At 40.8% G+C, this 121896-nt stretch overlaps 2 protein-coding genes across 6 annotated transcripts; one reads left to right on the top strand and one right to left on the bottom strand.

The window, feature by feature from the left end:
* The first annotated feature begins 5281 nt into the window (after positions 1-5281).
* SUGT1 (SGT1 assembly cochaperone of MIS12 kinetochore complex) lies at positions 5282-50284 on the top strand. Of its 2 annotated transcripts, XM_087814308.1 has the most exons (14): positions 5282-5451; positions 5547-5604; positions 11621-11708; positions 12356-12425; positions 13073-13143; positions 16817-16870; positions 20889-20905; positions 21757-21816; positions 23298-23332; positions 25415-25511; positions 26277-26384; positions 35333-35423; positions 39165-39346; positions 47425-50284. In XM_087814308.1, exons 1-14 carry the CDS (start codon positions 5414-5416, stop codon positions 47524-47526), a joined length of 1071 nt encoding a protein of 356 aa, XP_087670434.1. In that variant the 5' UTR covers positions 5282-5413; the 3' UTR covers positions 47527-50284. The 2 variants fall into 2 exon arrangements, with proteins under 2 accessions (XP_087670434.1, XP_016060883.1); XM_016205397.2 differs by lacking the exon at positions 21757-21816 and having other exon boundaries at positions 5287-5451.
* Positions 50285-62029: 11745 nt separating this feature from the next.
* Positions 62030-86597, bottom strand: CNMD (chondromodulin). Of its 4 annotated transcripts, XM_016205395.2 has the most exons (8): positions 86427-86597; positions 85813-85953; positions 80628-80768; positions 74346-74459; positions 70193-70346; positions 65959-66125; positions 62949-63097; positions 62477-62561 (listed from the first exon to the last, which is right to left on the bottom strand). In XM_016205395.2, the coding sequence occupies exons 1-7, from the start codon at positions 86496-86498 to the stop codon at positions 62996-62998; spliced, it is 891 nt and encodes a 296-aa protein (XP_016060881.2). In that variant the 5' UTR covers positions 86499-86597; the 3' UTR covers positions 62477-62561; positions 62949-62995. The 4 variants fall into 4 exon arrangements, with proteins under 4 accessions (XP_016060879.2, XP_016060880.2, XP_016060882.2 ...); XM_016205393.2 differs by lacking the exon at positions 62949-63097 and having other exon boundaries at positions 62030-62561; positions 86427-86596; XM_016205394.2 differs by lacking the exon at positions 62949-63097 and having other exon boundaries at positions 62030-62558; positions 86427-86596.
* Positions 86598-121896: the final 35299 nt, after the last annotated feature.

Genomic DNA, 121896 nt, shown 5'->3' with positions numbered 1-121896 from the left:
CCAGTAGAAGGGGCAGAGACTGGGGGAAATCGAGGAAGAATAACGGAAACTGGCTGATCCCACACCCAGGTGCAACAGTTTAAAACTGGAAGGGATATGTTGGCTGTGGAGGTTTCCCAGAGGAGTGAGGGGTCCCAGCCCCCCATTAGGCCCCCAACCCAGGGTTCCAGTATTGTGAAGAGAAGTCCCCACAACTTGGGGCTGTAAAAACCAGCAGAGATTGAGGCTGAAAGATGTAGAGGCAGCTCCTCTTAAGGGGCCAGTGCATGGAATTAACTCAGTCACACTCCCTTTGAGTTCCAGCACTGGGGCAGCAGCTTGAAAAGAATCTGGGATATTAGGGGAGGAACTAACTTGCCTGGAATTAGCTTCCTCCCAGACAGAAGAGCTGGCAGAGGCCATTGCTCCTTTGACAAACCCTCCCCGACATAGTTGGCAGGCAGGCACCATATCCAAATCTCCAGCAACCTGTCTCACACCTTTCGCTTTGCTCTGGTGATTCCTGGAGACCCCGCCCCTCTCTATTTGCAGGCTCATCCAAGCCATTTTCAGTGGCTTTTCTTTGCAAGTGACCTCTCTTGCCTCAGGTTTAGGACTTTTCTAAAATCAAACAAGCAGCAGCTGGCCTCAGCGTGCCCCATACCTCTTGATAAGTGGCCCAAGGCCTGGTGCTAGAGGCAGCCTGCTTTGGTTCATAGCTTAGCCTTTCCTGAGTACCTCCAAGACCAACACAAGTAGCAGCCATCTACAGGTTACTGTGTAGCTCATATTGGGTGGCCCTGGGCAGGGCACAGGCAGAGGCTGACTTTGCACCTCTCAGGAAGCCCCAGAGACAGTGTACATAGTGGTCAGTTTTGCCCACACTGGATTACAACCCTATCATATCCATGAGTGATTCAAGCGGAGGACTTGGTGATCACCAAAGCCCCACTGAAGTAAATCCTGCTCCATAGGGGTGTCTCCAACACAGCAGCTCTTTGGCTGTAGTTGCAGCTGGTCCTCACAGCCGATTGGCCTGGGGGTCAATTCCTCCCAGAGATGCCAACAGCAACCAAGGTTCAACTAAAACAGGACAGTCCACACAGCCCACACAGGGGAGCACCTAGAAGGCCCAGCTCAGGTGACTGGAGAGGCTGAGCCACTGGGCCCTAAAGGAAACCTACTACACAAAGCCACTCTACAGATTCCAGGAGACATAGCAGCTCTACCTAATACATAAAAACAAACACCTGGAAGCAGCCAAAATGTGGAGGCAAAGAAACATGTCACAAAGGAAAGAACAGAAGAAATCTCTAGAAAAGGAACTAAGTGAAATAGAACCAAGCAAGCTAACAGATACAGTGTTCAGAATTCTGGTTATAAGGATTCTCAAGGATATTAGTAAGACTATTAAGAAAACAAGTGAGACCATCGATGACCTAATAAAATACCTATCAGAAATGAAGGCTACACGAACTGAAATGAAGAATAATTTACAGGGAATCAATAGTAGAGTAGAGGATGCTGAGAATCAAATCAGCAATGTGGAACATGAGGAAACAAAAAACAACCAACCAGGAAAGCAAAAAGCAAAAAGAATCCAGAAATATGAAGACAGTGTAAAAAGTCTCTGGGACAACTTCAAGTGTACCAACATTTGCACTATGGGTGTACCAGAAGGAGAAGAGAGAAAGAAATTGAAAATCTATTTAAAGAAAGAATTACAGAAAACTTCCCCTACCTGGGGAAAGAAATAGACTTCCAAGTCCAGGAAGCACAGAGAGACCCAAACAAGAGGAACGTAAAGAGACCCACACCAAGACACATCATAATTAAAATGCCAAAGGTTAAAGACAGAGAATCTTAAAAGCAGCAAGAGAAAAGCAGTTACCTACACGGGAGCACTCATAAAACTGTCAACTGAATTCTCAACAGAAACTTGCAGGCCAGAAGGGAGTGGCAAGAAAATTCAAAGTGATGAAAAGCAGTGACCTACAACCAAGATTACCCAGCAAAGCTATCATTTAGAATTGAAGGTCCGATAAAGAGCTTCACAGATAAGAAAAAGCTAAAGGAGTTCATCACCACCAAACCAGTACTACAAGAAATGTTGAAGGATCTTCTTTAAGAAGCTAATGAACAAAATAAACTGACAAACAAAATAGACCCAGGCACACTGAAGCATGCATCAGACTGAAGCATTTCACAGAGAAGAGGGGTGGGAAGAGATTAACCAAAGAAGTTATATGCATATATGCATAACCCATGGACACAGACAATAATGGGGTGAAGGCCTGGGGAGGGGGTGGGGGCATGGTGGAGTGGATCAATGGGGGGAAAAATAGGACACCTGTAATACTTTCAACAATAAAGATTAAAAAATAACCACTCAGAAATGAAGAATATACTAACAAATGAGGGTATAGAAAAAGATATTTCATGGAAATGGAAAAATAAAAGCTGGTGTACCGATATTAGACAAAATAGACTTTTAAAAAAAGGCTTTAACAAAGACAAAAAAATACTCAGCCATTCCACCCAGCCTTCAGTATTTAACTGAAGAAACCCAAAACACTAAATCAAATAGACATATGCTCACTGCATATATGTTCACTGCAGTATTATTTACAATAGCTAAGATGTGGAAGCAACTTACGTATCTCCATCAACAGATGAATGGATAAGGAAGAAGTGATGCATATATACAATAGAGTAGGACTCAGTCATAAAAAAGAATGAAATCTTGCCATCTGCAAAAACAGGATGGACCTAGAGGGTATTGTACTGAATGAAGTAAGTTAGGCAGGGAAAGACAAAGGCCATATGGTTTCACTTCTAGATGGATTATATATTTAAAAAAACAAACCAACAAGCAGAACAGAAACTGACTTATACAAAGAACATTTTGACGGTTGCAAGGGGGTAGGGGGTTGGTGAAAAATGTGAATGATTAATAAGCACAAATTGGTACTTACAGAACAGTCATAGGGATGTATAGTTAATGATATTGTAATAATGATGTATGATGTCAGAAGGGTACTAGATTTTCTGGGGTGACCATTTGTAAGTTATGTCCAATCACTGGGTTGTACATCTGAAACTAATATAACATTATATATCAACTGTAATTGAAAAATAAAAAATATTTTAAAAGAATTTAATGGGGGACATGACAAATGGTGGTGTTTTTTAAAAAAAAGATTGAGTCAATTGGATATCCATATTAGGGGAAAATAAACCTTGATTCCAACTTCATACCTTTCACAAAAATTAATTTGAGGTAAATCAGATCTGGATGTGAAAGGTAAAATAATAAAGCATCTAGAAGAAAACACAGAATATCTTCATGGCCTTGGCATAGGCAAAGCTTTATTATATATGATACAAAGCATTAACCATCAAAGATCAGCAAACCTAGACAGTTTTACCTCAAATATTTCTGTAATTCTTAACCTGCCTCTCCATCCCCACAATCACTGACCTATTTACTAGTCACTTTGGCCTGTGTGAGGGTCCAGAACAAGTTATACTCCAAGATGTGCCTCAGTGGTATGCAGATTACTCTGAGGTAAAGGCAATTTTAGGGTCAGGCTTAAGAGAAACTTCTGCCTTCTTCTGCCAATTACCTAGAAGAATTTGAATTAGAGACCTAGCCCAAAAGAGATTACCAGGGATAACTTCTTTTGACCTATTTATAGGACAGGGCAAACTTCTAATTACTGAATGTCTGCTCTTATCATCCTCCAGTGACCTTTTGAAGTTCCCCAAATACCTTACATCATCCCTAGCTCAGGATGTCTTATATACTTCAATCTTCCTTTCTATCTCTGAACCTGTCAGGTATGCATGGTCTCTGACTCTCCCTTGTATGTGGTGTTCCCATAGCACATGATATTAAATTTGATTTTCTCTTGTCAATCTGCCTTTTGTTAATTTGAGTATTTGGCCAGCCAAAAGAAGCAGAAGAAGGAAAGGGGAATCTTCCCTATTCCCTACCCTTGTAAAACAGCAGTGATCTCACAACAGCTGTTCTTTTCCCTTTAATAATTTTTTCACAGCACAGACAGCATAACAGGATACTTAGAACTGCAAATTTGACTGCTACTGCCTTTTTTGATTAAAACTCCTATAATGGATTAGCATCATTTAAAGAGAATCGCATCCAAGCTTCTCAGCAGACCACACTTCTAGCTTTGTGACCTGGCAGTCACTCACCTCTCCAGTGAGTCTGCTTCTAACTTGAATGTTGGCTCTACTAATTTTAGAGTTCACATTATGTTTTGTAAGACACGTCCTATTCTGAATTACCTTTTCCATTTCCATCGTAAACTAAATCCATTCCTATAGTTTATACTCCCCAAAGTGACCCACCTTGTTATCACATGACTCTTCCCCTTCTTCCATTTTACCACTTAGATCAGCATGGGTTTAAGTTTCTGGAGGGCATTAACATTTTTGAATCCAGGGGCTTAGCTTAGATTTTGGGCGTACTAACACTCAAGTTCCTTCACTTGTTTATCTCTCCTGAGTCCCTGACTCCCACTCCTGCTCCTCCCACCCCCGTCGGAGCGCTAGCTGGAAGCTGCTTCCGCCCGACCTCCGGTCAGGGAGAGGCCGACCCACTAGGTTGGGAAGCAAAGCAGCCAGCGCTGCGACTTCAGCCCATCTTCCTCCTTCCAGTGCCTTCCGAAGGAGCACCTTTTCCTTCTTAATCTGGGAAGCCAACTGGGACGCCAACCTGAGCCTGTGGCGCCGTGGGGGACGGAGCAGCGCGCCCGCACCGGAACCAGAAGGCTCCGTTCTGTCCAGCTTTCGCAGGGCAGAACGCCTTCTGGCGAGTTCCTGAGGGTTCGCAGCGCCAAGATCCCGGGAGCGACGCGCTGCCACCTGGGAACTTTCCCGTAGCGGCAAACGACGTCACGGGGCACGGAAGGCTCGGCTGTCTCCAGTAATCTAAGAGTGTGGCCCATTGTGACAATGGAGCGCGATGTGGCTCGTTATTACCAGGCATTCAAACGCCCCCACACGCCGCACGTTCCTGAGCGACGACACTATAGTATCAAAGTTCTTTTAAGCTACTACCCCAGAAGCCTCTGTCGGAGCGCGGGGCCGCGGTGAAAGAGGGTTAACCCGAGCAGCCCAGGCCTCCGAAACCATGGCTGCCAGGGGCGGGAGGGGGCGAGGGAGTCGGGGGAAATGGGAGCGCGGGTCACCGGAAGCGGGGTGGGCCTGGAGCCTCGGTCCTCCAAAGTCCCGGCGAGCCCCGCGCCTGCCTTTCGCCTCCCCTCCCCCCGCGCACGCTGCGTGGCTGCTCGTTGGCTACTTAGGACGGAAGCTCGGTTGGTGTCTCTCCAGAAGTTTCCCCCTTGGGCGGCGGCGGAGCTGGTAACCTCCGTGGTAGCAGCTGCGGCAACAACAACATTGACTGTTAGAGATGGCGGCGGCTGCAGCAGGACCTGCAACATCCCAAAGGTACGTGATTTTTCTTCCTTTTGCTGTTTATTTTTATCCCCTGCCCCCCTTTTCTTCTCAGTGCGCCCTGGTTAAAGTCGTTGTTTCCTTGGCAGGTTTTTCCGGAGCTTCTCAGATGCTCTGATTGACGAGGACCCCCAGGCGGCGTTAGAGGTGAGAGAACCCGTCTCAGCCTCTACTCTCCTTTGGGGAACGCGGCGAACCCCGCCTCTTTCCAGCACATGTCTTCCTGGGACTGGGCCGGCTGATTCTGCAGTGTCTCAGCCCTCATACTGACAGACCCTGCCTCTTCCTTCTCTATTCCATAGTGACCCCGTTACCCTAGACCCCGGTTCCTGCCCCTCCTATGCCTAGGCTGTTTCTGCATCCTCGCAGCTCTTTAGAAAAACGTTATCTGTTTCCGTAGTTGACATCCTTAGTTCGCCGGGAAGGATATTTTTTTAAAATGACATATGACTAGAAGAAGTGAAGTCTAGGCTTAATGGTATTTAATTCGATTTTTCGTTTGACAATCACCCTTCCCATTCTTATGTACCAGGCGATGTGCAAGGTGTATATGAACTCGGACTACCATAACAAGCACCTTTTCCACTATGTCCCTGAAAATTTCCAGATGTCCCGTCACTGTTCATTATTGACTTGTTTATTCACCAAAACAATATTTTTGGAGTTGATGTGTGCAGGGAACCAATTGCTATTGATTAAAGTCTTACTTATGTACTTAACTGACTTACAAAGCACTTTGTGTTTGTGTGAAGTGAAAGACTATGAAGCTGTAAAAGAAAGTAAAAGGGCAAGAGTTAAATAATACAAAGGAATAAAGACAGCCCAAGCTAAGGATACATGATGCAGTAGGTCCCAATATTTAGCCCAGGGGTTTCTTGCTTTGAAACACTAGGAAAAGAAACCAAACCCTGTTCTGTTGTTATAATCTAACATACCTAACATTAGCAATTTGAGGCAAGAGAACCTTTTTCCTACTTAGGATTTCTAGGAATAATACGCCACATGGTGGTAGAGCCTCTCTGAGGAGGTGACATTTGAGCAGAGACCTGAGGGAATGAGCTTGGGAGCTCTGGAGAAAGCATTCCAGGCAGTGCCGAAATCCTGATGTAGGAATGAGGCTGGCCTGTACAAGGAGCAGCAAAAAGGCCCATTAGACTAGAGAAGGGTGAAAAGAGTATGAGATGAAGTGGGGAGGAAACCCAGGCTAGGTCCCTTAGTGCCTCTTAGGCCAGAATATGTTCTTTGGATCTGAATGTGAAGGCCTTCAAATAAAGTGATTGATTAATCAGTTGTACTATAATGTTTCCTAATGAGGCCTCTGGGATCAGTAGTAGAATAATGTTACAGGAGGCACTAAGAATTTTTCTCCACAATTCCTTATGTCAGCTAGATAGCTATTTTCAGAATTTACATTTGTTATGGTCCTCTTAGACTTCAAGCCTCCTTTGGAAATCAATTTATATAAAAGTTGCTTTTAAAGGATATTGATGTCACTTTTCATCTCACTTATTTTACTTTTTAATTTTTATTGAAGTATGACATAATAGATAACACAAATCTGAAGTCTGCAACTAATGAAGTTGTTTTACATATGTGTATATCATGCAGATTAACATATAGAACACTTTCATCCTCAAGGCTCTCTCATGCTTCTTCCCAAACAATAATTCCCCTTTCCCATATGACAACCCTTATTGGGTCATCACCATCAGTTAGTTTTGCTTGGTCTTGCACTTCACATAAACAGAATTACAGTCTAGGTGCTAAGTTGAGTGTAGGCACTCTGTCTTGCTTTAAACATTTGTGAGATACATTCATATTGTTGTAGTATGAATCCTTTTCATTGCTGTGTACTATTTTATTGTACAGTAGTAGCACAATTTATTCTAACAGTGGAATAAAGAATGAGAAGGAGACTGCTTGTGTCCAAATCATGGTTTCATGATACCTTTGTAACCTTATAAAAGTTCCTTTTATCACGCTGGATTAGAATTCCTGTCTCTGAATAAGAACTTGAAAGGGCTTTGATGAACATAAGTAATGTAAGGTACATGTTGAGGTCCTTGAGGTAGATATTTTGTAGTTTCTATGCTCTCTGTGTTCTAACCACACTGGCTTTCTTTCTGTTTGTCATGTTCAATCCTGTTGAGCAGCCTTTCGACTTGCATTGTGGTTTCTTTTGCCTGAAATATACTCAGACTTTCTTGACCTATCTGATGTTCTGCTTGGGAATGCTCATTACCTTAGATTTCAGCTGAAATGTCGCCTTCTCAGAGAAGATGTCTTCTCTAACCACCCTATATTTAATTTGGGTCCTAATGTAAGCATTAAGAGAGCAGAAATTTTCCCTGGTCAGGTAGCTCATTTTGTTAGTTCATATCAATGTTTCCCAATGCTCCAAGGTTGTGGTTTCGATCCCCAGTCAGGGCACATACAAGAATCAACCAATGAATGCAATATTCATATTTTTTTTTTTTTTCAGAGAAAGTGGAAAGGGGGGGGGATGGATGTGAAAGAGACACATCAATTGGTTGCCTCCTGCACTTGCCCCAGTCAGGGCCAGTGATCGAGCCTGCAACCAAGGTACGTGCCCTTGGCCACAATCAAACCCGGGACCCTTCAATCCATAGGCCTACGCTCTAACTACTGAGCCAAACTGGCCAAGGAAGACAAAATCAATATTTCTCTCTCTCTGTCTCTTAAAAAAAAAAATCAATAATAATAAATAAAAAAAAAGAGCAGGAATTTTGTGTATATTTTTTGCTACCACTGTGTTCTTAGTGTAGTGCCTGGAAGGTGGTAGGCACACAAATGTGTTAAATGATTCTTACTATAATTCTTGCAACAACTGAGGTGGATATTTGCATTTTCTAACAAGGAAGCTGAAGCTAAAGAGATTTAACTTGCTCAAGGTTATACAGTTCAGAAGTGATATGTCTCTGGGTTCAGTTCATTAGGGTCATCTTCTGGAGGAGGGGGTAAAATTGGGGTGTATGATATAATTAAAGGTTTGATAGCTGACTTCAAAGTAGCTGACCATGGGTAACTTTGTTGAGAGCATAGCTGGTTAGCATAAATGTGCATTTGTTCCAGTTCTTCGTGGTTATGTGTTTTTTCTCCATGGTAGTTTAGGAAGGGAGAAGGATTGATATTATTTATCACCCATGATTGGGGATTAGCTGTGGCTGGAAGAAAACAGAAAATGGAATCAAATTGTGATACTCAGAACTAAAGGCCTTCAGACTTTTTCAATCAGTCTTCCTTGGCCAGTTTGGCTCAGTAGTTAGAGCGTAGGCCTATGGATTGAAGGGTCCCCGGTTTGATTGTGGCCAAGGGCACGTACCTTGGTTGCAGGCTCGATCACTGGCCCTGACTGGGGCAAGTGCAGGAGGCAACCAATTGATGTGTCTCTTTCACATCCATCCCCCCCCCTTTCCACTTTCTCTGAAAAAAAAAAAACAAAAAACTTGCAGTCAGTCTGGGCAAGACTGCTTTTGCTTTTAACCGTAACAACCGTTTACCTGTTGAGTAGCATTTTATTTTATTTTTTAAAATTCAACTTATTGAGTGACATTGCATTTTAAAAGAGCTCAAAACGTTAAAGATTTGGAAATTTGTTTCTAAGAGATCCAAGTCTTAAACAATCTTACTGCCTTTTTAAAAAGGAGATTTTCCTCTATTCTGAGCTACCAGGTATTTCCTTCACCATTATCTTAGTAAAGAGTTCAGCATTATTTCATTTTAAAGTTCACCATGTTTTTTATTTTTGAGAACTATAAATTGCTTGACTCTAGCATCTCGTTTTATATGAATAAGTACATCTCTGGACATGTTTACAATATGTTTCACATTGATCTCCATTAAATAATAGCTTTTTGCCACTGTGATTCACATGTTGGCACTGAAGTTTTCTGCCTTTTGAGATCCCTCCCTTCAGTCCCTTTGTACTCTAGCAGCCAGCAAACTGTTGTTACAGAAACAGTAGAACTCTGGAAACATGCCACAAGTCAGATATAAATACAACTGCAACTCATTATTTTATCTTCATTTTTGGTTTTATTTATATTATTCAAAATAAACTGATTATTATGCTTTATTCATAACTTTACAAGTTTATGTATCATAAAGTTCAGTTTGTGCACAGTTTTTCAGTAATGTTTAGTAACAGCCCAGTAAGTCAATTGTTTTAACTGAGTCACTATAAATTATCCTTCTTGACCAATAGTTGGTATGTATATTTAAAGGTTATTTCCAAGTTAGTTGTTTGAAATTCGTAAGTTTTTACCTGACCTTTTTAAGAAAAGGAATGCTATTTATCTTTGTATCTGTAGTGTCTGGTCTATCTTTGTTACATAATATATGTTTAAAAATAGTTTTTGAATTGATGATAGATATTAATATAATCTGTAACAGCCTTTGGGACCCATGGTGTATCTGTTTTGCTGAGGAGAGGCTAGAAATTTCCTTTGCAGATATGTTTGAGTAGATAGGTAAGAAGCTATCAGCTGTTTTCAAAATTGAAAGTTTAGTGCAAGATGGTATTATTTAACTTAGGAATTTCAAAGTATTAAAAAACATAATACAAATGTCAGATGGTATGTGAAAAAAACTTGGAGTAAAGAAACGTTACCAAGAGGCAGTGCTCTTTAGTGATTAAAGTCCAATTTGGAATCAGACTTAGATTTGAATCCTGTCTCTGGCACAGTCTTGTCACTAACTAGGAAGTGAGGGAATGAATCTGTGCACATCTGGGGGAAGAGCATTCTAATGAGAGGCAGCAGCAGGTGCAGAGTCCTGCTGGTGAAGATCAAGGAGGCCATTGGGCTAGAATGGAGGAGCAAGCGGAGTAGTAGTAAGAGGTGACATCCGAGAGAGCAGAGAGTCATGTCAAGAATGGTCTTTTAGGTCATTGGAAGGGGTTGGGCTTTTGCTCTGGGTTGGCTGGAAAGACATTGGAGAGTTTTGACCAGAGACATAGTAGCAAGCTCTCGCATTTGTTACTGCTTGGATCAGGGCAATTAGGACGAAAATGGTAAAAAGTGGTTTGGACTTTAGGTATGCTGGATTTTAGGGATATGATTACCAAGAATGGTATTCATTGCTTTGTGAGAATCATACACTGTTAGGTTAGAACAAAGCCAGTGTGTAGCTATTGAAGTAGTTTAACTTTTAAGACGACTACCAAATCCCTAGGATGTGTGAGTACTGGGTAGAGAATCATATTGTTCCTATTTGCCTTCATTTGTCCTTGGCCTCACTAATCATGCTGTCTTTTCCATCATCATTGTTCCAGCTACTACTTATATACCGTGAATGCTCAGGGTCGCAAAAATTTTAATCTCTCTGATATTAACTCTGGATCACTTGATAGTATGAGGTTATTATATCTGGGGTTTCAACTGAATGCTGTAATTTCTTAGGGTTGTTTGCCATTGGCAGAGGGTAGGAGAGGTCCAGCTAAACTTGATTGTGTATTTATTGATTCTGTTAACATTCCTGAACTCTAGGTTCAACTTCCAGTGTTTTTTTCTTTTAATCCTCACCCGAGGATATGTTTTTATTGATTTTAGAGAGAGAGAGGAAGGCAGGGGAGAGAGAGAAATATTGATGTGAGAGAAATATCAATCGGTTGCCTCCCATACACACCCCAGCCAGGGATTGAACCCTTTTGCTGTATGGGATGGTGCTTCAACCAACTGAGCCACCTGACCAGGGCCCTTTTTTATTTTATTATTATTTTACTTATTATTATTTTATTATTTTATTAGACAGCTTCATATTTTCTAGGCATCTCAAATTCTGTATAATCTTTGAGTCTCCTCCATATTAGAAGGAGAAAAATCTATGATGGTCAATGTATATTAACTAAACTCTTCAGAATAAATGAGGTCATAATTACCATTTATTGAGTTCCTATTGTAGGCCAGGAACTGCTAAGTGCTGTATATAGATATTACTTTAGATAGTGGGCTTTTGTGGGGAGAGGGGAGGAGAAGGGGAGATATTGATCATCTTGCAAAGAAAAGCTCCTAGCTTGTTTCAGTGTTATCTTCGCTCCAAATATCTTATGACAATAGTTTTATTTGATTAAAAATCATGTTTAATTTGAATTCAATGACTTTTCAAAAACAGATACTTATACTTAACATGCTTGTATTTGTAGGAGCTGACTAAGGCTTTGGAACAGAAACCAGACGATGCACAATATTGTCAAAGAGCTTATTGTCACATCCTTCTTGGGAATTACTGTGGTAACTTTTCTTACAAAATATATTGTCTCTTCTTTAAGTGTTACTTACAGATTTGGCCCAAGATACAATGAGTCAAATAAAATAGAGATTATCTTTGAGGATTTTAAAATTGGTCTTTCACACAAAGTGAAGTAGCTGAAATATCACAAACGTCGTTGAACAACACCCATTTAAATTTAATGGATGTCCTTCCTTCAGCAGGTGGAGAATTTATATAGAATTCATTTGTGGTTATTGGATATGCTAACAGAATAGCATATTTATTGTTTTACAGAGTAAATTCACATTTTTTATAAGGAATATATTTCTTTATTATTTATATAACTTTAGTTATTCTGGATAGAAAATCTGGGTAGGGGAAAATTAAATATCTTGAGTCAAATTGCATAAATGATGTTAATGAGAAAATTAGGTAAACTTTGTGATGCAGAGCTTTATTTACTGTCTGAAGCGCTTTAAAAAGGAAGTTAAATACTAGGCTAATAAGATCTGAGGGTAATAGTTACTAAATTATATCTTGGTGTAGCTTTTCCTAATTTAAAAGTTACTTGTCCATTTTACCAACTTAAAAACCAAAAACTGATTCAAATTTTATGTGTAATATTTGTTAGAATCTATAAAAAGCCTTTTTTTTTTTTTTTTTATAGATGCTATTGCTGATGCGAAGAAATCTCTTGAACTTAATCCAAATAATCCCACTGCTATGCTGAGAAAAGGGTATGCAATAACTATTCTTCTGGGTCTGGATGATAAATAGGTGTTTAGTTTGTTGAATGAATTAATGGTAAGCTTTATATAAATAGTAAATTCTGTATTCATACATTCTAGAGCTGAGATAGGATTTAATTTAGATATAATTTATGCTTCTCTTATATTAACTGCAGCAGGTGATAGGAGATGTATAGTTAGTATATTTTAAAATTGTGATGATTGAAGTATCTGCAAGGTGTAGATGAAACTGTTCATTATTTGAAATTTTCTGTCTTTGACTAGAGAACATTTATTCCTCAACGAAGCTGGACAGACTACTTCTAATGCTATAAAAATTCTGTATCTGTATTTTGTATCCCAGATTGCTTCTGTTGATGTGTGACTTTAAGAAATTTAACTCCTTACTATGACTATATTTTGGACTAAGCAATTGTATACAATTAAAATCAAGAAATTCCTTCTGAAATTGATTGCAAAGTTGGATATTAATGGGAATTATACTAGATGTTACATAGAGTATTTTAGAAAAATCTCTTGACTTCTTATTATACACTTGAATTCTTTTGACAATAGAGAATACTAAGATATTTTTTAGGAAGACTGTTTTTCATAATCTTGTGTGTGTGGTATTTATTTTTAATATGTTCATACAGGATATGTGAATACCATAAAAAAAACTATACTGCTGCTCTAGAAACATTTACAGAAGGACAGAAATTAGATAGTAAGTATTGGAATTATATGTTAATAAATTAATTCATTATTTCTCTTGTGTCTTAAATACCATTGCTGAATTTTGTTTGTGTAATCTCAAGTTAATTATAGAAACCCAACACCATTTTTTTCTCCTTTTAATGGTATTGATTAAATTGGCCTTCCTTTAGCATTTAAATTGCAGGTAAACTTTACCATTAGAAGCTAAAAACTATATATAAACACTCAGTGTGCTCCTTGTACTTAGTCTGGTTTTATTTTTTCCTAGTAGAAAAATGAAAGTTTAATTTGCCCTGGTGTTCAGAAGTCTATTTATTTTAAATTTTATTCAGATTGCTGATATGGGAAATCTTACAATGAAGATTTTTATTGGGGAGTGAGGTGTTAGTTTAGGTAAATTTGGTAGGGCACAGGAGAAACATGGAGCTTTGAGAGTATTGTGAGTTTTTCATGTCCATTTTAAAAAAATGTATTGGTTTTCTTAGAGGAAGGGAGAGAGGGAGAATAAGATGCGAGAACAGAACATTGGTGGGCTGCCTCCTGCATTCCCCCTACTGGAGATCGAGTTGCAACCTGGGCATGTGCCCTGATGGGAATCAAACCAGCAACCTTTTGGTGCACAGGATGATGCCCAACCAACTGAGTCACACCAGCCAGGGCTAATGTTGTCTTGAGAGAAATACAGGTTTTTCCCTGCCATCTGAAAATAGAGCCATCCCTGTGAAACCTTTCATAAGTCAAAATGATGTAAAGTGAAGAAGTAATTATCATTGATGTATATGCAAAAAATTTCATGTATTCCCAGACCCCAACTAACCTACCAAATCATACCAAATAACACATGAAACCTAAAATAACACTAACAGGTAGTAAAAGAAGGAATGCTATGATAAATACATAGCCAGTATAAAGTAGAAATAATGTTTGTATTGTGTAGTTTCACTTATTAAAAAGACGATTGATTTCTCCTGAAGTATATAACAGAACACCACACTTTTTGTACACCTATCACTCAAGCAATATATTTTTCATTTTATCTATTACTGGTGCCAGCTATAAAAGACAGTTTTGTTATTAGCAGAACCAGTAGTCACTTTGGCAGCTTTCAAGTTTCTTTCTCTCCATGTAAATAGTATGAATGGTGGATGCAGGCAGGTTGAACATACGCAGAATGTCTTTATTTCATTCATCACAATCAGCATCCTTAATTACGTCCAGTTTTACGCTAAGTGCATAAACACCCTTACAAGCTCTCTTATGGTTTTCTAATACTTAAGATACATCTAGCTAACAGATACACAGAATAAATAGAGATAAAACACAGATGCTCACAGACACAGTTAAAAGCCATGGCAGGTTGATGCTGAGATGTTGATTGTAATACCTGGGGAAGGTGCTTGGTGGGGGGCACTATGTCTGCTCAGGATGCACACTGTCTCTATAATGGCTCATGCAAAACAAACACTGAATGCTCTTTACTGAACTCTTACACAAAAAGCGAAAATCCTATTTGGATTTTCTTTTTAGTTAGTGAAAACAAGTAGTAATGTAAGGTCTTCTGTAAAAGTGAAGTAGTGTGCTGTGAATTTTCGAAAAGCAAGGGGTACCTATATATGAAAATTATCACAGCAGTATGGATATCTGCACACATATATAGAAGTAATAAGAGCCAAGAATCAAAAATCTGCAAAAGACTAAAAGACAGTGGTTGTAAGTAATCTCATAGATAATCGTAGACTACATAACCTTAATTGTATAGTATCATTTAATCTTCATCTTATGATAGAGTATTAGCACAATTCTCTAAAGCAGTGGTTCCTAACTTGCTGATTTGATTTTGCTCCCTGGGGAACATTTGGCAGTGTCCGAAGAGATTTTTATCATGACTGGTGGATGGGGAATGTGCTATTTACATCAAGTGAGTAGGGATCAGGGATGCTGCTAAATATCCTGCAATGCACAGGGAAGTCCCCCAAAACAAAGAAGTATCTTGTCCAAACTATTAGTAGTGCTGAGCTTGAGAAACCCTGCTCTAAAGTATTGTATGATTCTATTTTTAAAAATGTACTCTGTACTGCTTTGAATATTTGCTTTTCTGCTGTATACCTACTCTAGAAAGGGCATTAGGCCCAACTTTTGCAAATGGAACTTAAAAATTAGGAAAAGAGAGATCTAGGCAATAGGAGTTATTCTTAAATTTGGTTATCCCAAGTGTGGTATGTGAATAATATGGCTGGCTACTCAATTAGGAAGTGAGCGTATTGACACTCAGCATATTCTAAAGAGTACAGTTCAGTTATCTAGTGCCTTGATACATGTTTGAAAACCCTGAAGAGACACGAGTCATTCTATCTTCTAGATTTCTAAGTCTTATTTCTTACCTTTTTAGAGCAACAGAAAGTTCTCTGTCTAAATTCCTTCTTTCAGATATCTTGCTATGCTTTGATGATCTTAGAATTATTTCAGAGGTGGCCTCAGAAGAAGATGTCTGCTGTTTGATAAAATTGCTGTTGAGGACATTTAATTTGAAAACAAATTAGTCTTTAAGTTAAATTCCAGGAAAAAATTATGTTAAAGTATTAGGCTTCTGTTACTATAAGAGAGGGTAAAAAATTTGTAATTCACAGTATTAACTTTCTCCCCGCTTTATATGGTAGGAAGCTTGGCCTATTTACTGACTAATTTGAATAATAGGTTATTTAAATCTAGGATTTTGATATACTGTAATTATTCCCCACTAGAGAGAGAGAGAGTGTGTGTGTGTGTGTGTGCGTGTGTGTTAAGGCCTTTATAGTTGAGCTTCACTTATAAATTATGGAATTATAAAAATTAGAGATTATTAGAAAATTCTATTGTAAGAAATTTTTAATTGCTTTTTCAGAATTATCTTGTCTGCAGTTAGCTTGAATTAGTAAACTTTTATTTAAGAGTACTTTAATAATTTTTCTTAACATTATATTTTATTAGATTCTGTAACTATCTGGATGTTGTCATTGTTCTGAACCTTCAGAAGTGAATAATTTATGTACATGTTCACATTGCTATCTATAAATATAGTTCAACTATATGTATAGTTCTTGGCTACCATGGAACTTGGAATTATTACAGCACTTCACAAAGGATAAAGATGCTTCTTGGTGTTGGTAGGAAAGGCATGGTAAGAAGTAGAACCACTGAGAGAATAGTAGACAGAATAGGTAGGTAGCTGCATGGAGAGCAAACTGGGGTTGAGAGAGGCTTATAGACCTCAATCCAGTTGCTGGTTACCAAGCCTCCACCCCATCCTAACAGATGGCATATTGGGAATCTCCTTTGGGCCTGATTTTGTTTTGTGAGAGAGGAAGAATCTCCTTTAAGAGAAGAGGGATGTAGGTTATCTATATCTGAGAACCAGTAAGGTTGACTGGTTAAAATTAATTTTTTTATAAATTAAAATTAATTTTTTTAATTAAAATTCTTCAGGATGAACAACTAAATATTAAGCCTATTGGTATATTTATAGCTATAACATTAGGGTTGCTGCAAGTTCTGTTAGGACAGGTATTTTTGTCTGTTTAATTCATTGCTGAATCCTAAGTGCCTAGAACACTGTTTGGGATATAGTAGGTATTCAATACGTATTGGTTGAATAATATGTTAGATTGTGCAGATGAGTTATTTTACAATCAGTTTGCTCTTTGTAGGTGCGGATGCTGATTTTATTGTCTGGATTAAAAGGTGTCAAGAAGCTCAGGATGGTAAGTATGTAGATTTCTCATGGTCTTTCAATTTAAAAAGAAGTAAACATTTGACATTTTTTTATTTAAACAAATTTGTTTTTTACTTTATAACTTGTAAATAGTGCATGTTCCCTTAGATAAGAATTTCTAAAGGAATTATTTAAAATTTTTTTTATAACAGCTTTATTGAAATAGAATTCATATACCATGCAACTCATCCACTTAAAGTGTAAAATTAAATAGTTTTTATTATATTCACCGAATTGTGCAACCATCAAAAAAAAAATTGTGCAACCATCACCGTAATCAATTTTAGGACACTTTAGTACCTTCAGAAGAAACCTCACAACTTTTAGCACTCCTCCTTCTCCATTGCCTCCCAGCCCCCACACCCCCCAGCCTTAAGCAGCCAGTAATCCACTTTCTGTCTCTATGGATTTGCCAATTGTGGACATTTCATATAAATGGAATCATACATTATATAGTCTTTTGTGACTGGCTTCTTCCACTTAGCATAATGTTTTCAAGGTTCAGGTTTCAGTGACTGCCTGACCTACCCCAGTGTTCAACTTAAAAAATAGATGTAACCTGTAAAGTGCCAGACCCTTCTCCTTGGTGATGGGTTGCATCCTCCTGGAGGTGTCCTGCATCCCCACAAAGTGGGCCCTGTTTCTATGAGCAGCTCCTACCCTTGCTCTTCTTATTCCCTTCAGTATTTCCCTGACAATGCCCAGGTCTCTTGATGCCTACTCTCCCAAGGAGTCTGAGAAGCTGGTTTTTATTAAAGTTTTTTTTTTTAATTTAAAAAATTTTCCATTGCAATAGACATACATTATTATAGTAGCTTTAAGTGTACACCCTGGTGATTAGAAATTTCATAACTTGCTAGTGAGCATCCCAATAAATCTTGCATCCATCTGATACCATACATGGTTACTAGAATATTATTGACTGTATTCAGTAGGCTCTACTTTACATCACTGTGACTCTTTTGTAACAATCAGTTTGTACTTTTTAATCACTTCACCTTTTTCACCCATCCGCCCAATACCTCCCACCCTCCTAATCTGGCATCCACCAAAATGTTTTCTGTATCTGAGTCTGTTTCTGTTCTGCTTGTTTGTTTATTTTGTTGTTAGATTGAATTGTCAATAGGTACATATTTATTGCCATTTTATTGTTCATGTTTTGATCTCTGTTTTTCTTCTTTTTCTTTAAGAAGACCCTTTAACATTTCATGTTATACTGGTTTTGTGGTGATGGACTCCTTTAGCTTTTTCTTATCTGTGAAGGTCTTTGTCTGTCCTTCAATTCTAAATGATAGCTTTGCTGGGTACAGTAATCTTGGTTGTAGGTTCTTGTTTTTCATCACTTTGAATATTTTGTGACAATCCCTTCTGACCTGCAAAGTTTCTGTTGAGAAATCAGCTGACAGTTTAATGGGAGCTCCCTTGTAGGACTGTAACTAACTGTCTTTGTCTTTAACTTTTTGCATTTTAATTTTGATATGTCTTGGTGTTGGCCTCTTTGGGTTCATCTTGCCTGGGACTCTGTGCTTCCTGGACTTATATGTCTATTTCCTTCACCAGGTTAGGGAAGTTTTCCATCATTTTTTCAAGTAGGTTTTCAGTTTTTTGCTGTCTCTCTTCTTCTGGCACCCCATGATTCGAATGTTGGTACTCTTGAAGTTGTCCCAGAGACTCCTTACGGTATCCTCACTTTCTAAAATTCCTTTTTCCTTATGCTGTTCTGATTTGATGTTTCCTGCTTCCTTATCTTCCAAATCTCTGATTTGGTCCTCTGCGTCGTCTACTCCACTGTTGATTCCTGTAATGTAGTTTTCATTTCTGACTTTTTTCCCCCAATCCTCACCTGAAGATATTTTTTCCATTGCTTTTCAGAGAGAGTGGAAGGGAGAGAGAACAAAACACTGATGTAAGAGAGATACATCAATTGGTTGCCTCCCACACGTTCCCTGACCAGGTCTGGGGATCGAGCCTGCAGCTGAGGTACGTGCCCTTGGCTGGAGTTGAACCCAGTCCACAGGCCGATGCTCTTAACCACTGAGCCAAACCCGCTAGGGCTCTGGCTGTGGTTTTTTTTTAATGTTTTCTATCTCGACTCTTATGTTTCCTATCTCTTCTTTGAGGTTCTCATTAAGTTCATCTCTTCTTCCCCTAAGTTCACTGAGCATCCTTATAACCAGTGTTTTGAACTCTCTGTCTAGTGGATTGCTTGCTCCATTTTGTTTAGTCCTTTTTCTGGAGTTTTGCTCTGTTCTTTCATTTGGGACATATTTGTCTCCTCATTTGGCAGCCTTCCTGTGTTTGTTTCCATCTATTAGGTAGAGCTACTGTGTCTCCTGTGCTTGGTAGAGTGGCCTAATGTAGTAGGTGTTCTGTAGGGTCCAGCAGCACAGCCTCCCTAATCACCCAAGCTGGACACTTGAGGTGCACAACCTATGTGGGCTTTGTACACCTTCCTCTTGTAGTTGAGCTTGATTGCTGTTGGCACATCAGTGGGGGGGGGGGGATTTACCCCCTGGCCAGTCAGCTGCAAGGACTGGCTGAGACCACCAACCACGGACCTCTGACCACCATGGAGGATCAGTTATGCATGGGCCCACCCTACAGAGCAGGACTTACTTCAGTGGGGCTCTGGTGCCCACTGAATCTGACCCTTGTGTGTGTTGCTTCTGCAGGTGGTTGGGTAATGGTGCTCCTATGTTGTCTGAAGCTGTCCACTGGGTGCATTGTCTTTGGGGCCTCCCAGGAGGTGCAGGCCAAGGTTAGCCACCACCTGTGTTCTGCCTGGGGTCACCTGGCATGAGCTACAAAGTGATATAGTTTGGCTGCTACTTGTGCTGGGCTTGGAAGTGCCCAGGTGAGGTCAAGCTGTGAACCAAGCCTGGCTACTGATAGTTCTGGGCTTGGGGCCACTTAGCGAGAGGTACGGAGCTTACTGAGGCAAGATACTGCTTGTTTGAGAGATTTTAGGAAAATATGAAACGTGAACCAAGACACACCAGTTATGTGGAAACAGCTTGGGTGGGCCTGAAAGTTGGGTGGGACAGGGCCTTAGACAATTATCAGGGTGGGGCAACCATTGAGAGCCAGGTTGATGGTGTCTCAGTTTTGGCTCCTGCCTGCAAGATATGTGGGGGAAGAACTTATCAAAGGAAAATGGCTCCTGCCAACACTTCTGTCTGGAAGAAAGCTGCTCTCCCCGCCCCCCATCTTTCCTTGATGTCAGGCAGTTCAGTTCCTTCCCATATGTCTCTGGTTCCTTTCAAGCTGCTGCCCCAGCCCTGGAGCTCAGAGGGAGTGAGTCTGAGTAAGCCCTTGCACAGGCCCTTTAAGAGGAATTGCTTGGAACTTTAGCAGCCCTCCATGCTCATTTCATGCTCTTAGCCTTAATCCCTGCTCATTTTTACAGCCAGAAGTTATGGGAACTTATTTTCCTGGCACTGGAACCCGGGGCTGGGGGACCTGGTGTGGGCCTGTGCAACCCCTTACTCTCCAGGGGTGTCTTGTGCAGCTGAGATATCCCTCCCTATTTTTAGCTGCCACACATAGTTGTGGGACCTGTTTCCCGTGTCCATCCTTCCTACCAGTCTTGATGCAGCCCCTTCTTTAATTTCCTAGTTGTAGGACTTTCATTCAGCCAGATTTCAGGTGGTTAAGAATGATGGTGGTTCTGTAGTTTAGTTTTAATTTTGATGTGGTTGTGGGAGGAGGCGAGTACTGCATTTACCCACACTGCCATCTTGACGAGAAGTCTTCCAAAGGCAGTCTTCGTTTGTTTAGTTGAAAGGGAGTTGTAGATGAATTTTTTTGGCAGTGGTATCACTGGTAAGTAATTACTAAGGAGTCTAAAGTGGCTCCAGGTTGCAAAATTAAACCACTTTTCTTTATTTGGAATGTATGGAGAATTGGTTTGCTTAATCAGTATGTATATGCCATAGAAGTCATGTATGCAACTTTGCTGATAAATGTACTGTTATCTGAAAATGTTTCTTTTTTATGTTTTTTAATAGAGTCACAATCAAAGGTGGTAAGTTCAAAGATTTTATCTTTCATGTCTTTACTTAATTATATTATTATGGTGCATATTTGAGACAGGACTCAGAATGATCTTCCTCTCAGTTAAATATTAAGCAATACCATTTAAATACTTGTTCAGTTCATTTAGTAACTGAAATCACATTGGTGAAATAGGTATAGAAGGTTTTTTTTTAAAAAAATACGTTTTATTTATTTTAGGGATAGAGGAAGGGGGAGAGAGAAAGAGAGAGACATCAAAGAGGGAGAAACATCAATTGGCTGCCTCCTGCATCCCCCCTACTGGGTATCGAGCCTGCAACCCCGGGCATGTACCCCGACTGGGAATTGAACTGGTGATCTCTAGGTGCATGGGATGACACTCAACCAATTGAGCCACACAGGCCAGGGCAGTATAGAAGTTTATAGTCATGAAAATTATTGGGCTCTTTTAATGCATTTAGTGTAGTTCTTTGGTCAGGATGGTTATTTGTTCTCTGCTGACAAGCATCACATTTCGGTTAAATAATTTCTGCCTTGGAAGTACTTGCAAGGCTTATTATGGTATGCTAAAACACAAAGATTAAAATTTGGAAATGTTTATCTTTGTCTCAGTTTTGTTTTGGACATGAAAATTTTGAAGTTTCTTCAGCTATTAAAAGTTTTGATGAAGTTCAATTTTTGTTTTAAGCTTAGGTTTATGTATAACACACATAGTTTAATTATGGCTAATGGTTTTTAGGAGTGATCATCTACATATTTTGTCAAGAAATAAAATGACAGGGAGTCAGGAGATATGCATGTAGTCCTAACTCTTCATGGGCAATTACTTAACCTTTTTGAATCTTTTTTTCATCTCTAAAGGAAGATTTACATTTCTGTCTTCTAGAATTACATTGTGACATTGAGAAAGTAACTTATCCTGTGAGTTTTCTTCATGTATATACTGGTCCTAATAGAGCTAATCTACCTCAGGCAGGCTGTTGTGAGCATCAGACCAGTTATGTGCATATGTAGTGACTAGGGTTTTGAGTATCACCGAAAATGAGCGTTATCTGGCTATCCCTTTACCTGTAGGCTTGTTTATATTCCTAGGGGTGATGAGTAGGGAATGGATTGAAGGTGTTTAAAAGTTGGCTTCCATGTTAGTATTTTTTGTCTAGGTCTTAACAATATTTGTAATTGGGATTAGGCCTGAAAGCAACACAGTGGAATTTGAATAACAAAGACTATCTAGGAACACAAACATCTGTTTAGCCACAGTGCACGTTATCACTGCTATAGTTCATTCTAGTTTTTATCTTGGTACCAAGATGAATCTGTTCTAATTAGTATCTCTACTTGATATCATCTAGATTCGGGTGTTTCTCAACAGTTAACACTGGAGAGTAAATCTGAGTTAGATTCAGCTCTCTCTAGTGGTTTTCCTTTCTTCCTCCAAACCCCAACTCCTCCCTTTTTATTTAGGAACAACTTAGAGGCCACCTATAATCCAGGACAAGCTCTTTAGATTTTACATAGCCTTAACTGGCACACATGTAGTTTCAGAAGAGTATGGATTGGTCAAGATTCACTTTGTTTCTTTTTTCCCCTTTTTTAAAATATATTTTTATTGATTTCAGAGAAAGGAAGGGAGAGGGAGAGAGAGAGAGAAACTCAGTAATGAGAGAAAGTCATTTGTCGGCTACCTCCTGCTTGCTCCCTGCTGGGGATAGGGCCCGAAGCCCAGGCATGTACCCTGACTGAGAATTGAACCTCGATCTCCTGGATCATAGGTCGATGCTTGACCCCTGAGCCACACTGGCCAGGCAAGATTCACTTTGTTTCTTGATGAGCTATGTAGAATGTTTGTTGTAGAGAGGCATAAGCAGAGTAAGATGTTATCAGAAGGGCACTATGTAAATGTTGCTTCATATGTTCCAGAGCAGTGTTTGTTGCCATTATTAAGCCTGAAGGTTATGCAGTATTCTAAAATACGGTTTTTAAATGCTATTTTCAGTTTAGAGAGTTACTCAGTCTTAGAACTGGACATTTTATATGTAACTTTTTTCAATCATACCTTAGGAAAGTTTTGTTTATATGCTTTTTAAAATTTTATTTTAAAAGAAAAATATTTTTCTGTAATTAAAGCTAAACTATACTGTGGGGGGGGGGAAAGAAAAATATTTTTTTTAAGTGAAACTCAAAATTATAAAATGCTGAATTATTCTAATTTTATGTGAAGCTTAGTGTTATTTAATTATGAATTAGATACCATGCTTTGTCTTGCAGGAAGTTCTCATGTAGTTCGTTTATTCCATATCAAAGTAATAAAGCACTGGGTAAATTAATGATATATACATTTTGATATACAGTTGCTAAGCTAACTTGTAAAAATCTTTTCTCTTTCAACTTGCCAAAATCAGTCTGTACCCCAGATGTCTCATCAGTCAAAAATCAAGTAAGTGTTTCTTTTTCATAAAACAATGCATAATAACTATGCCTAAGGGAAAAAAAACCCTGTTGTTTAATAATAACTCCTGCCGTGGCCTATGTGGTTCAGTGGTTAGAGGGTTGGCCTGTACACCAAAGGGTCTCGGGTTTCACTCCCAGTCAAGGGCACATACCTGGGTTGTGGGTTCAGTCCGCAGCCCAGGTCAGGGCACGTGAATGACGCAACCAATTGATGTGTCTCTCTCACATCAATGTTTCTCTCTCTCTTTCTCTCTCGCTTTCCCTCCCTCCCTTCCATTCTCTCTAAAAGTCAATGGAAAAAATATCCTCGGGTGAAGATTAACAATAACAATAATAATAATAATAGTAAAGTCCTTATCCTGTGATTTTAAGTGTTCCTTAAAAGCATATAAATCATAGTCTGGAAAAACTAAAACTAATTCTAAGGCTGTTTATTGGTTAGTATTAGTACTTATATTTTAGTACTTATATTAAGGTTAAATTCAGATCATTTCTCCACTTAAACTTGGTTTCACGTTATGTCATATTTCCATATATTAAGGAGGGCCTCTTCCACTTAAGTTATTACTACACAAGTAACTAAGTTAGTAGTAGGCTTGATAGAATTATAACTTTACCTGCCTTTTATATTTGGAGTAAATTTTTTATGAGTTGAAAATAACTGTTGCTGAGGGCAGCAGTTACAACAATGAATAAGCATCTAACAAGTATTTGAATTTATTTTAAATTATTTATTAGCCATGTGTAAAACTTGTATTCTTAGGACTGTAACAGAAACACAAGGTATTGCTTTTGAGCTTTGCATTCTTACTGAATTTCAGAGGGAAACCGAGACTCTTAAAGTTCATTTCTTTAATCAGGGTGCATTTTTAATTACCTAAAATGGATTGGAAATGTTAAAACAAAATAACTTACTCATTTAAAAAAAAATTTTTTTTAATCCTCACCTAAGGATATGTTTATTGATTTGAGAGAGAGAGAGAGAGAAACACTGATGTAAGAGAAAAACATTGATCCATTGCCTCCCATGTGTGCCTTGACTGGGGGATCAAACCCGCAACCTAGGTGTGTGCCTGGACCGGAAATTGAACCCACAACCTTTTTTGTGCGCTGGACAGTGCTACAATTAACTGAACTAATTCATGCTCTTTCTGGGGAGTTAGAGGAGGATTCTCCAAGTACCAAGTGTACAAGGAACTTTGACTAGCTTGGTGGCAGCACCAGGAGTAGAACACATAAACATCAAATAATTAGGATTTTTGGAGCATAAAATAGTCCGACATCGATTTAATAAATATCCTGTGTACCAGGCACTGTGCTTGTTCCTGGGAAAGTAATAGTGGCACGGTAAATAGCTTTGACCTCATGGAGTTTATAATCTAGTTTAATTTGAAAGTAGGATTCTTTCATTTTTAGAGCTTTCAGTGGGAAAGATACACACAATCTCTAGGCACACTAGTTTTCCCACATACCTTGAGATTGAAAGAAGATAATGTATTTAATGTTGTGTTTGGCAGGATGAGTTAAACTTTAAATTATTTTAATTTTAGCTCATTTGCTTCTGCTTCCTTGTTCTCAGGGCTGTTTGCTCCCAGCTTCAGTTAAGAGATCTTAGAGTGTGGCGTTAAGCTGACCTGTGTCCAGTGTAACACCTGCCATTGACTGGTTGCTTCACCCTTCTGAGCTTATATCTGTTCATCTGTAAAATTGGGATTAGAAGTGCTTCATTTTTTGAAATGAGAGTTTGAAACTTTTGATAGTGTGTAAAAACTGTTAGCCATTTGGAATAAGTTTCTTTAACATTAGCTTAAGCACAGTGGAATTAGACATATAAGTGAGAACCCTGAAAGTCATGTATTTAAATCCAATGGAAAGGCTTATTGTCTTCTGTGAGTACACATCACAGGAAATTAGTTAAGTAAAATTATTTATCAACAGCTGCTGTGCTATTTTGTTCCTCAAGGTGGAGCTCTTGTTGTTTATCAGATTCTAGTTTTTATCTTGATAAAACATAAGTAACAAGAAAATTAAAATTTCTGTTTTAAGTGTCTTTTTTCTTTTTTAATAGGTATGACTGGTATCAAACAGAATCTCAAGTAATCATTACACTTATGATCAAGAATGTTCAGAAGAATGATGTAAATGTGGAATTTTCAGAAAAAGAGGTCAGTAGTCTTTGAACCATTTTTTATGTTGAAAGTAAATACCTCTTTTTGGAAATATAGTATATTGCAGGGTAATCTTTGGCAGTTTATCAGATATGTCATTTCTTCCTGAGATAGTGTGGAAAATGCTGATGGAAATCTAAAGCATTGCTTTTCATTTTGAATCATTTTAAGTTTTGAGACAAGAGTATATATACGGTAGGTTATAATTAGATGTGCATTCTTTAGATTTGCAATTCAAAGCAGAACTTGGTTGACAAATATAAAAGATATTAGTAAGGTATGTGATTTGGTTACAATTTTGTGGTATACTTCATGAAGAAAGGTCTACTTATTTGTTGTGTGATTTATACATCTTAGAATGTACTAACTATATTAAATGCATATGACTTTTAATATCTTGTTTTCTTAGCATTTAGTAGAAAACTTTATGTTAGATATTGAAGAGTTAGTGGTAGAACTAGATGTTTTGCATATGAATACTTTCTTTTATACTGTGTCATTTTACTCTCCTATCTCGGGTTTCCTTGAGATTTAAATATTAAGTATGTATTTTGAAACACTATTTTCCGCTATTTAATTTAATCGTGTATATGAAAATCTATGTGAAGAATACCAGATTTTAAAACAGGATTATTTTGAGGTTTATAAGTTAGTGTTTAAAATATTCAACAGTATTGAAGTTCTATAATTGTATTTAGTTTAAGTGTTTTACCATTCATTATATACATTTATAAAATGTGCTGCTAATTTTGTGTTTGTTAGTTGTCTGCTTTGGTGAAACTTTCTTCTGGAGAGGATTACAATTTAAAACTGAGACTTCTTCATCCTATAATACCAGAACAGAGCACATTTAAAGTACTTTCAACAAAGGTAAGACAAATGAAAAGGGTTGTCAGTAGTAATATTTTCAAAATATAGAAACATTGGTCAACTAATCACCCATGTGATTATAAGCTTGTAAATCCTTTCAGCTACATGTCTCTAAAAGGGACAGGTAAATAACGATGCTTTTTTTGTTTGTTAATTGTCACCTGAGGATATTTTTTCCATTGATTTTTAGAGAGTGGGAGGGAGGAAGGGGGAAGGAGAGAGAGAGAGAGAGAGAATAAAAAAGAAAGAGAAACATCAATGTGTCTTCAGTTGGTTGCCTCCTGCATGTGCCCCACGTGGGGCTGGGGATGGAACCTGCAGCCCAGATATGTGCCCTTGACCAAGAATCGAACCCACCACTGTTTGATGCTCTTGCCCATGCTCTATTCACTGAGCCACATTGGCCGGCCGGGTCGGTAACGATAATTTTTGAGTAACAGTTTTCCCCTCCCTAAATTCTAGGACAATAGAGTGTAAAAATCTACTTAATCTCAGTGGTGTTTGTATACTTATTAAGATAAGTATTATACTTCTCAATAAAGAGGTTTTCAAAAAAGATATAATAATCCACCTCTGTTTCAGATTTGATACTGATAGTGCCTCTTCTCTTGAACTTACGAGTCTGGCCTGTTTTGATATACACATACTTTTTTCACCCTACTTTATGCAGTTAAAAATAAAAACTGTTATAAAGATGAATCTGCTCTTTTGTTTGTTTTTAGTTCAGCTGAATTTTAGCTTGCTTTGATGTGAGGGATTAATGAACAGTTTAAATTGCAGTGTGTGTGTTAGATTTCTTTATATATATTTTGTTAATTCTCATCTGAGGATATTTTTCCCATTGCTTTTTCACAGAGAGGAAGGGAGGGAGTGGTGGGGGGAGAGAAACATTGATATGAGGGAGACACACTGACTGGTTGCCTCCTGTACCCACCCCACAAATTGGGGCAGAGAGCAAACCCGAAACCTAGGTACATGCCCTTGATCGGGAATCGAACGAGACCCTGTCGTGCACGGGCCTACTCTCTAACCACTGAGCAACACCGGCCAGGGCAAGTTTCACATGCAGGAGGCAACCAACTGAAGACACATTGATGTTTCTCTTTCTTTTTTATTCTCTCTCCTTCCCTCCCTCCCTCCCACTCTCTCTCTATTTTTTAAAGGAAGTAAAATTAAAATTCAGAGGGTATTTCAAATACCAATCAAAAGATGTAGATTGTAGTGTATAATTTAGTAGGAAAAGTAATGAACTGAAAATCAAAAACGTCTAACTGGTTTTTTGCTTGCCCTGTAAATGAAAACTAGTCACAAAATGATGAGAGGACTAAATTTTTATCTGTAAAAGAGGGATGTGGACTAGATGAGCTCTGGATTTCTTTCAGCTGTAGTTTTATGAAGGTATATGATAAGTTAATCAGAATGATAAATGATATAATAGACTTTTTTCATTACTAACACCTTCTTTGTACATGTCCTGCAGTATATTGTGTTGTTAAGTAGTGAGTCTAAATTCTAAGAATATGAATTCCCTATCATAGACTAGAATCGGGGTCAGCCTGTGTCATGAGAAGAGGTAACAGCCTGTAGAAAGAGGGCACCTGCAGAAGGGTGGAACAGGAAGCGTGAAGTAAAGCAATGTTTTGCATCTAGTTAAAAGTTATCTGCCTACTTGTTTATTTGAAGATTACAAAGTAGGAAGCTGTGTAATTATCAGGTGGAGAGAGGAAACAGAGTTGCTTGGACAGTCAAAAGAGAAAAGGGATGAAATCTTCCCAAGATTTTAGTCTTACTGGCCCCATCCGTCCACATAAGTGTACAATTTGTTGAATAAAAGAATATTGGGTAAGGTAATTAAGCACAAAATAATAGCTAGATTTGGGAGGGATACAGGTCAGAAAATTAGGAGTTTGACATTTTTGTGCATATTTTTATCAAGAGATTGCCAGTGCATGTTCTTTTGAAGTTATTTAAATGTAAGCACATTTGTATGAATAGATGTTAAATGACTTAAAAGTTTGTGTTACTGAGCCACTTCGTATACTTAGGAAGAATAGTACATGTGGTAGGTACAGGGGACAAGTTGGTTGATGGTTGCCAGATGGGAGGGCGTTTGAGGGGATGGGTAGAAATGTGAAAGGGATTAAGTACAAACTACCATTTATAAAAATAGTCACAGGGATGTAAAGTACAGCATAGGGAATATAGTCAATAGTATTGTAATAACTATATATGGTGTCAGATGGGTACTAGACTTGTCAGTGGGATCACTTCATAAGTTATATAAATATCTAATCACTATGTTGTACTAATAAAATATTTTATGTCAACTATAATTGAAAAATAAATTGAAAAGAATAGTGTGTTTGGTAAATATACAAGTCTGTGGCTAGAGTTGAGAATGTAACTAAGCACTGTCATCTCTTTAATTTTTTTCTCTTTTGAACCTTGTTAGTGCTTGTTGTTCTAACCATTCCTCAACCCCCTTACTCTGTTCCCAATTTGCCTCTTCTTTTGCTCCTTTTCCCTTTCTTTAAACGCTATATATCTACTTTTCTTTCTTGTATACTAATTTGTTTATGTATACATTTTTTTTCCCTTACACTTAGTCTTTTTAGGATAAGGAGCATACCATATTTGTATCTTTGTAGATGCTCCAGATGGAGTTGCCAGATAAAGTACAGGACACTTAGTTAACTTTATAAACATTGAAAAAATTTTTTTTAGTATAAGTATGTTCCATTTGCTAAATTTGGCATCTCAAACCCTGTGCATTGTACATAGTGGATGCTCAGTAATTGTTCAGTGAGTGAATTTAAATTGGACTCTGATGTTACCATATGAAGTTGGCAGAGTATTTTCATTCTTAGTTTTAGAGATGAAAGGAAACTGAAGTTCACGGACTTTAAATGCTTTCTCCAGGTTCACACGATTACTAAATTGTTCATTCTGGCCCAGGAGGAATGCTTTTAGTTCTCTAAAGCTAGTGCTTCTTTGCTTAGGTTGGATGTATTCTGAAGGATAACATATATTACTGTGTTTGACTATCAACTTTTAAGCTGTATTTTATGGGAACCAGATTGCAAGAATTACATAGTAAGTCTTCACTTAAAGTCATCACTAGGCCGTGCCTGGTTTGGCTCAGTGTTTAGAGCGTCAGCCCAAATGGTCTCGGATTCGATTCCCAGTAAAGGGCATATACCTGGGTTGGTACAGCAGGTTGGATCCCCAGGCCTTGGTCAGGGTGCATGCCAGAGGCAACCAATTGATGTGTCTCTCTCACAGTGATGTTTCTCGCTCTCTCTCCTTCCCTCCTTCTCTTCCTTTCCTTCCATTCCTCTCTAAAAATCAATGGAAAATCCTAGGGTCAGGATTAACAAAAAACAAAACCAGAATATCGATAGGTCCTGTGACTTTAACGAAAACAATGCCTGATGAAACCATTTTACTGATTGATATACTGATATAAATAAGTTAAGTTCCTATGGCATCTCATCAACTTTATAACAAAATGATGTTGAATGAAACGACGTTATTTAAGGGCCTGTCATACGTAATTATATCTTAAGGGAAATGAAAGTTTGAACCCTTTTTCGTACAGCAGAGGGAGACAGTGTTAAAATATTGAAAATAAAATCTTTCTCTGTGTTACTGGGAGTTATTTACTGATGACACTAAGAGGAAAAAGTAGTGAAGTAATTTGCTTTTTCATACATGTTGAAATGTCTTGAATCTTTTATGTGAATTGAGAAAGGATGCATTTTGCTCAGAAGAATTTGCTTAAAAACAGATTCTGTAAACTCTCTGGTTTAAAGTGTTATTTTTTTGCTTCTGAGAATTCTGTTTTTTCTTTCCCACCTTTGAGGTTGAACAAATGTTGCATATTCCTGTATAACCACTGGTTAAGTGTTATTAACTCAAGTGAAAAATTAATATAATTTGCAATGAAAATAAGAACTAGAACCCTAAATGAAATAGCACTTCTTAACTGTTTTACAATGTAATATTTAATGTTTTTCCAAGTCAGAATTTATATTTTTTCCAGTAGCTCTGATAATTATTTCTACTTTTTGCTGAATACCAGCTTTCATATATCTGCCTATTAATCCAATTTTTTAATTAAGAAATTGCAGTGCTCTTTTGTTCCATCTTGTTAACTTCAAGACGGTATTCTCTGGCCACTATCACAGGATTATAACTTCAGTGACAGCTATGCTGTGAAATAATCATTTTAAAGATTAATACTCATTCCCTCTAAGTTAAAAATTAGAATTCTCAGTATCTTCTGGAGTAAATTTTTCCTTGTGGAAATGTTCCTGTATTCCTATTTTAGTCAAAGTAATTTTTCTGTATTATATCAATATAAAATATAATGACTTTTAACTGAAACCATGGGAAATGAAAATGTGTGTCTTTTAATTAGAAACAAATAGCTCCCTTCTCCCTTATTAACCCATTAAAATTTGAGAAGCATCAGAGTGAATTTATTAATATTCATAGAAGAATCCCAATGATGATGGAATGGAGTGGCAGTGTCTAGGGATGCTGCTGCTTTTTTAAACACACAGATATGGGGGTTTGGGGGTTGTTGTTTTGTCTTTGTGATACAGTGGTGGTCATAATAGTGAGGTATTTTTTTTAAAAATAACTGATTAGTTGCTGATGTTTACAAATTATAGATCTTGGAGTATATTCTTCCCGCTTTTTCTATTAATGTATATATTTTTTAATGAAAAGGATTTTACTATACATACTGTCTGTAACTGTCTTTTTAAACTTAGCCATACATTAATATTACTTTGACTAAAATAAGAATACAGGTATTTTTCCATGCCCTTAAATATTCTGTAGCAAAGTAGTCATTGTATACATTTACTGTAGCTTATTTAGCCAGTCCCATATTGTTTGACCTGTGGAGAATTATAGTAGGTAACTGTTTTGACTGCTGTGTATTATCCTGTGCAGTCCTCACAATTACTGCATAGTGTACTTATATCACCAATTTACAGGTATGGAAACTGAATCCAGAGATGTTAAATATACCCAGATTTTTTGCTAGTTGTAATGATGATAAAGAGATTGATAGAGCATTATTTGCCAGATGCAGTGCTGTCTTCTTTTCATACTTGGTCTCATTAAGAATCCTAAATGAAGTAGGCCCTATTAATCCCATTATGCAGGAGAAACTGTGAGGCTCAGTGAAATTAGTTACTTGCTTAGGGTCATATAACCAACAAGTTGCACTGTTGGTGAGTCTTATAGATACACAACTGATTATTGTCTTGTTCTCAACCTCTGCTTATTTCTGAGGAAATAAGTAAAACTTCTAAAAGTAAAAGACACTTTCAGCAAGTTGTTATTATCTCTTGGCTCCCTCATCTCTAAAATTTGGATGGTTATCTTTTATAGGATCATTATGTTGAGTGAGATGATACATGTGAAGCACTTTGTACACAGGGTTTATAATAACTGCTCATTAAATATTACTGCTATTATTTTATCCCAATTATTTAGATTTTTCTTCAGGTTATGAAAACTGTGTATTATAGAAAATTCAGAGAAATACAAAGGAGCTGAGAAAGTAATCACTCTAGTCTTACTACTGATGACATTTTGACGTACTTCCTTCCAGACAACTAGATATTTCTCAATACTTAGGTCTGTCCCTACAGATGATATCTACAGTACTGGAATTTTTTGTTCATGGGAAATGTCTCTTCTGATTAATTTCTTTAAGAACAGAGGCTCTTACCTTATGTACCAGCATAGTGCCTGGCTCAGAGTAAGCACTCAGTAAATATTTGAATTGAGCTGTTAGAACTTTGGAGAAGATTTTCAGTTTCTCTTCATTCATTACCATCTGTTGCATTTTAAAAATGATTATAAAATAATTTGAGTGTAAAAGTAAAGAAGCTAGATGCTCACTCTGCCTCAGGGAGACTGAGCTACTCTCTTAACGGACAGAGGGGTTTGATTCAGCAATTAAATGTGCAAAGAGCTGAGTAAAAAAATTTGGGAAAATTACATTCTGAAGGTTAGGAGAACAATTATTTAGTGACTACAGCCTTAGAACAGGTTCTCAAAAGTTTGCCAGAAAAAAAGTAGTTTATGAGTAAACTGCACAGCTTTCTCATGTCTGGGAAAGATCCCTTCCCTGTCCATCTGTAGCATTAAGTGGGAGCTTACTTAGCACTTCTTAAGAAGGTGGTGTCTGGATACCCAATGGGGGTAATGGCTTCTCTTTAAATCTTAAGTTTCTTTCATTGGAAAAAATTAAACATACTGCTGTGCAAAGAAGACCTTAGAGGTGGGTGGTAGTACACATAATACTGAAAACTGACCATCTAGCACAGTAGGAATTCTTATTAGTAACCTGTGAATACTGTTTTGGGATATTATGCATTGAAAGCCTTCCCTGTGCATATGAGAGCAACATTCAAGCAAAATACCAAAGATTTAAGTTAATTTTTAAATTATTTTTTACTTAAATGAAAATAGAATGGTTTATTAATGGTTGCAGTAAAAATATCTAAAATTGAAGTGGTGATTCTAGAAGTATTTGCCAGAATCAAGACTTAAACTTCATTTTTAAAGCATCAGAAGTGAAGTAGGTGTAAAAAGGAATTCATAGAAAATTAGTTTTCCCCACCCCCTTTTACCTTTTAAAAAAGCTACTTTAAATGGTTTATTATGTGCAGCTATTTCAGTGAATGGATTAAGTATAACTTCACGTTCAGGTCAGTGTTCCTTGGTTGAATCAGGTTGTTCCTAAGAGCTTTTTGACTTTGGTTTTATAAAGGCCTCTCTGTTTGGACTGCACAATTACTCGGGTTATAGTGGCTTTCAGTAGATGCCAGTGCTAGTGTGTGCTGCTCTTCAGGGAAAACAAGGAACTTTTTATAGATAGTGCTTAGCATGGGAACATGAGGTGTGAATATAGGGTGCCCTGTGGTTGAGGCTAGTTAAGGATAGTGTTTATGTATACCCTGCTTGCCAGGTCTTCATTTCCAGATGAGTCGAAAATTAAAGGAGCAAGATGGCAATTTTAAATTTTAGGATAATATTAATAGCCTTTTATAGTAACTACTGCTTTGTCATTGCTAGCTATTCAATTTTTGTTCCTTTTAGATAACTATCAGCAGTTACAACTTAAAATAACCAGAGCTCAATGGGTTAATACTGTGTATGAGAAAATGTTGGTGATATTTTACTTTATAAAAATTAATCATAGTTTATTTGAGGGAATTCTAGAGATTCTTACAAAATATTTGTTTTTATTTATGTAGAATTTAAACATATACATTAAATTAAAAATACTGTACTTCTGCCCCTTTCCCACTGACATTTGTATTGTTTTCTCTCATGAAACAATTTTTTGTTACTTTTCTATGTTTCTAAAAAAAATTTTGATTACTCAGAGACCACACCCCTTCCATACCATCACATCATGTCTCATTAAAATACTGAGGTTGGTTAAATGTTTTGTTAAGGTATTTTTAAATGCTAATTTTAAGGATTCTCACACTAAATGCATGTTTTAGAAAGATTACAAGTAATTGCTAATTTAAATGGTTCATCTAATCTAAAGGAGTCAAATAACTAAGGTGTGAATAGGTGTGTTTTTTTGTTAAACCTGTCTTTTGAGGTTTATCTATTAATAAAAGTAACCTTTTTCTTAGAAAAAAATGTTAGAATATAACATTCTAATTAGATTCCTAAACTGTTTGCATAATAATTATTACTGTTTACCATTACTATAAATGCTGATTTTTGCTAGGCTAAATAAACATGGGGGTGAGGGTATTTGAATAAGGAAAAAAAGTAGATATAAGTGCACTGTGAGTGTATGTTAGGGTTAAGGGTATTTAGGGCTGAGCCTTGGTTAGAGAGTAAAAGATGCTTTTAGGATGCTGTTAAACATTTTATTTTAATAAGTGACCTTAGTTTAGCACTTAGGAGCTGTTCATAGTCTGCCATACACCATTTTTCCATCTATATTTTTCACTGCTCTAACATAAATCCTGGACTTGAAGCAAATTAGTCTTCTCCCTACTCCCTGATGCACTGTGCCCTTTCATGTGCCCTTTCACACCTCATGGCTCCAGTTAGGCCATTCCCTTTGCTTCTGGAGATCTACCCTGTCTACCATAGCAGATGCTCCTTCCTCTCACAGCTCTTCACAGGTACTCTGAAACTTTACCTGTTCACACCTAGGTGTGATGTCCCCTGAGCGTTTAGAACATTTATTTGCCTCTTGAGTAACTTTCAAATGTCTTGCATTCTTGGAAATGGTCAAGAACATGTCTTAAATATTTAAAAAATCCTTCTCATCCCCGAAGACTATACCTCGCTCATAGTGGGTGTTTAATAAGTATTTAATGAATGGTTGTGAAAATGTTGGTATTACTTGTATTATTTTTTTATACAGTGGAATGAATTTTCTCCTCTAAAATAGATTAATGTATATGCAAATGTAGTAATTTGTTTCGAACAGGATTTATTGGAGGTTGGCATTGTTCCATTTTGGGCTGGATAATTGCTGTGAGAGGTTGTCTTGTATGGTATAGGATGTTTAGTAGCACCCACTAGCCTCACTAAATGTCAGAAGCACTCCTCATCCCCACCCCAGTTGTGACTACCAACAGTGTATCCAGACATTGCCAAATACCCCTTGGGGTCAGTATCACTCCTGGTTAAGAACACAGCCTTAGAAGAAAAAAGCATAAGGATTTCAAGACTCTTCTTAATTGTAGTTTCTAATGTGTGTATGTTTTTGAAGGGCTTTTGAGTAAAAACAAATGTTTCAAAATTCTTCAAATTTAACTTTGTATAATTTAAGGAAACTATCTCAAGGACACTATTAATTCTTATAAAACTTGATGACTTAAGAAAATTACATTTTTGTGTCTATTTTACATTGAATAATGAATTTTATTTGGTATTTCCTACAGATTGAAATTAAAATGAAAAAGCCAGAGGCTGTGAGATGGGAAAAACTAGAGGGACAAGGAGATGAGCCTAAGTCAAAACAGTTCATAACAGGTTTGTTTTCTTGCCTTGATGAGCTTTAAATTCAAATTGTGTAATATAGTTGAAATTAAATAGTAATGAACATTCTTTCTGCTTTCATTATTTATGTTCCCATTATAATATACATCACGTATAATAAGTTTGCTCTATAATGAATACAAATTGGCTTTTTTTTTTTTCTTTTTTGAATTTCACTTACTAATTTATTTATTATTCATGATCTGTGGCATTAGAGATAACCTGGGCATTTTATATCCTAGAATTAATAAAGAAATGCACAGAAACACTAGATTTTTTAGTATGAGAATATTCTTAGTTATGTAGGTGGTCTTTTTGCAAGATTGGGTCACACAGCAATATCTTAAAAAGAAGAGTATTTGTAGTACTTGATTATGAAAACTACATCGTTTTATATTGGTTTTTCTTATGAAGGTTATGACTTCTTAAACTCTTTTTTAATTTTTATGTTTTTATTGATTTGAGAGAGAGGAAAGGAGAGGGAGAGAGAGAGAGAAACATCAATATCAATGAGAGGGAGTCATTGGCTGCCTCTTACACACTCCCTATTGGGGATCAAGCCCGCAACCTGGGCATGTGCCCTGACCAGTCATCAATTGGTGACCTCTTGGTTCATGGGTCCACGCTCAACCACTAAGCCACACCTGCCGAGCTGACTTCTTAAACTCTTAAGGAGTATAAATGAATGGCAGCAAAAGACCAGAGGGAATTGGAATTTATTGTTTGTTTACCTTGCCAGTTTTTGACATAAGTTGGAAGTAGTTTGGTTTTTTGTGTGTTGGCTTTTCCTATTTGTGCTTTTTGGGTTTTAAGTGAATTAGTAGTTTACTAATATATCCTCTCCCTTCTTATTTATTCCTTTCTATTTTGATGTTGTCAACTCTGATTTATAAGAATTTCATAGTTGCACTGAGTCAAGTATCTATTTCACAATATTGCTAATATAGAGATAGAAGCAAACAAGAATAAATGTCTAAGAAAAGCCTAGGAGAAGAGTAAAAAACTAGGGTTAATACGTTTAACCCTTTAAGGGACAGACTACTTTATTTGAGGTCAATTCTAAGCATGTGTAATAGGTATTTTTCTAATGGGATAATTAATCTGTAGGACACTCTTAGAACAGCCTTAGACTATATTTTACAGCAATGGCCTCATTAATGGAGAGGACTATCTTTTTGGTTAGAATTAATGCTTTTGATCTGATGATTAAAATGGGTAACATTATGTTTCAGCTACTTTTAGATTTTTTACTGCTTGCTTCTATAACAGAAAACACATTTCCTTGTGGAACCTTTTAGAAAACACCGAGTTAGCCAACAGATCATTCATTTTTATTTTTATTTTGAAATAATTTTAGATTCTCATACAAGTTGCAGAAATAGAGTTTCTATGTACCCTTCACCCAGCTTTCCTGCATGATAATGTAACTAAGCTATAGAATAATTAGCAAAGCCAGGACACTGACACCAACAGATAATTTTTAAGAATGAAATTTGGGGCTGGATAATTAAGAATGAAATTTCAAATTGGTATTTAAGCTATTTAATTCAGCTTCTGCTTCCCACTTCATTTGAAAGACGTAGTAAAGATGTTATGTGCTTTTCTTGGAGCTGACTCCCAGAGATTTTTGGGCTGAGGTTTATATATAGCTCAAAGCATTTTTAAAAGAAACACTTTAAATGTAGCATCTCATTTAATTCTAATAATAGCCTTATATAGTAGGCAGCCCAGTATTGTTTCTCCTATTTTACAGGTTCAGAAAGGTTAAACAACTTGCTTAAGATCACCTAGCATTTTTTATTGTCTAGGACTATAAACCCAGGTCTTCAGGGTCAGGGTCTGGTTCTTCTGTTAACCTCGTATGTTTTAGTGCTTATTGCTGCATTTCCTAACAATGGAAAGTCTCCGCTGACATGACTATCTTTGCAGTTATTTGATATTATAGTGAATGAGCAAAGAAGTTAGGTTAGTTATCTCTTAGTAATTCATCTATTATCTACAGGTGTTAAAGTTTTCTGAGATCAACTGTAAAGGTTTTTTTAATTTTATAAATTTTTTCTAAGCTAAATGCTTTGCATATTCATAAAGATGCTATTCCTCCTGTCCTGTTATATTTTTGTAAAGAATTAATATGCTTGTCAGATTCCTGTGTCCTGTAGGTTACAGACTGCAGATAAGGGCACATTGCTTACCCTATCTGGGCAATTAGAACCTGCATTCCCATCCTTCTGGGGAGTCTGCATTAAGATTAATTAAGCCCATGTTTCCTAGGTTCTTAATTTTTATGGCATTTAAAATATTTTCTTTGGCTACTAGTGATAATGTACAGAGAGAGGTAGAGGAGATTACTACTAGAGGAAGGTAGGTAGGATTTGGAAAATAGTATGCTTGCCCTGAATAAAACTGTTATGTGTTGTGGTTTTGTTTTGAGGCAAGGATAGGCAATTGGTTTACCAGTGAAGAGAAAGAAAGGATGGAAAAACAGAATGAATAATGAGTATTTCTCAACTATTTTGAGGAAGGGGATATAGAGGGCAGAAAGACATTTAGATTAGCATTAATGTGTTCTAATATATTGATAGGGAATCTTTGAATCAGTTTGTGTGTTTTTTAATCTCTGTAGTTGCAGTTTCCAATATAGTAGCTGCTTGCCACATGTACCTTTTGAGCACTTGAAATATGACTAGCCTGGATTTGAGATGTGCTGTAAGTGTAAAATACATACCAAATTTTGAAGACTTAGTATGAAAAAAGATATAAAATACCATAGTATTTTAATTTTTATTTCATGTTGAAATACTATTTTGGATATATTCTGTTAAATAAAATATATTATTAAAATGCCTTTCACTTGATTCTAGTAAGGTAGTTACTAGAAATTTTTAAATTATATATGTGGCTCACATTTGTGGCTTGCATTATATTTCCATTGGACAGTGAACAGAACTGTTCTTATAGCTACTGGGTAGGTTACTTTTAAATTATTTGTGTGCCAATATCTTGATTCCTTTGGTCTTTGGGGCAGCCTTGACAGTGCCCTGATTCCCTGGGCTGGTGGCCTCCATTTATCCCTACAAATACTATTATTTGCTGTGTGTGTATAGTGTGGGCATTGACCTCTAGTTCATCCCATGTAGTATTTTTCAATATTAAGAACTTCCTTATTATCTCCTATTGAAGCAATCTTTTTAATGTGGGGAGAGAATGGACAAAGTCTTAACTCATTGCTGAATGGGATGGATAGTTATATTTTCAGTTTATTTCTACTCTGGAAGATATATAAGTATCTCAGGAAAAGCCACATTGTTAACATTAAAATCTTATTTATAAGAGAAATTTCTTAAGCAACTTAAAACTAATTTTAGAATTATTTGTACTATCTTTGCAACTTTTCTGTAAATATAAAAAACTTCCTGTATACTCTCAATGAATTTCCCCTATTATTAACATGAAGAATCTGTTTTTATTTTAATTTTGCATAATGTACCAAAAGTTTACACTTCATTGAAGTTACTTTGTTCAAAAGAAATTACTAGATTTTTTTATATTACGTTGATTCAGGTTTTAGAAGTGTAAATTTAATTATTGATGTTTGTATCAGAAAGATACTTATTTCAAACATGAAATTCAGTCACCTATTATTTGCTAAGGTATTCTGTGTACCATAGTCACAAAGTTTACATGTTCTTGGTATAATCAACACATGTTGATTAATCACTTCTTTTTACTCTGTAGATGTAAAGAACCTATATCCATCATCATCTCTTTATACAAGAAATTGGGATAAATTGGTTGGAGAGATCAAAGAAGAAGAAAAGAATGAGAAGTTGGAAGGAGATGCAGCTTTAAACAAATTATTTCAGCAGATCTATTCAGATGGTTCTGATGAAGTGAAACGTGCCATGAACAAATCATTTGTAAGAATATATACTTGAAAAAAATATATTGTGGTAGTAAATTTCTGAAATTTTAAAAGAATAAGTATAAAATTTGATACTAAGTTGCATGTATTATAGAGACCTTTTTTTAAAGAAATATATCTTTATTGATTTCAGAGAGAGGAAAGGAGAGGGAGAGAGAGAGATAGAAACATCAATGATGAGAGAGTCATTGGTCGGCCGCCTCCTGCACGGCCCCAACTGGGGATTGAGCCCGCAACCCAGGCATATGCCCTGACTGGGAATCAAACCCCGATTGCCTGAATCCTAGGTTGACACTCAACCGCTGAGCCACACCCAGCTGGGCTAGAGACCTTTTGAGTAGGTTTTGTCTGAACATTTCTTCTTGCTCTAAACTTGAGGGTAATTATTGAGGAAGTCAGAAACGTGTGGAGGAGATGAGAAACAAATGGTTTACACCAAATATTTTTGTCATTGAGTTAGAACTGGAAAGGCTTAAGAAATACCAAGGTTACAGTGGGTGAGTTATTCTAGTTGGATTTATCACAATAGCTAAATGTAAGCTTCCATTGTTTACCTTCTAGAATCATGTATAGTCTCAGTATCAGAGATGAAGAATACAAAAGGGAAACTTCCAGAACAGTGTTTGGCAAGTGAAGGTGCACATTAATTATTCATTTTTTAAAAAAAAAATAATTTCTCTATTGAGTAAGAAAATTCAGACTTTTTGTCAGGACAGCATAAGTGCTATCTAAATTAGGCCTCAAGTGCTCAGATGTTAATGACAAGTCATCACTGTAGAACTATGTAGGTTATTTTGCTAAAAGATGTAATCATTTGATTTTTACCAGTAGCTCTGAAAATGTAACACACTTTTTTTTTATCCTCACTGAGGATATGTTTATTGATTTTTGGGGGGGAGAAAGAGAAACATCGATGTGAGAGAAAAACATTGATCCATTGCCTCCTGTAGGTGCCCCAACCAGGGATCAAACCTCCAACCTAGGTATGCGCCTTGACCAGGAATCGAACCTACAACCTTTTGGCGTAGGGGATGACGCTCCAGCCAACTGAGTCACTAGGCCAGGGCTGTAACTCTCTTCTTTAAGGCATTTATATTTACAGTAGGAAGTTAAAATTAATATTTAATAATTAATATTTAGTTAATCAGTGTGTTTGAGGTTTAGATATTCCACATAAGTTACCATGTGGTAACTGGTCATGATTATGCTTTTCAAAACTGTTGGCTTAAAAAAATTTTGTTTTAATTAAATTTTTTATTTTGAGATAGTTGTAGATTCACATTCAGTTAAAAGAAATGAGAGAGACTGCTTGTATCCTTTACAGTTTCTCCCAGTGGCAACATTTTATAAAACTGTAGTACAGCATTACAACCATAATATTGACAGTTAAAGAACAAAACATTTCCATTGCCACAGGATCTCTCCTTGTCATTTTATAGCCATATCCACTTCCGTCCCACTCCTACCCCTTCTTGACCCCTAACAACCACTAATCTGACAAGTCTTTGTCAGATAGGTAGTTTACAGATGTTTCTCTCAGTCTGTAGCTTGTCTTTTCATTTTTTTAATGCTCTTCTGCAGAGCCAAAGTATTTAATTTTGATGAAGTTCAGTTTATCATGTGTTTCCTTTATGGATCATGCTTTTGGTGTCGAATCTAAAACGCTTCGTAGTCCTAGATCTCAAAGATTTTCCCCCCACATTTTTTTAAAATAAAAGTTTTGTAGTTTTACTTATTACATTTAAGTCCATGATCCATTTTCAGTTAATTTTTATATAAAGTATGAGTCATAGGTTAAGGGATTTTGTTTGTTTTAACCTGTGTATGTTCAGTTGCTCTACTTATTGAAAAGATTGTCTTTCCTCCATTGAATTTCTTTTCACCTTTCTCAAAAATCAGTTGAGTCTATTTCTGTGTTCCCTGTTCCATTGATCTACATGTCTATCCCTTTGTTAACATCATAGTCATGATTGCTATAGCTATATAAATCTTGAAATTGGGCAGATCTATTTCTCTTTATTCTTAATTTTCAAATTCTTTTAGTTCCTTTGCCTTTCCATATACATTTTAGAATATTTTGTCTATATGTACAAAAAAATCCTGTTAGGAATTGCATTGAGCTGTATATCAATTTAGAGAAATTGACATGTTTACTGTGTTGAATTTTCCAACCCATTTATTTATTGCTTCTCTGATTCCTTTGATCAGCATTGTGCAGTTTTCAGCATATATGTTGTGTATGTTTTGCTAGATATGCCCAAATATTTAATTCTTTTTTGAGTGATTATAAATAATATTATATATTTAATATTGGTTTATTGCTAGTATGTAGAAATACAGTTGTTGTTTTTTAATGTTAGTCTTATATTCTGTGAGTTTGTTGAACTTAGTAGTTTTAGGAGATTTTTTCATAAATTCTTTATGATCTAAGAAGAATAGATTACTTCTGTTTTTTACATCATATTGTCTTCAAATATGGACAATTTTATTTTTTCCTTTTATCTTTTCTTGCCATATTGCATTGGCTGGAACTTCTAGCACTAATGTTGAATGAGAGTGTTGAGAGTGGATATCCCCATCTTCAGTCTTTCACTATTAAGTATGTTAGTTGTAGGTATTTTGTCAGTGCTCAATCAAATTGAAGTTCTGCTCTATTCCTATTTTTTACTGAGATTTTTATCATGAATGGCTGTTGACTTGTTGAATGCTTTTTCTGCATTGGTCGATATAATTATGTGATTTTTCTTCTTTAACTTTTTGCAGTGGTGACTTTATGTGATTAATATGATTGATTTCTACTGCTGGACCAGCCTTGCATCCCTGGAATAAATCCCACTTTGTCATAGTATATAATTCTTTTTATCTATTACTCAATTCTATTTTCATATACTTTGTTGAGGATTTTTGTGTCTGTATTCAAGATGGATTTGGTCTATAGTATTCTATTTTTGTACTTTGTCTGGTTTTGGAGTCAGGGTTATACTAACTTTATAGAAGGATTAGGAAGTACTCCATCCTCTACTATTTTTCGGAAAAGCTTGTGTAGAATTGGGGTTCATTTTTCTTTAAACATTCTTTAAACCAATGAAATCATCTTGGCCTATTCATTTCGTTTGGAAGGATTTTAAATTCTGATTTTAATTATCCTAATAGCATATAGGACTACTCAGATTATCTGTTTCATATTTATTGAGTGACTTGTGGTAGTTCGTGTTTTTGAGAAATTGGTCTATTTTGTGTTAGTTCTTTTTTAAAAAAAAAAAAAATCTTTATTGATTTCAGAGAGGGGGAAGGAGAGGGAGAGAGAGAGATAGAAACATCAATGATGAGAGAGTCACTGATCGGCTGCCTCCTGCACGCCCCCGACTGGGGATCGAGCCCGCAACCCAGGCATGTGCCCTGACCGGGAATCGAACCCCAATCGCCTGGATCCTAGGTCGATGCTCAACCACTGAGCCACAGCCGGCTGGGCTTGTGTAAGTTCTTAGTGTTGGTGGTATTTCCTTGTTACCCTTTTGATGTCTGCAGGGTCTCAATGGTGATGTTCCATTTCATTCCTATAATGGTAATTTGTTTCCTTTCTCCTCCCCCTCTCCCCCTTTGTCATTCTTGCTAGAGGTTTGTCAGCTTTGTTGATTTTTTTTCCCAAAGAATCAACTCTTTGTTGATTAAAAACTTTTTTTCCTAAATTTTATTAATTCCTGTTTTTTGTTATTTTCTTCCTTCTGCTTGATTTGGGTTTATTTTGCTATTTTTTTTCCTGGATTCTTCAGATGTAGCTTAGACTGTTGATATGACCCTTTTTCTCTTTTCTGTTGTGTAGGTTTATACTATAAATTTCTCTCTCAGCAGAATTTTAGCTGTCTCCCACAATTTTTGATGTTATATTTTCATTTTTACTCAGTTCAGTATGTATTTTGATTTCAGTTGAGACTTCATTTTCTCCTGGGTTGTTTGTTGAGTAGTTTCCAAGTATTTGGAGATTTTCCTGTTGTCTTTCTGTTATTGATTTCTAATTATATTTCCTTGTGGTTTGAGAATATGATTTACATTCTTTTAAATTTGTTGATGTTTGTTTTATTGCCCAGGATTTGGTCTATCTTAACTAACCTTCCACTTGAAAAGAATGCTGTTGTTGAGTGGAGTGTTCTATAAATATCAATTAGATTCTTTTGGTTGATATTTTTTTTGGATACCTCTATATCATTGCTGATTTTCTGTCTTATTCTATCATTTGTTGAGAGAGGGTCCCCAACTGTAATCATGTATTTGTCTATTTTTCCTTTAACTTCTGTCAATTTTTGCTTTACATGTTTTCCAGCTCTTTTGTTTGGTACATATGCATATTTAGGATTACTATGTCTTCATGGTGGATTAGCCTTTTATATAATTACATAATGTCATTCTCTGGTAATTTTCTTTGCTCTGATATTAATATAGCCAATTCTTCTGACTTTTGATTAATTTTTGTATAATACATCTTATTTTATCCGTGTACTTTCAACGTACTTGTGTCATACTTAAAGTGAGTTTCTTTAGACAGCATATAGTTGGGCCGTGTTTTTTTAATCTACTCTACCAATCTCTTTTCATTGATAATTTAGACCATTTACATTTAATGTAATTTTTGATATGTGAGGACTTAAGTCCACTGTTTTATTTTTTGTTTCCTGCTTCGTTCTTGTGTTGTTTCTCTTTTTTTGTTTTTCTTGCTTTCCTATGAGTACTTGAACATAGTTTAGGATTTCATCTTGATTTATCTGTATTCTTTTTTTTAGTACCTTCTTTGTATTTTCAGTGGATGTTTTAGATATTATGTTGGCTACATTATACATAGCTTATCATAGTTTATGGGTATCAGTGTTTTTTGCCAGTTTCAGAGAGGTACAGAAACTTTACCTCCTTCTGTGTCCCTTTACCATCTCTTGTTTATAATTTTCATAATATTTCCTTTACATACATTTAGAACTACATCAGTGATAATGTTCACTCACCTGTAAAACATAATTTAGAAAACTCAGGAGGAAAAGCTCTCAGGAAGAAAAGTTCTGTTGTATTTACCCATTTCCCTTCCCTCTTCCCTTCCCTTTTTTTTTTTTCTTTCTGTTCCAAGGTTCTATCTTTTGCGTCTTTTCTCTTTAGATAACTTCCTTTGGGAGTTCTTTTAGGGTAGATCTGCCTATGACAAATTCTTTGTCTCGGCAAGGTTTTTTTGGAGGTTTATATTGATTGGGGTTTGCTGAGTTTCTTGAATCTGTAGTTTATGTCCCTTCCCAAATTTGGGAAAATTTTAGCCATTATTTCATTGAGTATTTTTTCAGACCTGCCTTCTTTGTTCTCTCCCTCCTGCAACCTGATGACACAAATGTTAGATATTTTGTTAAATCCCACACATTCCTAGGATTCTCTTCATTTTATTTCCATATTCTCTCTCTGTCATTCATATTTGGTGATTTATATTGTTTTGTTTTCTTTTCCAGTTCACTGATTCTTTTTCTATCCCCTCTATTCTGCTCTTGGGCCCATCCTCTAATCTTTTCATTTCAATTATATTTTCCAATTCTAAAACTACCCATTTAGTTCTTCTTTGTATCTTCTTTATATGTTGAGGCTTTTTACTTTTTTGTTTATTTCAGGCAAGTTTGTAATTTCTTGTTGAAGCATTTTTACCATGACTAATTTAAAATCTTTTTCAGATGATTTTAACATCTCTGACATCTCAATGTTAGCATCTATTGTTTTTTCTTTTTTTAAATATAATTTGAAATCTGTATTTTGTCTGGTATTTTTCACTAGTGTCAAGTGGTTTTCAGTTGAAACCTAGACATTTTCATGTTATGCTATGGGACTCTGGATCTTATTTAAACCCTCTGTCATAGTTGGTTTTCTCTCAGTCTGGCAGGGGAAGTGAAGGCACACCACCTCAGTACTGCTAGGGAGAGGTAGAAATTCAGGTACCCCACTTGGCTCCCTTAAATCCTTAAACACTTGGCATCTCCTTGTCACTGCTGGGAGTAGTTCCAGCTCCCCACATTTTTCCATTGACACTGCAGGCAGCAGAGGAGGTGGGTTTATGACAGCCTAGCATGGGTAAGCTCCCCACTCAGCCTTTGGTAGCCTGGGTGGAGATGGGACCACAGTTTTTTCTGTGGTGTTTAGCTGGAGTAGAGCGATCATTGTCTAAAATTTTTCTGACTTCCTAGGCTGTTTTTCTGTTTTCCTTCATTCTTTGGCTACAGAGATCAGGCTTTTGTTGGGACTTTTTTTGTTGTTGTTTGCACCCTTTGGCATTTTTAGCTTTAGCTCCGACTCTAGGACATAATGAGGCAGAAAGAAAACCCCGGGAACTCACCACATGTTGTTCCTGGGGTTCCAAGGTCTCTAGTTGATCTTTCATCTTTTTTTTACCTTTTAGACTCTTCTTAATTTCCCTCTCTCCCTCCTTCCCTCCTTCCCTCTGCCCCTCTCTCTCTCTTAGGTTTTTAGTTGTACTTAATGGGAAGAATAGGAAAAAGTACATTTACTCCATGTCCCCAGAAGCAGAAGTCATTCTCAGTATTGACTTTCAAGAGACTGCCAGACAAAGTAGCAGTGTGTGAAATTTCAAAGATAGATTATAGGAGCTACACCCATTTTCATACAGAAACTTTGCTAGTTGTAATTAAACCATGTACACCCATAAAACAAGCCATCTGTTTGGCAACATTGACCTGGAACCTACTTAGTGTTGCTTCTGTCCTTGTGGGAATACAGAAGAGATAAAATAGGGTCTATCATGTATGATCTTCCAGCCTAATTGGGACAAAAAGACCATCATATACAAAATAATCAGAGGAAAATGCTAAATTGCACTACAGTCCATTAGGAGAGAAGGGAAATAAATTTCAGCAAATATGATCAGATTATAAACTATGCTTCCTTCAGTCCTCTTAAGGGTGGTTTATTATGTAGACTTGTCCAATTTTATTCAGTATTTTATTCAAAGCCTACCAGGTGCCAGGCCATTGTGCTTAGGTCTAGGATATAAGTATTAATAAAATATACTCCTTGTTTTTTAGGAGCTTTAGTTGGAAACAGAAAGGGTGGGAAACAGAAAGAAGGAAAGAAGGCAGACCTTTAAAGTTATAACAGTGCAGTGTGATACTTGTTATATTTATGGTGATTATGCTTATAGAGAAGACAAATTCTGCAAGTGTAGAGTCCTGATATTGGGTCAAAGAAGGCAACAGAGTATTGGTAATATGTTGTGTTTGGAGCACAGCTAAAGAACTTGGGTGGAAAAGAGCATCTGATGCAAAGGAACCCATGTAAGGGAGCTTGGCAGAGAGTGTGGGGCAGGGGGTTATAGTGAGGTTTTGTTGTAATAGTAGGGTATGTAACTTTACACATTTGCGAGCAACAAGTTGATCATTTTTAAATGTTTAGATTTTAATAATTCACACTGTTCTTTGCTGTGATTCAGGTCAATGAATTTTTATTGTGTTAAGATAACAAATGTCCAGAAAAAACTTTAAGGTATTTATGTGCAAGGTTTAGTGGGTGGTATATTCAGTAGATGCTAAATAGATTACCAGTTCTTTACTGAAACACTTTGTATATCTGTGTATGCACCTTGATTTAAATAAAAAAACATTCCAGCATATACTTGGTACAGAAAGAGCATTAAGAGGGGGCTCGTCAAGTTTTGTCCAACTAGTGTAGAAAGAGTTTATTTTGCCTGATCTTTACTGTCCTTGAAAGAGATTGCATCCTCATTTTCTTTGGGAGCCCATTTTATTTTCATCTGAAGGTAGTTTTTCCACATATACCTCTACGCTGATTAGCTGAGGGAGACGTGGTGCTTTTTATGTGAACATGATGCTTCTACCTACCTACTCTAGACCTTCTTTTCAGATTTTACAGAACATGTTAACTTCTCTGGAAAGCTTAAGACTAAATCAAAAGATTGTCTTGTGTTTTGATTGAACCATGCATAGCTAATATTTGGGACTCTGCGCTTAGGAAATTTTTAGAAAAAAATGTTGTTTTGATTATATGGTCTAAGAATTAATCTATTTTTATTTCTTATTGCAGATGGAGTCTGGTGGTACAGTTTTGAGTACCAACTGGTCTGATGTAGGTAAAAGGAAAGTTGAAATCAATCCTCCTGATGATATGGAATGGAAAAAGTATTAAATAAATTAATTTGCTATTACTGCATTGCATATATTCACCTAATGCCCATTGTGTATTAATATTGCATTCTTGAATTTTGAACACTGAGTACCTTTTTCAAAGATTATACCTCTTTACCTCTCTGTGCTCTAGAAATTATTTTCCTTCAAGTGTTCAGAGTCTAATGAAGAATATAGGTCATATTTTATCACTCTGTCCTTAAGGATTTTAGACATGCTGAAACGGAGTGAGGTATCATTTGCTACTGGATAGATTAGTTCTACCTAGTTATGGGAGTGGAGGAATTGTTCATGGGATATCTTGGGTTATTGCCTTATTTTTGATGCAGCATTCTGTTAATAATTTATCAGACTTGGCAACTTTGGGTGAGCATAGATTTTTCAACTTCAGTGTTATATTGTTTGCTTTTAAAAACTGCTTTTGAATTGAATTGTAAATACAATTTTTTCTATGAAGAAGTTTGGTTTATTTACCTTTTTCTTAAGTTTTTAATGAGAACTTTGAGAAATTATTTATCACAGGGAAATTCCCATTTGGTTCTTCTTATGGGAAGTATTTGTAATTGCACTGAGATTTCGATCCTTATCTTCAAATTTCTGTATAAAAACACAGACACCTGAGTTGAACATGCTGCAGATTGAACTGTACTGAAGGTTAATCTGTGAAGATGAGAACAGAGAGTGATTTAGGAAAGCCCAGCTTCACTTCTTGCTGCTTTTGCCACAGCAGGATTCCTGAAATTACAGCACTGGTGGGTTGGTTTGGTTTTTGTAGGGTTTATTTTTTTGTTTGTTTTATTATTTTTTTCTTTATTAGAAAGTCTCACATCCCTGTGATTACTTTGGTTTCAGTGATTTAGGGTAGCTCCTGGGAGAGTAAACTAATATGTATCTATTTAGTAACATTTTGTGGTAAGGCACTACTGTATGCCTCCATAGCTGAGGATTGGATGAATGGGAGGCAAATGATCAGCCATCATTTCAGCCTCCAAAAGAGTGGGCTAGCCTCTTCTAGTCATGAAGTGTAGGGTTGTTCATAAGGAAAATGGGTGATACCAGACCATGCCCAAACCTGTTGTCATAGCTTGTTTGGGGGGGGGGGGGGGGTTCACTTCTGCCCATTTAGAGCTACAGGCTACATTTTTTTGTTCTTGAACACTGAAGGAAAAGGTAAAATTAAGTTCTTGATTGTATGAATTTCTAAAATTTTCTCCTTAGGGGAAAAATTAGTGAATTTTGCATTCTCTATGTTTAAATTTCTCAGTACCATTAGTCCTAAGGGGTAGGTAGGCTCTTTCTGTAAAGGTGATGTCAGGGAAGAATACTGCACTACATCAGAGACAAGAATCCTAGCTCTAGCAAGTCTCTGCCACTACCTGGCTTTATAATCTTCGATGAGTTTAGCCTTCCTGTCTTAGTTCCTGTGTCTGTAAATAATCTATAGAGTTTTAGAGGTATAATTAGAAGTCTTTGATACTAAATACAGAAACATTTTTGTCACTTAAGAGTAATGTTTTTCTTTCTTATAAATGACACTACTATAATAGAAATTTGTGGGTTTTTTTTAATTTAGTAATAATTTTTCTTATATTTGAAAGGATACATTATATATAAAGTATGCTTACCGATGGGCAAGGTTTGTTTAGTGTTGGATTCAGAATTTTGCTGAGCCAAGTGGAGTTCCTAATATACATGACTGTATTACAAAATTATAAAATATACCTGATCTAAATATAATAGATTTATTGTAAAGAAGGGAATTTGAAGTAGTTTAGACTATTGTTCTAAAGTACTGCTATCTTTCAGCATCATACATGATGAAAATTTGTAAACCTCCGGGAAGTTAAAACTTCGTTTTGATTAGGAACCCCTTAACTTGATCCTGACTCTCTACTGTCTTAGCTTAGCTGTTACTAATTGCTCTCACTTTCTTTCTAGATTCCCATTTTCAGTTCTCAAGTTTTGGTTCTCTTAGCACTCTTTGTTAACCTTTTGTTTCTTCAAAATGTACATGTTTTTCACTTAGTATTTCTTTTTAAGGTTCAGTCCTGGAATCCTTTTTTTCCCCTTTCTTAATTTTAAATTCTTTATTTGTTCTGATTTCTGTAATCGCTTGCACCTTGATGACTTCCCAGAATTTTCCTACTATCTTCAAAGAATCTCGGATGGGATAATCTACTTTGAATTCTGCTATCAAGTAATCTCTTAGGTGGTTAAAACATAGGTTTGAAACATCAGGGTCAGTTTTGATAATTCTTTCTTGTATCCTAACCCATTTAGAGTTGGTTGCTAACTAATAAATACGTTCAGTCTTTAATATTGGCAATTACTGGCCACTTTAAAAAAATAATCTGCTTTCTCCATCTTTATATGGAATGGAAGGGAAGGATGGCTTGCATTAATAACTCCAATTTTTTTAACATTCTCATTCCCTAGTTTTGTGATACTAACTGCAGAAGTTATTGTTATTGTCTTCCTGACCCTGGGAGAGAAGAATTTCTCAGCAGGCTACTACTATACAGGACAAGGAAGAAAAAGATTGGACTGTCCTTTATAAATTTTCTAGATAAATTTCAATAAACATTTAAAATGGGGTATGTTACTATTGTTATGAATAGTTCAGAATTTTAATTTAGTTCATTACTTACATATTTGGTTATCTATTCCCATTTTACCTTTCTTTCTTCCTCTCCAGTTATCTACATGATCACTTTCTGTCATTGATCTCTGAGGTACAACAGTGACTCAGAGCAGTATTGCCTATTAACTTATCATCTGACCCGCCCAGTGCACTTTAATTCTGCTGGGGTCTTCCTTGTCCAGATTAATGTGCATCTCTCTGACTTGTAGCTATTACTGACATTTCCAAAAATAGGTAGAAAAATTCTGGGTGGTGTGTATGTGTTTTTGTTTGTTACAAGAGCTACCTTTCTTGTAACAATCAAAAACCAGCTCTAAAGAAGTTTACCTTTACACTCATACCTGCCATTATTATCCCATAAGAATACAGATTTTGATTATTTCTGCCTGGGAGGAACCAAGGAAAAATAATAATAAAAGCTAAAAGGACAAAATATGTTTTCTGTGCCAGGAAGTCATGTGTAGTTTTATTTTTTTTATTGTTACTTTTTAAATAATTTTTTATTTTTCAATTACAGTTGACAAAATATTAGTTTCAGGTGTACATCATAGAGATTAGACATTTATATAACTTACAAAGTGATTATCTCAGTAAATCTAGTACCCATCGGACACCCTACATAGTTAATAGAATATTATTGACTATATTCCCTGTGCTGTACTTGACATGCTCATGGCTGTTTTTATAACTGGCAGTTTGCACGTCTTACTCTCTTCCCCTTTTTTAATAAGTGGGATCTACATTGATCTGGTTTCCTTTGTCTCCAACTATGCATATTGTATTGTAAAATCATTTTACACCAAGAGATTGTATTTTGGAAATGTCTGAGAACTTGTGAGCAAATTGGAGATACTGAATTTCTCACAAATATTATTGGAGTCATCCTTGTAATTTGCTTCTGAAAGTAATTTAACTCTTAGCTTCTCTTCCTACCTCCGTAAACTTGCCCCCCTTCACCCCCCCAAGTCAGCTAAAGTCATATATATTTCTAACCCATTAGGGCAATAACAGTAGTAGCTATTCTTTTCTAGTACTTTTTATGGGCCAGGTGTCACTAAGTGCTTTATATACACTACCTCATTTATAAAACTGTAGTAAAGTAGTTATAGCATGTTGTTGTTAACAGATTTTTAAAAATGAGGCTAAAGTTAAGTTCTTTGCCCAAACTCATTCCACTGAAAAGTGAGGAGGAAGCTGGGATTTGAATCCAGCCTGTCAGACTCCAGTGCCCACGCATTTAATAACTGTGATTCCCACTTCAGGCAAATGAGTTAGGTGTGCAATGATTTTTATTAATAAACCAACTTTTTGACAGGCAGAGAATGTGCAAGTTGAATTATTTAAAAATTCTTCTTGTTCATGGGGTAGGAAGGTATATTCTTAAAGAACAGAATATTACCAGTTTCTTAAGAAGGAAAACTTATTAGAAATACAGATCTTTTGCCGCTTGCCTCAAGTAGTCCTCATTTGTGTTGAAAGTGCTATTTTTCTCAAATTCAGATAATTACAGAGAAGGTACTGGTACAACTCCTATAGGTGTAAGAAGACTGGCACGTTATGCTGATCAAGTTCTTTAAATGTGGAAGCGCTCATACTAGTTTTTATTGTACAAATAAATGAAGTTTTTTTCCTAAATACATGTATTAGGGTTAGTGTATCACTGATTTTTCAGTAAATTTGGATTGATTCAGGTTTAGTCCCTTTGTTCCAATCATGTTAGCATTATATATTCTGAAATACAAGCTTGTCCGGAATCTCTAAATGTGACCCTTGCTGTGCCTTCGAATATGAATTTTTAATTTTTTACTTTGCATTGAGACTTTTCATACCAATCACATTGACTTTATATTTTGTTATGATCATAAGATTTCGTTTTACAAAAAGATGTTTTAAAAACAATACTGTTTACCCAAAGACAATTAAAAATATATAAAAAAAATATATATATATATATATCTCGTTATTGATTTCAGAGAGAGGAAGGGAGAGAGAGAAACGTCAATGATGAGAGAGTCATTGATCGGCTGCCTCCTGCACGCCCCCTGCTGGGGATGGAGCCCGCAACCCAGGCATGTGCCCTGACTGGGAATTTAACTGCAGTCTCTTAGATCATAGTTCGATGCTCAACTGCCAAGCCACACTGGCCAGGCCCAAAGGCAATTTTTGTTTATCAAAAGGGAGTTAGGAAAATAATCTTTAGTGCCTATATAGGTAAAAAACCATACTCTACAGTGCAACTAAATAGTAGTAAACTGTTGCACATACTATATACTTAATGCTCTGTTAAATGCATGTAAAGGCAGTACTGCTAAATGGTTGCATAGTAGTTGTTTGGGATCAAATCCTGGCTGCATTGCTTAATTAGCTGAGTGACTGGGCAGGTACTTGATGTCTGTTCCTCAGTTTTCTTACCTATCAAAGTGGGCTATTAGGAATTGAATGAGTTAACATAATTCCACAATTATTTCTCCCAATCCAAAGGCTCTAAAAACTAAATTTGTTTGTATATGTATGACTCAGTGGTACAAAACCTGATGTGAACTTAGAATATGAATAGTCATATTTTGTTGCAGAAACATGAATATGTTTAATTGTAGAATGTTAGCACAGATCATACTGAGGTTGTTACAAAATAGATGGTATATCTGTATTCTGAAATTTGAAATTCTGAGTTCAGAAACACATCTGGCTCCAAGGGTTTTGAAAGAGTTATGTACCTGTCTGCAAAGTGCAAAGACCAGTGCTTCGTGTTACAGATAGCATCAGCTCATTGCATATGCTTTCAGACTGAGAGGTTGAAATCTATAGGAAGCCTTTCTGTTATATAAGTTGAGTCCTTCAAGACTCAGCATTCTGAGTCTTGAGGAAGGTATGTCAGCTAGTTAAAAATCATTAGTATAGCCCAGCCAGGCGTGGTTCAGTGGTTGAGTGTCGACCTAGGATCCAGGCGATCTGGGTTCGATTCCCAGTCAGGGCACATGCCCGGGTTGTGGGCTCGATCAATGACTCATCATTGATGTTTCTATCTCTCTCTCTCCCTCTCCTTTCCTCTCTCTGAAATCAATAAAGATATAAAAAGAGTCGTTAGTATAGTTTTAAAAATTTATCCTTTGAAAGTATAAGAGTTCATAGAAAAGTTTTTACTTTCAATGAGTATTTTAATTTATGTAAGCAGAGCTTAAATATTAAAAGTATTTTCGGCCGTACCTTAAAAAGAATCATAAAGTGTTAATGGTGTCAAACTTCATGTAGAATGTTAAGGGACTTCCTTTCAGAAGTTCTCTGATTTTAATTCAAATCTCAAAACAGTGATACTATTAGGGTTTATAAAAACAAAGTGCAGAAACACACCCTTGAAAACCATGAGTTCTGTCCTTTTATTTCCATCAGTGTAAAGAAGCTGATAGATGTTTTTTGCAAGAGTTCATCAATCCTACCACCCTCCCTCCCACCCCCAAAATCTGTAGGGTACAAAGATAAGTATGTGTAGGCATCACTGTAGACTCAGGTTTGGGGTTCTCCCCCAATTACCACTTTTTGCTGGTCATTTGCACTCTAAACATTGACCTTGTCTGTGACATAATTGACTGCACATGAGCACTTTCATAAAGTTAGCTAGCTTAGGCTAGGGATATATATCTAGTGCCCATGAAATATGCTAAAAAATTAGATGCATTTCCTCGGCTTTACTATTACTTTGCTATTTATTAGTTACAAAATGATAATTTCTTCCATTTCTACCCTACCACTGAGGCAACTGTTTTATAGTGGAAAGGGTAGTGACGTGAATCTAAATCTTAAAAATTCCCAGTTCTGACATTTTAATAATGGTGTGTTTTGTGGACAAGTAACTTAACCCATCTAACCTTTTATCTATAACACTGGGAAAATTACATCTCAAGATTGTGAGGATTTGACTTGAGCCCTGACTCGAAGTATGTGACCAATAAATGTTACTTCAATATAAAGTCCTTCATTTCTTTTTTCTTCTCAGTCCTGTTGAGTAGTGGCATTCCTGAAAGGAGGGTAACAAGTCTGACTGGTAATAACTGCTATTCAGGGGCTTTCATAGTTCAGCCTCAAGAAAATTTTTTAGTCTTAACTGTCACTGCTTCAATGTATAACCTAAGCTCTAGCCTCACAACAATCTGCTAGGGGTCAGCAGACTTTCTCTGTAAAGGGCCACATAGGGAATATTTTAGGCTTTGTGGGCCACATACAATCTCTGTTGCATATTTTTCTTATTTTCAGTTTGCACACCTCTGCTCTGTTTGAACATCCCGTGTATTTTCATTCATTCTACCCCAACTTGAGAAGCTCCAGTTTCCTACTGATGTGTCAAAACTGAAATTGTCCGCTCTAGGAAAGCTGTTTAATCTTGTGTTACTGTCAAGGCTGACTTTGTAACAATTAGATGGGTTATTTGCTAATGGTTGAAGCATTCATTAGGTCTTTTGATAGAGTTATAGCAATACCACAGTATCTCATGAGCATGTTGCAGAATCTGATCTATTCTCTCTTTGCCGTGTCACTACAGTTGACTCATTTCTTCCCTCATGAGCTTCTTAGATGTGGAGGGGTGGGGAGGGTGGAGCAGTGGCTGGCTGGCAGTGGGCCTCAGAATTTGGTTGATAGATTGACAGATACATGAATTTGCTTGCAGTGGTAAGGCTGCACAGAATGTCCTTACTGCGTTTGTTCTTTAAATGTCTACAGTAGAATGTCTGTACTCTTCCGAAATCCCCATTCCATGCCCACTACAGGAATTCTTTGCCACTCCAGCTGTGATGTTCAGTCCTTGTTTATGCCTTTATTATAGCACCTTGCAGTTTCAGTGATTTTAGGGTTATTAGAAATGGTGTCTGTTTTACCCTGTGTGTCCTGCTCAGTTACAATGTTATTTACTTAGCTTTGGATGTTTAATACAAACACAGTGCCTTTCACATAGTAGATACTCAAGTATTAGAACTCCTGCTTTACCCCAAACTAAAAGTTTTTTAAAAGTTTACTGTTTTTTTAATATCATGCCTTTGAAATTGATCATTTGTTCATCAGTATAGAAACAATAGTAATTTTTAAAGTCGGTTTTTAACCCACGGCCATGAGAGCTCAATCTGGTTTGTTCTTAAATTATCTCCATTATTAGAAGGAATTAGATAGCAGTTATATAACTAATCAAAACCAGTGTAATATCTAAGTGTTGGTTGTTTTGCTATGTAATTTTCAGACCCTTTTTTTTGGCCATAATTGTTTTAAAATCAAAATGTCTGTGTTTCCTTAAAGAAAGGACTAACATTTATTTTCTAACGAGATTAGTCATCCTTCCAGAGGAAATCTGGAGCCCAAGGAACTTGGGTAGATAAGGAAAGCTGGAGATTTACAAAGCCAGATATGCAATGGCTTTGGAAACCAAGAGTGAGTCAAGCAATTTCATTTATAAGCATTCCAACCTCTGGCAAGAATTTGAACTGCTTACCAGGCAAGTACATGTTATCTGGAAAGTCCCAAAGAAATATTGAGATATTGAATACTATGTAGTGAGGGTTGCTTGCTTTATTTTTTTAACATTAACACCCTTGAGGTCTTTCTGTCAAAAGCTATACACTTTTTTCTTGGAGTAGGTTTTCACTTTAATATAGGTAATAGAATAATAAAGATAAGTGAAAAATAGTTCATGATACACCCATTCACTCATTCATTGACATTGAGTGCCAAGTACGTGCCAAACACTGTTCCAGGCTCTAGGGACGCACTGGTGAACAAAACAGTCTCTTCCTTTATGGGACTTAGCTTATGAGGGGAAATGAGCAGGGTGTATGGTAAATGATGGTAAGTGCTAAGGAAGAATACTGTGCAAAAAGGACAATAGGTGGTGGAAATTGAGATAGGAGACCAAGTAAGAACTCAGTGAGCAGGTGTCATTTGAATACAGACTTGCAGGAAGTTGAAGGAGTGAGCCATGCAGATACTTGAGAAAGAGCCCTCCCAGCAGAAGGAACAGCAAATGAAGGCCTGGGTACAGGAGTGAACAAGGGGTCGAGATCACTGGTGGGTGAGGGGGGGTAGTGAAGGGCCTTGATCACTCAGGGCCTTGCTGGGTAATACAGATGAGATGGTGGTAGCCAAGACCAGGGCTTGTCCCAGCTTAATATAGATTATGTTGTCCTCAGTGCTGTCAGTATTTTCCCCATTGTCTTTGTTTCAAATGTGCATGCAGTCAAATCAAATTTCTATATAAATCTAAGAGATTGCAATGTAATTTTACTCAGCATACCTCATGGTATTCATGTGAATGAATTTGAGTTAATGGTATATGAGTTAATGGGTATGTGGGAAGCCCTCAGTTTCAATAATCACCTTATTCCTTTTCCTCCTTACACATTAAATTATACGTAATATCACATTTTAGTGTAATCTTTGTTTAGCAAAGCTATTTCTTGTTCTTCAACACAAGTACAGTTATAGCAGAATAGATACTGAGACAAAATTGGATTAAGTAGAATAACTGGTTGTGAACAGGGGCTTAAGAACAAGTGTTGCTTAGGATTTTATGTTTAATAGAATTATAAAAACCAGATCAGCAGAGCGTGTTTTTATGGACCATCTGCCAAGACTAGAAGTAGCTTTGGTACCTATTACTACTTTAAACATGTATTTGCATTCCATCCCGTCAATATGAGGAAGCACAGAAAAATAAAAGCAGAATTTTAGAGCTAGAATAAATCTTAAATACTCATACAACTTTGGTTTCACAGGTACATTTCTTCCCCCCAGAGCACACTGGTATACTTTTTCCTCTATAACAATTCTTTAACAAAACTCAGATAGTTGGTGATAGAATCATCTAACTCACCTAAAACTTAAATTATTTATCCTAATCTTGTACTAACTTTCTGACAGTTACCCCAGATACCAGGCAACTAAAAATTGCAGTATGGGCAGATATGCTGCCGTATAAGCTATAGGATACTGATTCTCAAACTTGATGGTGAGTAACCCCCACCCGGGGAGTTTTAAATGCAGGCTTTCTTGGCTTCCCTCCTGAGATTTTTGAATCAGTGGGTTTGGGGTAGGGCCCAGTAAGTCTGTTTTTTAATGACTGATGGTATTGAAATATGTAATGACATGGGGCATTGTCCTTAAAAAACACTGATTTCAAGGAGTAAAGGAGAGAATAAAGGAGAGATGTTAGTGCACTAATCATCTCTAATGCCTCATACCCAATAAATTTAGAAAAGTAAAAAGCTGCTTGGTTGCTTGTTCCTTCGTTGAATTTGTTTCCCCCTTACATAGATGTAAAGGCAGGGGACAGATGCTCATGATTATTTTTGTTCCTCTGTCATTAGAACTATAGGGTCATCATGATAAAGACATTGAATCCATATAGCTGTGTGGTACTGCATGATGAAAGAAAATCTGTTTCAGTCGAGAGAAACAAATTGAGAATATTTGGACAAGATCCTGGTTTATCACTGCTGAGATACTACTTAAATGGAGCTGAGAATACTAGAATGCTCAGTATTCATGGAGAGCCACGGCATAGTACAGAAATGACTCACATTTCTTTTGCAACTGGAATTTTCTCAGATGTTGCTTGTCTAATTACACATAGGTGCTAAGTGAATATTAAAAATTATGGTGCTGGTTGAGTAAATTGTGTTAGAGTATATCCTGTGGAGGTCTTTTTTACTGTGTATATAGTTACCTCAGTGACTAACAAGTAGGAATATGGTTTTAATTGCAAAGAGACCACTTGCCTTTAAAAGCAGTATGTGTTGCCAAGGGGAAGTTAAAGTTCATGCTTGACTTATTCCAGGCCTTTGACTATATCTATATAAAGCAAATTTATTATAAAAGATAGTCTAGGATGATGGAAAATAAGCAGTTGAAAAGAAAATTTTTAGCAATTAAATTCACACCTTAGAAGGCTGAAGGACAGAAAGCCACAGAAATCATGTTTGTCTGTTCTGTTTGTTTTTAAATATATCTTTGATTGCAGAGAGAGGAAGTGAGGGGGGGGGAGAGAGAGAAACACCAGTTCGTCATTGATCGGCTGCCTCCTGCACACCCCCGCCTGGGGATCGAGCCCGCAACCCGGGCATGTGCGCTGACTGGGAATTGAACCACCATCTCCTGGACCCTAGGTCAATGCTCAACCACTGAGCCACATCCAGCCTGGCTGTTTGTTTTTTAAGTAATTGCAAGTAAATTTGCAAATATAATGCTAGTTATTTTTTTTTAAGTATATATGTAGGTTTTATTTCTCTCAAGTTCTCTAGTTGCTATTAAAATTTTTGTAACCATGTTAGAGATGAGAAAAAAGAATTGAATTTTCTGGGGTTCTGATTCAATTATAGGAATTTGATAGGAAGAGAATTTTTGTAAAGGAGCAGGCACAAAGAACAGGAATATGACATAATATCTGTAAAGTTATTACTAAACTCACAAAAAGAACTTTGTGGGGGTATGCCTCTTAAAACAAATGGTTTTTAATAATTTGGTGTTTAAACCTAAGGACTTAATTATAGCTTAGTGGGTATACTATTTTCATTACCATTATCTATTTTCATCACTCATAGCCTAATGAAGACTGACTTCTCTATATTTGATTTAAAAGCTGTTAAGATGTGGAAAAGGTTTAGTAAGCCAAACTTAGAAAATAGTATCAGCTATTTGCTAGGTTTAGGTTATACATGTATAAATGTATAGACAGATACATTTACCTTTACATAGTAAGTACCTAAAAACCATATGTAAATTGATTACTTTTGAATATAAGTTTAAATAAAACCTGTGGTGAGTCCTTTTATTGTTAAAAGTCAGTCAACACTAACTTAACCTGTTTTGTAAATTTGATTCTAATACTGGGCTTTTTCAAAGTGAAAGCTGTATATGCATATAGGATATGAACATGCATATATGTACAAAAGTCCTTTAAAAGGAATTCAGCTTGCTTTTATAAACACCAAAACTCACTCTTGTAAAATGTTTTTGCCAAAGTTTGCATCATTGACTCTCAAATTTATACCTCTGTGTTTGAGATATACTGCTAGGACTCTCTATGCAGGTAGATTCTTGTTAACTCCCTCCTCCTCGCTCAGTAAATCAGTTAACTTTAAAAAAATTGTGACTGTTTCTATAAAATATTCATAAAACAAATCAGCATATCCAGCTTATACAGAAATAAAATTTATTCCACTCACAAGGAATTTCTATTTTGTAAAAATGTAGCTTATATTTCAGAGTGTAATAAATCTGGAGTAAGAAATCAACTGCTGAGTGGGTTAAGTGATTATTTTGAATATATTTATTTTAGTGTCAACAGCTATTTAAGGTGGTGGAGGAAGGAGATATAAAGATTAGATTAACAGGTTTTTAAAATTGCAGTGAAAGTTTGTTGTCCTATTTCAATGAAATACATCAGTGTAACATAACATTTACACATATTGACACCCAGCAATACCATTTCTTCATTTTCCATGTGCTCACACAACAGCAGCTATCACATCTAAGACTACAGTAGCCCTTCAATCTGTCTCAGACCCAAGACTTGGAAATCAAGCTGTGATGTCCACAAGGATTGCTTTGCCAACACCACTAAGAATTAAAGAGTATCTATAAAAGAGCAAATATAAACACACAGTCAGGATTCAACACAGCAAACTGGGCTACATTTGCAGCTTTTGGACTGGCCTGGTAAAATGTGATCTGCGGATTAGTACCCATCTGTGAAAAGTTTGTGTTCTGCAGTGTCTTCCCCCCCCCCCTTCGTACACTGGATTCTTCTCTCTCAAAGTAGGCCTTTGGTTTTCCACTTGGAACACAATTTGCGTCTTCAGTCATTCCTACCCTTAAACCAAACAAGTTTCCCCCATCCCTGAACACACTGGTATTTTTTTTCCTACGTTGACTTCCTTGGGTACTTAGTGACTTTTCAGAGCACAACGTAATTGACTTATCTATTATGAAGTAAATTATTGCCTACATTTTCATTTAGTTGTGGTGCTTTGAAAAGGGAGCACCTTTTCAAGAGGCGGCCTTCTTTTTAATGACATGCTTTCTTCCTTGCTAAATCTGCACCCGCTCTCGCATGGAAAGCTACCAAGGTGATCCATCTAGAATGGAAACTTAACCAGCCCTCTTCTTGCCTGAAACCTTTGATTGGTCTCCTATTTCTTACCTACCAAGTAAGAAATTAAAAAATTAAAATTTAACATGCTGCAGTATAAGATACAGTTTTTGCCTATATTTCCATCTTAGTACTTCCTACCTTAACTGAATTCTCTTTTTGCCTGCTTGTTCCTAGGCCACATCTCCCTCCTTCCCCCTCAATAAATCAGTTAACTTAAAAACCTCTGGCTTTACTAGAACCACTCCCCCTGCCTGGGAATGCCCTTCCTCTGTCACTTTCACAAGGCTAACTCATGCGCATCTTTTAAGCTCTAGCAAAGGCATCCTCTTCAAGGCGCCAATGCTCCCATCTTTGTCAAGGCCTTTGGTGTCCTGAATCAAATCCCACAGGTGCCTTGTGCTGGGATCAGTCTTGTTTTGTAATTTTTTTTCCCCTAGAACCAAGTACAGGTCACTGGGCATTGAGGTGGGAAATGGTGTGTGGAACCATTGGCACATATTTGCTTCGTAGAGTGACGACCATTAGCCATTTCAAAGATTAAACGTGTAAGATTCATAATTGCAAGAAGTAGCTGCTGTCTGAGAACACTGACCATTATTTATAATTCAGTATGTTTATTTCCTTTATAGCTTTTTTTCCTAGAAGCCTACCTTGCTGTATATTCCCTTAAATGCAGGCATATGAGCATTCGTCTGATGTACAGAATTTAAAAAATCTGGCTAATTTTACAGACAAATTGGAAAACACTAAATGTATACTGATAAGGTGTATTTAGAATATGAGATTGTAATGAGATCATGGCATCCAGACCTATCGTGTCTCTGCATCCTTGTTTTGGAAACCATGTTTTCCTTAAGAAAGCTCTCTCAGATTGTGGGATTCAGAACTAATATGAAATACCTGCTCATCTTCCTGATTTGAATATTTCAATTTCTAAGGACAGCCCTTGTTCTCGTCAGCATTCCTGAGAGACTTTATGTCATTATAAATAAATAGGCCATTCTTCCTCGACCGTATCTGCCAAGCTGCAGTCAGCCCGATTACTAGGAGAGTAACTAATTGGTAATTGGACTACATCAACAGCCTGATTTGTACTACAGAGGTAGAAATCATTACTCTTCTTCATGCCCAGTGAGCCCTTACTGAAAACATTGAAAAGAGTGTGAGGACCTGCTTTTCAGAATGTCAATGAAAGTCCTCTTCCTGCAAGTCTCATTTATCTCCTGCTATGTTTTCCCTCTTTGCCTAATGCTCCTTTCCTGGGAGTGACTCTTAACATAGGGCAGCTACCTGTTAGTCACATGTCAGTGCATACTATAGATCAGGAATTTCCTGTGAGCTACCACATTGAAGTTTATAATGTTTATTTTCAGGTAAATTCCATTATATGTCCTGTTTTCTTTTTTTGCGGTTTTTAAATTTAATTTTGTTTCTGTTAATTTTTAGAGAGAGAGAGAAAAACATCAATTGGCTGCCTCCGGAGCGCACCCTTACCGCGGATCGAGCCTGCAACCCAGGCATGTGCCCTGACCAGGAATCAAACCTTAGAGTTTTCAGTGTAAGGAATGATGCCCAACCAATTGAGCCGTACTGGCCAGGGCTTCTTTGTGTTTTTATCTGGAAACTTGGGGAGCGCATTTGCAAGACTGGGAAGAACAAAGGTTAAGAACAATTGAATTCAGAACATCTTAATTAGTGGCTTGATCAAAAGGAACTCAAGTGTACATGAGATTTTTGTCAAGTTGTAAATTTTCATATTTATTTCAAAATAGCTTGGGAAGGAAATCTTACAAGCAGGCATTATGGGCAAAGCAAAAAATAGCAAGTAATAGTATTATTATGACATTTTAGACTACCCTTTCATACATTTGCACATTCCGGATCAAGTTCTCTAAAGCAATGTAGAAATAATTCTGTTAAAAGTGTCTCAAAGAACATCACTTTGAGCATAAAATACTTTTTTGTGGTCCCTTCAGCATTAAGGTGTTTCATCCTTTGGTTGTCTCTTGAGCTGCTTCCTTTACAGCACGTGGCGTATGGAGTGAGTTCACACCATGCCCAAGATGCGGGCCACCCACCAGCTACATGGCATGATCACTCTGCAGGCCGAACGGCAGCCTTGATAATTATAGGGCCACGGCTGGTAGCCACCCAGGGGTTCACAGATCTTCTGGCAATGGGTGTAGCTCCGCCTGCACTCTATACAGCAGATTCCTTCGTGATCCAGTCTCGGGTCAAATGTCATGCCTTCCCCTTCCTGCTGCTGTGAAATAAAAGAATTGTGTTTTCTTTATGAGAAGTTTGTAACATCATTTTAAAATAAGATCCCAAATGTTTCACAAGAAGCATACTTTTCCGTAAGGAGCTTTCATTCGTACCCTTTATAATTCAGAATTTCTAACATCAAGGAACTTCACCTTACCTCGTCTGTCACTGGCAGGAAGGTTTTTTAAAAATGTTACGTGAAGTTTCTCCACGCTTTAATGAGCCATGGTAACCACTCAACAGTGACTCATCTTGTTTTAAATAGGCAAAGAAGGAATCATTCAAAAATATCATTTCTGCCACTTAATTTTAAGTCAGTGGGAACTCTGGTGCCTTCCTGTAGTGATGGCATCCAGGACTCCTGGGAGCACGTTTTATACTCAACTGATAAAGGCTGATGGGTTGCTATTCCAGCTGCGTTGGCCAAACAAGTCATTTAGCTTCTGCCATCATTTCAATGTAGGGTCTGCAACACTCGGGAAAAGGCACCACATAATGTGTGAAAATTCCAGACCTTAAACTGCCTTCTTGTTTCTGTGTGCCATAGAGTTACAGAAAAAAATCATATTGAAGAAAAAAATCCCCTACAAAACACACCACGGAGAGCACAGAGCTGGAAGGAACTCGCCCCCTTTTTATGGATATCCAGGGCTACAGTTTCTGTGTCCTCTTTAATACGCTATTGAATTTCGTTGCTCAGAAGCCCTTATTAAAAGTAAATCCTGCCCGGCCGGGCGTGGCTCAGCGGTTGAGCATCAACCTAGGATCCAGGCGATCGGGGTTCAATCCCCGGTCGGCACATGCCCGGGTTGCGGGCTCGATCCCCAGTTGGGGGCGTGCAGGAGGCAGCCGATTAGTGACTCATCATTGATGTTTCTCTCTCTCCTTTCCTCTCCCTGAAATCAATAAAGGTATATTAAAAAAATAAAAGTAAATCCTTTATTTAGCTTAAGCCTCTTTCCTGGAGGTGGGTGAACTTAGGCAGATGCAGCACCAAACACAGGCTTGAGCAAAGTGAACTCGGCAACCCTGTCACCTTTTCTGGTATAAAAAAGTCTCAATTTTTGGAGAGAGATGGCACTTTTTATTACGAAAATTTTGAACATATTGGAAGTGAAGGAAATTGTATACTGAACATCATCTAGATTTAACAATTGCTAACTTTTAAGTTTGCTTTTTATTTTGCAGATGTATTTTAAAATTCTGAACTGAATTTAAAGAGAATTGAAGGTATTGTGACATCTGACCCATAAATACATTAGAATGTCTCTCCAAAATAAGAGTGTTTTCCTATACAACCACACTGCCGTGGCCCCCCCCAACAAAATGAACAATTCCTGCCATCACAATACTTTTCTTATTCTCTTGTATCATCCTTTTATTTTTCAGACTCCCTTTTTCTTTGCTTATCTCCTGAGATAGGTTCACCTGGGACAAAAAGGGAAAACCACTTCATTAATGGTCGTAGTTGACTTCTGGGGCAGGGAGAGGCAAAAAGCCTGTTGACTGAAACATTTCTTTATCTGAGGGTTCAGCAAGGCCTTGTTAGGATTAAAAAGTTGGGAGGAAATGTCAGGTGGTTGCTCTAAGATACCTTAAATATGTGAAGGATCAACATCATGGAGAGGTGTTTCTGCTGAAAGGTGAACACAAAGTAAAGGAAAATTTGATGTAATTGGAGTTTTTAAAAGAATATGGATACTCAGGTCTGGAAGCCGGGTAGACAAAGTCATTCCACCGGGGAAGCGGCTGCCGCCCTTATCCCTTGAACCAGACCCCTCTCACCCAGCTACCTGGGGAATAAGCTATATTAAATTTGCTGTTTGCCTATTCAGATTTTATTTCCTTTTTTATTCTTTGAGTTTTAGGCAAATGAAGTACTGTGGTGTCCTGAATTTTCTGATAAGCGTTGGGTTGTTTAAAAAATAATTTTTGCTCTAAATCTTTGGAAAATATATTAGTTTCAAATGATAACCTAGAAAATATATCTGCAACACATGAAACAGAATAGGCCTGAAGAGGTTACACAGGAAAATGATACACAAATGGCTTATCTGTATATGAAAAGATGCTCGACCTTACACATAATTAAAGACAGGCATGATCACACAACCAGGAGAGAAATTTTACAACCCCCAAAAAACCTGGCAAAGATTTTTTCAAAGTTTGATAATAAATGAGTCCTTTTACTACTCTGTGAAGACATGTAGCTGGTATAATTTCTTGGAAGACAATATGATATCCTCTATTAAAATATAAAATGCCTATCTACCTTGACTCAGCAGACCCGAGAGTATTTATGTTAAAGATATAGTCCCTCATGTATAAGAGGGACAGGAAGACTGATAGCAAAGTCTGAGCAATTTGATGGGTATCGTGCAGGCACTGTGCCAAGTAAGAGCTCCACTGCACTGACACCGTCTCAATCCTATGAGGCATGGGTGTACAGCTTGCCTACTATTAGTATTTGTAACAGCAAAAGGGAAATAATTTCCATGTCCACCAAAGTAGAACTAGGTAAGTTCTGTACATCCACACAATGTAATGCAATGGGAACATTAAAATGAATGAGGTAGATCTATAGAGGAGATACAGAACAATCTTCAAAATACCGTATTATAACTGGAAAGCAAGGGACAGGGGTTTTGTATGCTCTGTGTTCAAATTGTGTGTGTGTACTTAACGCAAAGAAACTGGGCAAGTAGCTATTGTTCATAGGTTGCTCTGGGGAGGGTGTCTGAGGTGTTACACTGCTTTTAAAAAATATATGCATGTATTGTTTTTCAATTAAAACACTAGTTACAAAGAAATATTTTTCCATTTCCTGCAAAATACAGTAATGGTAAATAATACTTTGTGGAAGATGTGAGAAGTCTTTAGCACGTTAGTGTCATCCAAGCACCAGTTCTCAATGTTTTGGCCTCAAGTGCTTTATCTGTGTATGAACACAGTCTGCAGAGTGGACAGAGGGTCCCCGACGGCAGAAGTTCCTGGGTAAGCAGGTTCTCAACAAATACCTGTTGAATGGATGAATAAAGTGGATATAAAGCGGGGCGGGGGGGGGGGGGGGATACTTTCCTTCTGTGTGTTGCCACCTGAGCACACTCTTGGGACCATTTTAAAATAAATTCCTGATATGAATTTGCCCTATGGATTTGCCTGTGACTCAAGAAAAGGAGAGCACAGAAAACAACTGAACGGCGGTTACAGCCCATCAGGATTTTGCGCTACAGAGGCGATGCTTAAGTGTTCTCATCCGCATTTGTAAACGAACAAATGACGTATTTTTAAAATAGTGAGCGAAAGCCTGAGCTGAATACTAAACGCTCGTTGGAAACCTCAGGGAAGCCCCGCGACAGCAGCGGCCCCACAGCCTGCGCGGCGCGGGCACTCACGTGGTAGGGGTTGTCTGGGTTGAAGGGCTCCGAGTCCTCCTGCACGCCGGGCCTGGTTTTGTTGTTCGGTCTTCCAGGGCCTGGGTTGCCCCGTGGTCCACTGCGTGGTCGTCTCGTGGTAGTTGTCACAACCTGTGTTACCAATTCTCTTCTTTCCCTCTGGATTTCTGGGGGGGGGGAAAAAAGCTGGGAGTTAATTCCTTTATTTGAATAATTAAGGAAGGTCTGTGCTTATCAGGGTAAAAAACAAAGAAAGGACACCCAAACACAGACATGATTTGACTGATGATTTTTGTAATAATAAGCAGGTTTTAGAGTCTTGGGTTAGTAGTTAAATATACAGGTAGCCAGAATTTGATTTTATAACACTAACTGAGGTCGACATTGTAAGATAGCTGACAAAGATCCATCCACAATCCCGTTTTCTTTGCCTGCCTCCAGTATAGGGGCTGAGAAAGTAAGATGCCACTCATTTCGCTAGCCTGCCTGAAAATGAGGAGTGCCCAGGTTAGACGTTTCTGGCAAGTGAGACACAAGCAGAATCTGCTAGTGCAGTTCTGGGAAAGCTTTTGCTTTCTTGGTAAAAGGGGACAGATGTGGCCTTCCATGTCCTGTCTTCCTTTCTTGAATGTAGGTGTGATATTTGGGCTATGAGAACCAGCTTGTGACCAGAAGTGACACTATGGGAAGAAAATGGTACGCGAGAAAGGGACGTGAAGATATCACTGAGTAGCTGATAAACCCAGAAACGCATCGCCAGACTTCTGGCTGTTTGAAAAAATATCCACCGGTCTTTGCTGAAACCACTGCTGATCAGGTATTCTGTTACTTGCAGCCCTATGCCTTCCTAATGGAGTGACTATGTATGTATAAAGCTACAGTTTTCAGAGGATTTATTATCTTGGTTCTTAACCAAAAAATCCAATGGGATAGAAAAAGCAGATACTTTTCTACATGAGGGCATCAGGCTCCAGAAAGACCAAGCGACTTAGCCAAGATCACAGGACGGATGGCAGAGAGGAGCTGAAGGTGGACTTCTCTGACTTCCAAGCCGGTGCTCTAGCTCCCACACTGCCTCGTGGGCCCCCCATGACCTACGGCTGCTGAGTAACAACAATGGAAAATACCACACAGCATGGACTTTGGTGTGTCTGAGTCTCAGTTTCTTCACCTGTAAAATGGGGGGAGTAATGGTATAAAACTCACAGGATAGTGATAGAGTTAATGAACAATTTGTAAGAGTTTTAACATAGTGTTTGACACACAATTCACACTCAGATGTTAGGTGGTGATGATTATATCATGTTACTTACGAAAGCTGAGATGTACTTTATAGCCATAGATAGCTTCTTGGTTTCTGAAGCATGGCTGGAGAGGCATCAGGGAGACCTGGATTCAGATCTCAACTCTTCTTCTTTTAACTAAACGGCCTCAGGCGAGTTATTTAATCTCTGTGAACCTTAGTTTCTTCATCCACACAATGGGCATATCAGTAGTTACTTAGACAGTTGTTAGTGAAAATTAAATGAAGACCAAATGTAAAGCTCTAGAACGGTGCCTGGCACACAGCCTGAGCTCAGCGGCCATCAGCTCTCGACCTTCTCTGACCTTGTCTAGCTGCCATTCGCTGTGTCTCTGATAATACAGCCATGTGACTCTGATGACCTGCCAGTGTCAAGATCCAAGGGTGGGGGTGGCTGGACCCCCCCCTGGATTTGGGGTGCTTAGATGGTGAGGAGCTGGGCATCCTTAGAGGAGATTTTATTTTTTAAAAATATGTCTTTATTGATTTCAGAGAGAGGAAGGGAGGGGGGAGAGAGTGAAAGAGAGAGAGAAACATCAATGATGAGAGAGTCATTGATCAGCTGCCTCCTGCAGGCCCCCACTGGGGATCAAGCCCACAACCCAGGCATGTGCCCTGACCAGGAATCGGACTGTGATCTCCTAGATCATAGGTCGATGCTCAACCGCTGAGCCACACCGGCCAGGCAAGATTTTATTTTCTTAAGTTTATTCTAAAATATGACTGCATTTATTAGACTGGGAAAAATCCCATTTAAAAAAAATTTAATTATAATTGACACAGTATTATATTAGTTTCAGGTGTATAACACAGTGATTAGGCATTTATATACCTTACAAAGTGATCACCACAATGATCTATTAACCATCTGTCACCCTACATAGTTAATACATAAAAATCCCTCATTTTTATGTCTGATATTCCATCCCTGATTGAATCCTTTTCAAGCCTGGAGGACATTTCAGTGATCTCCTCTCTCCTGGTGTTGGACGTAAAATGTGTGCAATCCTTGTGTGGATGTTGTGATGATTGAATGCTTACGATGTGATCATGCTGTTGGGCTGGGAGGGGCCAGGCCACATCTTGGATGTAGGGAACAAGCTCTTTCCCAAGGTACTCACGCTATCAGTTCCTAGCACTACCAGTAGCACTATCTTCCCAAACACACCCCATCCCCTTGTCCTGCTATTTTTCCATAGCACCTTGTATCTTGCCATACAATTTTTTAATTTTAATTTTGTGTTTATCACTGTCTCCCCTTGCTACAATATAAAGCTCCTGAGGGCAGGAGTTCTTGTCTATTCTGTTCACCAGTGCATTCTGAGTGCCTGGAACAAGTAAATGGCACATAATAAATATGCCAATAAATGTTTCTTGAATGAAGGAATGAATGAATGAATGATGAAAGAATGAACTCTCTGGGTAAGAGCTTTGTGCTCAAAGTGTTTAGGGAGAGCTATTGTCCATGGTAGCAGAGTTGCAGACTTTTGTCCTCGACTGGAACAGGTGACAAGGTATTAGAGAAGTAGTTCCTGGGTGGTGGAAAGCAAGAAGGCCTATCTCATGTGGAGGCAGGTGGGGAACTGAAAGTGAGAACTTGACAAGCAGCCCGTAGAATTGTGAGTTGTGACCACCCTCTGGACAAGAGCAAGGTGGCAAAAGCAACTGTCCACTTGGCAGCCCCCTCTCCAGCCCCCTGCCGTTGTTCTTTCTTACTGAGCCAGCATATGGCCTCAGGGTCCTTCTTAACCCCTTCTTCCAGGTAGCTATGGCCAGTGACATATAAATTGAATCCTATTTACCTTGCCTGGGCTAGAAAGTAACCATCTCATTCCAGCTCTGGGACAGAGTAAGACTTGTGAACTGCAGGAATGAATCAGCCATGGCAGAATCAGAAGTCTGGATTTTCTAAGCCTTGGTGAGATTTTAAAAAGAAACTGTGGTAAAATATACATAAAACTTACCATTTTAACCATTTTTCAGGGTGCAGCTCAGTGGCATAAAGTCCATTCACACTGCTATGCAACCATCTATCTCCAGAATTGTTTTCATCTTGCAAAACCGAAACTCTGCGCCCGTTAACAACTGCCCATTTCCCCCCGCAAGCCAGGTTTAGTGCCTGTACTTTTTAATTTTATTTCCATGCTGCTCACTCTTGGTATTCAATAAAATCTTTCAGAAAACATGCCTATCACAGCTGTGCTAGGAGAAAGGCCTTTATCCACACTTGGGCCAAGCTACAAAAACGCCTTTGGGAGGCCAGAGGGGTAACTAACTGTGGTGGAAATCAAGAGTGGGAATAGCCCTGGGGACGGGGTAAACTAAGGGAAAAGAGCCTGGCCTGTGGGGTTCACCTGCCTTCACCCCCCAGAACTAGCTGGAAGGTGTGCTCCAACCCAGCTCTGAACCCCACGGGCCCTTCATTTCTTTTCACCAAACTCGGAGGCTGACGCCTGAGCCCTGAACTTAAAGAATCTCAACCTGTGCCCACAGCACCTTTTGGCTGTCCCATAATTCTAGGTTTGAACATAATAAAGATTTTGCGATATGACAGCTTCTTAGTCCCTTGATTCTATGCCTTAGGAATAAAAAAAAAATGTAAAATTGCAAAGTGCAAACTGAGACGAAGGGGCAGCTCGGGAAGGAGTGGGAGAGTCATCAATAAAAACCGCAGGTCCTGCAGCGTGTTCTGACTCCCTGATCTGCTTCCTGCTAACCCTGCAGCTCCGTCCCTTCCCCACAACGTTCAGGGCTGTCGCTTCCCTTCCCTCTGGTCCCTCATGCCAATTACTGTGACCCTGCGGCCCTGACCTTGCGCCATGCGCCCTGATTCACCTTCCTCGTTGCAGCTCAGGCCCGTGGAGGGGCCCCCGGGAAACTCACACGGACAGGCCGAACTCCAAGCAGCATTAAGAGGCTTTAAAATGTTACCTTTCGGATATGCTGGTTTAAGCCAGAAAATAGGAAGGTCGCCACAGAGTTCTATGACTTTAGCACTCAAGAAGCTGCTGTCCTTCACGGGCTGGTCTACAGCCACCCAGATAAGAGAGTTTTCTTCATACTTAACCGGCATGATCTTGCCTTCCTGTAAGTGAAAATGAAATGCATTCAGCAAGAAGGCAGTGGAACATGCTGCGTATTAAGATTCATGGGTGGGTAAGAGATTATTTCGTTTTGTAAAACCTTAATGAGAATTCTGTGTGTATGTGTGTATGCCAACCCCCCCCTTTAAAGTTCTAATCTCTTCTCTTTGTATCTCTCTTCACAATATCCAGCGCCCGCGCCTCGTGTCAGCCTGCCTTTGGATAGCTGGAATGTGTGAATCTGAGTATCCTGAGCAGAAGTGAAAATTACTTGATACCAACTTTGAGCTTTGGGTTAATCTGATGTTTTTGATCAAAGATGTTTTTGAGGAAAAGCAATTGAATGGCCCTGGGATCCTACAAAGGATAGAGGAACTCTCCATTTGAAGTGAAAATCCTTTGGGGTTTTGTGCTGAACAACAATGGAAAAAGCAAGTGATTGGTTCTTTAATGTCTTCAGTTCAAAGTATTATTTAACATAAACCGTTTCTCCATTTCCCAGCTATAACAAAACATACTTCAGATGTTCTTTGCATCAAGCACACCACTGAGATTTCAAAGCTAAACCCTGGATTTTCTTCTACAGCGAGATGCTGAGAATGGTTTGATAACCCAGGAGACAAATTTATTTTGCCAGGTTGTTCCTTTCATGTATTTATTAGTTTGCGATAGTTTGGAGAAATTAAAATGTTTTCTCTTTATTTTGAGAGGAGAGCAGCACTTCATTTATGCTTTCTCCCCCAGGCTTATGGCTGTGTTAGAACAACTCAAAGTTATTGGAGGAAGCGGCTCTCAGGTAATCCAGTTATTTACCTTAAATTAAATGGCTCCATCCAGGAAATGAATGCTCTTTGGGTATAATAGCTTTTTAAAGTTATACAAAACTGATGAAAAATTTATAAGAGCAAGTGGTGCATAAATCTACCCCATCATAGTCTAAAGTGTGTTGGTAAAGAGTGGGGTGATGGGGAGAATGTGTATATATGCATCCTACAAGCTAGGAATGTTAAGTAAGCTTGTGGCACATACTTTCAGTTGTCTACCCAATCTCCTTTCTCCCTCCCTTTCCTTGCAACACGATCCTGCTTTTGTCTGAGGCAGCAATGTGCCCAGTCCCAGGAGAGGCACGTGATTTCTCAGACTCTCCAGAAGCTACGGGTGCCCGTGTGAGCGGTGCTAGACAATGAGGTCCATGCTGGAGGATGTCGGGGGGCTGAGAAGCCGCCTGCTTTTCCTGATGAAAGGGAAGCCATGGTTGGCACTGCTCAGCCTCTTCCTGACTTCCTTACTTAAATGTGTGGTTGATGTTTGCAGCTGGAAGGAAAGGCCAAAATAGTCAGAGATGCTGGCCACTGAGCCAATGCCTGCAGCCGCCTACCTCCACATTGCTTACTATGGAGAAAACAGATCCTTATTTGTTTCAGTCACTCTAGTTTTGTCCATCAGAGGATCCATCATGCACAATATAAATAACTGAAACACAAGAAAAATAATTCACTTCTATGGCCTAAGAAAAGAATCAGATGCAAACAAAGATTTAAATACAAGCTATTCACCAGTGAATTATTTCTGTGTTCAAAAAAATTATTTTGACTTATTATTTTAATTGGTTAAAAATGGAAGATACCTGAACAAACAACTTTCAAAATTATAATCATATGATAACATATAATACATTCATTCTAATCTACATTTTAGAAGGACTAAAGTTGAGTGAAAATAATAAGAATGTACAACTGCATAAAAACTCAATTATGGCCCAGCTGGTGTGGCCCAGTGGTTGAACACTGACTCAGGAACCTGGGGGTCACAGTTGGAGCCTGGTCAGGGCACATGCTCAGGTTTCAGGCTCAATCCCCAGTAGGGGGCGTGCAGGAGGCAGCCGATTGATGACTCTCTCTCATCATTGATGTTTCTATCTCTCTCCCCCTCTCCTTTCTTCTTTCTGAAATCAATAAGAACATATTTTAAAAAATTCAGGTATAAAAAGAATATCATGCAGACTTGCACATGAAGACAATTCAGCAAAATGTTAACATTAGTTATCTGTGGATTATGCAATTGTGGGTAATTTTCTTCTCTATTCTTTCTTGTATTTCCAAAATTTTCTATAATGACAAAGTACTGTTTTTTGTTTTGTTTTGTTTTTAAATGTGAGGTGTTTTTTTAAAGAGATTTTTTATTGATTTTTAGAGAGAGAGAATACAGGAGGAGAGAGAGAAACATCAATGTGATAGCAATGTGATCGGCTGCCTCCTGCACGCCCTCCACTGAGGATCGAGCCCACCACCCGGACATGTGCCCTGACCAGGAATCGAACCAGCAGCCTTTCAGGGCACAGGATGACGCCCAACCAACTGAGCCACATGGGTCAGGGCCAAAGAACCTTTTTTAAAAATGAGAAAAAATTGTTTTTTAAAAAACCCCCAGAATATGTGCTGCAAACATACAGTGTGGGGCTGGTGCTTGTGGAAGGCAGCAGAGCATGGGTCCCATGCCCACTGGGGATGTTGCCAAGGAGTATAGTTCACCAAGGGCTTTATAACAGAAACTGAGTGATATGACTAAAAAGAATGGTAATGCAGTAAGAGAAGTTCAAGGGTGAGAACAGAGGAGGTCCCGGAGTCATTGCTGCGCTCGGCACCGGGGGTTCGCAGTGAGACCGTGGCCTTCTGCTCTGAGGGCCCGCTCCCGAGGAACACACGGAGCAGCATCAGAGGAGGGAGGCTGGAGCCATGAAGGCCTGGAACCTTCTCCCAGGACGAATGGCTGGGGACACTGGGAGTGGGAAAGGAAACGAAGGACATGCTAACGAGCTTTAAAACCTCACTGGTTCGTTTTTTTTAGCTTTTGTTTTGTTTTGTGTTGTGAGATACCTCCTGCTGCTGCTCCTAGGAGGGCAAACAGCAGGCCCGTTTCCAGGCACTTTGCTTACCCTTGTTTACCCTCTTTTGCCTGGAGAGAGCTGAGGCTGGCTTCACCTCCCTCTCAGGGGGACTGGAAGGACCAAAGGTGATCATAATGAAATTAATAATGATAGCAGCAGCCATCTACTCATTACTTAGTAGGTCCTAGGGCCATGGGGACACTATGCTACCCCTAGTTTGTAGATGACAAGACTGAGGCTCACAGAGTTGAAGCCACAGTGGTGTCAGCACCAGGCTTTGAACCTACATTTTTCTGAGGCCAGAGTCCATTTTCTTTCCACCAGATGCTGCCACAACTCAAATGGAAGACAATAATGAATGTGACCACTCCAGTAAGCCCTAAAGTAGCAAATAAATGTAAGCTATTATTATTAAATGTGTCTTTAGAACTCTGTGTGCAATTCTTAAATGTTTATAAAGGCAAGCTCAAAGGCACGTTATTAATAATAAATAGGAGAATTATGTTTTTAAAAAAATCTCACAAATTTGACACATAGAGAAGAAATTTGATATATGCTGAGCTAGCTTCATTGGGGCTGAACTTGAACCAATGGGAAGAAATTGTAAGGGGAGCCATCTCAGCTCAATGTAGGGCCAATGTTTACAACTACCTCTGAGGAAGCTGCCTGACACACAGGTAAGGGAGCGAGACACCCCATGGCTGCTTTCCAGTAGAGGCCGGTGGTCAGCTGTCGGGATTTTCAGGAGGGATTCCCACACTGAGTGGAACTGAGGCCCCTTGGAAGAAGATTCTAACTTGCGAAGTCTGTTACGTTGTCTCAATCACTGGTCAGATAGTTCCCCATCATCGGGCAAATCTGGGCCATGTGAGACCAAACCCCCTTAAACACTGTAAGATATGTTTTTCCAAAACCGTTAAATATGCCACATGACGTAAGAATGATCACTGAGAACCAACCAGGAGGACCAAAGTAGTTGCAATTCCTTTGGCAGAGAAGAACTAGAATTTATGTTCTGGTCTCAGACCTATGGAGGAACCCGGGACAGAAAGGGTTGTGCCTTCAAACAGCATGTGCCAGGCCCTCTTGCTGCCTGGAGCCAGCTGGTACCCACCAGTTCGGAGGCGATGCTCTGTTTGGCCACGGTGCCCACCTCAGGAACACGAGCCTTCACCTGCGCTTTGATGTAGCACTTCTCTCCCCCAGCGAACCGGATTCCTGTGATACCCTAGGAAGGGAAACACAAGCTCAGCCACCCATCTATGCCCCGTTCATGTCTTCAGTGTACTGTCTACTGCAAGCCAGGCACTGTTCCAGGCACTGGGTACAGGGATGCACAAAACAGACGGAACCTTTGCCCTCATGGAGCATAACTTTCAGCGTTATCAACCAAAAATACGAAATTGAGATAAAGCCAGGTGGTGTTAAGGAAATAAAGCAGAGGGTGAGGTAGGAATGACAGGGCGGGGCCTTGTCAGCGTGGCGGGGAGGCTTCCGCCAGGGGCTGGCATTTGGGCATGTCGCTTGCTCCGTGTCTCCCTCAAGCTCAGATGAAAGACCATCGTTTCTCTGCAGCTCTCCCCGACCCTCCCAGGCTAAGGGGGCGCCTTCTCCTCTGCCTTCCGTGGGCCCGGCCCCCAGCATCCCCTCCTCCGTCTTAGTTCCCAGGGCCTGCACGGTAGCTTCTGCTGAATGCCGTCTCAGGTACAGGCGTCTTGAGATCGCTATCTGAATCTCGTCTTTTTCTTTTGGGTGATTTCACAAAGATTCTCAAAAGATGTTGGTCCAGTGAATTAATTCCATAAATTCAGATTTTTTTTCTCTAGGTTACCAAGCCCAAAGTAAATAGTAAAGGTTTCTACCATACCAGGAGCTGAATTTTGCTCCTAGACCTTACCCAAGGACTTGGAGGTTTTGTTTTTGTCCCCTGTGAGATATAAACAGTGCCTTGTCCTTGTCTGCCTGGGGACCAGCCTCAAGGGGAACCTCAGCCGCAGTCCCCAGCCTTGGCTGACAGCTCAGCGCTGAATCTCCTCTCCTCTGAGCACATCAGCACCACGGTGCCCTCTGTCCCCAGAGTGTTTCCTTTCACCTGCTGCTTAACTTCGTGACTAGCGAGGGGCCAAAGCAGCATTAAAGGTCTACAAATTTTATGCCATCATAATGTAGACACCAACGCAAATCTGGACATCCCAACTGGTCAGTGTCCTACCGAGTTAAGACAGATGTCAGGAAGGTAAGAACTTTTCCAATGCCAATGCCACGGGGTGGGGGAAGAAAAGCATTTAGAAATCCAGGGGTCCTGGCTCACGATTCATAAAGAAAGAAGTTGAATGTAAGTCACGCATGAGAATATTCATGGAAAGTTCTACCGTGTGTATCTCAGAGCCAGGAGCCCCACAGAAGCGGGCTAGTGACAGACTGGAGAACAGAGAGGGACAGGCTCATGCTTCCTAAAGCTCCTCCTGGGCCTGCCTTGCGGCCTAACTGGCCCCTACACACGTGCAGCACATGCCACTCATTTCTCCCAGCATCGCCCCCTGCCCAGGGGTGCCCGCTTCTCAGCGGCTGACTGCGGGGGTCTCTGACTCACTGCACCAAAGTTGCCTGGAAAGGATGTAGGAGCACAGATGCCTGGGCCTCTCCCCAGATTCCCATTTAACTGGCCTGGGGTGGTGCCCAGACCCTGGTATACTTAAAAGCTTCTCAGGTGTTTACAATGTGCTGCCCAGGCTGAGGACCACCAGTTCGGGGGAAAAGGAATTTGTTCAGGGTAATAAAGTTTTAAAATGACTGAAACAGCCTACTATATATAGACTGAATGTTTATGCCCACCCCAACCCCCAATTCATATGTCAAAGCCTGGCCCCCAATGTGGTGGCATCTGGAAGGGGTGTCTTTGGGAGGCGAAGCCCTCATGCATGGGATTAGGGCCCTTGTCAAAGGGATGCCAGAGGGCTCCCGGGCCCTTCTGCTCTGTGAGGACGCAGTGACAAGACAGCCCTCTATGAGCCAGAAAGCAGGTCCTCACTGGACACCCAACTCTGTCGGTGCCTCAACCTTGGACTTTCCAGCCTCCAGAACTGTGAGAAACAAATTTCTGTTTAGAAGTCACCCAGCCTGTGGTAGTTTGTTATAGCCACTTGGACCCCAGTTTCCTCTGTACCAGAGGCTCAGAGGAAAATTTTCCCTCACATCAAACTCACCAGGAGGCCTTGTTAAATGAAACACAGAGTGTCGGGCCCCACCCCCAGAATTTCTGATTCAGCAGGGCTGGAGTGGGGGCTAAACTTTGTATTTCTAACAAGCTCTTAGGTGCTGCTGCTGGTAGTGTAAGGAACACTCACTACTGGGCCATGTCCTGAAGGTCTACTGCTCTTATTCTGCATGTAAATCTAGGGCGCATGGTTTGAAAAACAAAGCGGGGGGGGAGATTACTGCCCCACCATGTGATATGTTCTCTTAACTTCAAACTCTCATGTTCTCTGAATGTGAGATGCAAGGGAGGAAACACCATATAACCATTACCACATCCCCAAAGGAGAGAGCTGATTCTATTGAAGGGTTCACAGCCTGGACTGTGAGTCGAGTATTGAGTCAGTTCTGATGGTCTGCGTGGTGCCAACAGAACTGAAACACCCTAGGGAATGGGTCCTGTGGGAGGGAACTCACACCTAACCGCTGAGTCTAGCTGCAATCCTTATCAAACAGCCAGATGTATTAAGAGATTAAAAGGAATGAAAAAGCACAAGAAAGCCAAGCAAACCTTTTGTTTTTGCAAACAAGACCTTAGAAGCTGGTGATAATGAAGAAATTTGCTAACAAAGACAACGAGTGAAGAGTCCAATGGCCTAACTTTTATTTTATTTATTTTTAACCCTCACTCGAGGATATAACTTGCAACCTAGGTATGTGCCCTGACCAGGAATCAAACCCACAACCTTCTGGTGCTCAGGATGACACTCCAACCAACTGAGCCACCAGCCAGGGCTGATGTAACGTTCTTTCATCAAGAGTCAGGTAATCTTACTTTAGCCGCATATTTTTTTCTTTCTAAGGGATCGCATCTCTCTCTGTGGCTTAAACCTGAAGTTCCCAAGGATGGCAAGGGGGTCCTACCCCCAAGGGACACGACAGAAATCTCTGAAGGAGTTTTTGTTGTCACAAAGATCGGTGGCTCTCCAGGCCTTTAGTGCTCATGGCCCAGGGATGCTGGTCCCAACAAGCCTGGGAAGGTCCTGAGGACCTAACTGCCTTGGGTCCCGGGTGAAAAACTAACACAGTTTTACACATAAACACAGAGTGATTTCCTAGGAATGCAATTACTGTGAAAATGGAGAGAAAAGGGGACTTCTGTTCACAGTTTGAAAAAATTACCTGGTATTAAATTTGACAACACACACTTAGGTCTGTCTGCAGTTTCAGCTGTGCCAGTGATTCAGCTCTCAGAGCAAAAATATGACTTACATTTTATTTTTTCTTTATGTTAGAGATGGGGGCCATATTGATTTTTGAAATCAATAACCTACCTATCAGGTAGGTATATTTTCCCCCCTCTAGCCTTTTAAAAAATTTCAAACATACACACAGTTAAAAGAATTGTATAGTGAACACTCATATATGCTTACCAGGCTATTCTATCTTGATTTCTAACCAAGATTTTTGTTGCATAAACAAGTCATCAGGTCTGAGAGAACTGGCGTAAACCAACAGCACTGACGCTGTCGAGGGTGTAACTTTCTAGAATGTAACTCATGCACCGCGAACAAACCCAGCTTTTGCATTCCACAGGGTGTTGACAGAGCCTCCCTGACCTAACTCTTGTCGGGCTCCTCTGAGTCGTCTTTTTGACTAGGCCTTGACCTTGGGCTCTGTCTTGGCCCGCTTGTTCCAATTTTTGCAAGAATCCTGCTGAGTCAGCCTTGGTCTGCCCACCCCCGACATCTGATCAGCCTGGCCTGCCTTTAGTAAGAATCCTGTTAGGTCAGGTTAGTAAAGAACTACTCTACCTCTTAGTAATTTTCCGTCTATCAACCTCCCACTCTGGCTATAAATACGATTCAGAGTTGCTATATTGCATTCAGGGTTGAGCCCACCATCTCTCCTCTACTACAAACCCCACAGCAATAGCTCTCCTTGAATAAAGCCTGCCTGACCTTCTTATGTTCTGAATCATTTTTTCTTCAATGGTATAGAACCTGGAGCCCTTTGTTCAGTGCTATTCTCTCTCAGGCGGTTCTTCTTATCATGAGTTCTACTAAAATCTTGGTGGGGTCCTGGGTTAGCAGGGGAAACTGTTCACTTCCAGTTCAGAACCTTTTCTAATCTGGTCCCACCTGCATCCCAATCCTCTCCCCTCCGCACCTTCAGCCACCCTGGGCTACCTAGACTCCCGAGCAGGCCTGCGAGTTGTATTCAGTGTTCTTCCCTGGGCCTAGACAGCCCACCCCTACTTTTCTGCTGGTTGAAAACCTAATCATCCCTCAAGCCCTGATTCAACTGTCACCTCCTCTGTAAAACCTGCTCCAACCCTGTAATCAGCAGCGATTGCCTCCCCTCTGCTCTCCACAGCTCTCTGCTCGCAGCTTCGTCAGTGCGCGTCCCAGGCTGACCTGAGCCACCTCTGGGTGTGTGTCTGCCTCCTGGGCTGGACTGGAAGGTCCTTGGGGGTAGGGGGAACAAGTGTCAGTCACCTTTGCATCCCCTATGCTTATCACCACTGTCCCTTGCACACAGTAGGCCCCAATAAATGCTTCTTGAATGTGGTTTAAAATATAGGGGAATTATACAGGTACCACAGTGTTGGATTCATGTGTTTTCAAAAGTCCAGGCTTGTTTAAACCCACAACAGGTTCTATCCATTAAAAAAAACCAAAAAATAAAAAATGTTCTACTCACCAGTTCTGACTGAGAGAAATGTGGAAGCTATCAAAGAGAATTGATCAGTTTGTAAAATATCTGTGCCCCTTTAGGCCCAGGAGAACAAAACATATCAATACCATTATTAAAACCAAAGGATCATAAAACAGATGTATAGGTTTGGGATTAAAATACTTTAAAAGTATATTCCTGATATACACACTTCTTCATAGAGATGGATCTTTTTCTATTCATCTATGTAGCTACTGTTGCATATCTTGGTATTGTGGCACATCATAGGTATTCAATTTTGTTTTGAATTGAATGATGTGTGTGTGGGAGTCGCATTTTATAATTTTATATTGAGCAGAAAGAAAAATGCTTTTACCTTGTCCTGCATCTCGCAGTAAAAGCCTTTAATAGGTGCAGAGAAATTATCCTTGTACACAGACCAGAACCAACTGCAAAGCTATGACTAAATGAAGTGCAGCCGGGCACATACAGAGCCCGTCCCCAGGGCAGCGCCGCTCTGCACACCGCCAACCCTTCTCATCAAACAGCACCTAACATCCCCGGGGCTCTACTGTTAGCGTCTGTTTGGTATTTGGAAGGGTTTGTGAAGTGTGTTTTGGTATCAACAAGGGGAGTTCTTTCATTCAAATGCGTCTCTAGTTCTTCTCATCCGTCAGAAGAAGGGTCAATGAGATATTTGTGGGCCAATAAGCGATCAGAACAGACATTATTTTCTAGTGCCTTTTCTTCGTTATGAAGTCTCACCCACGCCAGCCGCGGCCTTAACAGGAGAGCACGAATAATGAGGCCCCTTCCTTATTGTAGCACATGAAGAAGAGCATTATGTTGGCCAGCAGGAGAGGAGGCCTGCAGGACGCTTCGGTTTGCAGGTGGACACTGAAGCACCGATGCTTAGCTTAATGTCTCAAGCTGCTTGTACACTGAATTTTTGAAAACAAGCATGCCTGCCCTTTTCACAGGAGACTAGGGTGTGTCATCTGTAATGGGCAGTAGTCAGAAAACATAAGACACAATAGTGGCATTTCTCCATGCTAATTTTCTAGATTAAATGGGAAACCTGCAAAATTGAAAACAGTGTATTAATAGGCCCTACCTGTATTTGATGAGATTATTAGGTAATTAAAATCTCCCTCCTCTCCATAAGTTCAAAAGAAGACTTTGCAAGCCCGTAGGACAGCTTGCGTATTTTATTCAAAGTGCTATAGAAAGCTGCTTGGAAAGAAATTGCTCTTACATGTTTTTCTGCCAAGACTTTATATGTTCTAACAGCCTGTTGTTTTCAACACCAAGGTGTTGTTTTTTTCATTTGGAAAATATTAAAAAAAAAAAAGAGCTGCCTTTTCTCAGAGAGAATCTGCTGCACAGTGCAAGTAGATTAGCAGCACTGACTGGCCATCAAAAACCGTTACCACTGGGATGCGTGTGAGAGGCCGCTTCTCCCTGAATTAGAGAAGTCCCCCAGGCTCGCCTGGTCAAACCCTCCAAACGCATGAAATATACTTACATTCTGGAAATCATTGACTTCAATGGCCTCTTCAGCTCCACTTCCCATCTTAAAGGTCTCCAAGTTGTTCCCAGCATCTATTTCCATTGACCCGTCTTGTAATTTCCCATTGATGCTCATGGTATAGTGGACATTGTAAATCTGGAATGAACATAAGAGTAGTTATGCTTTCCTTTCAGAGCAGTTCAGGGATTATCTCTAGACCTGCAGCATATGAGGTAGCTTTCACATTTGTCAGAGATACACTGAATCATCCTTCAGAGGAATATATTTTTGTATGAGAACTTACCCACCTACTAATCACTTAATACAATGATTTCTTTAAGAATACCTTTCTAAAAAAGGAAAATCTTTTATAGTCTCTGATACTAATTCAAACAGCTCGGTGATTTGCAATCCTGGCTCTGCGTAGAAGCATCTGAGTAGACTCTCTGGCTACCATGACTGGGTTTCCCCTGGACCAGTCCAATCAGAACCTATGGGCTTGGGTTTGGGCATAGATCTTTCTTTTTTTAAGAGACAGTTCCACTATGCAGCCAGAGGGGAGACCTGTTGATGGATAAATGGAAATCCACGAGGCAGAGGGTTAACTGGGCTGTTAACTGAACAAGTCTGCAGAGGCACCTCAATGTGAAAGTTTTTTTCAATCTTTTGGCTGAGATCTGGCATGGAATGTGGCGTACAGTAAGGGCTGCAGACAAGACTGGGATCTGCCTCATGTAGAGCAGCTCTTGCAGAGAGCAAGGTCAACATGCACATCTGTTTCAGCTCAAAACGGGAGTTACTCACTTTAATGACTCTATGGGGCAGGCGTACGGGGTTGTAGGGCATTTTGTTATGAGATGTGTGCGGGGAGAAGGGAGGGAGACTTGGGACTGGCCCAGGAATCGGAAAGACAGGTGGCCACACACCGATCCCTGGGCCTTGGGAGTTGCGTTGAGTGTAAAATGAAGAGGTTGGACCTCGTAGGTGGTTTTTCAATTATGAACTTTAAAGCGCTGAGGTGTCACAGAGGTGGCCCTGAGAGGAGGGTGGCGGAGCGGGTGGGGCTGCGAGTCTCTTCTCCCCGCCCTCCTACAATTTAAGCAGAGCAGCTGGGCTTCTGTTTTATGTATTGGATTTCTGAGTAAAATCTTAAGAAAAATTCTGCCATAAAAAATAATTTATTTTTTTTTTGTTTATCACTAGCCCTGCCAGCATGGCTCAGCGGTTGAGCACTGACCTGTGATCCAGGAGATCGAGGCTCGATTCCTGGTCGGGAGGCAGCTGGGCAATGACTCTCTCTCATCGATGTTTCTCTCTCTCCCTCTCCCTTCCTCTCTCTGAAATCAATCAATAAATATATATATATATATATATATATATATATATATATAAAGTTTATCACTAAATTAGCTGATCCCAAGGGCCCTCTTGGTTTAAACATTTTGGCATTAGTTTAAAAAATAATTCACAAATTGCTCCTGCTCAGTGTGCTGCCGCCCGGCAGGAATGTTCTTTGAGTTGTGGAATAGTAGGCAGGTTTCTTTTCTTATTTTTTCTGACTTAGAGGTATATATATCTTATATGTCATGTATCTCTTATATGATATATAATATATAAGTTCTTTCAAGAGGAAGGAATGAGACCTCACGAAAGACATTTGCTATTTAGTGTCAGGTTAGTCGGTCACCAGGGCAAGCGGCTCAGATGCCACTCAAGCCTGATTTTCTTTCTCGTTATTTAGAATCACTGCTATGTGAACAAGCACTGGAAAAGGACCTGTTGTTACAGGATCACTACCTGTCGGAAACTCATTATTACAAGACCCACAGGGCCTGATTTTACCGGCGGAGCTGTAGAAACGGCTTTGCTGGCCAGTAGCCCTTCAGGCCGCAGCGTCCACTCGGCGGGACGGCAGAGAGCGGCGCCAGCCCAGCCCGAGCTCCCATTCCCGCGGCGCAGGGGCTCCCAAGCCGGCCGGGGCCCAAGGTCCCCTTCGAGGGGCTCTGATTTCGTGCGGCTGTGGCAGAGCCCACCAATCTGGTTTCACTCTGCACTCAGGTGGTCTGTATGAGCGGCCCAGTTTGGGAAACCTGTTTTCTTTGGCTGAGCCAGCACTTGCTCCAGGGAAGGTTTAAAAAGCAGACTCTGTCCTGGCCCTGTGCTCTCTGAGCAGCTACTATTCCACAGGTTAATTACGACTGTCAAAAGGAGCGTGGCAGACAACGCTCGGGTTCCCGCTGGCACAGTGTCCTTCACTCAGGCAACAAGAGGCTCTTTTTCTTTTTCTCTGAAAAGCATTGCACATACGCTTTCACTGGGGAAAATTTCTTAAATTTTCTTAAAATTTAAGAAATGAATGGTTCCCACCTTTTTAGCAGGTCTAAAGGAGACAAGATTGTGATACTAGAAGAATGGCTTGTGGTCCTAATTTCACTTTCCTCACCGCCACCTGTCATCACTTTCCTCGCAGCAAAAGCTCCCTAAGTATAGGTGTTGCATCTGTTCTCCGGCAGCCCCGTCCATCCTTTGTAAGCAGTGCACAGCCTGTGTGAGCAGCAGCGAGAGGTCTGCGCCCCCTGAAGCTATGGGGGCAGTGGTAGTAAACAGTCCGAAATTATTTCCAAAGTACTGGGCCCTGAGCTCAGAAGGAGGCTGGGCTGATGGAGCAGTAATCACATTATTTTCTCTAAACTGATGGAGCTGCTGGCACCTAAGGCTATTTCTATCCAAGTACAATGAAGTTTATTATTTGCCAAAATTCTGCTCAATATGGTGCCTTTTGCAGCCAAGGATATTTGCTAATGAGTTTCTAATAAAGCTTGGGTTCTCTAAGATTAATTACATAATGTTTAGGACCATGTCTAGAAAAATCAGTTGGAGAAGAAAGGCCCCCAGCAATGATCTCATTCCTTATCCCACAGGGCGGGGCTGTCACCTGTTTCGTGTTAGTGGGAATGTTCCATGTTTCAATGCCTTGTTCCATGTACAATAATGTAGCTGAAACATGGCCTCAATATTTGAAACTTGTCCCCAATTATTAGCACTCAGATGTTTCGTAATCCTCCAGGTGACTTCAAGTAAACCTGTCCTCAGGGGATTTACCCGTATGAAAGGGAGAGGAAGTGAATTTCAGCGAGTTAAGTCAAAATAGAGGAGCAGAGGCCCGGATAATCCCCAAAGAGTGGGAAGTCCATTTGGTTGGGGATATCTTTCTGTTTGACAGAGACTTACCTTTTTTGATTATGTTTTGTTTGGACCACTTAGATTTGTATTCAGGGAAAGCAGACCTGTGCATGTGCTGGGCATAGATGGTGCCAAATTTGCACTATTTAGTATTTTATGATTTGTTTTTCAGACTTAAGTAATTTGGATCAGCATCGAATATTTTGGGAGTTAAAAAAAAACAAAGAAAATTACCACAGTGCTCTTCATTCTCCTGTATAAGAAATAGCAATAACTTTGATTGTTGGCAATAAAATGTGATCACTGTTGCTCTGCATTCTTAGAACTTAATACTGCTCTTTTGAACCAGATAACCAACCGTCTTTCGGGAAAGTAAAAGATATGAAAAAAAAGAGAGCCCAGCTATTCAATATGATCTTCCAATCTCTCTTTTTAGAAGCTTGTCAGTTAGCTGTGTTTGCCTTGAATAATTAAATGCCAAATGGTATTTATTTTAATATATATCATGACCAAAATCTTCACCAAAAAAAAGCACAAAGCTATTTTTATTCCCAAGTGACCCATAGCATTGAGGCTATGTCATCTAAAAGATAGCATTTACATTCAAATACCATACAATTTCCCAAGGGATGACAATCTAAACCCTGCTATTAATGGAGATGTAGATATTGAAATTGTTCCCATGTTCAGTTGCTGCTTTCAAATATGAGCATCTGGCCCAGCTTCCAGATTTAAAATACAAATACATTAAGGCACTTTTCAAATATACACAAAATACTGTGCAATTCTGATCTTACAAATCGATGCTTGTAAATTTGATATAAAACAGACTCAGCCTAAATGGCATGCTTATCTACATTAGGCATTTGAGTTAAAAATACAAATTAGGCAGTGACTGCATAAGATGTTATGTGTAAAATGGTTGAATTGCTTTCAGCACCATTTTCTCTAAGTACTGGAATTCGTTCATGCTTTGAATTTCATGGTGGGAGAGACGAGAGGGGGGAAAACAGCAACCACAGATCCTCTGAGGGGAGTGATTAAGAAACAGCCCTTTGTGAGTATCCCAGAGATGGAATTCTTTTCCATTAGTCCAAATAAGCTTATGCCAGGCCTGGCAATGGTCATCAAGATAAAATGCCCCCTTTCTATAGGTGAGCAGAATTCAGAGTATTTAGAGAACACACTGGAATTCTGCCCAGTCAAGTTAGAAGCACCTTTTATGCTCCTGAGGCCCGTGGAGCTTTAGAATAAATAGTTGCAAACAAAGAAAGTAGGGCAGCCGTTAGTGAAACATTTACCATTAAATCACATGTGACTGGGCCAGAATGGATTTTTAAAGAGATTTGCCACTTTTAAGGAAGTTACATGCCCCCATCCTCTCCCCCCTTAGAGCAAGAGGGAAAAGAGCATTACGAAATGGGTCACCTGCAAAAAAAATAAGCAAACAAACAAAAATTCCTGGAAGGTCAAATTCGTTCCTAACACTGGGCCTAGATATTTCTTCACTATCTTTGTCCAGGTTCTTAAATTCACAGCCTTTCTCAGCCGAGAGAGGCCTAGGAGTTCATTTAGTTCCATTTCTTCCCTGAGGATGAGTAAGCCGAGGCCAGGGGGTGACGCGCCTCGTCCAAGGTCACACAACCGCTCAGCGCAAGCGCAGCCGCGATCTGCGGGAGGGGCTTTCGTCGAACCGTCCAATGCATTTTCCTTCTCCTCTGCTCCTCGACGTTTTAATATTGTCCCTTAAAACCCTGACTTGCTTTTCTACAAAGTTTCCTCTGAGCACAAAGCAGCGCAGCGGAGTTAGAAGGAAGACGCAGAAGGTGCCCGGGGGCGCGCGAGAGGAAAGGAGGCGCTGGGGCGGAACGCGCGGCCCGCAGTCGGGAGCGGCCCCGGGGGGCCAGCGCTCTGGCGCCACCTAGCGGGAAGCTTGCGCGTGACAGGGGGACCCCGCCACCCCGCCGGCCTCAGGTCCTGCGCACCTCCCCTCCCTGAGCACCCTCCCTGGGCTTACGTGATTGTCGCTCCCCTTCCAGAAGTAGAAGGCCCCGATGGCCCCGAAGAGCAGCAGCACCGCCCCCGAAATGAGGACCAGCGCTCCGACCTTGAGCAGCCGCGCGGGGCTGGAGGGCTTCACGGTCACCGTGGCGTACGCCTGCGGGCGGGGACCCCAGGGGGACGGATCACATCTGCGCCGGCCGCACCCCGCGCCCCGCGCCCCGCGCCCCCGCGCAGCGCCCTCAGAGACTAGGGGTGGGGTGGGAAACAGCTCGCCCTGCGTTCCCGCGGGCGCCCCCTTTCGCCGCGCTCCCTCCGGCGGGTCCCTGCCCCTCGGGAGTGGACGTCCCATAGCAAACTTTCCGCGGGGCAGGGCCGTCGCCCCGCCGACCTGCACTCCCCGCCTGCACTCCTGACCCTTCCACCTCCCCTTCACACCCGTCGGTGAATCCGGTGGCACACGCGTGGGGCGTCACCTTCCACATCTGGGCGCCCCCATTTGCTCCCGCCTCCCCCCGTCGGTGGCCCACGTCGCTGACGCGGGAGAGGGGTCTGGACCCTCACGCGAAGCCCGGGCCCCGCGTATGGACGGATCCGGCAGCTGGGCTGGGGACCCCGGGCGGTACTCACCGGGGGGCTGCAAAACTCGACGTCGTCAGGCCCTACCAGGGCGATGGGAACTTTGTCCGAGGTCTCCGTCATGGCTGCGGCCGAAGGAGCAAGACACTGGGAGGCTGGAGCGCGCCCCGGGTCTGTCCCGCTGCCCCGACGTGCGGAGCTTTTCAACTGCAGGCGCGCACCCCGCGCCCAGCCTCGCCCCTCCCCTCCCCTCCCCTCCCCTCGCCCAGCCTCTCCCCCCCCTCGCCCAGCCTCTCCCCTCCCCTCCCCTCCCCTCCCCTCCCCTCCCCTCTCCTCCCCTCCCCTCGCCCAGCCCCTCCCCTCCCCTCCCCTCGCCCAGCCCCTCCCCTCCCCTCCCTTCCCCTCCCCTCCCCTCCCCTCCCCTCCCCTCGCCCAGCCCCTCCCCTCCCCTCCCCTCCCTCTCCGCCGAGCAGCGCTGTGAGCTGGCCCTACAGCCAGGACACACCTTCCCTCTTGCTTGTCTACTGACACCCTGCCCCCACCCCCAAACCACACCGCATCCTAGTAAACCTCAATGTATCACTGGGGGTGGGGGGGCCGTGGGTCGGTAGACCAGGATGCGACCCCAAGAAATGCTAAATTGCCGAGACTCATTCTGCCGTCCAAGGATCTCTTAAAATGTCAGAGGGCCCCCTTGTGACGCCTGGCGGGAGCCCCGTTTCCTGCAGTGCCTCTGTAGGGTGTTGGGGAGCTGGTGGAGCAGGACAGAGGGGAGAGCAGGGTCGTGCAGGCCGACGGGGACACTGGCCAAAGTCGGCCGGGTTCACACCAGCCTGGAACTGCTGGGTGGCCCCTGGGATTAGAACACCTTAGAGAGGGCCCCTGGTGGTCAGTTTCTCTAGGAGGTTTAGCAGACGGTACAGCCGAGGCAAAAGTGAGCCGAGCAGAGGGCTGGGGGGAAGGCTGGGGAGGCCAGGATGCGGCACATTCTGGTTGGTTGACTAAACAAACAGCAATGGCAGAGCCTTCTCCAAAGGCTAATATGTCCAAAAGGATAACTAGACCCCCCTCCCCGTGTATATTTGTATATATATATATTAAAAAGCAGAACAAAGAATGTCTTTTTCATTTTTGGAAATGCCATCTGCCACTACCAGGATGCCGCGGTAGCTCCTTGGACCGAGCTTCGTGAATTCCGGCTGGCTTCTAGCTTTGGGCTGAGCCCTCTGCTGAGGAGTAAGGGTGGCGATGGCGGGGGCAGGCTGCGTGGAGCGGCTGTGCTTTCCGAGCGGAGGGTCGGATGGGCAGGAGGGCGAGCGGGAGGATGTGGTCATCAGGAGGGGATGCTGGTGAGAGGAAGGACAGCGACAAGCAGGATGACGGTGGGGCCGGGAGGGAGGGGAAGGAAACTCCCACAGGAGAGTCCATAGGACCTGGCAGGCACCCTGCTGGGCATACTGAGGTTTTAGGCAGTGGGGGGAGGAAAAGTTAATTTTCTGTTAGACAGACACGAGTAGAGGAGTAGAGGTGAGGTACAGGAAACTCAGGTACAGAGACTCACCAGGGCAGAAAGCCCCGGATGCCTAGCAAGGGGCAAACCTGGGTAAAACAAGCACCTTGTCTGCAGGGGAACCTATCTTCCCCCAGCCTATTGCTGGTCATGTGGTTTGGACCCCCTGACCTTTCTTCCCTAAAGATAACATCTAGGCCTCGCTTGTATTTCAGCTCCAGGCCCAGAAAAGCAGCAGAACCAGACAAGTGCCTCCATGGCTGCCTCGGGACCAGTTACATTGGCTAATGACCCCCTGCCCTGGCACCGACCATCGGTGGAGACCACGACCCTGAAAGAGCCCACCTGGAAAGCTGACGCATATTCTATTGAGGTGCTCCCCTGAGACCTCCCTTAAGATTTCCACCTGTAAAAGAGAGATAAATATGCTCAGGACAAAGGACCTAGTGAGCGCTCCCCACCAGAGGAACATGCCAACACCATCTCCTTCCCCCTTCTTCCATCTGTGGCACAAGACTTGCAACCAAGGGATCAATGGGCAGCAGCAGCTCCTCCTGGACTTACCCCCTGACCTGTCTCCAGGGCCCCCTCCCTCTCTGACTTCTCAGTGAAGCTCCCCCGTTGCTTCTTTTACGCTCCTCCTTGTTTCACTGTCCTAAGTATATTTTTGCTGCCATCATGGACCCAATACCCTTGACTCAGTGCTGCATAGCCCTTCCCTTTGGATATCCCCCATCCCCTTTTCCTTAAATAAATTCAATTTTTCTTTACTCACCATCTGAGATAGCTACTTAGCCTGCCCAGGCACCACGGACTTTAACCTTTCATTTCTTCCTACATTTCTAAGTTCTTCTGGCTGGACTAACAATCAAATTAACAGGAGACAGATTAACAGGAGAAAATAACCAATCTGTTATGTATGTATATTACGGGTTCCATAAGGATATGAAACCTGCAGACAGATGGGGCAGTTGAGGCTTATATATTCCATCTTAAGCTAATGGGGGTGGGGTGGGTCTGAGGATGATGTTGTGGTTTCTGACTTCAAAGGGCAGGAAGGCAATTCACATGGAGATGGAAAGTCAAGTGTTTGGTAAACACCTGTTTGCTGGGCCATCTTTAACAATGGGACACAGAGAGGGCTTGATTAAAAGGGCCCCGTGAGATCCCTTCCTGTCTATCACACAAATTTCATATTAAACTACAGTTATCTGTGGCGATATTACCCTTACTGGAGCAGGTCCTCTATCTAAATTTTTTTAGGCTGCTGGGAGAAGGTCGAAAGTTTTTCCTGAGTCTTTTGTTTCTTGAAAATAAGTAGCTTAAAATAATATCCCAAAGGACATGGTTTGGAGTGGCAAATTCTGCTTCCCCTCAATCCCTAGAAGGACTGGGCCAGTGATAGTCCAGTGGAGATGGGGAAGTTGGGAGGAGCTGTTTTGAGAGAGCGGATATAGTAAGACTGATTTTAGACACGTTGAGTTTGATGTAGAGGATGGAAAAAAAGGGGGCAGGTGTCCTGGGCCTGCCTGGAATTCAGACCAGTAGACACTACTACATCCCACCAGATGCAAGGCGCCGGGCACCCCCATGAGGACTCCAGTAAGGGATGGTGCCCAGGGCACTGCTGGGGTAGAGGTCAAAGACCTCCTTTCCCAAGGGCACTTGTCACAGGAATTTCAGAAGGAATAAGGAAAGTCGCAGTCAGAGGAGTTGGGAGATGATGTAAGAAAAAAAGGAGAGTTCAGGAAGTAGGGGTCAGCAGCGTCAAATGCTGAAAAATGGGAGCAAGAAGGCTGTCGGATTTCACAATCAGGAGGGCACGGGAACCAATACGTGGGTTCGTGTGCTTTATTGGCACAGATGATATATTGCAAAGGGTTGTAGAGTGACTAAAATATTTGTAACTCATATCACAGTCAAGGAACTAGTTTTCTTATACAGAGAGTTCTAAGGAATCCTTAAAAGACCAGCAATGTGATAGAAAATTGAGCAAAGGATAGGAACAGACAATCCACAGAAGGAGAAATCCAAGTGACTCTTAAACATAAGAAAAATGCTTGACCCGTTCACAAAAAGAAATGCAAATTAAAAGTATTCTTTTTCACTTATTAGACCAGCAAAAATAAAACACTTGTGAAAACAATCTGTTGCTGTGGGTGGGTGAATTGGTATAACTTCTATGGAGAGCAATTTAATTCCAAAATGCAAATGCAATTTCATTTCTGTGGATTCAGCACACAGATGCACTCACAGGGGTGGAAAACCCCCATATGTGTGAAGATACTCGTTGCGGCATGATTGTTAGAAATACCTTCAGTGTCCACAGCAGAGAATTTATGGTATATCATCCAGAGTGTTCTTGGCAGCCATTTGAAAGAATGAAGCCACTTTGGATATACTCATGTAGAACTCGCTAAGATATTTTAAGTGAAAAAAGCCAAGGGTAGGAAATGTCCGTAAATGTCTCCATTTGTGTAAAAAAATATGCAGACAGGAATATATGTATGTATATGCTCTGGGGAAAGACACACAGGGGCTGCCTCTGAGCTGCTCTGAGGGTCATGGGGACACCAACGGAGGAAGATGCTTCACTGTGTACTTTTTGGAGCGTTTTGTATCCTGTATTGTGAACGTGTATTAACTACTCAAAAATGAATGAATTGAAATAATAAATGACAATGGGTGGCTGGAGAGGAAGTAAACGCTGCAAACGGAGACGGTTCTCTCAAGATCTTGGGCATTGAGGGGAAGAAGCGTGTTGGGGGTAATAGATCAAGGGGGTCGGAGGATTAAGGGAGTCCTCCCCAGACCCCCCCCCCCATTTGGAAAGGCATTTGAAAGCTAAAGGGAGAGGGGCAGAACCATAGATTGGAAATGGGGGGAGGGGAGGGGTGGGTTCAAAGCAAGAAGATTAACCTTGAGAAGGAGAGAGGGGCTGGAGGGGGCGAGTGACGATATGGATGCTTTGGGGACCCACGGACTCTAAGGGGAGGGACATCGAGGAGAGGGTGAAGGGGGGGATGCAGGACTCTGCCTCATTCATACAACAAATGAGGCATTCTGTGCCAGGCAGAACACAGCAAGCGGCTGGCTGGGGCACAAGGGGTGGGGTGGGCAGGGAGACCAGTTGCATCCTCTGAGCACATTTTCCTAAAGTGGCCTATTTTCAACAATTTTAAGGTAATATGTTTACATGATGATGGTAAGAGTGACGAAAAGACAAATAGATGCAGCCAAGGACGCAAGACAGGGAGGCCCGTGTCCAGGGGACGGAAGGGGTGCCCATTTCGTAGGCTTGCCCCCCTCTGCCCACTCTCTGGGTGGACCACATCCGGAGGCTCATTACATGGTCCCTGCTCTTGAGGAGTTACCGAGTAGTGGAAAAGGCAGTCATTACCAGGTAATTGCAGAATAATGGTGTCACTGCATCTGTGATAAACGATAGGAGGAAAAGTACAGGGTGCCCCAAGGTAATATGCCATCTGATCTGCACCAGGCAGGGAAGGGGTCAGCCCCTGAGGAACTGACATTTTGGCTGAGAACAGATAGAAGAACAGGACTTTTCCGTGTGGAGATGAGTGTGGGAAATACGGAGGGACAGTGCGTTAGAAGGCCTGAGGTGGAAAAGAGTTTGAAGGGAGAAGAGCCCGGATTGCAGAGAACCACAGAAAGAATGGCAGGAGATGAAGCTGCAGAGAGGAAGTTATCTCTGCAAATGAGGTCTTTTCGGCCAGTGTAAGGATTTAAAAAATTTTCCTCTGAGTATCGGGAAGTCATTAAAGGGTTTGGCATAGTGAAATGGCACCATCAGGTCTGCTTTTTAAAAACGCTATTTTGGCCACTGTTGGGTGAGATGATTAAATTGGAGGGGACAGAGATGAAAGGGGTAGATTTTTTAGGAGCCCCTGCGGTGGTCCAGGTGAAAGATGATTGTAGTCAGAGCTGGGATAATTGTAAATGACGGAGATGAGAAGGAATGAATGAGTTTGAGGTCTGCTTTGGAGGTAGAACCAACAAGCTCTGGAGACTGAGTATGAGGCATGGGGGGGGGCAGGCGTCAGGTGGTGATGGGCCCGGTGGTGTCTGTGCAGAAGCAGAGAGGGCCAGGGGCTGAGCCAGAGGGGCCAGGGGGCCGAGCAGGACCCGGGAGGCACGAGATAAGTTCATAGCAGTTGTATGAGAAATAGAATCAGTGACCATTTGGGCTGGAGAACGTGAAGGTGCTGAGATTCTCCGTAAGCACTGAGCAGACTCCGAGCAGGACAGAGGGCCCTGGATGATGTTGGAGGTGACTAGGTGTGTTCGTTAGTTGAGGTTCTCCAGAGAAACAGAAACAGTGGGATATATACAGATATATAGAAAAAGATTCATATGAGGGATTGGTTCACATGATTATGGAGGCTGAGAAATCCCACAGTCTACGTCTACAAGCTGGAGGCCCAGGAAAGCAGGCACTGTCGGTCTTGACTGGGGTCCTAAAGGCCAGAGGACCAGGAGCGCGGATGCCAGAGGGCAGGAAAAAGTGGGTGTCCTTGAATATGGTCTTGGAAGGACAGAAAGAGGGTTCAGCGGCTGGGTGATTTTAGGATATGGTCTCGGAAGGAAGGTCGTTGCAGTAAGGAAGGGCTGATGAATTTGGAGAATAGGCAAGGAGTGGCGTGATGGCGGTGGCCTGATGGAGCAGGACAGGGGAAGCTGCGGAGGTTGTAATGAGAGGGAGAACTCAGAATCCGAGATCTTAGAAGTGGACTGGTTCTGCGTAGAAACACGGTCTAAAGCATGGACATAGTGACAAAAAAGGCTGAAGATGATGACCCTTCTAGGAGGTGAGAATATTGAGGTCAGGGTGTCAGAATTGGTGTGGATTGTGAAGTTGGGGGAGGCATGATAGGGATGTGATGGAAAGAAACACTGTGAGGGAATTGCAGAAATTGTAGGGGAAGTGGGAGCGTGTTCTGCATGGTACTCCCTAGTGTGAAGGGATGTATAAACTATGCTCCAAGAGGGAGGTGGGAGCGAGGCCTGGAATGGACAGTGGAGAACCTGGACAGCTCCCTTTCTCCAGCTAATATAGACAGAGCCCCCCTCTTCCAGGGGAGGGGTGGAGGATCAGCATAGAACTCCGATATTAGTACCATTGCTGTAACTATTTTTATACACAGTTTTCCATCACTACTGCTTTCTGTACACTCCAACATTTAGTTGAGAAGGCGGAGCAGCTTAAAGATAAAAGAGGGGATTTCAAAAGAAAACAAAATCACTAACTCAAAAGATATGTGACCCCTTATGTCCATAGCAGCATTATTTGCAATAACCAAGACATGCAAACAACCTAAGTGTCCACTGATGGATGAATGGATAAAGAAGTTGTGATATAAAGATGTTGTGTAGTGGAACATTATTCATCTATAAAAAAGAGGAAATCCTACCGTTTGTGACAATATGGATGCACCTCAAAGACATTAAGCTAAGTGAATAAGTCAGACAGAGAAAGACAAATACTGTATGATCTCACTTACATGTGAAATCTATATATTTTTCTCTCTTCCTCTCCTATTCTGTTTTATTTTGTTAATCTCCCACACCCAGCATAGTGAACAGGTATGTAGCAGTTTTTCAGTCTTGGAAATTGGTTGTGTTTTTTTCCTTCTATATATCCACTTTTTATTATTGAGAGTGTTACAGATGCCCCCCATTCCCCCCCTTACCCTCCTCCACCCGTCTCCCACTCCTCCCCAGGCCCCCGCCTGTCCATTGTCTGTGTCCATGGGCTGTGCATATGTGCTTATAAGTTCTTAGGTCAATCTCTTCCCGCCCTCCTTCCCGCCTTCCCTCTGAGATCTGTCCGTCTGTTCCCTGCTTCCATGTCAGTGGTCCTATCTTGTTTGTCAGTCTCTTCTAAAAAAACACAAAACACCAAAAACCAAACGCATAGAAAAAGAGATCCAATTTGTGGTTCCAGAGGCAAGGGGGCAGGAGGAGGAATTGGAAGCAGGTGGACAAAAATACAAACTCCCAGTTATAAGATAAATAAGTTCTAGGGATGTAATGTACAGCACTATGTATGCTATATGGAAAAGTTGTCAAGAGAGTAAATCCTAAGAGCTCTCATCACAAGGAGATTTTTTTTTTTCATTTTTTCCTTGCCTTCTTTCTTTTATCTTTATTGTGTTTATATGAGAATATGAATGCTAGCTGAATCTATGTGGTAATCATTTCACGATATATTTAGACCAAACCATCATGCTATATGCCTTAAACTTACACAGTGACGTATGTCAATCATTTCTCAATAAACTAGAAAAAAAAAGCGAGGGGATCTCAGTGTCACTAACACACAGTTCTTCCACTCAGGCAGCTGGAGTCCTTCTGGACCTTCCTGATGGTGACACTGATGCCCACAACACAGGGGACTAAGAGGGCATGCATGAAAGGCTGTCACAGGCGATTAACTTCCTGTGCATTTTCCGGTGTCCCTCACGGACTGGCTCACGGATTCTGTTTGCTTTTCCTTTCCCACTTCCTGCTGTCCAGCCAGTTTGGAGTTAGCGCAGAGAATATTTTTATATTGGCAAAATGGTAAACATTGCATTCATGGTAGGAAAAAAAAGGTCACATTCCAATGTTAAATACCAGGGATTCATTTATTACCTGCCTTTGGGGATTATCAAAGCAGGGTTTCTTCCCTTTAGTTTAGCAAATTTTGAGTCTTAAATTTATGTCAGTCCACAAAGATAAATTTTAAGTTTTCTTTAACCACTTGTCCCTAAGCTGCCTCCTTCTCATCCAAATGTCAGAGTACAGAACACGTAAGGAGTGTAGGGATACAGAACTGTGTGTCAATAATTGGAGCTGAGCCTGCCCCTGCACCCCTCTAGGTGGCTACTTCTTGGCTTGTTGGCTACACCTCACCCTTCCTCTCCCAAGAACTGAAATGCCTGCCAGTAGAGCTTTATGTGGCCTCAGTCCCTGAGATAACACAAGGATGTCCTCGCTGTCTGCCTGCATCCCTCCAGCCTCGCTCTCTCCATCCCTTTGCACTGTCTCGAGATCAACTTTTTAAAAGTGCAACTCACATCCCCTCACACGTCGGCCATCAGAGTGAAGTCCAACTCCTCCAAGGCACATGTGAGGTTCTGGCCACTTCCTCCATTGCCTCTTTGCCTATTTATTTGTCTGTTTTCCCCACCAGACTGTCATGTAAGCTTCTGGGAGGTTAGGACTGTGTCTCACTCTCTGTTTTTCACTGGATAGGTGCATAATTAATTAATACATCAAAAGCAGTGCAAGGGCCATTAAAAACATCTGCCCAGTCATAGTTCAGAAACACTTGCTGGAAAGGCTCATGCTCCTTGTTAATTGCCTTTGCAGAATTGTGAATGGTCAGTCACTTTATGGTATGAGCTGCTCATGTGTTCAGTGACCATCACTTTTGGCTAAAAGCCAGAACTCTTGGTTTGACAGAGGATTTTTGCCTTGCTCCCAGGTAGAAGAGAGAATCTGGAACATGTTGGTTGGATTTTGACTACTGGAGTGCTTGAATGATCTCTGGGGATAATGACGTGGGAAATGAACTGTTAGAACTAATCTAGGAAATCCAGGACCTAGGACCACAGGTTACAGGCTCAAAGAGCAGTGGCATTTAAACCGACCTATTGTTGAAGTTATTTTGTGAATTCCTAATTCCTCTTGTAAGACACCAAGACTTGCTGGGAACTGTCTTCCATCTTTGGACGGTTCCAATGTTCAGTAGGATATGTCGAAAGCGGTAGGTCCTTGGTTAATGTTTATTGAATGATTAAATAGGGACTAAGTTAGTTGTCTCCTCCATTTGCACATGATTGCTCAAGGGAATGGAAACAGAATATTGAAGAACTTCTAGACACTCTTCACAACAGAGCAATTACCACCTGCCCCATCCCCTGGGGTTTGCCCTGGGCCCCCCCCCCCCCCCCCCCCCCCCCCCCCCCCCCGAGAACAGCTCACCCAATTAACAGTTTATTCAAACTGGCTGTAACTCCAGCGCATCTTGCCTTGGAATCACTAAGGCAAATGGGCCACGCTGCTAATTTTCAAGTTTCATCTTTAAGGACTTTAATGCTTTTTCTCCATCCCCATACTTTTTCTGTCAATTGTGGGAAATTCCTTCAAAGAGGGACTGTGAAAACAGGAAAAGCTAATGAATTTTCTTTGCTGAAAGTAATAAAAATAGGAATGGGGAGCCATGAAGATGGGGGCATTCTGAAGGGTCGTTAGGTCTGCCTCTCTTTGTCATTGCTGAGTAGCCGTTGCGTGTCAACCCACAGTGGGCACAGTTAGTGGGTAGGATCCCCGCACAGCAAGTTCATCCATATGCAAACACAGTGGCCCCAATTGCTTTGTAATAGAGAGCAACATGGCCTGTGCCCTTAAAATACATCATTTGGGCAGCTGCCAGCTGGCTGATTTATCCCAGCTGGCCAGAAACGGCCCTGAGATCATCAGCGCTTTTGTTAATTGAGAGAGAGGGGCAGAGGAATCAAGATATTCCTGGGACCAGGCATTCATTAGCCACCTGGCCTCCCTAAATTATGATCCTGCCATGACTTTTCCAGTGCATCAACTGAAATTTTAATACTTGGAATGTAATAATAACTCGGAACATGTCATTTCCTAAATAAGCAATGCCCTTCTGAACTCACTGGAGAAGGGAGCCCAGGGAATGGTTAAATGGCACAGATAAAACGATTAAAGGGCTCTCTTCTCCAACGAGCAGTGTGGGGGTGACCCTGGAAGTTCTGTCCACAACAGCAACTACAAACAGATGCGATATATGAATGAACCTCTGGGTCAAAGTCCCTGATTTTTATTCATTTGTTCTATTCGTATAGTGTCTTAACAGGACCAGCTCCAGAAAAAATGGTGAAACAGATGATAATAGCAGCTAACAATTTTAGAGCACTTATTCTGCACGACCGCCGTGCGTGTAGATTATACCACACACTCCTCAGAGCAAACTCACATGACGCTCTTATCATTCCACAGGGATCTGCACTCCCCAAGGCAGGGACTCCCCCTGCTTGTTCACCTGTTTATCCCCAGCACCCAGAACAGTCCCTGGCACACATTAGCTACTCAGTATGTTTGGTGAATGAATGAATGACTCTTCATTTTAGAGGAGACAGTCCAGGTGTGGCAGAGTTAGTAGCCTGTCCCAGTTGTTCAGCTCTAGAAAGTGAGAGAGCCAGGATTCACACCCTCGTTCACCATCCTCAAGCATCCTTGCTTCTGGGTTCTCAGAGCCCCGTCAGCCTCCCATTCAGGCCTGTTCCTCCCATGCTCTGCTCTGCAGTGCTCTGATATGGACTGAGTGTTGTGGCCCCACAGCCTCAATTCATATGTTGGAGCCCTGCCCCGCCAGTGTGATGATGTGTGAAGGTAGAGCCTTTGGGAGGTAATCAGGTTTAGATGAAGTTATAAGGGTGGGGCCCCCACAATGGGATTAGTGTCCTAATAAAAGAGGAAGACCAGAACTCTGTCTGCCCCCTGAGGACACAGTGAGAAGTGGGCCATCAGCAAACCACGAAGTAGGTCTTATCAGGAATCAACTCTGCCGGCACTTTGATCTTGGACTTCCCAGCTTCCAGAACTATGAAAAATAAATGTTTGTTGTTTAAACCATCCGTTTTTGCTATTTTGTTATGGCAGCTCAAGCACACTAAGACACACTCATCAAAACGTACCTATCCCGTGTCCCATTCATTTAGCTCTGCTGTCTACCATTCAGCAACAACTGGTGATAGGATGAGCTTCCCGCCTCCCCTTTCTGCTCTCCCCAAACCCTCCAACATCTGTGTAGTACATCAGAGTTTACACAGAGAGTTCACATATGTGATTTCACATGATCCTCAAAACCAGCTTATGAAAAGGTAGGACAGTCATTACTATCCTCATTTTACACATAAATAAACCAAGGCTTCGCAGGGTCAAGTGACTTACCATGACCACACAGCAAGGACTAGACTCAGCTCTGGCTCCCTAACCCAGTGTCCTTTCCTCAATACCACATTGTGGACAATGCCAAAATGTGTCATTCGTTCAGCAGCAGGTCACCTTGCAACTGGAGGCTGATGGAGAGGCAGGATGCCAACGTGGCTAAGTGATTCATGTATGGTGGCGTTTTTGGCAGGTGAGTCAACCTCACATGACTCCAGGTTGGCAGGGGTCTATCTTTCCTACACCTAAGCCTGGGGCAGGATCATTTTTTCTGAAAATCTTCAAAGAGCTGACAAACAAGTGTACTTGTGTAATCCATGCACTCCAAATTGATCTTCAGGCCCTGACCATTCTAAAAAGTGTCCTTGCCTGACTATTGCTCGGATCTCCTAACTGTACCTCTGCTACTCCTTTACCCTGACCAGGCCACCTCTGACATTGGGGCCAAAATGACCTGTCTAAATAACATACCCAATGACCCCCAACCCCCTGCTTAAAAACTCGAGTTTGAAGAGCTTTAGGGAGATGAAAGTGGCAGACTTTAAAAAGGAAAAAATAACCAAAAAAACCCCCAAACCCCCCACCCCCAAAACAACCCCCACCCCAAAAAACAAAAAAAAGCTCTTTGGAAGGGAAGACTTGAAAATTAATTTTACTCTTTTAAAAAACTGTACTTGAAGTCGCAGGGAGAGACAATGGAAGCTTTGTGTTTGGTACCATCCAGATCTCACCCTAGGTGACTTTCCCTTTGGCTGGTTCATTTGTATTGTTATAAAACTGTAACTGTAAGTACAGAAAACAAATAAACAAACCACCAAAACAACTACTTTTTACTTTCTTTAGAAAGCAATCTCATTGAGAGCAGAATTTTATCTATTTATGACACAAAGTTGTTAGACGTCTAAGTACTAAGTAACAAGTGAAAGAACAACCACACCTGAAGTTAATTCTACCAAGGACTCGGATATTTATATGCCATAAAATTCTAAACAGAGTCTATTTGCATTGATTTGATTTTTAAAGAGCATACCAATATTTGACTCCAAAGAAATAATCCAAAAGAAGGGGAAAAAGTCAATAAGAATAAAGATGACCATTGTGGAGTAATTTATAATAAAGGAAAACTGGAAACAACTTAAGAGTGAGTAGTTAAGTAAATTACGTTGTGTCAGTTTGACGGACTATCATATAGTCGCTAACAATTATAATCACGCACACTGTGTAGCAACAGAAAATGCTTAGATATAATGTTAAACACCCAAAACGGAACAGCAAATTGCACAGATACTTGATTACAACTCTAAAAATCATGTTTACATGTGGGCAAGGACCAGCAGGAAGCAAGAGAAGGGAAACATGATTAGCTCGGCTGGTGGGATTGGAAGGCATTTCCTCCCTTCTGAATTTCTGTTAATGTTTTTCATGTTTGTGCAGTTTAAAAGGATGCCACTCAGCCCTTTGGGGGACCGTTTTCGAGGGTGTCAGTCCCAGGAAGGCACGTCAGCAGCAAGAAGGGTGGCAATTCCCGATCACACCTCACCGCGGTCCCTCCCGGGTGCCGGGCGCTGCTGGTGGGGAAACGATCCAACCTGAGGACAGCTGTTTGCACAGTTGTCCCCAAATAGAACGTTGCTGCGGAAACCCAACCGCTGGATGATTATTTATACATAGTTGTGATCCACAGCCATTTACCACATTTAAAAAAATTAAACAAAACAAAACAAAACTCAAGCACAGGCTGGGAAGCTGTTTAGCTGGACTGTTGTAGAGGGAATCACTGACTAGGGTAGAGGGAATCACTGACTGTATGATTTCAAGGACCTGCTGAATCTATGCGTGTCGCTCAGGACCCATGTGACCTTTACACACATGTGGTTGAGGCTCTGAGTTGCTCGTAGCCCCTCCTGCTCCAGGCAGATGTGGCGTATGGTTTAAGGAACAGGGCACTGGAACGCGTCAATCACATCCCAGTTCTCCCACTGACAAGCTTTGGGACTGTGGATGAGTCATTTTCTGTCTCTCTGAACCTCGGTTTAGTCATCCGTAAAATTGCGACATCAAAATCTATCCCTGGACCGGCCAGAGTAGCTCAGTTGGTGGAGTGTCCTGCACAGGGTGCTGGTTCCATTCCCAGTCAGGGCAAATACCTGGGTTTCGGATTTGATTCCCGGTCAGGCGGGTGTGGACGGAAACCGGCCCATGTTTCCCTCTCACATGATGTTTCTCTCTCTTCCTCTCCCTGCCTCTCTCTAAGCATGTCCTCGGGAGAGGAGAGACACAAAAACACAGAAAACTACGAAAAAACCTACCCCTGAAGGCTGCTGACAGGATGGGAATGAACGGGCACGTAGTAGGTGCTGAAGTAAAGGGGAGCCAGGCCTGGAGGGAGATGGAGACACACGAAAGTGACAGGCCAAAGCCAGCTGGGGGGGCTTGAACACACAGGAGCACGGGAAAAGCAAGGGGTTTTGGTTTTGTTTGTTTGTTTGTTTACTTATGTTTCAATTACAGTTGACATACAATACTATATTAGTTTCAACCAGGGATTTAAAGGAGTATATCGAGTGCATGAGAAACAGAAAAACTGCTGATAACATATGCGGCAACACAGAGGAAAAGCTGGGTTACTGCCAATTTACAGATGCAAAAAATTGTTACTGTTTCTCCTGGGAGCAGCCGTAACAAAAACAAATGTGAGCAATCGAGAGGCTTCTAACTTTTTATTTAATTGCAAAAAATCAAGTGCATAATCTGCTCATCACTGTAGGCACCTGCTCTACCTTCTCTTTCTTGTTCAAGATCCCTCCTGCAGGAACCAGACCAGCCTTTCATGCTGCAATTCAAAGGGAAGTTTCCCTAACAAGCTGCCATCCCAGATTTATGCCAGCCACATGCCTCATGCAAACTGTTTTCTGTTTTCAGTCCCCAACAGTTCTCTTGGGACCAAGATTTCGACTGACATTGAGATTCAGTATTAATTCAAAGACCATCTTCATAGTTATATAAGAATTTTTAAAAAATTATTGATTTGAAAGGAAGGGGGAGAGAGACAGACAGAGAGAGAGACATAGAGGCTTGTTGTTCCACTTATTTATGCATTCCCTGGTGGCTTCTTGTATGTGCCCTGACCAGAGGTCGAACCTACAACCTTGGAGAATGGGGACAATGCTCTAACCAGCTGAGCTGCCTGGCCAGGGCCAGCTATATAAGAATTTGATAAACTAAAACAGAAAAACTTTGGACTTTTGCAACCCAACATAAAGTTTTTCTTTTCCCACCCCTGCCTTCACTTTGTTTAGGAAAGTAAAAATGTTGAAAGGAAAAATAGTACTTATTATTTTGTATAAAGCTTAAAAAGCAATAAGCCATTTTGATTTCTCAAAAGTACACCCTGAGCACACAAGAAACTTCTGATATTTCAGGGATGTGGAAACTAAACTAACGGGCATGTCTTATGAAAAGATTAAATCCAGTGTATGGTAAATTCAGAGTCAACACAAAACCCACTGGGCATTTATGGCATCTGAAGATTGACTTTATGAACCTACTGAGCCAAGCTTTGCGCTGAGGCCAGATCTGTGAAAGGGGTTGGACAGAGGCTCTATTCACAGCACTTGGGGATTTGTGTGGAAAGAGGGTACAGATTTTCTGACAACCTTGTCTTTCAATTCAGATGAATGAAGCACTATTGTTTGGTCATGAGGAAATTTAATAAAAAAAGTTGTCACCAAAGTTGCTTCTCATTGGGTGCAAGTGTGTGGAAATGACAGTTTTTAAATTTTGCTTGAAAAATGAAATGGTATTAGGCACCAAAATCAATGCCAAAATAAGGTGAACTTCAAATGAAAAAATGAGAAGTGACAGAATGCCAAGTGAAGTCCAATATAACCTTTGGGCTTTGTTAGTAGATAGACTCTCTCCCACACTGGACCCTGACTTAGATTACTCTGAAAGGGGGGTGTCTAGAGTACACAACTGCACATTTTGTAGATGGCCACTTGAGTGTTGCATTGTTTGATACTACCTTACCTACATTTTTTCTTTTTTTTAAATTTATCTTTATTGTTGAAAGTATTACAGATGTCCCCTTTCCCCCCCAAATTGACCCCTTCCACCCTGCTCCCACTCCCTCCCCAGGCTTTCACCCCACTATTTTCTGTCCATGGGTTATGCATATATGCATATAAGTTCTTTGGTTAATCTCCCCCCCTCCACCTTCCCTCTGAAATGCTTCAGTCTGTTACCTACATTTTTCCGTTTCAAGTATGTTGGCCTCATTTGGGGATTAGTGACAGCCCACCGAGACACATTGCTGTCCTGAAGCCATGGCCTTTCTTGGCTGGATCTAAAATGCCAAATATTGTGCTATATGTAGATGTGTTAAGGCTTCTCCAGTTTCCCAGGCATCTTCTATTTGTAAATCAGTTTAAAATGACTGTTGGGTAGACCGTGGCTCCAATATTCCCTGAGGGGCAAGAATCAACATAGAGCCCAAGAATGCTAAGGCTCTCAAAATATCTGGCCCAACAGTTACCAGTCAAGAAGGAAAATAATTTATTTCTCCATCTTCTTCAAGGGCAGATGGTTTAGCAGAAAGTACAGTGGATCTGTAGTTAGTAGATCTGGGTTTGAAGTCAAGGAGAAAGGGGGTGAGATTGGGAATTTGGGATGCGGGTCTGGGATGGAGCAATGTTAGCAACTGTGAAAACCGCACCTCTCAGAGCCTCGGTTTGCTACTGAGAAATGGGCCTACTAGTAGCATTATTCTCGCAGGAGTGCTAGGAGAGTTCCATGGGATATGATGTATTTAAAAGCGCTTTGTGTCTTGTAAAATACTGTACTAATTAGCCAATCTTCTTACTAATTGGGGGAGGTTGGACAAACTTCTTAGCTTTCCTGACCTTGGTTTTCTTCTTTGTAAAATGGGGAGAGTAATAGCAGCCCATTCCCTCCATGAAGGCGCCTTAAAGCCCCAAATGAAACCATGTGAAAAAACTGGGTAAACGACAATATACTTGATTATTTGGCCAACTTGGAAAAATTAATTAAAAATATTCAAATAAAATGCCTCCAGTGTTCTCCACTTTGGAATGATTCCTATTCCTTGTTGAATGTTGCCCTGTGTTTCACTCAACCTACAGGTGGTTTTCAAGAGTCTAATAATCCCTTAAGTAGTCAAGGGCATAATTAGAATTTGGTGGCTTAAGAAAATAATGTCTTCATGTTAACACGGAATCGTTTTCAACTACTTCCCAGGACGTGCCCCTGGGGAAAGCTGGCCCACGGTTGCACCTGCTTTTCTCCTGTAGTTGGTATCTCCCTGTTTTCTAGTCTCTCTATTGTCTGCTTCAGCAGCACCCAGCCGGCACATGCTGGGCTGGAGCCACCCTAATTCCCTCGCTGCTCTTTTCGCCCTTTGACATTCAGAGGAGATGGCCTCTGCTGGAAGCTGGGCTTCCGTTTTGCAGCATCTTTGCAGCTCTGGAGGGGAGCCTCGGGGACACTATGGAAACAGACACGCTCAGAACCCCTGGATGGACAGATAGGACTTTAAGAAGCTGCCTAAATGTGCCTCTCTGAAGAAGCCTTCTTGCTGTGCAGCAACATTGTAGCTTCTGAGGGCTTTTATGAACTTGGCGAGGCTTTTTAGAGCCAGTGTTTGATAGTGTTCCCATAAGAGCCAATGTATCTTGAAAGTTTTTGTCATTGCCTTTATTCAGGGATGGTTGGCTCAGCCCAGCTGAATATATAACTTTTTCTTTAGAGAGAAGCCCAGCGACAGACACTGTTGACATTATCTCTGCAGTTTCAAATAAAACATTCTTTAGTGAAAGGCGGTCTTGTTCCTGTTCCAAGATCTATCAGTACTGGCTCCCAAGCTGGTCTTTGCATTTCACAGAGGATGTGAAGTACAAGCATCTGTTCTTCCACATCCCTGCAAAGTCCTTCCTTAGCTAGTCCTTACCTAATCAAACAGGGACTTTTCTTTCCTAGGGGATTTTGATTTACAAAGAATTACTGGGAGGTTAAAGGGCCATAAGAGCCGGTATGACAGTCCCAAGGACTGATCTATTTTCTACATTTCTGTGTGCAAAGCTCCCAAACGAAAAGCAGAAAATGGCCAATTTAGTTAAAATTTGAGAATGTGCAGTAGTGCAATGGACTAAGTCTTTCTGAAAAGTGAAATGACAGCCAGGAAAGGCAAATAATAAACCTCGTTAGCAGCTGCCCAAGAAGTGAGCAAGGGGATGGCACGGATTTGTGTGGGTGCGTGTATGTGTGCGTGTGTGTGCTCGAGCGTCCTGCCATTGGCACTAACAGGCAAGGGGCAGGAGAGCATAGTGGTTGGGAGGACAGGCTGTCTCGGGCTGAATTTATAGCCCCCAAAGTTACTTCTTTGAGACTTAGGTTTTTTCATCTGCAAGTGGGAAAAATTATGGTACCTACTTCATAGGTTGCCACGAAGATTAAACGAGATAGGAGCATGAAAAAGGCAGCTGCTCCCTGGCACAGAGCAAGCCCTGGGTGAGTGTGCGTGTTGCCTGTGAATGGGGTACCATGAGGAGAAAATGAGCAGCCACCCAGTGTGTTCGGGGTTTAGAGGTTGGGTTTTCTGCCTCCTACCGTCAGAAAAGGGAAACGTGCGCCCTTTAGTTTTAAGAAACTTTCTTGTACTTTTTGGGGGGTCAGTTTCTTTCCCTATGTTTTCATGTTTTGGTCTATCTTTGAATGGCCATCCATCTTTCCTCTTTTATTTCCCATTTAAAAAAATTCTAATTTCCATGAGTTTGCTACAACTCTATCTTCCACTTCTTTTATTCTGCTACTCTATTTCTTGTTATCAAGTGGTTTTTAAAAATAACGTTTTATTCTAGTTTCATGGATGTAATACTTTCTCTTATATCTGTGAGGTTTTTAATTACATTTAAAAAAGAAGTTTTCTTCTGTTCCCTGCATTGTCTCTATTTCTTCCAGGTTTCTTTGTCCTGTGTTGGTTTTGGTCTCTCTTTTCCTGTAGCGGTTTTCCTCACTTGCCTGGGATCCTTGACTGCCATTGACACTGAAGGGCGAGGCCCTAAAAATCTCTTTGTGCCTGGGCAGGATCAGGAAGGGCGAAGTCAATGGATGGGGACTTGGATTTTTGTGGGGGACACCCAAATGCTATTATCTGTATCTTCTCCTTGGCCCTCATTAGTTTTCTCAGAGAGGAATCCTCTATATCCTCTTGTCTTAAGAGGTGAACTTAGATTCAGCATTTGGGAGCAAGAAGGGAAGGGGACAGGGGATTCTAACCTGTAGCCCACAGCCTTTTCTTTAATTTTCCTTTTCTTAGATGCACCTCCCCTTGTCCCCACTTGTGCCTAAGCTCCAGCCTCCAGCATCTGGCTTATGATCCTTCCAGGGTAAACCTCTTCTTCACCCTGGCAGGGTAGGGGCCGTCACCTGGCTGCAAGCGTGGAGCAGGCACCTGGGCGTGAACTGTTCCTTTACAGACTTTCAATCAGTCCTCCTCTCTGCAGCCCTACTTTGTACCTCTGCCTTCAGGGGTACCTGATATTATCAAGTTCTGGGATTTCTAGAGTCCTGAGGTACAAACAGGCTTGCCTCCGGTGGCTTTCCCTGCAGGCACTTAGATCCAGCTGTCTCTGTTGCCAGCTGTCCCCGATACAGTTTTCACATCACAAAATGTTATTGACATTTCTCATCTGTTCTCATCTTCTCTTCTCCTGCTTTTTTTTTCTTTCTTTTTTTTTTTTGCTTTGATATATTTTTAGCTCTTTAATTCTTTTTGCTGTCATTTTATCAGGTTTTAGAAGGAAGTAGAGATATGCACCTATGTTTATTTAATCAGAAGTCCACCCATGGAATTTTAACAATATACAGACCCCCAGACCCTATCTCTAGTGATTCGCATTCAGGAGCCTGGGGTGGGACCTGGGCTTTCCTACGTTTCGGGTGCTCGCAGTAGGGTGATGAGTGAGCCAGACTTCACGGCCCGCTGGGGCCCAATGGACTGTGGCTTTGAGCATTTTTCTCAAGTACAGTTGTCGTCTCTCCTTCTTGCACAGCAGTGGGAAATGGCTACGTTTGGAAAGCATTCATTGGCTGTTTTCTATGTCCCTGGAACTGTGTTAACGATTCTTTCGGTTGCAGGTGATCAAACCAAACATCTCTGGCAGTGCATCTTCAGCCAATATCAATAATGGTGGAAAAAGCAGAGATGCAAATGCCATCCAGCAACCCCCCACCTCGGTCTCACACTTATTCCTTTCTCTGTGTGTCTGCTAGGCCAGACCATTTCCACTGTCTTACATCTTTACAGATTCCGGTTAGAGAGGAAGGGTGTGTCCCTCCAAACCCCATTTCCTGTCCAGCTCAAGCATGAACAATGCTGGGGAAGGCCCCACGGTACTTAGCTTGGGCGAGGCTTTTATCTCCTGGTCAATCATGATAATGAGATGACTTATTGTGAAATGATAGTGACTTATTGTGAAATGATAGTGGCCTCGGGCCTTAGTGAGATGACTTATTGTGAAATGATAGTGGCCTCGGGCCTTAGTGAGATGACTTATTGTGAAATGATAGTGGCCTCGGGCCTTACAGTGCAGAGGGAGGGATGTTCTCCTAAGAGAGGAAAGAGCATTGTTCTCAGAAAAAGGGAGGGTGCTGGGTAAAGGGAAAAATAGATCCATTATAGTCCACCCTTGGCTATTCAGCACTTGGGTGTGCGTGGGCATGTACACACACGCGCGCGCACACCCACACACACACACCCACACACACACACACACACACACTCCTTCAGAGACATTTTCAACTACTCTCATCCACTATAACGCAGCTCTCCTGTGAAAAGTCACAAACATGCTATTTCCTCAGCATTCTGAAAAGTTCCAAAGTCATGTCCAACTCTTAGGCACCATTTTTCATATTTGGTGATGTCCACTCCTCTTCATCAGCTCCAGATATAGCTTCTTATAATCCTGAAATGTATATGTTATACCCATTTTATGCGAGACTAATTCACACAGGGAACAAATTGACCGTCTGGGGATTTATTAGCCAGTGACTGCAAGCGGGCTCCTTCCCTAAACAAAACTCCCAGCCCCGAACAGTCTTCACAGGGAGAACATAAGGGCAAAAACCACATTCTATTTGGCTAAGGAGGGGTAAGTGGAGGACTAGCAAAGCAGTGGACAGAAGCTAAGATAAGCCTTAATTAACCTTCTTGGTTAATTAGTCCCTGGAATTTTTACTGGCGGAAATCTTTTACAAAGTTTACAAAGAGCCAGGGGAGGGGAAGAGGTTCTTGTTTTTACCAAATTTTGTTGCTCTTGCTTATTTCAAAGTAGCGGCTATAAGGGTAGAAAATAGGAGTGGTAAGATGGGAGTGCTGTACTTCATGCAGGCAATGGGAACAGCTAATCTTTATCCACCTACCCAAGTCCCTAAAGCTCCGGTCTCAGTGGGCCGAGCCCCAGACACGGCGGGTAATTGTTTAACAAACAGCTTAACCGATTCTTACTGAAGATTGCTGTCAGAACGAAGGGGTCCTGACTGCCTTCTATGTGCTATTCTGGTTGTCCATTGCCGCACAACAAGCCACCCCCAAATTGTGGTGAAGACAATAGCAATCATTTATTTTGCTCTTGATTCTGGGGTTGACTGGGCTCAGCAAGGCAGTTCTCACTTGTGGTCTCAGACAGCAACTGGGGCTGGGGCCTGCTCAAAGGCTTCACCCCACAAAGGGTTGCCTGGGCTGGAAAGGCTCCCGTGGCTGGGGATGGGACCTCCGGGGCTTCCTGGGCAGCTCTCCCTCCTCGCGGTCTCTCTATCCGGCAGCCTTAGAGACCTCAGCTCCTTACGTGGCAACTGAAGACTCCCAGTGTGAGTGTCCCAAGATAAACTGGCAGAAGCTCTATCCTAACCTCAGAAATCATAGTGTCATTTCCACCATGTTTCTGTTCCTCGAGACAGCCACCGAAGCCTGTCAAGTGTCAAGGGGAGGGAGCAGATTCCACCTCTTGATGGAAGAAGTATTGAGGAATTTTCAGGCATGTGTTAGAACCACCACACTGAGCTTCGCTCAGCCAATGCCACATTTTGGGGTCTGTCACTTCTGGCTTATACAAGATTCTTCTGGTTGCATGTGACAGGAACACCATTTGAATTAGGATATAGCTAAACCGCAGAAGGGCAGGGTGACCGAAGCCAGGGACTTCAACACCCGCACTCCCTGCTCCTCGTGAAGATTCCCAGTGGTGTGCTTAGGACACGTGCCCATTCCTGGACAATGATTGTGGTCCTGGGTGTCTACTGTGCTCAGCATATCTTGGAAAGGGTGATTACCTTCTTTTTTTTTTTTTTTAATGTATCTTTATTGATTTCAAAGAGAGGAAGGGAGAGGGAGAGAGAGATAGAAACATCAATGATGAGTCATCATTGACCAGCGGCCTCCTGCATGCCCCCAACTGGACTGGGGATTGAACCCACAACCCAGGCATGTGCCCTGACGGGGAATCGAACCCCGATCTCCTGGATCCTAGGTTGATGCTCAATCGCTGAGCCACGCCCGGCCAGGCAGGGTGGTTACTTCTTGATCGCTTACTGTAGTCAAGGTCATAGGAAAAGGTAGCAACTCCCAAGTGGCCGCCAGAGTGCAAGTGTGGGGGAAGGGCAGTCCCCTGAAAGAGGAGGGCGCTTTTCCCAGAGAAGATGGGGGTGATGAGCTGACTGAGCAATAAAACCCCCCTAAACTTTTACATACGTTATCTCATTTAACCCCAGCAACAATCTACCACGAGGTAAGTACTAATGTTATTTCCTTTTAACAAATGAAAAAACAGAGGCTTAGAAATATTCAATATCCTGTCCGAGGTCACTCAGCCGCGTGTCGCACAGCTTGGTCACTGAGCCCAGTCCTGCTCCAATGCAGAGTCCCTGACTGTCACACTCCTCTCCTCCCCAGTCCCCAGCCCACGTTCTGCAGTGCAGTCAGTGAGGATGAAGACTGGAGGAGCTAAGAGGGTGAGAGGGGGTACCGACGGCACAGGGCCTTTAACCTCCAGGTCCCACATTTTGCTCTTTTCTCCTGCCCAGCCCACCCTGCTTCCATCTGAGCTGCTCCACCGCCCTCGCTGCTCCGGTGGCTGGGTAGTGGCCTGATTGCTCTTGGTTAACTTGGTCCAGCTGCCTGCAATCCTTTCACCCCTTCATTCAGCTGAAGCGAGGTTGGATTATCCCCAAAGGCCTCTTACTAGGAAACACATGGAAAAACAAACCCAAGGCGAACAAGAGCAATACAAGAGTTGAGGAGACAAATGTGATCAGAGAGCACTGATTCCTTATCTTAGTTTCACTAAGGTCCTGCCACCAACCAGTTTGGCTACTACCACTCATCTGGCCCCCAAACCTCTTGTTTCTTTTCCTGCCAATGGCTGGCAAGGTATCCCAGAGGCATTTTCACCAGCTCGTTCTTGAGCTGGTCCCACCTTTGCGTAGTTTTAGTTTCATTGGTCACCAGTGGCCACTTGCTCTGTGGGGAGGGCACTATCACCCCACGATGACGGCCCTCTCTCACCTGAAGGAGATTGGCAGGCCCCAACCTTCCACAGTCCAGGGGGGCATAGGATCACATTGGAAGTTCCTGAGGTTCTTCCATTTAGCTCATCTGCAGGACCAAGATCACTTACGTGGCCACATCCCAATAGAGGTCAAAGCTTTCTCCTGAGTGTGTGTGTGTGTGTGCGCGCGTGCACAGGGTGGGGTGCTGCAGAATCCTGATTGCTGTAATTTCTCAATCTCAAAATGCCTCACACATATGGTAATGACAACCCATGTATATAGTCAGAGGAGGGTGAACAACAAGAGATTTCTCTCTCTGGACCTTTGTAGACCCCAATATTATATGAAACACTCTGTTTGCACAACACAGAACAAAACAAAAACAGAAGCACCTGAGGCAAGTCTTGTTTCGAAGCTTAGGACTGGGAAGGGAATATTTTTTTAAAGAGCTAAAAGTAAGGTAAAGTAAATTTACAACAATTTGACAACATAATTTTAATACATTTTTTTCTCTGGTGCAGAAATTCATCAAATCATGGCTCGAAGCAATAGAGAGATGATAAAGAGGGAAACAAGTGTTGAGACATTAGCAGACACTGTGGTGGGTGCCTTGAATGTTATTTGTTTGTGAGAGTTGTTCGCACTGTTGATATTCCCAGATGCTTTACTGACTTAAATTAAAAATGATTATTTAATGAAGTCGGTTCTTCTGTCTCCTCTTGTGAGAGCAAGCGTTGTGGCCTTCCAAGTTGGTGGGGGTGGAGCAGCGTTGGATTCATGTGTCTGCAAGGCCCTCCTCTTCCACCCCCTACCTGCTCCCTGCTCCTCCTAGCCTCAGAGTTGGGGTCATTCTTTGCCATCCCTCAAGCTGTGACTGAAGCCATGGATAGCTCAGCTTTTCTGCCCCAGGAGAAGAGCCTCGGCTGGGAGGAAGAGGGATGGAAGATGCTGGGCCTCAATAGAATGAATGCTTGGACATTTTGGCAATCCTGTAATTCATTCTGTGCTGGCTGGTTCCCTCAGCCATTTACTGTGCATTTACATTTCAGGCTCTATGCTGGGGCTGAGGGTGCCGGTGAGAAACAGGCTGCCCTGCTTCCTCTCCTCTAAAGCTCTATTCTGTCCCTGCCCTCCTTGAGGGGGGGCGGCTCTGAAGGTTTGTCCAGGAGTTCAGTGCAGCCCAACTGGTCCCCTGGGCAACTCATGAACACAGTGATAACTCAGGTACCTGCTGAGATGTTCCACTTAGGGAGGTGTTGGGGGTGTAGGAGCCTGATATTGTCTCAGGCATTGCACTAAGTATGTGAAAGGCTCCAGCAATGCCCAGCTCTGTGACATTCCCCAAATGTACTACCTTGTGAGTATGGGGCCCTCCAGGTTTCCAAGAGCCTGAGGATAAACTCTGACTTCTTAGCATCAATGATAGATGGTCTGCAAATCTTGGCTAGCCCCAGTAACACCAAGTAAGAATGACATACACTTTTGTGAAGGATTTTATACTTAGAGTTGTCAAATCCTGCCAGTTTTCTACCTCTGCAGTATCTCTCCCATCCATCAATTCTCTCCTTGCCATCTCTACCATGCTAGTTCAGTCCCTCTCTAGCTCCTGCCTTAGATGAATGCGTCTGCTTCCTTACCAGTTTCTCGGCCCCTATTCTCTCTGCCTTTGCAGTCATCCCACGTAATGCTGCTGGATTAATCTTCTTAAGGTAAAGCTCAGATCTTGTGATTCTATGGCTCAGAAACATTTTGTGACTTCTTCCCATTACCTGTTAAATTAAGAGAGCACTATTGGCTTCGTGCAAGGCAGGTCCCCACACCGTGTGGCAGCCCCCTCTTTCTGCATTTTCTTCATGGTTCACATGCACAGGCCGAACATTCCAGCCGGCTGTGCACTGCGAGCTTGCCCTGCACTCTGCTGCTTGCTTTTCTGTCTTCCCTTCCCCTAGTCCTCTGGCTGGAACCCTCCTTTTCATGATAGTCACCTGCTGGGACCCTAGCTATCCTTCAGGATCCAGCTAAGATGGTTCCTCCTTCATAAAGCTTTTCCTGTCCCCAACTGGGATATCATTGCTCTCATCCTGACCATCATGGCAAATATCTTCTTCCTCTCTTACGACAGTTGCCATAATTAGCTGTGAGTACCTGCTTTGGGCAGCAAGCTTGTGAAGTCAGTGACTTACATAAGGCACTCAAAACAATGTCTGTTGATTCTGTGAATGATTACCGTATCCACCACTGTATTCCTGATAGGTAGTACACAGCAGAAATAAAACGGAGGCTCCTTAGATGCTCTACCAGTGTGATCCTAAAGGAATTAAGGTTTATACTTTGCACACACGTTCATCGATTGTTGCACTGTGCCACATATAAACAGAAACCTAACAAAGCAGCTTGGGGAAAAAACACAGATTATTGAAAGGACATGGATTTGCAAAAGGGAAGAATAAGAGGAAGAAGCCAGGGTAGTTCCCAGATCTCTGGACTGGAACCCACAGCTCTGTGCGCTGCGAGACCTTATTTGCATCTCATCTTGTTTCTCTCTAGGAGTGATCTCTAAGGTAAGAGTGGGAGGATGTGTAGAGAGGAAGATGAAGGAGTGTGGGGAGGTCTCATATGGGTCATATATGATTTAAAAATGTGATTAAGTGGGTGACAATCTCAGTCCTATTACTTTTGACTCAAACTATAAGATTTATAAGACAATCCCTAGAGCCCATAATTGTGCCCTCTGGCTCCTGCAGAGGAAGGAGACCTACAAGGACAGCCTGTCCTTTCCTTTTTCAGGCAGAGAGGAAAGTAAGAACTTCAGAAGGAACAGGTAGCAGAGAGCTCAGGCTTTCCTTTCCCTCTCAACACCTGGAGCTGGAGATGGCTGGTGGTGATGGTGGAAGCAAAGAGTGGGCTGGGCAAACAACCAAGCTACAGGGAAGGTTATAGTTCTAGACTAATTCCAGCTCTAAGCATGGAGCACTGGGAGCCAAGCCATGCCATTAATAGGAGTTGATAAAATTATTTCAGCTGTTGGAGCAACTAGATGGCTTGAAAGGGCTTAAAAGAATAACTAAAGGAGTAGGTAATGAGCAATACCCAAATCTGTGAGGCTATGACTGATGATATGTGACATATGTCTACCAGAGGTAACCTAAATATTTAATGTTGTGAATCTATAAATATTTAATTACCTCCAAATATTTAGCTATTGAAATTGCCTTTCCAAAAAAAAAAAATTTAAAAAAAAATGAGATTTTTCTGAAATCGGGGCCATTTTTCTCAAGGCCCAATGTTATCTAAGCAATTCACTTAAAGATCATTTTTGACAACTTCCCATCAATTACAAAATACAGCCCATCACGCGTTGGGTTCCCTTTTGCTACACTGATCAGATGGAATGTAATAAAAGCCCTGATCTGGCTGTCTTTCACCACGCAGGGTGTCAGAAAACCTCTTCTGCTTTCTTGACATTTACAGAGAGGGTTCTTCCTTTGCCCTCCCAACAGGAGTCTGGGAAGACTCCCCTATGGACAAAATTGTGCCCCAATATAGAAAATACAATCATTTATTATTATTATTTTAAATCCTCATGCAAGGATATTTTTTCCATTGCTTTTCAGAGAGAGTGGAAGTGAGGGGGAGAGAGAGAGAGAGAGAGAGAAACATCGATGTGAGAGAGACACAACAATTTGTTTTCTCCCACATGTGCCCTGACTGGGGCCAGAGATCGAGCCTGAAACTGAGGTACACGCCCTTGGCCAGAATCAAACCTGGGACCCTTCAGTCTGCAGGCCGAAGCTCTAACCACTGAGCAAAACCAGCCAGTGCAGAAAATATATTCATTTGGGGAATGGTTAACAACAGCAACAACATGGGAGATAGATGCTTGTGAAAGGGGAGGTGGGGAAGGAAAATCTCCAAGACATTTGGCCACAGATGTTTTCAGGTGGATTCATTCTAGGACAGGATTTGCGTGGAAATGGAGGGCATGGAACTTATTTCCCCTAAACCATTTGTGCCCACATATCTTTGGGAAGCCTTTGCATAGTCCAGGGCTCAGGCTCCCCACACACTTTGGTCTCACATTCTCTGTATTTGAAGGCATTCCTTTCTTTCTTAACACCTTCTCTACCTTCAAATTTAAAGGAAGACCCTTTACTCAGGCCCCAAACAAAAGCCTTGGTAAGCTTCCAGCTGTCTCTGTTAACTCTATCACCATTGCTTACACGTTTTGTATGAGTTAGGTTCTCCAGAGAACAGAACCAAAATAATATAGATGTATAGATATAGAAAGGTAAAGAGGATATTTATTATAGGAATTGGCTCATGATATTATGGAGACTGAGAAGTCCTACAATCTGGCCTCTGCAAGCTGGAGAACCAGGAAAGCCAGTGGAGTAAGTCCAAGCCCAAAGGCCCAAGAGTCCCAGTCTGAGTCCGAAGGCCTAATGATCCAGGAGAGCCAATGTCCAATGTCCAAAGGCAGGCAGGAGAAGATGGATGTCTCAGCTTAAGCAGAGGGAGCAAATTTGCTCTTTTTCTACCTTTTTGCTCTATTTAAGCCCTCTGATGATTAGTGACTGAGCATTTTTTCATATATCTCTTGGCCATCTGTATGTCCACTTTGGAGAAGCATATATTTAGGTCCTTTGCCTATTTTTAATTGGATTGTTTGTCTTCCTTTTGTCAAGTTGTATGAGTTATGCAATCCCTATTAAAATACCAATGGTATATTTTACAGATCTAGAACAAATACTCCAAAAATTTATATGAAACCAAAAAAGACCCCAAGTAGCTGCAGCAATCTTGAGAAAGAAGAACAAAGTTGGAGGGATTACAACACCAGACATCAAGTTATACTACAAAGCCACTGTAATCAAAACAACCTTGTACTGGCACAAAAGCAGACATATAGATCAATGGAACAGAACGGAGACCCCAGAAATCGGCATTACACTCAATATTTGACAAAGGAGGCAAGAGCATACAATGGAGTAGACAGTCTCTAATAAATGATGTTGGGAGAACTGCAAAAAAAAAAAAAAGAAACTAGACCACCAACTTACACAACTTATACACAAGAATAAATTCAAAATGGATAAAAGACTTAAGTGTAAGTCATGAAACCATAAAAATCCTGGAAGAAAATACAGACAGCAAAATCTCAGACATCTCTCAGAGCAATATGTTTGCCAATACATCTCCTAGGGCAAGGGAAACAAAGGAGAAAATAAACAAATAGGACTATATCAAAATAAAAAGCTTCTGCACAGCAAAAGAAACCATCAACAAAATGAAAAGGGAGCCCACCGTATGGGAGAACATATTTGTCAATGATACATCTGAGTCATTTATTTTTGTAAGAGGTCGAACCATATTTATTTGTCTATATCTGACCCTTTTTGGCCTACAAAAACAGTTCCACAGTGTCCTGTCTGCTCTCCCCTCAGTGCTCAGACAGCGTCAGGCTCTTGGCTGAACCGACCAGAAGTGAATTCTCGTTGGCATTTGGTATTTAGAAACAGAATGGTTTGTTGTCTCGCATGAGCATCCTTAAATTTATTCAAGGTGTTAATGTGATTTGCCGGATAATTTATACTCGCATTTTGTAAATATAGTTCAGGTGTGTGTATAATCGGACCATTATTGATATGTTCGTGCAGGGAAAAAGAGATTGAAAGTGGAACTTCAAGATAAATCCTAGAAGCAGTAAAGCCTCTGAATGTGAGGAACAAATAGGCAAACCTCTCATTCTTTCTGGGTCTTCATTTCTTTTTAAGACTTGTCACCTAAGAGATTGAGGAGGCTTGAACCAAGGCCAATGCAATTTTTTCACCCAAAGCAAGCCTTCACACTGCCTGGCTAGGAGACAGCAGTGGTTGGATGAGGGCTCATCAGTGAGTTTCTTTTCTTTTCTTTTTGTTAATCCTCAACAGAGGACATTTTTTCCCATTGATTTTTAGAGAGAGGAAAGGGAGAGAGGGGGGTGGAGAGAGAGAGAGACATCAGTGTGAGAGAGACACACCAATTGGTTGCCTCCCGCAGGCATCCTGACCTGGGGCCTGGGATGGAACTTGCAACCCAGGTATGTGCCCTTGACTGGGAATTGAACCCTCGACCCTTCAGTGCATGGGCCAATGCTCTAACCACTGAGAAGCACCAGCCAGGGCCAGTGAGCTTCTTTAAAGACAATCCATTTGTCTGGAGGGCTGGCCAAGTTTCTTGGTTAAGGATTTGTTCTTGCTTTTCTTCGTTACAAATAGTTATGGTGTTAGACCTGAGTGACTGGTTTCTGACCTCAAATTTTCCACAGGCTCAGACAAGCGTTCTCTTTTTGAACACAAGAAAATACTTCAGGTGGTCAGTTTGCTATTGGAAATAGTAAAATCAAATATACAGTCTTGAGAATGTAGAAGGGAACTCTCTGTTTTAAAGGCCTGGGTGTGTTTAAAGATGAAATTCCCACTTGCCTTTTACCTTTGGAAGAAAGCCTGAGAAACGGACACCCATGGATCTAAGGGATGACAGGATGGGATTACAGAACCTGGGCAGAGTCCGTTTCTACACTGGCTCTGGCAGGAGGTCAGCCTTGCCCAGCACGAGAGAGTAGGGTAAAGGCTTAGAAACAGAACGGTACTCAGCCCTGAACAGGCATTGTAAATTATTTTTGTTATTTTTATTTTTTGAACAGGAACTTATCATCTTTTTGGGGTAAAATTGGTATACAACATTAAATACATTTCAGGTGTACAACATTATAATTCAATATTTGTATCATGCTGTAAGTCTAATCACCATCCATCACCATACAATTAATCTTCCACACATTTCACCCTCTGTCCAACCCCTTTCCACTCTGGTAACCACCAATCTGTTCTCTGTATCTATTAATTTGTTTTCATTTTATTTTTATTTATTTATTTTTTAGGTACCACATATAAGTGAAATCATACAGTATTTGTCTTTCTTCTGACTTAGTTCACTTAGCGTAAAACACTGGAGGTCCATCCATGTTGTCATAAATGGTAAGATTTCCTGCTTTTTAATGGCTGAGTAGTATCTTATACACACATAAACACACACACACACACACACACACACACACACACACACACACACACGAAAGAAGATGTGATCACATCTTCTTTATTCATTCATCCATAGATGGGAACTTAAGTTGTTCTGATATCTTGGCTATTATAAATAATGCTGCAATGAACTAGGGGTGCATATATCTTTTCAAATGAGTGTTTCTGTATTCTTAGTATAAATACCCAGGTGGGATAGCTGGGTTGTGCGGTAATTCTACCCTTAATTTTTTGATGGATCTCTATAATGTTTGCACAGTGGCTGCACCAGTTCACATTCTCACCAACAGTCTATGAGGGTTCCCTCTTCTCCGCATCCTTGCCAGCACTTACCTCCTGTCCTTTTGATAATATCCTTCTGACTGGTGTGAGGTGATATCTCACTGTCGTTTTGATTTGCATTTTCCTGATAATTAGAGTTGTTGAGCATCTATTCATGTGCCTATTGGCCATCTGTATGTGTATTTTGGGAAAATGTTTATTTGGGCCCTCTGCCCATTTTTAATTGGGTTGTTTGTTTTTATATTGTTGAGTTGTGTAAGTTCTTTATATAGTTTCCTTATCAGATGTATGATTTGCAAATATTTTCTCTCATTAAGTAGGGTGACTTTCGTTTTGTTGATGGTTTCGTTTGCTGTAAGACACTTTTTGGGTGGATCCAGTCCCATTTGTTTATGTTTGCTTCTGTTTCCTTGACTACAGGGTGTAAGATTATGGTCTAGTTTCATTCATTTGCATGTTGCTGGCCAGTTTTCCCAGCACCACTTATTGAAGAGACCTTCCTTTCCCCACTTATCATCGTAAATTGTTTTTAAGTTAAAATGAGAGAACAGTAGAACATTGAAACCAGAGGAATCTTAGGGATTGTCTGGTTCTCCAAGTTCTGCAGGATATTTTTAGGTATTCGTAAGTAGAGCAGGAGGCAATCCATGGTTATGTAGAGTTGGGAAAGAAAGGCTGTAGCAGATGCTGCGGGTGCCCCACTTCAGCACAAGAGACGGATTCTTAGCAGCCTGTGTCTGTAATCTCTGTGACTAAGGCCCTTCCTGAAGCCATGGAGGGCCAGTCTGTCCTTACATAATGGGCCACGGGTGCCAGGGACTTTACACCCACCCTGAGCAGTCCTTAAACTATGACTGGTGAGACTTGATGTATAGTGAATATCCCAGTAATCTCACCCTTCAGGTCGGATAACTGAGGCCTGTGCTCTACAGCGGTTTCTGCAGTTTCCAGTGGCAGCTGGTTTCATAATGGGCCCTTCCAAGCTGCCTTCCCTTCCCTGTCCTGTTTCCCAATTTTCTTACCATGTTTCCCTTCACTTCCCACATCAGCTACTTGCCCTCAAATCCTTATCTCAGCATCTGCCTGCGGGAGCCCAAAATAAGATTGCTGGGTAAAGAAAAATGAACGTATTTCTTTACTACAGAACTTTCCAGAGACTATAACATGCTAATGTGCTTTGTGACTTTCCATGAGGGAGATACACTCAACAGCATTTCTCAAATATTTGACTACAAAATCGTATCTCCCCCTTCCTCTCCCAAGATATCTCTTGAGCCCACTATTCCAAGCAAAATATTTTGCGAGACATTCTCTTGATTTTACTGATGAGAATGTTGTCAATCTCTACATTTTACTGGCAAGAGGACTAATCCCTGGAAAGTCAAGGGTTTGTCTAAAGTTTCACAGCCACCACCAGCAGAATTACCCTCAGAACCTAGGGCTCCTCTTCTCTCCTCACTGCACAATTTTATATCTGTACATCATTCCAGATCAGCACAGCGCCAGAGTTCTGAGGTCAAAGGACATGGAATTGGGAGTTAGGTCTCAAGAGTTCTATCTGGTCTCCATCACCAGCCAGCTGTGCCTCTCTGCTTAGTCACTTCTAGTAATCCTTTGTCTTACCTTTTTCATATATGAAACCAGAGAGATAAGTTAGACGACTCTTTTTTTGTGGTAAAATATATACAACATAAAAGTTACCATTTTAACTACATTTAAAGGTGTGGTTCAGTAGCATTAAGTACATTCACATTCACACTGTTGCGCAACCATTACCAACATCCAACTCCAGAACTTGTTCATCTTGCCACACTGGAACTTGTAACCATCAAACACTAACCCCTCATTCCCCTGCCCTTCTATCCCCTGGCAACCATCCTCTTACTTTCTGCCTCTATGAATTTGACTACTCTAGGCATCTCATATAAGTGGAAGCATACAGTTTTTGTGACTGGCTTGTCTTATTTAGCATAATGTTCTCAAGTTTCATCCATGTTGTAGCATATTGGGGACTTTCCTCCCTTTTAAAGGCTAAATAATATTCCACTGTATGTATATATCACATTTTGCTTATCCATTCATCCATTGATGGACACTTGGGTTGCTTCTACATAAAAAAAAAAAAATACAAAAACCCATTGCCTTCCTGTATACCAGTAACAAAACTTCAGAAAAAGAAATGAAAAAAACAATTCCTTTTGCAATTGCAACCAAAATAATAAAGTACCTAGGAATAAACTGAACAGAGAACATGAAAGCATTCTATATACTGAAAACTACAAAGCACTATTAAAAGAGATAGAAAAAGATGCAACAAAATGGAAAAATATCCCGTGTTCATGGATTGGAAGAATCAACATAGTTAAAATGGCCGTATTACCCAAAGCAATATACAGATTTAATGCAATCCCCATCAAAATAACAATGCCATTTTTAAAAGAAATAGAATGAGAAATTATCAGATTTTATGGAACCACAAAAGACCCCAAATAGTCAAAGCAATCCTGAGAAAAAAGAACGAAACTAGGGGTATCATGCTACCTGACTTCAAATTACACTAGAGTTATGACAATCAAAACAGCATGGTATTGGCACAGAAACAGACACACAGATCAGTGGGACAGAAAAGAGACTTTAGATATAAAACCACATGTATATGGGCAGATAATTTTTGACAAAGGAGCCAGAAACACACAATGGAGTTAAGATAGTCTCTTCAATAAATGGTGCTGGGAAAACTGGAAAGCCACATGCAAAAGAATGAAACTGGATTACAGTTTGTCCCCATGTACAAAAATTAACTAAAAATGGATCAAAGGGCTAAATGTGAGACCCGAAACAATAAGTTACACAGAAGAAAACATAGGCACCAAACTTATGAACCTTGGTCATAGAGGACATTTTATGAACTTGACTCCCAAGGCAAGGGGAGTAAAGGCAGAAATAAACGAATGGGACTCTATCTAACTAAAAAGCTTCTGCGCAGCCAAAGAAACTGACAACGGAACAAAGAGGCAGCCAACAGGATGGGAGATGATATTTGCAAACAGTAGCTCCAACAAAGGTTTAGTTTCCAAAATACATAAAGAACTCATAAAACTCAACACCGAACAAACAACCAACTCATCAAAAAGTGGGCAGAGGATCTGAACAGACACCTCTCCCAAGAAGACACACGAACAGACAATAGATATAGGAAAAGATGTTCGACCTCACTAGCCATTAGGGAAATGCACATCAAAACTACAGCGAGATGCCACCTCACACCTGTTAGATGGCTATTATCAGCAAGACAAGCAATAACAAGTGTTGGAGCAGTTGTGCAGAAAAGGGAACCCTTATTCATTACTGGTGGGAATGCAGACTGGTACAGCCACTATGGAAAGCAGTCTGGCGAGTCCTCAAAAAACTGAGAATAGAGCTACCATACGGCCCAGCAACCCCTCTTCTGGGTATATATCCAAAAATTTTGAAAATATGTTGCAAAGATATGTGCACCCCTATGTTCATTGCAGCATTATTCACGGTGGCCAAGACATGAAGACAACCAAAGTGTCCTGTGATAGAGGACTGGATAAAGAGGATGTGGTACATATATACTGTAGAATCCTACTCAGCCATAAGAAAAGATGAAATACTGCCATTTGCCACAACATGGGTGGACTTTGAGAATATTATGCTAAGTGATGTAAGTCAATCAGAAAAAGCTAAGAACTATATGATTTCACTCATATGTGGGGTATAAAACTGAAACTCATGGACACAAACAGCAGTGTGATGGTTGCCAGAGGGAGGGGGGTGGGGGGTGAAGGGGGTCTAAACATATGGTGACAGGAGAAGATATGACTTTGGGTGGTGAGCACACAGAGCAATATACAGATCTTGTAACATAGAAACCCACACCTGAAACCTATATGTTCATATTGACCATTGTCACCCCACTAAATTTAATAATAAAATTTAAAATAAAATAAAAACATGCTTTTATTGATTTTTTTAGAGAGAGAGGAAGGGAGAGGGAGAGAGAGAAACATCGATGAGAGAGAAACATCAGTTGGCTGCTCCTACTGGGAATCAAGCCCTCAACCCGAGCATGTGTCCTGATCCGAAATCGAACCAAGATCACCTGGATCATAGGTCGATGCTCAACTGCTGAGCCACACCAGCTGGTCTCTGCTATTTTTTTGATAGTAGAAATCCTAATGAGTGTGAGGTGGTATCTTATGGTAGCTTTGATATGCATTTCTCTAATGATTAGCAATGTTGAACATCTTTTCATGTGCTTACTGGTCATTCATATATATATTTTTGAGAAAATTCAAGTTCTTTGTTCATTTTTGAATTGTGGTGTTTGTCTTTTTATTGTTGAGTTTTAGTAGTTCATTACATATTCTGGATATGAGTTTCTTATCAGATATATAATTTGCAAATATCTTCTCCCATTCTGTGGGTTGCCTTTTTACTCTATTGGTAGTCTTTTCACACACAAAATTTTTAACATTTTCATGAAGTCCAAGTTGCCTATTTTTTTCTGGTTACCTGTGTTTTGGTGTCATATTCAAGAAATTATTGCCAAATCCAATGTCATGAGGCTTTTGCCTTATGCTTTCTTTTAAAGATTTTATAGTTTTAGGTCTTACATTTAGATCGTTGGTCCATTTTGAGTTAATTTTTGTAAATAGTGTTAGATAAGGGTTCGACTTTTGCATGTGGATATCCAGTTTTCCTACCATCTGTTGAACAGACTGTCTTTTCCCCATTGAATAGTCTTGGCACCCTTGTTAAAAGTTATTTGACCACACATGCAAGGGTTTATTTCTGGACATTCTATTCTATTCTATTCTATTCTATTCTATTCTATTCTATTCTATTCTATTCTATTCTATTCTATTCTATTCTATTCTATTCTATTCTATTCTATTCTATTCTATTCTATTCTATTCTATTCTATTCTATTCTATTCTATTCTATTCTATTCTATTCTATTTCTATTCTTCATTGGTCTTTACGCCAGTACTAGACTATTTTGATTACTATAATTTTGTAGAGAGTTTTGAAATCAGGAAGTGTGAGTCCTCGAGTTTTGTTCTTCTTTTTCAAGATC

Source organism: Miniopterus natalensis, chromosome 2 (genome assembly GCF_054644295.1).
Source record: "Miniopterus natalensis isolate mMinNat1 chromosome 2, mMinNat1.hap1, whole genome shotgun sequence".
NCBI classification, from domain to species: Eukaryota; Metazoa; Chordata; class Mammalia; order Chiroptera; family Miniopteridae; genus Miniopterus; species Miniopterus natalensis.
Note: the sequence above shows the minus strand (reverse complement) of the source record. Positions and strands in the feature narration are given on the sequence as shown.

What these genes read in the sequence shown, in the direction of transcription:
- SUGT1 (XM_087814308.1), top strand. Translation starts at nt 5,414, where the DNA reads ATGGCGGCGGCTGCAGCAGGACCTGCAACATCCCAAAG. An exon ending in ACCCCCAGGCGGCGTTAGAG is followed by an intron (nt 5,605 to 11,620) that starts GTGAGAGAACCC and finishes TTGTATTTGTAG; the next exon opens with GAGCTGACTAAGGCTTTGGA. An exon ending in TTGAGAAAGTAACTTATCCT is followed by an intron (nt 21,817 to 23,297) that starts GTGAGTTTTCTT and finishes TGCCAAAATCAG; the next exon opens with TCTGTACCCCAGATGTCTCA.
- CNMD (XM_016205393.2), bottom strand. Translation starts at nt 86,498, where the DNA reads ATGACGGAGACCTCGGACAAAGTTCCCATCGCCCTGGTAGGGCCTGAC. An exon ending in TCGAGTTTTGCAGCCCCCCG is followed by an intron (nt 85,954 to 86,426) that starts GTGAGTACCGCC and finishes CCCCGCCCGCAG; the next exon opens with GCGTACGCCACGGTGACCGT. An exon ending in ACCCAGACAACCCCTACCAC is followed by an intron (nt 62,562 to 65,958) that starts GTGAGTGCCCGC and finishes TTTATTTCACAG; the next exon opens with CAGCAGGAAGGGGAAGGCAT.